Here is a 121896-nt window from a genome sequence, read left to right on the forward strand (position 1 = left end):
TCTTATTTCTAATAGTATTTTTATAGCTTTGAAAGAAAAAAGATGTTTCATCAGTAAAAATTACCTTTTCCCCAATCTTCAGTACTATAGTCTTTATATTAACTTTCCCATGAGAAGCATTTTTTTTTTCAAATAGATTGCTAGTATCATTTTTAGGCTGGTCTTCTCTCTACTCCTCCAACTTCAAGAAGTTTATTTCCCACTGTGGAGTTATCAATAATTATCCCTTCAACTACCACGTCCCTCTGAAGGCCACTGCTTATCTTCGGATGATTAATTGGGCTGCTTTGCAGTAATGCTTTGTCAGTTTTTGACACTTTGACACTGGTTTTTATTTTCAACCACATTTCTTTGAGTTTCAATGGGATTGATCTTGTTTTATTTTGGACTTTAGTGATCCTTTAAACACTTGACTTCCCCATGCCCACAACCACTAAAATGACTCCAGCAGTCATTGCAGTGTTATTTATGAGCTAATATTTTTCCACATTTCCTTCATGTAATAACCACCCTTGAAATCACAGATTTAAAACACAAAAAGGGAACAATGAAACATATGTACGGCATCAAATCCAACAAAAAACTGACAAAGGAACACCCTAATTATGGGGAAAGCAGCAAAATCTGATTTCATCAGGTAAAGGTAAGATGTTTGAGTCAAGCTAGTATCAGCAGATGCAGAAATAAATGACCATTGCTGTCACAAAATGAGAACATATCAAAACTACTGCTTTTCCCAAGTAATTCACACACTACTCCCCTGTAACCAATGGTCAGCCAGGAGGTACTAAAAATGTTTGAATTGTACATGGAAGAAGGAGTTGACATGGCAAGACATGCATTAGAAAGATTATTTTTGAAGCTCTCTGAAGGATAAATTAGTGAGGAGAACGAGTAGAGGTAGGTAAACTGGTTAGGTGGCTATGACAATATGACAGGTGATGAAGGCTTAAAAAAGTGAATTTAGAGAAAGAGATGAGTTCATGATAAAAATGGGCCTTGACATGTATAGAATTTGGAGGACAGATCTAGAGGAGGAAAGTTATTGGGATGGGTATATCCAAAAACCTACTGATATGAACCAGAAACCTTGGATTCTAATTTTTAAATCCTATCCAGATTATATAACATCTTTTAGTTTAATAATGAAGACTGAGCATATAAATCAATAGACTACTTTGAACTTCTTGGAAGCAGGCCACATCATAAATGTACAATACCATTATTACTAGATATAATTCCGTGGTGAACTGTATTGGATAAACTACTTATCTTGTTAAGGGAATTTCTTCACACAGTCCATCAGTGTACCATTTAGTAAATTACCTCTTCAAGTACCCTCACTTACTGATTCAATAGATGAGTTTATCCCCATCAGAGGAATAAGTTCCCCACACCAAAGCAAAACGTTTTTCCTCTCAGCTTATTCCAAGAATGACCAACAGAACAACATATCGAAAGAACTCCCTGCCTTCCCCTATGAATAAATTTATACAACTTTACAAATGTGTAATCGGGGGGGGATAGAAGAAAAATAATTTTAAATACAAAGTATATGTAATTTAGATATACTTTTAATTGGAGCAAGGGAAAAGAAGTGCTTCACAGGCAATATTGTGTGAAAAAAAAGTTCCTATTTAAATATCTGGCTTCTTGCTTTTCATAAATTTATTTTTAAATTTGATAAATATTTATAAAGTGCTATGTAGTTACTAGGAAGACAAAAACAACACCAAACCCTCTGTGCAGTCATAAGAAGTTGGGTATTTTATGTCAGTTATTTACTATGAAATTTCATTTGGGATATGCTTTACACTTTTTCCCCAAACACTTCAGTAAAATAATCCATGGTTAGTGATTTTCAAAGTTTGAGACTTTCTGAGGTAATTGCTCTCCTTTATATCTGTCTGAATCACAAAAGATTTTTAACTTCTCAAGATTTCTGTTAATAATACTATTAAGAAGCCTTTTGACCTAGAACTCACTTTTTTTTTACTTCCCATAAGTGGAGTTAAAAAGCCTCTAGGAGTCAATACTGATATGTAGTAATTTTTCATTTTATATGAATTTATAGCCCACTCCTCAACTTGGTAACAAAGACTTTTGCTTCTAAATTAAAGTAAATTTAAATTATTATTCAATTTGAGAACTTATTGTTCTCTCTTACCTTTCATCCCTCCCCCATCCAATTAAATATTTGGAGACAGTGTGGGATATATTATTAACACAAGGTTCAGAATTTCTGAGGTCTTAGTAGCTTCATTTAAAGTATTATAACACACACACACATAGTTATGTTAAAGAACAAAATGAAATTCCAACTAGTCATGTTAGAGTCATATAAGTTTAATATATCTCATGTTCACTAAACATTTATTGAAACAATACTATACATATATATGCACATATATATATATATGTGCATATATATAAGGTAAAATGCTAATTGTTAAGAAAGGAGTAAAATGGGGAGTAAAATCAGGGACTTGCTTGAGCTCTCCTCCAAACCCCTCCAAATACCTGTAAAAATTACTCTAAAAAATTCTAGAGCAACAGAATCCACAAAATGACAGAGTGAAACAAATTTCAAGTGCAAGACAAGCTGGAATGTTGACAGGAAAGTTCTGCTGCACCAGTATGAGAGAGGAAACCAGTCCAGCACAAAACATATCAGCACAGATTGTGCCCCAGCAAACCTGGAGCAGGACTCAAGGCACTGAATCACTGGCAGCTGTGGAGGTTTCCAGACTTCTTAACCCATAAACACCAAAGACAACTTAGAAGGTCAGTAGGAAAGGTCTATTGGACTTGGGTGAGAGAGGAGCATTGTCAGGCCCTAGGTCCAGGGCAGCAGTGGCTGCTTACAGATTTCTTAGCCCACAGAAAGTGGGGGGATCTAGTGGCTGACAAGAAGTAGATTACAGGAATCTCTTTGCTGGTGATGAAAGAGTATTCTCTTGCTTTGCCCATGCTTTGATCTGGGTCACAGTCCTGGGAGGTGGTCCTGGGGCAAGGAGGAGTGCTGATGTGGCAGAGCTTGTGGCAGTGGGGTACAGGGTATCCTCCTCACAGTTTCAAAGCAGAAAAGAGTGCTTATGGTCACTCACAGACCAGAGCACAGGCCAGAGGAGGAGTAAACACATCTCCTTTGATCATACCACCTTGAAAGAACTGAAAATTTACAGGTCCTTAGTAGTATCTCTGAAAACAGCTGCACAAAATCCCTAAAGCTCAGGACAATACAAACTCCACACTGGAAACAAGAATCCTACCTTAACAAAGAGTTAAAAAGTCAAGTAATTGGCTGGGAAAATGATCAAACAGTGGGGAAAACTCAGGCTATAGAATATTACTTTGGTGACAAAGAAAATCAAAACATACAACTGGAAGAAGACAACAAAGTCAAAGCTCCTACTTCCAAAGCCTACAAGAAAAAATATGAATTGATCTCAGGCCATGGAAGAGCTCAAAAAGGAATTCAAAAATCAAATAAGACAGGTATAGGAAAAATTGGAAAGAGAAATGAGTGATGCAAGAACATGGAAAATGAGTCAAGAGTTTGCTAAAGGAGAACCAAGAAATACTAAAGAAAATAACACCTTAAAATAGACTAACCCAAATGGCAAAATAGGTCCAAAAAGCCAATGAGGACAAGGATGCCTTAAAAAGCAGAATTAGCCAAATGGAAAAGGAGGTCCAAAAGACCACTGAAGAAAATAATTCCTTAAAAATTTGAATGGAGCAAATGGAAACTAATGACTCTATGAGAAATTAAGAAATTATAAAACAGAACCAAAAGAATGAAAGAATAGAAGACAATGTGAAATAACTCATTGGAAAAGCCATGATAAAAAAAAAGAACCTAGATATCATCTTTCAAGAAATTTTCAAGGACAACTGCCCTGATATTCTAGCACCAGAGGATAAAATAGAAATTGAAAGAATCCACTGATCATCTCCTCAAAGACATCCTAAAAGGATGTGTGTGTGTGTGTGTGTGTGTGTGTGTGTGTTTGTCCTTCATTCTGAAAGAGCACCATGTCATCAGGGAAATGAGGACACAACTTGCAGTTGAATTTGATTTGAGTGAGGGAGGGCTATGTAAGGTCATTAGCCTCATTTTCTCCTCCAGAGCCATCGGGGTGCAGTGGCCTGATATTTACCAGGATGACTGGAGATGGCCCATGATGTGTTAGGAGATCCTGGCCTTTTCAGGCTAAGGTCTTTTCAGGTTCTCACTTTGAGTGAGGTAATGGCCATTCAGGGAATAGGCCTCTTTAAGAAGTGAATTTTGGGGAGGCATTTGGGGTTAAGTGATTTGCCCAGCATCACACAGCTAGTAAGCATCAAGTATGAGGCTGAATTTGAACTCAGGTCCTCCTGACTCCAGGGCCAGTGCTCTATCCACAGCGCCACCTAGCTTCCTCAAATATACACACATAAGTATGTATATTTATATATATATATATATGTGTGTGTGTGTGTGTGTATATATGTGTATATGCATACACATATATACACACATACATGTAGACAGAGGGCACAGGGTGAGTTGAATATGAAGGGATGATATCTAACAAAATAAAATTAACAGGTGAGAGAGGAATGTACTGGGAGATGGGGAAAGGGAGAGGTAGAATGGGGTAAATTATCTCACAAAAGAGAGGCAAGAAAAAGCTTTTACAATGGAGGGGAAGAGGGAGGAGGTGAGACAGAATGAGTGAAACTTACTCTCTTCAGATTTGACTTAAGGAGGGAATAACATACATGCTCAATTGGGCATAGAAATCTATCTTACCCTACAGCAAAGGGGATAAGAGAAAAAGAGATGATAGAAAGGAGGGCAGATTGGAGATGGGGGTAATCATAAGCAAACCTTTTGAGGAGAGACAAGGTCAAAGGAAAAAATAGAATAAATGGAGGTGGAATAGGATGGAGCAAAATACAGTTGGCCTTTCACAACATGACTATTGTGGAAATATTTTTCATGACTACACATGTATAACCTATACTGAATTGCTTGCCTTCTCAATGGGGGTAGGTGGGGAGGGAGGAAGGGAGAGAATTTGGAACTCAAAGTTTTAAAAACAAATACTGAAATTTTTTTACATGCAACTGGGAAATAAGATATACCAGCAATGGGGTATAAAAATGTATCTTGCCCTAAAGAAGAATAGAAGGGAGGGGGATAAAAGAAATGAAGGGGGACAGATGGGAGGGCAGATTGAGGGAAGGGATAATCAGAATGCACACCATCTTGGGGTGGGGGGAGGGGAGAAATGGGGAGAAAATTTGTAACTCAAAATCTTGTGGAAATGAATATTGAAAAATTAAAAATAAATTAACTAATTTTAAAAACCTACCCTGCAATGTAAATATGAGATATTTTTCCCAATTTACAATTTAATAACATGAGGGTAAGAGATATCATTCTGATTATTAAGGTTGGGGTGTGGGTGAGGTTTTAATTAATTGTATACCAGCTATGAACCCACTATTTACATACTGCTTCTATAACAAAACATCAATAATACATTTAATCCATACAAAAGAATATGCTCAATTTTCCTATAATATTCCCACAGGGAAATATCTTTCCTGATTTGTCTCCCAATAGCTGTTTATTTAAAAGTAAATCAGCCCCTGCCTCTTTCTCTCTCCAATTTGGACAATTTCAAAATAGTTACACTGGGGAAGAAATATATGCAAGATTATATATCCAGTATATTCTTTCTCTCTCTCTCTCTCATTATTCTCATTCTCTATGAGTGGACTACTAAATCAGTTTCAGTGTGGGATTACATATTGTGACATTTCTGCTATTTCTACAACTGCCTTGTTAACAATTCTATTTCTTGAATTCTCTGACTTATTTCATCATCAAATTTTGGTGCTGAACAATCTAATTAGCTGTCAGGCTAGTCATTTTAAATATTAACATAGGCTTTTCCACTCGAGTACTTATATGAAATCATTTCTAAAGGGAAAATTAAAGATTTTTTCTTGTATGGAATTGTTCCCTAACATCATTTTTGGTTCTAAGATTTTATGTGTTTAATTCAGTAAGCTTGTGGTATAGTGCATAAGGCTGACATCGGGCTAACAAGTTTAAAAAAAAACATCATTTGTAAACTTACTTTGATAAAGAACTCTTGGTCCAAGATAATGGTAAAAATGGGATAACTGGGTATTCTTGTTAATGCAGAATTGGCATTATGTCATAGTGTATGGATTATCCATCTACAAAGAATTATAGCACAGCATGCATTTATGCTAAAACTAGACAGAGCAAGATGTACATGAATGAATGTAAAGGAAGGAAAACCAGGAACAAATTATACACAACAATGACAATACAAATGGAATGAACAGCTACAAAACAGTAAAAAATGAAGTGCAAAATTAAAAAATTAATCACATTGTGCCCTCCTCCCCAATAAAAGATTCATAAGGGACTTTGATATAGCAGTTTACTTCAGAATTTTCATTATGAACAATTTGTCATTGTACATACAGAAGGCATGAGAGAGTGGAATGAATTTAAAGTAATCTTACAACAACTTCCTGCATTTGACTTATATTTAATTGTTTTTTATAAACATGTAAACTCACAAAAGTATGGTAAAACATATGAAAAAAGGAATAGAAGAAATTAATCAGTTAGTTGGGCTCTATTTTTGTTTGAATCCAAGATAATTTTTTATACTTTTAAAATTTGCCCTCACCCCCCTTTGTTTTCCTACTTACAAGATAAATTTCCAAAATAGCTAGTTTCTTTATTTTTTGAGCTACTGAGACATTACTCATATCAAAGAAACCCTACCACATGGCCAACAATTCTTAATTTCCAATATTTCAATAATTAATGGAAGATTGGTAGGGAGGATTATGGATAGAATGTGCCACTAGCATATTTTATATGACTGCATATACATACACACACACACCCATACATACATATACACGTGTATATATATATATATATATATATATATATATGTATGTATGTATGTATATATGTGAGTATTTAGCAGAGGGAGATACAGTAACTGGTTGAGATATTTGAAAGTATGTCCTGTGGAAGAGAGATTAAACTGGCTCTGCTTGGCCTCAGGAGATAGAACTAGAGCAATGGGTAGAAGTCACAAAGAGGAAAATTTGTCTTGATTTCAAGAAAACCTACCTAACACTTTCCCACCTAGTTATGATTCTACCTAGTCATTCCCTGATTGGGACCATCATATATTGAGAAGCTCACAGCTTATCTCACTTCCTGCTTACCCCCTGGCCTGCTTTGTCTTCACCTAAGCTGCTTTGTTCCCAAGAGGTCTGAGCTGAAAGATCATTACTGACCAAGGGATTCAAGAAAGTCTTTCTGGAGAAGATAGCACATGGGATTGAAGGATAGGAATTCAACAATTAAAAGGGTGGGGTGGGGTTAGGAAATTCCAGGCATAGGATGTATTCTAAGCAAAGGCATGGATTGATAGTAAGTAAGCATTTCTGTACTAAGAAGAGACAAACAAAAAAGGTTCAGTTGACCTTAGGAGTGAGTTAAGCATTGTCAAATCAACTTTTACACAATTCCTCTGGTTTTCTTGTGGGGCAGAATAACTAAGAAGATTGGAGGACACAGGCTAACAAGCAGACACGTAATAGGAGTTACAAGATCTTAAATCTAATAATTAATAATACTAAATCAGTTAACTGTTTGGTTGCATGGACATCAAACCAGCACTGGACAAAAAGAGAATCAAAAAGAATAGGAAATATTTTCCTGGGGCAATCTTCTGGCTTCTTTTGGCTACCTGGCTAGGTGCTTTGGCTCACAGTCTCAGTGCCAGCCTGCACATAATAGAAAGAGGCTCATTAGGCACTAGAGTAGAGAATCACTAGGAGAATAGCTAATGACCATGCTGAGGTAAAGCCCAGCAGATGGTAGCAGAGAGCTACTTGGCAACTACAACACCAGCAAAGACCATGGCATGGACAGCAGAGATGCAAAGTCCAAAAGAAAGTAGCATGATGGTATCATCCAAGAACATTAGTAGCTCTTTAGCTTTGGCAGGGGATGGTGCAGTGGGATGAGTGCATAGATTGGTTCTGGGAACAAGATGTTCCAGTTCATCTGTCATATATTATAGGAAGAGAAGTATGATGAGGCAGAAAAGATAGGGTGGCATCAGGTTGTAGATGACCTCGAACACCTTGCAGAGCAGTGAGAAATTTTCTTGGCAGTAAATATAAATCATCTAGAAACTTCAAAGCTGTTTTTTTTAAATGGATGAATTGAAAAACTCAGTTGTCAGTAACCTAATGAATAGGCTTGTGAGCACACAAGTGAATGTGCCACAAAGGTGAAATTCTGTTGGAAAAAAAATGGACTTTGTAAAATGGTATGGCAGGCTTCCATAATTATGATCATTTTAAGTTCCATATGATCTACCAGTGAAAGATTATCTTGGTAATTAGAAATCTTACTGCAACTGCTTGAGATCTATAAAGCAAAACAAAATTAAAAGCAAAAAAACTGGAGATTGTTAGTGAACAGATATGTTCTGAATTTTAGTGTAGCACATAAACATATGTGCTAATGGGGAAATTCTAAATATGTACATTGTATGACACTGGCCATTTAGTAGTAGGTGAGATCAATACTTTTTAGTACTATTTTTGCTTAATGCTTTTTGGCCTCTCAACAAGCATATAAAGGAATTCCACAGGACAAGAGTAATCAGACATAGCAAATGAGCAAAATTTTGCAAAGTCTCAAACAATTTATTTTTTAAATCCCTTTCTCACTCATAGTCCAGAAAAACTTCTGTTTTGTCATAATCTATAGCACAGGGCAAGGCAGTAGTAATTGGCTAATAACTTTATGCCTCAATGAGATCATTTGAAGATAACATGTGATGGGTTGCAGTGAAGTCCTTAATAAATCAGTGTGGGTCCCATAGTCATTAAAGATGCCAAGTTGTCGATGAAATTAATTAAGATGCTGTTATCTGGCACTGAAAGATCAGATTTACAAGAAGCATTTGGAGATTAGGTTCAGATGCAAATTTTAATTGAGAAAAAATATTACCCACTGTCATAAATGGCATCAGAAAATAAATATAACTAACATAAAGAAAGCAAATAAGAAAAATATTTAAAGAAGGATTTTGCCAGTAAGATTCTTTTTGTTGTTGTTGTTGTTGCTGTTGCTGTTCCTTTTTGTTTGTTTTGCTTTGTATTTTGGCTGAAGCTGTGGATAGATCTATTTCAGATAAGAACTTTTGTAAGTTTTATCTGAATAATTGGGACTGTTACATTAATATTTTAAAAATAAATTTTTGTTAGTAAAAATAAAAATGCCACATTCCACATTACTCTTGCTTTATAAAATACAAGATAACTGACATACCTAGGAATGTTAAAGACTTACAATTATCATATGATTTAATCTGGTTTCTTCCCTTCTAAATCTTCAATTAATCTTACTTTCCAGTCTTTCTTGTAGGTCTTTATCATGAATATTATTGAACCTACATTGAGTTAACTATATCTTGAGAGGAGAAAAGATTTGACAATGGATTGAATATGTGGAGTGAGACTGAGAAATCATTGAAGACACCAAAAATTGTTGACTTAGATGATCCAAAGATGTTGGTGCCCTCATCAGTAATTGGCACCTTGAGAAGAAAAGGTTTAGGGGAAAAGATTAGTTTTGCTTTGGACATATTGAGTTTGTGAAGCTTATGAGACATCCAGTTCAAAATGTTCATAAGACAATTGCTGATGTGTGAATAGAGATATATAAAGATACATACATGTACATATGCATAGAATTATACATAGATTTAACCCACAGAGAAGATAATTTAACTTATGAGAGTAGATGAGATCACCAAATGAGATGAGTGATAAGACAGCATTGGACAGACATATGAGGAACATTCATGGTTAGGTGCATGACAGGGATGAAGAAACAGCAAAGGAAACCAAAGATAAGGCCTATATATAGAGCTTACTATTTCATATTGGGCCCAGTTATGCCTTATTTTAGTCATCTTCGATCATTTTTTCCCTAGCTGCCTTGCCTTCCAGGCCAGAAAAACCATGTCATGATGATTTGACCCTTTCAATTTCAGGACTCCCATCTTGGGGCCCTACTGGTATGATGAGTGTTTCCTGATTCCTACTATTTCAAACTGGTGCCTGCCATGACTCACTTTATTCCCTAATCTTCTCACCCAAAGCCTTGCTGCTCAGAATCCTACCACAATACTCACCACTCCCCCACCCCCACGCTTTCCAAGTCCTGAAGTGTTAGCCAGTTAATGATGTCATTGCTCCTGGAAAAGTTTTGTTCATTTATAACCCTAAGATTCATTCCTTATAACTTTCAAAACCAAAATACCTCCCTTTATCTACCACTTTCCTGTACATGTAGTCTACTGTTAATAAAATGTAAGTGTCTTGAAAGCAGAGACTCTTTCCTTTTGTATTTGGACCCCAGGGGGTAAAAATCCTGTCGAAGTATTGATAACTATGAGAAATTAACAATATGGATCTTTGAGTGGCTGTCATTAATTATTAGAAAAGTAGATGTCATATTTAATTTTAATTATACTTCACTGGTGCATATATTTGTAAAATATATCAAAAAAATTCACTGTACATATATTACAAATAAAGGCCAAATGCTAATTAATATCTAGGGGAAAAAAACAATTACTTAATTCATGAATATCATTCTTGTTTTTGCTTCTATTCCCAAAGGTGATATTTACATGCCTTAACAAGAGTTTTTCTTGATGCCTGACATTCATAAATAAAAGTGTATATGCATTTCCATAAATAGGTGTAAGATCACAAGTTTTCCATTTCACACAAAGGAGCAATCTCAGCAAAAATTCCCAGCTACCCACACCTCTGACCAAGACAAATGGCATATAAAAAACTACCGTAAAGAATATAAACAGATACTCATGTCCTAGAATTTGCTATGAACATCACTCAGTGTTGGTTCTTCAGTGTACAATAAAGACACTCTAGAAGTAGACTTTACTATATTATGATTATTAGGATTTTTTTATTTTGCAAAATATTTCACAATAATATTGTTACACAGAATAAAAGAAAATAATTTACACAGATTACTACAGATAAGAGGTACCATGGATTGAGAAAAAAAAAACCTGTCTTATAGTACATTTTCCATTTTAAGGCCGAATTTCTTACACTTGACATGATCAAAAACATTCAATATAAATGGAATTTAACAGCACTATGAATGCACAATTAAATTCTGAAAATATAAAATGATGTTAAAAGGAAAATAGAGACAATTTTGAACACAATCCATCAAATTGATGTAGTTGTATTCACTAGGGCTTTGTGATTACTGGAAATGTTGCCATTTTGTGTTTATTTCCTCTTTAACCAATTGTTTGTCTATTAACATATTGCTTTCATTTTCTTTTGCTATTTAAATGACCTGATTTTATCTAGTTCTTTGTTGACTTCGCCATTCACATATAGCCACAGCATAGTAAATTGTTCCAACATAGAAATATTTTTGCAGCTAAAGGGTGTTGATAAGCTTAGTGCTTAGTGTCTATATAGTTCAGAAAATTTTAATGACTTCTGAATTTTAATGCCTTTTTTAAAATTTAATGGAATTGATACCAATGAGAGAAATATAGCAATCAGAAGAAATACACAGTGACAGCATTCACTTAAACTGATACCTGCACAGGAACCACGTAAATTAATATAGAGTTTAGTTTAGTCTTTATGGGGATATTAGTTAACATTTATCCAATATGAATTACTGACATCTTTGACTTTCAACACTAGAAATCTAAGACAAAATATAAAAACCTTTGGAAGCAATACCAAATAAGAAGCAACACATTATCAAATTTGAAATCACTTTTTAGATTGGAAGGGTTAAAGTTGGTATGTGTTAACTGGAGAGCAGGGTAAGGAGAAAAAATAGAATTCCTTTAAAAAAGCACCAAAGTTCTAATATTCTTTTTAGCCTTTAGGTAAACTGATTAGGGAAATGCTAATGGTATCATAGTGATTAAATGTCTTAAAAATCACAAAGGACAAATGTGGAAGCAAAAAAAAATCATTCAAAGTTTATAAATGTGATTAAACAGATGCCTGCACAATTACATATAAGTCATGTGCATAACTGTTAAAAACTATTTTAAAAAACTAACAATCTAAGATCCTTTAGTAATTACAGACCTTTTTACGTACCAAAGTAGTTCTAGCTATGGGACATTTTTGCTTCTTTGAAGAATCACTCATACATTGCCTCTATAATCAAAAAAAGCATTACTATTTCTTCTTGAAGGCACTATGGTATTGTGCCCTCAGTATCACTTCAATTTCAATCCTGTTCAACAGCTATGTGCTATCCAATTTAAAAAATCACTTCAATGAGATTTTACTACCTTAAGGATTTTGTCATTTTCCCTTTCCTAATTTGCTCTTTCTCATTTCGCCAAAAAACAGGGCATGGTACATTTTTACACACTCCTACATTCTTCCAAGCTTCCCTTTATGTTATGGCACCTTTTAAATAAGATTTCTTACAAAATTAGCAATTCCCTGGCCTTTATTTTTTTTTTTAGAGAATGCAGATTGGAATAACTGATTTTTTTTTAACTTACGAAGTTAAATGAACTGAATTACAATTTATCTTGTTCTTCAATAGTACCACAGAAAATTATATAAGAACAAAATGGCTTTATCTGAAAGTTACAAGGAAGGAGCATTGAAATACTACATATACTAGAATACTGACATTAATCAGAGAGCGTGCACATCAGTTTCTCATTATTCAGGTCGCCTGAAATATTTGCATGTTTATAGAAACAATAAGAGAGTTATTTGAATTTGATCAATGATGTAGTATGAGTTATTTTTCATATATTCCTAGAGTAGGATGTATGCTGTACATATATACACATTAACTGGTCAGAGCACAGACATTACAGTGTCATGCTTTCATTCAAAATTAAGATGCCGTATTTTCATTACAATCGCACGGCATCAAAATGCAATATATTGCTTCAAAAATGCAAATGATTTCACAGACTGGCCTTTGTGATGGAGAAGAGGAATGATGAATGGTTTTATATTTTATGGACAAATGGACAAAAAATACATCATAAATATATCGACCAATATATAACATTGAAGAACAAGAAACAGAAAGGAAACAATGCCCTCGCATAAAGATCAATTCTCTTTGCTGCCGTTGGAATAACTGGTTTGGCAGGTGGAGGCTTCTTGTTATTCTTTGCCTGAGATTTCCCCAGCCCATTGTTGACTTCAATGGGTTTTCCATAACAGTCATAGTTGGACAACTCGAAATCTCTAGGTAAGCTACCAACAATGCTGAAGTCATTTGATCTCAGGTCAGATTTGGAAGTACAGACTTTTTTGCATCTGGTCTCACCAACCTGATAAATAAAAAATTGTAGATATAATATGATTAGAACTTTTTCCATTCACAAGTAAAATATCTTTGTAGATAACACATTTTGAGCGAACTTAAGCAAAAGATAGATATTATATTAAGAATTCATTAAATGCTTCTAGTTTTCTTTTCAGCAAAAATAATCAATAAATAAGCAAGTGATTGAAATGTTAAATTGGTTGAATACTTATCTCTCCATACCACTGCCTGTATAAAGTTATTTATTTTATAAAACAAACCATTACGCCCACACAAACCATCATCATTACTACATACTACCACCAAAATCCAGCAGCAGATGTAGAAAGAGAAATTCCAATTAAAATAATGACAGACAATATAAAATACTTGGGAATCTACCTGCCAAGGTAAATCCAGGGATTATGTAATTGTAGTTACAAAATACTTTCAAAAAGTTGGAGAAACACTAATTGCTCATGGGTAGGCCAATCCAATATAATAAAAATGACAATTCTACCTAAGTTAATTTACTTATTCAATGCAATACCAATAAAATGACAAAAAATTATATTATACAAGTAGAAAAATAATAACAAAATTCATCTGGAAGAACAAAAGGTCAATAATAAGAAGAGAAGTGATGGGAAAAAATGTAAAGGAAGGTGGTTTAGCAGTTTCAGGTTTCAAACTCTATTACAAAGCAGTAATCATCAAAAGCAATCTGGTACTTGATAAGAAATAGAGTGGTAGATCATTGGAATAGATTAGGAACACAATACAGAGCACTAAGTGACCACACAAATCTAGTGTTTGATAAACCCAAAGATCTAAGATTTTAAGGTAAAAACTCAACATTTGACCAAAACTGCTGGGAACATTGGAAAGCAGTTTTATAGAAACTAGGCATAGACCAACATCTCTCTCCATATACCAAGAAAAGGTCAAAATGGATAAATGATTAAACATAAAGGGTGATATAATTAAATTAGGGGAGCATGGAAAAATGTACCTTTCAGCTCTATGGATAGTGATAAAAGTTCATAACAAAACAAGGGACAGAGAACATCACCAAACATAAAATGGATAATTTTGATGACATGAAATTAAAAAAAAATTCACACAAATAAAATTAATGCAGCCAAAATTAAAGAGAAAACAGAAAACTGACTCTGATAAATGCCTCATTTCTCAAACACATGCATAGATATGTATATATCATACATGATATATACACATACATATATGTATGTACATACATGTACACATACACATATATACATACATATAACATACACATACTACATACGTTCATATATATATATATATGGAACTAAGTCAAATTCATAAAAATAAGAGCCATTCTCTAGTTGGTAAATGGTCAAAGGATATGAACAGGCAGCTTTCAAAAGAAGATATCAAAGTTGTCAATAATTACATGAAAAAATGCTCTAAATTACAACTTATTAGAGAAATGGAAATTAAAACAACTCTGAGATACCACCTCACTTTTATCAGATTAGGAAAATGACAAAAAGGAAAATGACCAATTCCATAAGAGATGTGGAAAAATTGACATGCTAATGCACCATTGGTGGAATTGTGAACTAGTTCAACCATTCTGAAGAGCAATTTAAAACTAAATGCAAAGGGCTATAAAAACTGTGTATATTCTTTGACAAAGTAACAACACTACTAAATCTGTATCCCAAAGAGATTAAAAAAACAGGGAAAATGACCTATTTGAACAAAAAAATTATGACAGCACTTTTTGTGGTAACAAAGAATTAGAAATCAAGAATCTGCCCATCAATTGGGGAATGGCAGAACAATTGGTGTATGATGTGTAGAATACTATTGTGCTATAAGAAATAATGAGCAAAATGGTTTCAGGAAAACCTGGGAAGACTTACATGAACTGATGCAAAGTGAAGGGAGGAGAACCCATTTTACACAGTAACAACAATTATTGTAAGGATGCTCAACTGTGAAAGACTTGGCTACTCTGATCAAGACAATGACCCAAGACAATTACTTCCAAAGGACTTATGATGTATAATGCCCTCCACTTCTGGAAAGAAAACTGATGAACTTGAGTGCAGAATAAATGTACTTTTTGTATTCTATTTTTTATCATTTTTATTTTGTTTGAGGATTTTTTTTCAATATGGCTTACATGGAAATATGGTTTACATGACTTCACATGTATAAAATATATCAAATTACTTGCCTTCCCAAGGATAGGGGAGAGGAAAGAGGAAGGGAAATAATTTGGAAGTCAGCATTTTAAAAAGTGATTGCTAAAATTTTATATTAATTGGGAAATATTTAACAAAATAAATTTAAAAATCATTTAAAAACCTTTATTAGATTAATCAATTTTATCATTACAGAGTGACAAAAAAACATTAATCTTCAACACATTGGTACTTGTAAGAATTCCAAGTTAGAATTCCTATAAGCTGGAATTGTGTATTCAGAAGAAGTATGGAAGGCATTTTTACCCTTTCATGCCACCATGACCCAGGGCTGTCTCCACTTAGGTTGATGGATTACAGACATCACACTATACTTTCAATCCTTTGCTTCTTTATTGAGACTTTCAAGAGATGTCAGCTTCTGGGATGAAGTCTTCTTTCTATTAGGTTACTTACATATATTATTCTTATCAAAAATATAAAGTAAACAGACTTTCACATCTTATTGTCAACTGAGTGAATCAGTTGCCCTAAGGGGGCGCAAGCAGTTAACTCTATCATCAATAGATAGTATGTTGTATAAAATATTCAACTTATATCACTAATTGAATTCAATTCAGTTCAACACAATTATCAGTCACCTACCACACATCAGAAATCATTGTAATTTATTAAAAATACAATGATGAAAAACAATGCAGTTCCACAATTTAATAGGAGTATATAACATATAGACTGATAAATATGATAAAAGGTAGTCGGTGAGAGGGGCAAAAGGCACAACCTGATGGAGTGTTCTGATCATATCACAATCATTAATTTATTGGAAATATAAATTTGAATAGTTGCCCTATAACCTAGATGTCAAGTGCTAAACATATCTAATATTTAGAGGAATATATTTGGAGAGTACAGTGATGCCTCTTTACTCTAGGTTTTTTCTTTTAATGATAGCACATGATTACACAATTAAGTCCCAATTATTGCAAATAATAAATCATAGTCACACACATTTGAATTTGAATTTGTCACTCTGTAACAATAAAATAGATTAATCTCAAAAGGGTTTTAAAACTATTTTTATTAATTTTTTAAAATATTTCCCAAGTATTTGAGGTTATGATTATATGAAATATTGTAACCAAAAAGACCACTTCAGGGATATTTATTATTTGCACTTATTATTTCTCTGAATCATAACACATTATAAAAATGCCAAATATTTCCCTCCCTTATGCTACTCTTGGGCCGTAAGTGAAAGACCTCAGAACACTGTATTAGCTCTTTAGCTGTTTTAATTTACAGATACTGAGAAATGAAACAATTCTGTATTTGAATGACACCCTATCTTTTTCATCATATGACCTTCAAAATTAGAATCCTTGATGCTTCAAAAGATCTGTCACCTCACTGATGTCGGCACGCTCTCCAGCAACACCGATTGTATCTCATCCATGCCTGCTTATCTCCCCCCTCCCTCCCTCCTTCTCTCTCTCCCCTGCCATCTCTCCCTTTTTCTCTCCCCCTCTTTCCCTCCTTCCCCCCCCACCCGACTTCCAAACTCTCCTTTCCCCATGGCCACAAAATCAATTCAGGCCCTCAACATCTCTTGCCTGAACTATTATTATGACTCCTTAATTGATCTTCCTGGTTCAAATCTCTCCCGTTTCCAATCCATCCTTCACAAAACTCCCATGATATCCCTAAAGCACAGTCCTAACCATGTTACACCCTGGTTAAAAATTCCAATGGCTCCCTATTGCCTTTAGGATAAAATACTAAGTCCTCTATTTGGTATTTCCCAGTCTGCACCCAGGCTATCTTTGCAGACCTATTATATGTCATTCACTTTATAACTCATCTAAACTAGTCTACTTCCTTTTCCTTCCATAAGGCATTTCATCTATCTCCATTATATAGAGGTGGGATATTCCAAGAATACCTGGAATATCCCCTTTTTGCTCCCTGGCATACCTAGTTACCCCAAAGCTCAGCTCAAACACCACCTCCTGCTCCCCACTACTGCTTCTTCTCTCAGCTCCCCAAAACAACTTGTATTTACTTTTTTACATGCTTTGTAAGTACCTAGCTATGCATTGCTTTCTGTCAGGAGAATGTAAATTCCTTAAGTACAAGGACTGTTTCATTTTTGTCTTTATGTTCCCAGAACTTGATACAGTGCCTGCGCATAGTAGGTTCTGATTAAATGTTTATTGATAGATTGTGGACTTTATTACCTTGGATTTTTTGAGAGGAGGGGAGGATGCAGGTGTGATATTATTGATACAGGGAACACCTGATAAGGAATCCCCTTTATCAATGCAGATGTACACCTGCTTTGCAAAATATAGTACTAGAGAATTATTTGGGTACACTGAGAGGTTAAGTGTTTTATCCAAAGTCACCTTGCCTGTATAGCTCAAAGACAGGACTTAAACCCAGTTCTTCTGAACTCTGAGGCCAACTATGACATGCTGCTTCTCCACTGAAGATCTTAAAGTTATGTAATTCCCAGTGCTAGAGTTTAGGGACCAAGATAATCATTGTACTTGCTGTAAAAGTCAAAATAGATCTGAAATTGACTGCATTCTCTAGATTTGAAGGTGAAATGATTCTCTACTCTATGTTGACATGTTCTCTGAATTCAGTGTGTGTGATCGTATTGGTATGATTTAGGTATTGAGTTAAATCCAACCACCTTCAACCATCTTGAATCCTCAATTTCCAGGGGGAAAAATTGCATAAGATTAAACACACAAATACATACACACATGCATATAAACATGCACACATGCTTTCTTTAACACAGTGATTGAGGGTGCCTAGATACTAACTCTAGCATATCAAGGCATTTAGTGCCCCAATTTGTCACCACTGTTACTATAATGACATGTGTTGCAATAAGCTTTCATATGCAGCAACAATTATTACTAAGTTTGGGATGAGATTGATAACTCAAGATATTGGGATATTTTGAAATATTAGAGCCCTCTTAGACTTTTTAGGATTCTTAGAACCTAGAACCTAGAACTTTAGAACCAGAAAACTGGGCTTCAAACTTACCCTGATCTCTTTGTCTCAGCTTTTAATCTTCCTGCTTCATATTGCAAGAATATAAGATTAAGTTATTAGGACCTTTTCAGTCAAAATAAGACTTAAGGATTACATTGCATTCTGCTAGTAGACATCTGACAAATATTATTTCAAAGCAGTAGTTGCCTCTTTTTTAATGTTCAAGGCCAAAACTAAGAAAACACTGCTATAAATTCTAGTGCTTGTGTGTGGGCATGACTTTGCTATCTGTATATAATTAGAGGATAAGGGTCAGTTTTGGATGTCATAATACACAAGGCCAGAGTAAGTTAGTTCAAAATTTAAACTACATTTCCCCTAAACAACTGTACCACTTAATATTCTGAGGAATTTTTAAGATATGATTCTATAGGCTCTCATCTTCTTTAGGATCTCTCTTAATTTTCCTTCCTCAAGTCTCCCTACTCCAACTCACCATCGACTCAGCTATCAAAGTGATTTTTCTATGATGTAGGTCTGCTCATATAACCCTTCCTACATTTCAAAAACTCCAGTAATAGGTAGCTATTACTTGCAGAATCAAATACATAAATCTTTGGCTTTTAAAGGCTCTCATAACCTGGTCCTTTCCTGACTTTCCAGTCTTCTTATACCTAACTCCCCTCCCCACCCCAGCTCTGTATTCTAAGATGCAATGAAACTGGGCATTTGCTGTTCATCGCATTCAACACTGCAGGATTTTTTACTGGCTATTCCTCATGCCTGGAATGTTCTCCCTCCTTATTTCTACCTCCTGACTTCTTTGTCTTCCTTTAAGTTTAAACTTAAGCCACATCTTCTGCAAGCAGCCTTTTCAGTCTTCCTTAATCTTAATACCTTCTCTCTGAAACTACCTCCAATTTATTCTCTACGTATCTCATTCATACACAGCTATTTATATATTGTCTCTCCTCCACTAGACTGAGTTCCTTGAGAACAGAGATTTTTGTTTTGTTTTTTAATATTTTGTATCCCTAATGATTTACACAGTACCTGGCAGATAGAAGAGACATAGTAAATGCTGTTTGACTGAATGATTATCTATATAATTTATTCAAAGTCTATTCCAAATAAAAATTTGTTATGCTATCATTCTGATCATCAAATGGGAAATTATTGAAATATAGTGAACTTAACATTAAGAAAACAAAGTGATAATGCCAATTGACCTAAAAAGTTAGTTATAATGAAGGCTGAGGTGCCTTGTAGTAAGAAAGGATCTTAACAATTCTGGAGAAGTTTGAGATTTTCACTTTCATATTTCATGTGGTTTTTGTGTGACTCAGAAACTTTAAAAGAAGATATGTTAGATGTTTTATTCAGGCTGAGATATGGTTTCCTTTGGCTGCAAGGAAGTAAAAAAAAAAGAATTCCAAAAGAAAAGTCATAATAATATCCAAAGAAAAACACATACACAGGAATCAATTATTAGTACCAAGTAAGAAAACTGCTTCTCAGTAACATGAAAGTGACAAAACATACTCAGAATTACACTTACAAGGTAATACCACAGACTTCTAATTCAAATTTTATGTTTTTCTATTGTGCCTCCTTCAGAAGAGTGGCACTTCCTTCTCTTTCTCTCATAAAATTCTGTCACTTCCCAAATTTGCTGGTAGCAGAAATGCAGCATGTGATAATGAGGTATTAAAGGATCGTGTGTGAATCAGAAATAAATGACCTAATGGGTCAAGTTATTTCCTTCACTCTTTCATACCTGGGCCCATTTGCTGTAAGCATACCAAAAAACTGAGAGGCTATTAGGCAAAAATAGAGTTCACAATAAACAGAAAATATTGCTGTGCTGGTACAGTACATAAAATCTTCTTTAGATCTTTTATTGAAGTAAAGAGTAGTATTCTGCAAAACATTTTATCAGCTTTAGTTGGCTTCTGATTTAAGAAACCAGAGCCAAGCAAATAAATAACTTATTGTATGCACATATAGGTAATAGACTGTGATTCTTATCTTACTCAGGTAGAATCTGTGATTTCATCAGCATGGGGAGTCCCCAATGTAGTTTCCCTCGATAATGCAAATCACCCACCTTAACCTCTCTATTACCTAGTGTATAAGTCCCAGGGAGTTACCTGAGATACACAGAGGCTAGATGATATATAGTCTATAAATGATCACAGCCAGTAAGTATCAAAGATGAGATTTGAATTCAAGTATTCCAAATTCAAATCCTGGCCCTCGGTCTACTATACAATGATGCCTAAAGATAGCTGAATTAAGGTGACCTGGCCAAAATACTGCCACAGTAAAGGCAGAAAGACAGTTTGATTATACGTTTATGTACACATGGCTGAGAAATCCTGAAGTACAGTGCAGAGTCCAAACTTTTAGAATTTATATTTGAAAATACCATCCTAGGAACTGAGGAGAGATATGAACCACTATGTGTGGTTTTTCTCTGTCATCTGTCCTTTTCTCAGTAAAAGGGGCATTTTTCTTAAATTGCCTTTAAATATAGTCAAGGTTCCAGTTGCTTATGCCTCAGTGTTATACTACTATTATTATTTTGACAGAGGTAATTATAATTAGATTATGTATTATTATCATTGAAATTATTTAGCAACACTTGTATTTCAAAAGACAACATATTTTCGAATCAAGAAATTCCTGAAAAGAAAAGCACAATTGAATTTTCATTTCAAAGCTGCTAAATCAAGATAAGTATTTTTGCAACCACACTGCATCTCTAGTTGCCTTGCTGTTGCTTCTTAATGTATCTCAAAATGATTTTCAAACACATGAATCTTTTAATTTTAAAATCAGCTTACACTGATAGGAGTCTAATGTCGATACTAAAGCTAAATTAACTTATCCTCACAAATTCTCATTAAAAATCCTGCATCAAAGTATAAAGGCCAAGATATGTATGTATGTATATATGTATGTGTATTTATGTATATCTATATATATACATATATATGTATGTATATTTATGTATATATATATATATATATACACATACATATATATGTGTGTGTATATATATATATATACTGCTTTCTGTCATTCAATAATAATAATGCTAAATTGCATTTCTCCCAAAGAACAAAATCTTCCATCAATCCCATCTAACATGAGTTTAGCCTTAAGAGTCACTGGCTTGATTCAGTAATAACATTTCACAGTGCTTTCAAAACCTGTAGGCCTGTTGTTCTGGTAGGCCAAAAGTAGCATGGCAAGTAGAGAATTAAAATGCTGAACCATTTAAATAAGTTATACTACTTAGTGGTGACCATTAGTTTGATTTGAAAAAAAACTTCTGTGAAAGGAAAAAGAAAAATAGCGTAACTGAGCCAATGAATCCAGTGATCCCATTTATTATTTTCCATGTACAGCTGTGGCAAACATACACATTTCATATACTCTGAAAAACTGGGAAGATTTTTGCCCACCAACTATGGTCCTTGTGGTTGCAAAATATCTATTGCTAAAAGTCATCAGACTTCTATTATGCAACATAACCAATTAAGGTTCTTCATTCTCTAGCTTTATTTTGGCAAAACAATAGACCTAAGGAAAAAGGAAAGTTTATTTTTTTTACTTTGCTTTTATTTTTAAAATAACTTTTGCTTTTGTGTGTAGTTTGCTTTTTCAACAAGTAGTGTTTTAGTTAGCAAGCATTATTTTTTGTATATATTTTTATTTTATTCTTAGTTTTGCATCATGGCAGCTAGGTGGTATATTGAAGAAAGAAGTTGACATGGACACAGAAAGAATTTAATTCAAATCCTACTTCACACATTTACTAGCTCTGTGTCACTGGATAGCCCCTCTATGCCTCATCTGTAAAATGGTGAAAATAACATGTATCTTATGATGCTGTGGTGAAGATGAAATCAGATAATGTATGTAAAGTGCTTTGCAAAGCTTAAAGCCCTATGATGCTAGTATTTTTTTTATTTTAATCTCCAAGGATAAACAACTGCACAAAATTCCACCAAGTACTTTCCATTAATAGAAATAATGTCTTTACCATGAGGTCAAAAGAGAATGTGGAGCATCTCTTACCTGGCTAAAAGCATCCTCACCTGTAAAGTGCTGATGTGAACAGGAGTCCCTGTACCATTGACTGTGTTCTTCTTAGCTGCATTTCCACCTTTCCCTTCTGCTTGCTCTGCCTTGGCAATCCTGGCTTTCTCTGCTTCAATTCGTTTGGGATTGTTTAACATCACCTGAACCACAGCATACTCTACCAGTGATGCAAACCCAAAGAGAAGGCAAGCAATTAGCCAGACATCAAGAGCCTTCACATAGGATACTTTGGGAAGTTCAGCAGCAAGTGTGGTACACTCAGATGCCAAGCTGAGGACTGAGAAGATACCTTTAAAAGGAGAAATTTGAGGTGCAAAAAATTAACAATACTTTCTTCATTTTTTTTGATTATTCTCAACATTGCACAACTCAAAGTCTAAAGTGACTCTTTCAATGGGTCATTTACATAAGAAGTACAAATTTGTAGCCAGAGATGATTGGATGTGCTTTGTATTTTAAGAAATAAAATAGAAAACGTGAATCAAATTATTTTAAAATATATACATCTGGCTTGTAATCTATTAAAATCTTATGTTATTTTATATGTCCTTCTTTTAGTGTATCTCTAATAAAGAGGTGTGTGTGTGTGTGTGTGTGTGTGTGTGTGTGTAGTATATAACTGAATATCCAGTTATATATATTATCTGAATTTTCAGCTCATTTTCAGACTAAATCAAGTAGTGCCATTTCATTCTACCCTGTGAATCACAAGAAAAAATATATAACTGATTCCTAGCAAAATTCCTAGTAAATAGACAAAATAGATGTAAATTAAGAAGGAAAAAATATTTTTAAAAAAGATTACAGAGAAAAATATCTAATTCAGGCTCTTGAGGCTATTTGACCCTACTTTACTCATTATTTGACAAAAACTTGGATAACAGAACAGCAGTCTGGCAGAAATTGGGGTTATACCAATAATACCTCACAGTGCACATGAACAAAATTTTCAAATGGATACAATACATGACCAAGATATAAAAGATAATATCATAAACAAGTTAAAGGAGCAAGGAAACAATTATCATTTGGATCTATGAAGAGCTTGAGCTTAAACCAGTGAGAGAATCACACATAATAAAGGGACAATTTTGATTATATAAAAAATAAATTGCACAAACAAATATTATGTAGTAAAAACTAGGAGAACAAGTAACTGGGAAAAATTTCATGACAATTTTCTCAAATAAACATCATATTTAAAAATATATAAAGCACTTAAATACATACATATGGAACTGATTCAAATTTCTCAAAACTAAGAGCCATTCCCCAATAAACAGTCAAATGATATTAACCTGAGTTTTTCAAAGAAAAAAAATTAAGTTATAAATAGTGATATAAAAATGCTATATATAAATAATAGAGAGATACAAATTGAACCAACTCTTCCACCTCTATCAGAGTAGCAAAAATAACAAAAGAAGAAATTGACAAATGTTGATAAGGCTGTGGGAAAACAGGCACATTCATGCACTGTTGGTGAAGCTATGAATTGGTTCAATAATTCTGGAAAGCAATTTAAAAATATGTTCTGACACTAAAAAAAAAGAAAAAGAAACTTTGCTATATGACTACTAGGCCCATACATCAAAGCGATCAAAGAATAAAGAAAAGGATCTATATGTACAGAAATATTTATAGCAGGTATTTTCATGGTAGCCAAAATTTGGAAACTATGGGGTTATCCTCCAATGTCCAAATAAGTTATTATAGATGAATTGCAGTAGAATATTATTGTGAAATTGGAAACTATGAAATTAACAATTTCAGAGGAAATTAAGGTGGCTTTTGCAAACTGATGAAAAGTGAGCAGAACCAAAAGAACAATTTATACATTCATAAGAACATTATGTGGAGAACATATTTGGAAAGACTTTAGAATGCAATGCAGTGATAAGCCATGAATCCAAAAGAGAAAATGAATCAGGCTATTCATCTCTTGGCTGAGGCATGAACTGAAAATTCAGGAAGAGACATAAATTTTTGGACATGGTTAACGTAGGCACTTGTTTTTTCCAGACTTTGTATGAATATGAGGGATTTTTATAACAAATTCCTCAGTTGATGTGTGGAGGAGAACAGGGGAAAAACATAATTTTTAATACTTGAAAAACAAAAATAACACATTCAACAAGTTCTGCTTTGCACATATTAGGAAAACAACAACAAAAAAGCGAATAAGTATTTAAGGGACTCTGAAAATGCAGCTGGAGTTGATGCTATTGGGATTGGGTAAAATTGGTAGTGGTGAGCAGCAGAGTGAGCAGCTCCTGGTATTCAGCACTGGAAAGTAACAGCCAAGTTTGAGCAGGTTTGCAGAGAGCCATTCAATGACATCCATAGAAGACATAGGGGAAATTTTTGTACTGGATCCATAAGTTGTCCCTCTGTGTATCTGATATGCTCACATGTTTTCTCTGAATTTGCGTCTCCTCATGTATCATACACATGTTGGTAATAATTCTTTAAAATGTCTACTTTTCCCACTGACTATGTATGTGCTTGTGATAATTCAAGGTTCATAAAGAAGAGAATGTTACATATTTCCTTTACTTATACTTCTATTTAATTAAAATTAATTATGAACCAACTATGTTATCAGGCTGACTTGTAAAGAATTAAAAAGCATGAAGATAGATAAGGCCCAGGAGTCATAGTTTAGAGACCATATGATTCTTTAAACCTGACCTGGGTCAGGGGGGAGAAGCTGTGGACTACAGTAGTAATAAATATTCATAGTCCTTAGTAATGGTAAGTATCAACCATGGGACATTTTAGATAAAGTTGAATATCTTAATATGTGGTAACCTGGTAAGAAAAATGACAGATGGAATCAAAACACAATAAGTAATTCAATAATTCAATATTGAAAATGTATCTCCTTCATTTTACCTCTCAAATAGGAAAATTACAAAATGAAACCTGTGAAATCATCGATAAGTCAGTGCAGAAGATTTTTTATCATAATTTTAAAAAAAAACATAATGGAGAAGAAAGATGAAGCCTGAACATACAACCAGCATTTCACAAAAATGAGATCTTTTTCAGAGATAAATTTCTTTGAAATGTCAAAACAACATTAAATGATTAATACTTTATGTAAAGGATATTTTTACTATCCATTTGGGGTGAAAGGGGTACAGGAAGAGGAAGGAAAATGGGAGGGGGAAGAAAAGAAAAGTCTTTGGAAATATGTGGTGAAAGACAACAATCCTCAAGAGAAATCTCTAAATTGTATATCCTGAAATAACAAATCTCAACAAATAATGAAAATTTATTAACAAATGCCAAGTTATATTATTATTATTCTGGGCCACCCAGAGCAATAATGTATGTTTCTAACAGGAACGATAAACATGAATCTTAAAAAGTGTAAAATTATCAAACATATTTTAACATGCCATTAATAATTGAAATTTGTCTTTATAGTCTATTATCTATTTTTAATTTCTCCAATGTTATGAAGAAAATCACCAATCTTATGTCCAATATCCCCTTTTCTCTTTAGTCTTCAAAATTGCATTCCCATGTCCTGCTGATATTTTAGAAAGGAAAAAAAAATAATTTCAACAATCCAATATTTGCAAAGAGCTAGGCAAATGTTTATTTTAGCAAAGTGCTTTCTAATTGCTAGTTATTATCATAATTATAATTATTTTTATTAATCATAGTATGCTAGAAAAAGCACTGACACTGACAACTTGAGATGACTTGAATTTAAGTCTGGCTCCTTCATTTTCTAGCTAGATAACTGGGAAAATCATATCTTTTCTCTGAGACTCAGTTTCCCCATCTATAAAGTGAGTGCTGTTGTTCACTTGTTTCAGTCATGTCTGAGTCTTTATAAACCCCATTGGGGGTTTTCTCAGCAAAAATACTGGAGTGGTTTGCCATTTCCTTCTCCAGCTCATTTTACAGATGAGGAAACTGAGGTAAACAGAATTAAGTTACTTGCTCAGAGTCACACAGCTAGTAAGTATCTGAGGTCAGATTTTAACTCAGGAAAAAGAAATGAGCCTTACTGATTCCAGACCTAGCATTCTGTCCACTGTACCATGTATTTGCCCTTAAAATGAGGAAAGGGACTATATTATCTCTAAATTATATTGTAACTCCAATATCCTCTAGCCCTTTATATAGCCTTGACCTTCTAACTTATCTTCACATAGATCATCAAACACAATTCCCACCCACTGTTCAGTAATTTTCTGAGCCCTCATTAATCATCATATAATGTCTAAAACATTTTAATTTGTCCTTTCAAATCTTTTCATGTCTTTTACCAACCCCTTATCCTATCACAAGGTGTCATTTATTTCTCCCCTTTTCAGAGTTGCTACTTGGGTTAAAGGGCTCGTTAAGAATTTCTCACATACAACTGACTTATTCTGAAATCCATGTTTTCACACGTATACTCCATTAATTGACTGTCCCTCTTCTCTCCATTAACTCGTCTCAATCAACACCTTTAAAAATATGACTTTTCAGGAGGCTATCTCCAGGGATTCTACCTGGATTACCACACTCATGTCCAGATTTTAACCAGCACTTTTGAATGTGTAATACAAGCAGCTTTGACATAGTCAAATATGTGAAACTTCCCTCCACTTATGTTTCAGAAAACACAAAGGAGGACACTGTATCTTTTATTTATTATTTTTGACCAGTCTGTTATGTTTAAGAAGAGCTCAGTAGATGTTTCTTGTCTGCTTTTCACTAAGGTTTTTATGAGAAAAAATGCTGTTGCTGTAGCTGTCGTTGTTGTTGTTTTAAGGGCATTAAATTGTGAAGAGTAAATAATACAACTGCTGGTCTATGGATTCATTCTAGATGTCAAATCAAATATTAATGACAACATTATATCTAGCCGAGAATGTTGGTGACCTGAGGTGAGTCTTACTTTATTCATCCTTTAACAAAGAATTTTCTTGAAAATAAGCAACAGTATGAAAACAGAACAACTATTTCATTTCCACACAGACCCAAATATATGTATATGTGTGGGTGTATTCATATATACAAGATTACTGTACATAATATGCACATATCTAATTTATAACTCATCATTAACTACAAATAGAATTTTGGCATTCTATTTAATGCATAGGGCAGCTCCACAAAGGGACAAAAGTATAGTTTAAATTGCAGGCTACATTGAAGCTGATTTGTAACTTTAACTATAAAATAATGGGGATCAGCCTAAGATGCTGTCTTGGAACAGATGATATGATTTTCACTTAAAAGACTTTGTAGTTCTTTGTTTTGTTTTGTTTTGGAGGAGGAGGGCAGGGCAATTGGGGTTAAATGACTTGCCCAAGGACACACACATTAGTAAATGTATCAAGTGTCTGAGGCTGGATTTGAACTCTGGTCCTCCTGACTCGAGTGCCGGTGCTCTACTCACTGCGCCACCTAGCTGCCCCAACTCTTTGTAGTACTATTGAAACAATGAATTGAAGAATTCATGTCACTGAGATTCTTAAAATATTCCAACTGAGACATAAGATCAAAATTTGTTTTTTTTCCCCAAATATATAGTTATTCATGTAAAAAGAATAATTTTGTTATCTTACCTGCTACATTTCTGAACCTCAGTTCATAATATACATCCTTTTAAAATAAGAATTTATAATTGTTTAAAAAAGCGGATTTTTCAACAGCAAAGTTTTGTTTTTATCACATATCAAACTAAACTTGAAGATGAAACTGACTTTCTAATAGCATAAGTTAAATGATAAAAATGTTTGTTAAAAGTCAAATATAAACATGAAAAGCTAGGATAAAAGATAGTAAATCACCCTAAATACATTCTATCTAAAGCCAATTATCTTTATCTTTATTAGGCTTTGGAAGACCAACATCCTTCTGAAACACTCCATAAAATAAAAAAAATAAAGTTTATGATAAAAGTCAGGCTTTTAAAACTGTGGAAAATGAGATTACAAAAAAAATTGAAATAGACTACAGAGTATGTAGTGAGTTTTTTGGATAAAATTATTAACAAGGGTTTTGCCAAAACAAAATAGATGTATAATAATCATTACCCAATATTTAGCCAGAATTGGATTTAAATAATATGCAGAAACAGTCAACATCCTTCTAGAAGAATTTTTTTCTAAACATACACACATACTGTAACAACAATGTTGCTTACAGCTGCTGTGGAGGTATAAGGCCAATAACACCAGCGCACAGGAGGGCTGCTAGCACAAGTTCTTTGATCTGCTTTTCTAAGGAAAGCAACTTTAAGGGGTTTGAAACCTCACTTTAATCAAACATACATATATATATATATATTTCACTTAGCTTCTGCTTCAAAGCAAATAAAAATAAAAATTACAAGCAGAAATTTTATAAACACAGCAAATAAACACAAATCAGCAGACAGGGCTTCTATCTATCTGACCAATACATTGCCTACATAGTTACCAGAGAGAGAAACATGAACATCTGGGTTTTCAAAGCCGATAATAATTTAGAGGAAATATATATGCACACTCCTCTGCTGAGCTTCTTAATAGACTGCTCTCATAGATCCATTATATGGAATACTATATATTTCAAAAGACACTGGATAATGCAATGACTCCAACATTTGTAGTCACTCACACAAAAATAGCATAATAAAATATCATGTCACATTATGCTTTAAGACAGAGACAGATGATTATGAACACAGTACACCTATTAAAGAACATAATGAAGGTTTTTGTGCTGATCGGAAAGAAGAAGCAGTAACTCATGTACCAGAGAAAGGTTTCCAAGGATATTGAAGTAGTGAAACAACATTGTAGTCTTATATTAGAAAACATCTCTCCTCCTGCTTTAAACAACAAACTGTCATCTTATCTTGACAGCTATCCTTTAGAACAAAATTGCTGTTAGGAATTCTATCTGTTTCTTCTTGTATTCTATATTAAAATTATTCAACCAGCTTCTAGCCAGAATTAATGATAATCTGGAAAACGTTGAAAAAGAGATCATTTCAGTCAAGATTTATAGATACTCTCAACCTTCATGAATAGAAGAACCAGTATATAACATCTGTTATTGTGCAAACAAACTGTGGCAAAATCATCTTCTAGCCTACTGGAAACTCATTCAGGCCAGACACCTTTTATTATGACTTAAAAGGTCATATGCTATAAACCTGAATTCATTTGGAGGCAACTTGAAAGACTTTCAATTAGGAATACTGTATTGCACAAAGTTTCTTTTCCCCATTTCCTTTCCCCTCTACCCCACATAACAACAGTATAATCTTGTCCTAGGAGATATGCTTCACCATGTTTTGACATAGTATCCCTATATTTTAAAAAGAACATACGAATCTTCTGGGTGAAATTATTTCCAGGTTTATTAAATGGAAGAAACAAGATTTAGAAACTATCATGGTTTAGTTATTTTTATGAACTATATAAAATATAATCTTTTAGATGACACAATGGATGAAGATTCTTAAAAGTACTAACTGGCAGATGGATGAAATAATGGCTAGAAAACTGGATCTGGAAACATGGAAGACTTGAAGTACGATCTAACCTTGTAGTGTTAATGTGATTAAAGATCTTCCCCATCCACTCAACAGGGCCTTACTTACACCCTTTACTTACTAGGTGGAGGCCCAGGACCACACTCTTTTGCTATTTAGGTCACTAGAGATGTTAAACCCTCAGGGCCCTAAGAAGTGGTGCTAAGACCAGAGCCAATTGCATATGCACTGAGTTCTAGCCAATCAAATGCCAGCTAGGACTGTATATAAAGAGAGCCCAGAACAGAAAGCAGCAGAATTGGGAGAGGTAGAATTGTGAAAAGGAGAACTGAGAAGCAGATATCAAGAAGACATTGAGGCAGCTCGTGTCGAGACAGACTGCAGAGCAGAGAGTGCAGATGAGAGTTGCAGAGATCAAAGAGCTGAGAATCCATAGCATCAACAGATTGGAGAAATGAGAATCCAGAGAATCCAGGAGACTGCAAGGACTCTGACAACTGGAAGGGCTTTCGGAACTGCAGGACAGGATGCAGGCAAGCAGAGAGTTAGGATTTGTGAGTGATTGTTTATTGGAAGGCCCTAGTGGGGGGAAGGTTACAGGATGACTTGGTTCCTTGCTATAATACTGTATTATAATTTCCTTGTTGCTAAATTGAGGTGAGCTTACTGGTTTGGGAATATAATTGCTGCTATATCTAATTGGAGTCATTGGTGTTGGGATTGAATCCTCTGGTGTCTAAATAAACATTATACTACCTCTGCCTTCTACTTAGCAGGTTTTTCATACTTTGCAATTCCAAACCATTCAGGCATGCTCATGGTCATCCTCAAGGTCATGAATCTTGCTCTACTGATACAACCCTCAGGCATTTACTAGCTGTGCAACCATGGGTAAATCACTTAACCTCTGTTTTTCTCAGCTTCCTTATCTGTAAAATGAGGATAGTATAGCACTACTCCCAGGGTTGTTGTAAGGATAAAATGAGAGAATATTTTAAAAGTGCTTTACAAATTTTAAGATGGCAAATAAATGCTAGCTGTTATTGTTATTATTGTTATCATTACTATAGTACTGCTACTACTACTACTACTGATACTCTTAAAGGAGAAATATATGAAGAGATAATCATTGAAAAGGTGAGGTGAATATCTTCTTCAAAATCTTGGCTAATTTGATCTCTGGATATTTTCGGTAATTGAACATCAAGCCCATTTTAAACAATCTTGGCAAGGATCAAAGCTTCCTTTTGAAATATAAAATCTATCATGTGTACATATTTTTCATGTGTTCCTATCAGACCATCTGTACCATGTTAAAATTATGGTCAACTCTCAACTCTGTTAATGAAGGAGAAAAATGTAGAAGACCAAAAACAAGTATTCTTTCAGTGAATGCTGAAAAGATTTAAAAAAACAAAACTTCTATAAACAATTATTACATAGTCTAATACTTGATTAGAAAAGGGTAAACAAGGGGAGGTTGTTTTCTACATGAGTCATTTGTAGGTCACTGATTCTCTATAGCACAGTAGATACTTTCTTGAAATTTTTTGTAAGTCAGATTTTTTTTAGGTCACATCCTACTTTTTTTTAAATTTGTTTCACCCTGTCAAGGGTCACTTTACAAAACTCCTTTTATAAATTATACTCTTGATGGTGTAGACTTTTTGCCTTTCCTGAGATCCTCAGCATTTATTGCAGTGCCTGAAACACAATGAGGGTTTAATAACTGTTTGGTGATGGTGATGGTGATGGTGTTGATGAGAAGGGGGAGAAGAAGGGAAAAAAGGAGAAAGAGGAAGAAGCAGATGTTTGGCTCACCTAAAATAAAACAGAATTTGAATTATTAATTCCTATTTTAAGTTAAAAAGGTAAGATTAAAATGTCAAATAATAAAGTGAATTATTTTACAAGATGAAGAATACTTAGGTAAAGGGATTTCCCACCTTTTAATAACCTAGTTTGTAATTCTTATTTTTCATATATTAAGTTTATAAAAAGTGAGATAAAAATAAAGTTTGAATGACACTTTTAGTCCAAATATACTTAAGGCTAATTAAAGATAACATTACAAATCATGAATGTAAATTTAATGTAACTATGTATGCCTATTTCATAAATATTTGTCAAATCTACATATGTATACATGCATGAATAGATGAATTAATTTATTGAAAATAACCTCCTTCATATGTGTGTGGTGTTACTTCTATTACAGAGTATGATGTAATTCATTGATCTAATTGTAATAAGCTTCATTATTGGGTAAAAAAATAACATACTTAGCACAAGTATATATTTCAGAATGAAAGGTAGGGTGAAGGGATGACTAACCATGTGAATATAGACATAGGTAAAATTCTTCTAAATCATTCTACTTTTCTCACTTTTTCTTTTTTCATCTCTTTCCTTTTTAGTTTTACACTTTTCTTCCTCTTCTTCCTTTCCCCTTCCTCTTTGTCCTTGATCCATTATGTCTAATCATCACCCCCAGCAATCATGCCCTCTTTCTCATGACTTTTTAATCTTTTTTTTCCACTGGCTGCCTCTTATGCCTTATTATGAAATATTCAGTTCTTTCAGCTGTTAAAAACTCTTCCTTTGACCCTACTATCCTATACAATAAATGTTTCATGTTTTTGTTCCTCTTCATTGCTTATCTTCTTGAAAAATGTGTCCATAGTGAATACTTTTTCATTATCCACTCTCAACTCATATAATAATATGATATAGTAATGTGGCCCTCATAATAAGGTCTCTATTTCCACCTGTTCCCTCAAAGTTACCAAGAACTTCCTAATTTCCAGATCCAATATGACCTTTTCTCAGTATTTATCCTTCTTGACCTTTTCAACTTCTGCCCCCTTTGTTCACCTGCTGTTATTGAATATCCCTCTCTTCCTTTGATTTCAAAGACCTTACATTCTCTTTATTCAACTACTACTAAACAATCTTGACTCCTCATTCTCCTTTTGACTACTTAATGTGGGTATTCCCAATGATCTGTCCTAGAATCTCTTCTCCTCCACAATAATTTTATTTAATCCTATAACTTCAAGTAATACCACTGTGCAACTACAAAAATTGTATTTCTAGCCCTGACTTTTCTTCTGGGTACAAGACATCAACTGGTACATTACCAACAACTCATAAGAACCTCCACGTGGATATTCCACTGCACTTCTTTTATTCCTCTCCAGGCTCCCTCCACTTCTGACTCTCCAGATTTTGTTTTTTACCTTGTCTCGGGAGTTTTTCACACTGAAAGATGTCTATATCCCTGTGGTTCCTTCCTTTTTATAGTAGGTACTGATGAGACAATAGACTTAGAGTCAAAAGACTTACATCCAAATCTTGACTGTTATACATACCTTCTATGGACCTTATTTTTTCTCATCTGAGAGAGTTGGACTAGATGAGCTCTGAGCTCCCTTAGAGCTCTAAAGATGTGAGTCTATCATCAAATAGGTAGTGTACAGAAAAGTTAATCTTCTATGTAACTGTTATTTATTATTATTGACTTTTCATACGGGATGATGATGATGATGATGGAGGAGGATAGGAAAAGATAGAGAGCTGTTCTCAGAGCCAGAAAGACCTGGTTTTAAGTCCTAAGTCAGGTACTGAATGTTTAATTTTTTTTAGAAAGCTCCACTCTAAAGTTCACTACAACAAAAGTTTAATTTTAACATATAGAAAGTCACAAACATATCCATTAGCCCTAAAGTGTTCAATTCTTATTCACATGAAAATCTCATTTATTGTTTCTTCTTTCCTAATTTACCACCCACAATCATTTATATTTAAGATGGTTTCCTGAAGGTTAACCAAATTTTTATTACAGTCAATTATTTTCTTTGGATAAATAAGCCAGAGAGAGATAAGAAAATGAACTTAACCTAGGAGAGGATACAATAGTACCTCCTCTTTTCAGAGCTGTCACTTGTGTCTCCTATACAATCTACAGCTAAAAATTAAGTAAACAAAGGTCTCTGAATATATTTATGTTGCTACAAAATCAACACACTACAACTTATTTATTTTACTTGGCCTAATTGACATTGAAAAAAATGGTACTCATCCTAGACAAGAAAATGCAGAGATTAGAATTGTGAAGAAAGGTAAAAGTTAATTATTTGTTGTTGAAATTTTTTTCATTCAAGACTAAGCCAAAACCATTGTAAGTAATGCACATGAGCATGCATCTCAAATTCTAAATTGGATTGTAAAAAAAATTACATACACTCAAATATTTGGGGGATATTTTACTTGCTGTGGGCCTAGAAATCTTGTATCATAAAAAATGATAAACTCTGTGATACGATGAAAAGAATTATTCTTGAAAAACAGAAATTACCAAATGGAGTAGGGATATTATTACACAATCTTGTATCCTCCTATCAAACATCATGAAAGGTTAAGAAATGATGGAAATAAACATGCTTAAAATGTCTGGGAATTCTTTTGACTTAAGCTCTATCTAAAACTTACAGGTTATATTTAAAAATGTTGATTGTCAAATTATGCTTAATATTCAATATGATGTGGTTTCATGATTAAATGTTAATGAATATATATTAAAATTTTAATTGAGTTCCAAATGAATAGAATAAGTAATTGCTACAAAAGACGAAACTTAATATTAAAAGTGTTTGATATAAAGTTTTCAGATTTTCTTGTCAATAAATTCAATTATTTTACTTATTCTATTTACTTTGCACATAGGTGTACATGGAAGTGTACTACATAATTGCATTGCAGTAGTAACATTCTCGAATTGTCACTATATAATGATAACTTATGTCTGAGGCTGAATAGATACCATGAAAATTACATGATTGGAGATTTGGTGCATAGTGGGAGGATTTGGCTGTCTTCCTGCTGTGGACATATTAGAAATGGTTGGATACTGGCTAAGGTATTAAGGAATGAAGATAAGGCTGCATTACTATTATGTGAAGTATCTTGAACTAAGGGTCAATGAAAGATCACCAAAGAAATAATGGTTAAGGGAGAGAGAATACTGGAAATCCACTGATACTAACTAGGACCTAGTGAGTGAGTAGGGGAGGGGGGCAGAGGAAATATGGCAGAGTAGAGAAAGGACTCAGCTAAGCTCTCACAATATTCTCCTCTAAACAACTTTAAAATAATGCTTCAAATTTAATTCTGGATTGGCAGAGCCAAAAAAAAATCAGGGTTAATTATTTTTTCCAATTCAAGATAACTTAGTAGGAAACAAGGAGAGATCTATGAAATGGTGGTGGAGCCTGACCCAGAAAGAACATGGATGAAACATTAATGGTGGAACTAAGCAGTGATGATATAAATAGTAGCAGTTTTGGGAACTCTTAAGCCACAGACAGTAAAGAGACCTATCTGCCTGCAGTGGATGCAAGATCAGAAACTATTTGACAATTCTATTGAATATACCCGCTGCCAGTCATGAGGGAACGGGAGCCTGCGGAACAATATTAACTTAAATCAGAAGGGATCAGGGGCCTATCTGGGTAAGGACCAGAGTGCAGAACAGGACAGTAGTGACCACACCTCTCCCCAGATCACACCACCTTGGAATCCTGGAAAACCTTCAGACCTCCAGAGCTAGCTATGAAAAAGCTAAGGAAAAAAAAACCTGAAGCTTTGGACAGTCCCCTCATCCCAAAGCTGGGAAGAGAGCCCAAATTTATCATTAATTCAAAGTCAAGGAAAAGGCTGGAAAAATAAGCAGACAACAACAACAAAAAAGAACTTGATTATAGAAAGTTATTACGGTGACAGAGAGGAACAAGACACAATCTTAGAACAAGACAATGAAGTCAAAATGGCTACAAGCAAAGCCTCAAAAGGGAGGGTGAGGAATGTGGGTTGGATACAATCCCAATAAGATTCCTGGAAGAGCTAGTTGTTTTTCAAGAGTGGTAGAGGGAAAATTAGGTAAAGACAAGACAGCAAAAGGAAGAAAATTATGAAAAGAATTAACTGCTTTGTAAAAATATGTACAAAAATACTAAAGAAAATTGTACCTTACAAAGCAGAACTGGCAAAACATAAAAGGAGTACAAAAATTCACTGATAAAAGTGACTACTTAATATGCAAAAATGGCCAAATAGAAAAAGAAGTAGGAAAGTTCACTGAAGAAAATCATTCCAAAAAATTAAAAGAGGGGGACAGAGCCAAGATGGCAGGTGAAAAGCAGGGACTTGCTTAAGCTCTCCCCCAGGACCCTCCAAACACCTGTAAAAAATGGCTCTGGACAAATTCTAGAGCTGTAGAACCCATGACATAGCAGAGGGAAGCAGGGCTCCAGCCCAGGAAAGCCTGGATGGTCACTGGGAGGGGTCTATTGCACGGAGCTGGGAGCAGCGTGGAACACAGCCCAGCATGGGCTGCACCAGGACCAACCAGACCAGGAGCCAGGCAAAACAGGGGGTAGGGCCCTGAATCATTGAGCTGTGGCAGTTAACAGACTTCTTAACCCACAAATGCCAAAGACAACAGAGAAGGTTAGTGGGGAAAACTGCTAGATCTGAATGAGATGAATGTGCAGTGAGCCCCAGCCCCAGGGGCATGGAAGTAGTGCAGCTTGAGCTGCTTCCAGAGCTCCAGGTTCAATGGCTTCTGTCCCCAGACCAACCCTGTGGGAGGACCTAAGTGGGGGATCAGAGCAGGAGTGCAGAGCCTGCTTGGATCTGGATCGCAGTCTGGGTTGGTGGTTCTTGGGGGAAGAAGAGCACTGGTGTGGCAGAGCTTGCTGTGTAGAAGTAGCTCTGAACACAGCAGTGCAGCCCCTAAAGCTTGGGACAAAGTACTCTATACTCTACAAGCAGTCACACACTGACAAAAACCTCAGTGGTCAAGTAGTTGGCTGGGAACAAGAACAGGCAGCAAAAACAGACTCAAATTCAGACTCAGAATTTGGAATTATTTTTTGGCGACAAAGAAAATCAAAATATACAGCCAGAAGAAGTCAACAAAGTCAAAGAGCCTACATCAAAAGCCTCCAAGAAAAATATGAATTGGTCTCAGGCCACGGAAGAGCTCAAAAAGGGTTTGGAAAAGCAAGTAAGAGAAGTAGAGGAAAAATTGGGAAAAGAAATGAGAGTGATGGAAGAAAGCCATGAAAAACAAGTCAACGACTTGCTAAAGGAGACCCAAAAAATACTGAAGAAAATAACACCTTAAAATAGACTGACTCAAATGGCAAATGAGCTCCAAAAAGCCAATGAGGAGAAGAGTGCCTTGAAAGGCAGAATTAGCCAAATAGAAAAGGAGATCCAAAAGACCACTGAAGAAAATACTGCCTTAAAAATTAGATTGGAGCAAGTGGAAGCTAGTGACTTGATGAGAAATCAAGATATTATAAAACAGAACCAAAGGAATGAAAAAAAATGGAAGACAATGTGAAATATCTCATTGGAAAAACCACTGACCTGGAAAATAGATCCAGGAGATATAATTTAAAAATTATTGGACAGCCTGAAAGCCATGATCAAAAAAAGAACCTAGATATCATCTTTCAAGAAATTATCAAGGCAAATTGCCCTTATATTCCAGAGCCAAAGGGTAAAATAGAAATTGAAAGAATCCACAGATTGCCTCCTGAAAAAAGATCAGAAAAAAGAAAACTCCTAGGAATATTGTTGCCAAATTCCAGAGCTCCCAGATCAAGGAGAAAATACTGCAAGCAGCCAGAAAGAAACAATTTGAGTATTGTGGAAACACAATCAGGATAACACAAGATCTGGCAGCTTCCACATTAGGGGATCAAAAGGCTTGGAATATGATATTCTGGAGGTCAATGGAGCTAGGATTAAAATCAAGAATCACCTACCCAGCAAAACTGAGCATAATGCTCCAAGGCAAAATATGGATCTTCAACAAAATAGAGCACTTTCAAGCTTTCTCAGTGAAAAGACCAGAGCTGAATAGAACATTTGACTTTCAAATACAAGAATCAAGAGAAGCATTAAAGGCAAACAAGAAAGAGAAACCATAAGGGACTTACTAAAATGGAACTGTTTTGCTTGCATTCCTACATGGAAAGATGATGTGTGTGTTTCATGAGACCTTTCTCAGTATTAGGGGTACGTGAAGGGAATATACATATATATAGACAGAGGGCACAGGGTGAGTTGCACATGGAGGGATGACATCTAAAAAAAATAAAATTAAGGGATGAGAGAGGAATAGATTGAGAGAGGGAGAAAAGGAGAGATAGAATGGGGCAAATTATCTCACAGAAAATTGGCAAGGAAAAACAGTTCATTGGAAGGGAAGAGGGGGCAGAATGAGTCAATCTTGCTTTCACTGGATTTGGCTTGAGGAGGGAATAACATAAACACTCAATTGGGTATCTTACCCCACAGGAACGAAGGAGGAAAGGGATAAAAAAGGGGGGATGAGAGAAGGGAGAGCAGATGGGGGAAGAAGTAATCAAAAGCAAACACTTTTGAAAAGGGACAGGGTCAAGGGAGAAAATTGAATAAAGGGGGACAGGATAGGAGGGAGGGAAATATAGTTAGTATTTCACAACATGACTATTTATGGGAGTGTTTTGCACAATGATACATGTGTGGCCTATGTTGAATTGCTTTCCTTCTTAGGGAGAGTGCATGGGGAGGGAAGAGGGGAGAGAATTTGGAACTCAATGTTTTAAAAACAGATGCTCAAAAAAAGTTGTTTTTGCATGTAACCGGGAAATAAGATATCCAGGCAATGGGGCATAGAAATCTATTTTGCCTTACAAGAAAGTAAAGGGAAAAGGGGTGAAGGGGAGGGGGAGTGGGGTGACAGAATGGAGTGCTGACTGGGGAATATATGCCATCTTGGAGTGGCAGGTGGAGTGTAGAAATGGGTAGAAAATGTGTAACTCAAAATCTTGTGGAAATCAATGCTGAAAACTAAAAAATATTAAATAATAAAATACAGAATTCAAAAAGAACAAAAACAATTAAAATTGAGCAAGTAGAAGATAATGACCTCATGTGTGACATCAAGAAACAATAAAACAAAGTCAAAAGAATGAGAAAATAAAGAAAATATGCAATATATCATCAGAAAAACAACTGACCTAGAAAATATTTTGATGAGAGATGATTTAAGAATAAATGGACTACCTGGCAGCCAGGATCCCAAAAAGGGCCTAGACCTCATATTTCAAGAAATTATGAACAAAAACAAAAACAAAAAAAAAGAAATTATGAAGAAAAGCCCCAATATCCTATGTGGAAAGAACCCACTTATCACCCACCTGAAAGAGGTCCCAAAGTGAAGACTCCCAGGAGTAGTAAAGCCAAATTCTTGAATTTTTATGCCAAACAAAAAATTCTTAAAGCAACTAGAAAGAAACCAATCAAATAGCACACATCCACATTCAAGATCACACAAAATTTAGCAACTACAAGTCATGCTAAAGGAGTAAAAGACATAGAATATGATATTCCAAAAGAAAAAATAGGTAGGATTACAATGAAGAGAAACATATTAAGCAACAGTGAATATAATCTTTCAAGGGAAAAAATGAATATTTAATGAAATTGAAAGTTTTAAAAATTCCTGATGAAAAGACCAGAGCTGAATAGAAATTTTGCCTTTCAAATGCAAGACTCAGGAGAAGCATAAAAAGTTAAAAATGAAAGATAAATCACAAAGGACTCAATAAGGTTAAACTCTACATTTCTACATAAGAAAGTGATACATGTAACTTCAAAAAAAAGTTTATAAATATTATGGAAGAAGAATTCTACATAGAGTTTTATGAATGAATAGATTATATTGGGATGGTGTAAAAAGAATAGATGGGAGAGAAAGAAGAATGCACTGGAAGAAGGGGAAAGGGAGAAGAAAAATGGAGGAAATTATCTCACCTAAAAAGAGTATAAGAAAGAGCTTTTACAATGGAGGGGAAATGGAGGGGGGCAATACTTGTACCTCATTCTCATCTAAATTGGTTCAAATGGAAAAAATAAACTCATGTGTATGTATGTGTGTGTGTGTGTGCATGTGTGTGTGTGTGTGTGTGTGTGTGTGTGTGTGTGTACCACACAGTTGGATACAAAAATCTACTGCATTCAATAGAGAAATTGGAGGAAAGGGGTATAAGAGAAGAGGAGATAAAAGGGACAGGCAATAAAGGAAGGCAGTGGTTAGAAGGAAAAAAGACTTTAGAGGAGACTCTAAAGAGATAAAAAGAGAGAGAAGGATAAACAGAAGACAACAGAATAGAGGTAAATGTACAGTTAGTAACCATAACTGTGAATGGGATGAACTTACCCATAAAATTGAAGCAAATAACAGAGTGGATTAGAAACCACAATCCACCAATATATCTTTTATAAGAAATACACTTGAAACAGAGAGAAACACATAGAGTAAGAATGGAGCAGGATCTATTATGCTTCAGCTGAAGTTAAAAAAGCAGGCATCGTGTCACCTCAGAAAAACACAAAGAAAAATTGACCTAAAAAGAGATAAGCAGGGATACTACATTTTGCTAAAAGGCACCATATACAATGAAGTTTTAGAAAGATAGATAGATAGATGATATTTAGATAAATGATATTTAGATAGATGATAGATAGAAAAATAGATAGATAGATAGATATAGATATAGATATGTAATATATTCACAAAATAGAATAGCATAAAATTCTTAAAGGAAAACTTAGGCTACAGGAAGAAATAAACAGTAAAACTATACTAGTTAGGGAAGTCAACTTTGTCTTTTCAGAGCAAGATAAATCTAATCATAAAATAAAAAGAAAGGAAATAAGTAGATGAATAAAATCTTAGAAAAATTAGATATGATAGACCTCTGCAGAAAACTCAATGGGAATAGATAGGGGTGTACTCTATTCTCAGCTGTATATTGCACCTTCACTAAAATTAATCATGTATTACAGCATAAAAACTCAAACCAAAAGCAGAAATACAGAAATACTAAATCCACTCTCTTCAGACAATGATGCAATAAAATTACATTAAATAACGGGCCATGGAAGCATAGATTAAAAGTTAATTGGAAGCCATATAATCTAATCCTAAACAGAGTGAGCAAAAAAGACCATAGAAATAATCAGTTTCATTAAAGAGGATTATAACCATGAAACAATATACTGAAATTTGTGGGATGCAGCCTAACTAGTACTCAGCAGAAAATTTATACAAGTATATTTCTTATACAGGCATATCACTTCACTTAATTGTGCTTTCCAGACATTGTTTTTTTTTAGCAAATTGAAAGTATGTGGCAATCCTGCATAAAACAAGTTTATTGGTGACATTTTTCCAACAGCATATTCTAACATAGTGCCTCCATGACACATTTTGGTAATTCTTGCAGTATTGCAAATTTTTTCATTATTATTATATCTATTATTGTGATCTGTGACCAGTGATCTTTGCTGTTACAAGTGTTATTTTGGGGGACCATGAACCATACATATATAAGATGGTGAAATAATCAATAAATATTGTGTGTGTCCTGACTGCTCCATCAACCCATCATCCCATCATTCCCCATCTCTCTCCCTCTTCTCAGGCCTCCCTATTCCCTGAGGCACAACAATGTTGAAATTAGGCCAATTAACAACCCTGCAATGACCTACAATGACCTCTCAGTGTTCGAGTGAAAGGAAGAGTCAATTGATAAGGCAAACTTCATTGTTTTATTTTTTTAAATTGTTAAAGACACCCCAATCTTCAGCAACCACTACCCTAATCCTACAGAAGTCATTAACATTGAGGCAAGACGCTGCACCAGCAAAAGGATTATGACTTGTTGAAGCCTTGGATGATGATTAGCAGGATTTATCAACAAAGTGTTTTTAATTAAGGTATGTGCATTATTTTAAACATAATCTTATTGCACAAATAATAGATTATACTGCAAACTCAACTATTTATATTGGGACAAAATTACGTGACTCACTTTATTGTGATATTTGTTTTATTTTGGTGGTTTGAAACTGAACCTGAATGTTTCTATAGCAGATCAATGAATTGGATATGCAATTAAAAAAAACAGAAAAATCCCCAATTAAACATGAAAAAGGAAATCCTGAAAATCAGTTGATTTTCAAAAAGAAAGAAACAAAACAAATTACCCATTTGAAAAATGAATCACAACAAAGGTGAAATTAAAGGAATTATTAGGAGTTGTTTTGCTGAACTATGTCCCAGTAAAATTGACAATAAGTGCAGTAAATACATATTTATAAAAATATAAACTGCCTGGATTGGTTGGTTGGTTGGTTGCTGTCCTTCATTCTCAAGGAGGACCAAAATGATATCACTATGCTAAAGTCAAGTTTCGGTGTGTCTGACTGCAGCTCATCAGACCAATACAAGCTTGGAATGCTCTACCACAGGTCGGATACAAATAGTCTGTATGACCTTTTGGGGTGAATTCTCTAAATTTGTGCATCCCATGTTTCCTTTGAGCTCTTTCAATTCTGCTTTCCTTATACAGCACAACACGTTCTCTGATGTGGATATGCATGCTGAGCAGTCCTGTGCCAGCATCTCCTATGTCACACTATCAATTCAAAAAGTTCTTAAGAGAGACATTGAGAATGTCTTTTTGTCGCTTCTGACCACAATGTGATTGCTTGCTCTGTGTGAGTTCTCCATAAAATAGTCTTTTTGGCAAGCATGCATTTTGCATTTGAACAATGTGGCCAGCCCATCAGAGTTACACTCTCTGAAGCAGAGTTTGAATGCTTGGCAGTTTAGTTCAAGAAAAGCCCTCAGTGTCTGGTATCCTATTCTGCCAGGTGATCTCCAGAATATTCCTAAGACAATTGAAATGGAAGGGATTCAGTTTCCTGCCATGGTGCTGGTACATTGTCCAGGTTTCACAGGCATACAGCAATGAGGTCAGCACAACAGCTCCATAGACCTTCAGTTTGGTAGTCAGTCTAATACCTCTTCTCTACCATATTTTCCTTTCAATCCTCCCAAACACTGAGCTAGCTCTGGTGATGTGTGCATCAACCTCATTTCCAATGTGTACATACCTGGAAAGTATACTACCAAGGTAAGTGAATTTATCCATAGCATTCACAACTGCTCCGTTAGCTGTAACCAATGGTTCCACATATAGATGATCTGGTGGTGGCTGATGGAGCACCTGTATTTTCTTGGTATTAATTCTTAGGCCAAAATTAGGATTAGAAGCAGAGAATTGACCTAAATATTTTTGCATCTCAACTTCAGAGGCTATATTGCCCAGATTAACAGAAGAAGAAATAGAATATTTAAATAACCCTTACACTTAGAAAAATGAATTGAACAAGCCATCAAAGAACTCCCTAAGGAAAATTACCCACAACATAATAGATTTAAAAATGAATTCTACCAAATATTTAAGGAACAATTGATCCCAACACTATATAAACTATTTTTTAAAAGGTGAAGGAGTTCTACCAAGTTCCTTTTATGATACAAATATGATTTTAATAACTAAACCAGGGAGAGTAAAAATAGGAAAAGAAAACTATAGACCAATTTCCTCAATGAATATAAAAGCAAAAAAGTAAACAAAATACTAGCAAGGAAATTATAATAGTATATCACAACAATCATACACTGTGACCACATAGGATTTATAGCAGGAATGCAGGGCTGGCTCAATAGTAGGAAAACTATAAGCATAATTGAGCATGTCAATATCAAAAAAAAAACAGTTTTAAAAATCATATGATTATATCAATAGATGCAAAAATAGCTTTTGACAAAATACAGCACCCATTGCTATTAAGAACACTAGAAAACATTGGAATGAATGGAGTCTTTCTTGAAATGATAAATTGTATTTATCTACAATCAAGAGCAAGTGTTATCTGTAATGGGGATAAACTTGAAGCCTTTGCAATAACCTCAGTGGTGAAGCAAGAGTGTCCATTATCACCACTATTATTTAACACTGTATTAGAAATATTAATTATAAAAATAAGACAAGAAAAAGATATTGTAGGAACAAAAATAGGAAATGAGGAACTAAACTATTACCCTTTGAAGATGATATGATGGTATACTTAAAGATATCTAGAGAATCAACTGAGAAAACTAAATGAAACAATGAACAACTTTAGCAAAGTTGGAGGATATAAAATAAACCCACAGAAATCATTGGCATTTTTATAGACTACCAACAAAATCCAGTAGCAAGAGATAGGAAGAGAAATTCCATATAAAATAAGGGTAGACAATATAAAATACTCAGGAGCCTACCTGCCTAGACAACCCCAGGAACTATATGAACACAATTACAGAACACCTTTCACCCAAATGAAGACAGATCTAAACAAGTGGAGATATATCATTTGTTCATTGATAGGCCAAGCCAATACAGTAAAAATTACAATTCTGAGTTAATTTACTCATTCAATGCCACACCAATCGAACTAAAAAAAAGAATTATTTATACAGCTAGAAAAAAATTCACGTAAAAAGATTAAGAATATCAAGAAAATTAGTGGTAAAAAATCTGAAGGACGATGGCCTAGCAGTATAAGATTTAAACTATATTGAAAAGTTATAATCATCAAAATAACCTGGTACTGGCTAAAAATAGTGGTGAAACAGTGGAACAGACTAGGTATACAACACATCATGATGATAAATGACCATAAACGACTGTAAATGACCAGAGTAAGCTATTGTTTGATAAGCCCAAAGATGCAAAATTTGAGGGTAAAAATTCACTATTTGACAAAAAATACTGTTGTAACTGGAATGACGTTTGGGCGAAAAAGTAGGCATAGACCAATATCTCACACTGTATAACAAGATAAAGTCAAAATGGATAAATGATTTAGATATTAAAGATGATATCATAAGTAAATTAGGGAATGCTATTGATTGAATACTACTGTACCATAAGAAATGATGAGCCCATTAAGAAAAACCATGGATAGACTTGCACAAAATAATGAAGAATGAAATGAGCAGAGCTAAGAGAACACTGCAAACAATAACAGCAATATTGTCTTAAGAACAACTTTGAGCACCTAAGTCATTCTGACTATTAAAGGACATATAAAGAAAAAAGCTATCTGCATCCAGAGAAAAAAACAAAGAAAGAGAAATGTATATAGAATAATTTTACATATATATGTATATGTATGTATATACACACAGATACACATATTTGTTTGTAATGGTAGCCACCTATAGGATGGGGGGGAGGAAAGAAAAAAGAGAAGAAAAGAAATTTACATGATAACTTCATTACATATTTAAAAGGAATAGTAAATGGCACATAATTTGTAGTTCATGTGCAATCACCTTTTTTAATCCTACTATGTTATGGAAATGCTTGTTTAATTTTAGAAATTAAAAAATAAAGTTAAAACAATTTAATTAGGGGAGCACCAAAAAATGCATCTTTTAAATCTTTGGATAAGTGAAGAATGTATGACTAAACAAGAGGTAGAGAAGATCATTGGAAATAAAATAGATTATTTTTATTTCATGGAATTTTAAAAAAATGAACAAAAAATCAATATAGCAAAAATTAGGTGGAAAATAGGAAGCTGGAGGGAAATTACAGCAAATTTCTAAAATAGACACCTTGTTTCTCAAATACATAAGGAACTGAGACAAATTTATAAAAAAGATTCATTTCCCAATTGATAAATTTTCCAGTTAAATTGAACAGTTTTCATAAGAAATCACAGCCATCAACAGTCACATGAAAAAATACTCTAAATCACTATTGATTGAGAGAAATCAAAATTAAAACAACTCTGACATACTAATCCACACCTATCAGATTGGATAACATGAAAAATTATAAAAATAACAAATGAAGGGGATGTAGAAAAAAAAATCAGGAGACTAATGCACTGTTGGTGGAGTTGTGAACCAGTCCAACTATTTTGGAGAACAATTTGGAACTACACCCAAAGGGCTTGTGATTTGTCCTTAGTTCTGGAAGAGGAGCATAACATCCGGAAGATGATGACATGACTTGCAATTGAATTGGATTTGAGTGAGGGAGGGCTGTGCAAAATCACCAGCCTCACTTTCTCCTCTAGAGCAATCTGGATCCAGTGGCCAGATATACATCAAGATGACTGGAGATGGCCCAGGACACAGTGGGAGACTGGCATTTTTAAGCTAAAGTCTTTCTGAATTCTCACATTGAGTGAGACAATACTCGCTCGGTGAATAGGCCCATTTAAGAAGTGAGACAAAAGAATGGCCCTATCAATAATAATAATAATAATAATAATATCAAACAGGGAGGGAAAGACCCTCATGTTTGATGGCCAAAGAGAAACATTTACTATTTATGTTCACTCTGAGCCAGGAGGTCCCAAAAACATCCATTAAGTGAACCTAACGGGCTACAAAACTGTGCATACCCATTAACCCAGCAAAACTACTACTAGTTCTATATCCCAAAAAGATCAAGGAAAAGGGAAAGGGACATATTTGTAAAAAAAAAATTATAGCAGCTTTTTTTGTGGGGACATAATTGGGAAAAGGATGTGCATCAATTGGGGGATGGATGAACAATCTGTTGTATATGATAGTGATGGAATACTATTGTGCTAAAAGAAATGACTAGAAGGATAGTTTCCTAAAAACCTGGAAGATTTATATGATCTGATGAAAAGTAAAGTATATAGAATCAGGACAGTGTTATACACAGTAATAGCAGTTTTGTAAGGAGGACCAACTGTGAAATATTTTTACTACTCTGATTATAACTACCCAAGACAACTACAAAGAACCATGATAAAAAGTGCTATCCATTTCTAGAGAGAGAAATAATGAAATCTAAGTACAGATCGAAGCATACTTTTTTTACTTCTTTTTTTTTCTTTTGCAACATAGCTGATATGAAAATATGTTTTTCATGACTTCACAAGATAGTTGTTATCTAGAAAAACCTTCATATATGGATGTTAAGGAAGTTAGAGACCTGGGTTGTACTCCTGGTTTACCACTCTGATCTTGGGAAGTCATTCCCTTTGCAAGGACTGTTTACTCATATATAAAAAGATGTGAGTACAAATTTCTTCTGATACTATTTTCTATTCTAAAATTCCACATCTCAAATAAATAATCTTTATTTATACTTCACTATTTGTTTGAAAGATCTCCAAAGTGCCTTAGTTCAAGAGAATAGGTTACACATTGTAAAAAGCTACCAGAATATTGGATCAGAAAGGAAAACTTGGACAGATATGGCATTTTATCCATTTCTAAACTTTTTGTTTCCAAATGCCTGAACACAAGAAAACAAAGGCCTCAAATCTAAATCTAAATACAAAACATAAATAAGGGCTGGAGGGGAAGACTACATTACCCAATGGCACTCTTGCAGCACTTGCATCAGGATTGATCCAAAATGATAGCCAGGACAGGACCACAATTAGCAGAGTTGGAGCATACACACCCATCATGTAAAATCCCACTTGTCTTCTCAGTGTAAAGATCACTTCTACACACGTGTAATAGCCTTTCAGAAACAAATACATGTATGTTATAAGTTAAGAAGCAATATTTTCAGACATCAGTAATGGTCAAATGAAGCCACTTACCTGTTGATTGCAAGTCATTTACTATTTGATTCAAATTGAAAAAGCAAATCCTTAAACACACCCACCATGCTCCCCACTAAAAGATTTCCTTCAAGTGAAAAAACGTTTCTTAAGAAGTAAAGACAATTCAATGAAAGCTAAATCAACACAATGTAGAACCTGTTTCCTCTGATCTTTCAGAACTTCATCATGACATTGAGAAACAGATCCCACATGCTGCTACAATATTTTCATGTCTAGAATTAGAGGTCTTTAGAAAATCAGAAATGGACTTTCAATCTTTCCATTACCCATGAATATTGCTCAAGGGAGATTACCTGAAGTAGCTACTATAAACAGTAGCAAATCAAAGGAATGCCACTCAATTAGCATCAGAGATAGATTATATATCTATAGTTACTCTGGTTGTGTGAGGGTGGGAAGGTATGGGGAGAAGCTACCTACAGTTACCAGAAGGGGCCAAAATTCAAAAATGACTGCATTTTCAAAATAGGAAAAAGTTAACTAGGGTACTTGAATACAAATGTTAGCAAAGGATGAGAAAAAATAAATAAATAGACACTATGAAGCTTCTTGTAATCCTATCCCTCATGTTGACTCCTGTGACATGCCAAAATTCAGGGTAAAATGTTTGATTTTCATTTGCCAAAATAAATGCAGGGAAAGTCTCAATAGTGAAGGCATTAGATTTTGACTCCTGGACAGTCAAATAATTCTGCCCCATTTAAGAGTAACCTTGGGAGTTAAATACAAATTTCTGGCCTTCTCATAATGAGCATGTGTTACCAAAGGTTGGGAAGGGAAGCAACATGAAAACTTTTACAACACTTGCTAAAGAGTAAGCATTTGTGAGTACTTGAGAATATCAAAAATTAATTATCTTTTCTGTATTGAAAATCAAATTTAAAAATGCAAGCCTATTTAAAAAACTCAACTAACAAATTAGTTCACTATTACACAAAGTAAGTTAATTTATGAATTGGTATAATTATTCAGCATTGATCAGTTTGTTTGTCAAATCCCATATTATAAACATTTAAAAATGGTGAGAACAAATTTTGAGTTAAGTTGCCCTCAAAAGGGAAATTTTCTTATATTGCATCTTTTTTCTCCATTTTTTTCCTGATAGTCCTGATATCTTTTCCCCCTGAAACTTCTAATTTTCAATTTTTTTCTATATTGGCATATTAGAGTCTAGAATTAAATAACTTGCTTTTACCATGCCTAAGAATTAATGTTGATAGGGTCTTATATTGAGAAATAAATTAAGTTGAAGATCCATCCTTTTTCTGTGACTCAGTATCCTCTTTTCCCTTAAGATCATAGTTGTTGTCATCAGTAAGTTTAAGAAGGTATTATGAATCTGGGACTTGGAGGAGGCATCATTAGTTGTTGAACTGCTTGTGTTCTAAATTTTTCTTTTGTATTTTGTGAGGAAGAAGGAAGGTTTTCTATATAGAGCTAGTTATATACAAAATGCCACACCCACATTTTCTTTTCTTTCAATAAACCCACAACATATGTTTGTAATTGTCAATCATGTGGAACATCTCCAAAATATATCATTGCTTCAGTTCACCCATTACTCAAACTTAGAGGGTATCCAGTATTTCCTATATGAGATTTTGAACTGCCTCTGTTTTATTGTGGAATTTTATGTTGCAGATAATTACCTATACACCTTTTTTATATGAAACATATGAAAGCCACAGTGCTGTGCTCCCTCAACAAATCTGACATTGTTTCAAGTGCCTTCAGATTTTCCAGATATTGTCTCAGTTCAGTATAATGTTGATTATTTGGAAATGACTTATTTTTCATTCCATTCAATGGAAGTTGAAGCACAATTTTGATAAAATCTGTGTTTTGAAGCAGATTGAGGCCAGATCTTTGCAACAGGACACACTACTCACTGAAGTCTTACAGGTGGATACCTGGATGACTTCAACAGAAAAGCACACAGAGGAACATTTTAGTGATTTAGTCAATAAATCTTTATGAAAAACATTTGTCAAATCCTGACATTGGATTTTTTTTCTGTTACTTATACCTTGTTTTGTTTTTGTTTTTGTCTTTCCTGGGGGGAGGAAGAAAGCCAAAGACAGAGAGAGAGAGAGGGAGAGAGGAGAGAGAGAGAGAGAGAGAAAGAGAGAGAGAGAGAGAGAGAGAGAGAGAGAGAGAGAGAGAGAGAGAGAGAGAGAGAGAGAAAGTGGGAGAGAAAGTGGGAGAGAGAGACTTAGAACATATATTCAGCTAATTATTGACATTGCAGATTAGGCAAGTTGAGCTTACTGACCGTTCTTGGTAGGGTTTTTTTAAATTTTTATTACAAATCTACAGCGAATTTCCAATTCAAGAATTTTAAACATAAATCTGATTTCAGAGATTTTAATAAATAATTAGTGGACAAAATTGGCATTACTTGGAGGGGAAATAAATCTGTCACTCTTGGGTATTCTTCCTCTAAAACTTGAGAAAACATGTCTACCATCTGAAAAGTTGTCCATCTTAATTGAGATGGCTTCCCCTGACGTCTAGCTTTTATATGCATTATTTATCCCAACTTTGATAAGTATCCCAGCTTTCTTTTTCCATATAGATCCAACCTAGTGTGATATCAGTGACAACTCATTTAAGAGTGAAGCAATACTTTCAGGAAAAATGGAATATTTTCCCATCTTAATTTTATGATTTTATGTTCAAATAGCTTAGAATAGAGTTTCTCAAATTTCATACTTATCAATTGCCTTTATTAAGACATCTCCAAAATTAAAAAAAATTCTCTGAAAGATATTTTAAATGGGAAGAGATTCTTCTTTCTTTCTAAATAAAATATAAAGTGGATAAAGTTTAATGCCATTAGGTTTGTTTCCATATAGAATTTTACATCAGTCAACTCACCACAGATTGTGTCTATACATTACAGATTTACTTAGTGAACTACAGGGGAAATGGTATATGACATAAAATGTCTTTTTTTAAATTTACTTCCAGGTACAGACTGAATCCTCATCAATGAAGTTCATTCAACATTTTGAAGAAACACCATCTGGGGGAAGTTCCAAATGTAAGTTCAACATCTGCATCTGCTTGCTTTCTTTTGCCCAACACCATGTGCCCATGTGGTCATTTGCTCATTGCTCTTTGCTGAAGATTATTTTGATGACAATGGTAACACATTATTTCTCATCTAAATATTAGCATTCACTTATGATATCCAAACAGTAACGTGAAGGAAAAATATGTAATAAAGGATTTTCAAATATTTGAAATCATTAGCTCATGATAACAAATGGTCATCTATAAAGAAATAACGTGAAATGAAAGACGATATTTATTTTTGATAGAAAAATGATGTTCTAAGAAATTTAAAAAGTAACCTTGCTGTGAAAATTTTTCTTTTATTAATTCTTAAGATTATTCTTTCTTTTCTTAGAAAACACATTAAAATATATGGAAACTATAAAGAATTTCCTTAATTTAAGGTCCACCATTCAATTTAAATTTAGGATAACTTCTTCAGTGAATGTTTTAATAATCAGATATGGAATTGTCCACAAGTTAACTTTACATTAGTTTCAAAGTTCCTTTACTTATCTAAATGCAATCTCAATTGCTATGGTGAAAGTTTTAGCAATCAGACTTGTGAAGACAAAACTATTTTGTCTATCTTGCAAGAGGTAAGCATACTGAGGGGAAGAAAGCCACAAAATATAAAAGTAAGAGAACATAAGGAGGCCCCATTTGTTTGTGAAGTGCTAGGCAGAGGATTCAGGACTTATAATCAAATAAAGTTCAAAGGAGAGTACAAAAGTTTAAAAAAAAAACCAATGATTTTTCACGATATAAATGTGACAGCTAGGTGGCATAGTGGATAAACAGTCCATGTCTGGAGTCAGGAAGACTTGAGTTCAAGTTGGTCTCAAACAATTACTAATTGTATGATCTTGGGCAAGTCACTTAACCTCTGTTTGTCTCAGTTTCCTCATCTGTAAAATGGGGATAAAAACAGATCCTGCCTCCCAGTGTTGTTTTGAGGATCGAATGAGATATGCCCAGCATATCGTAAGCTCTGTATAAATGTTATTTACTATTATTGTATTTTATTGAAAATGTAAAAATTTTGGGTAAACAAAATCAGTGTAACCAGAACAAGAATAGAAAATAAGTGGAGAAAATTATTGCATCAAATATCTGATAAAGGTCTGATGTCTAGTACTTATAGGGAATTTGTGATGAATATATTTAAAACCAAGAGTTTTTACCAAATATGTAAATAGTCAAAGGAAATAAATAAGTTTCAAAAAGAAGAAATACAAGCTTAACAATCATACAAACCAATGCCCCAAACCATAAATAAATAGAAATGCAAATTCAAAAAACTCTAAAGCTTCACTTCATACCTATCAAAGTGAAAAAGATGATAAAAATTTGAAACTAGTAAATACTATAAGGGCTTTAAAGGAAAAAGGCACACTAGTATAGTGTTGGTTAATATTTAGATTAATCTAACTTTTCTGGAAAACAATTTGGAATTATTTAAGAAAGTTTAATTAACAAATTAATATCTTTTAACACATTACAACTATCCATGCTCAAGGACATCAAAGACAGAAATGTTCCATAAATACTAAGACATCCATAGCATCACTCTTTGTTGCAACAAAAACAAAAAACTGTATGTAGTGGACCACTGATAGAACAAAGGGTCATTTATGAATGTGCAATATATCAACCTCTGTTCAATTTGATAATTTCCTCCAATTAATTTGAAAAGTTTACAGAGAATGACTTGTCCAGGGTCACATAGATAGTAAGTATCTGAGGCTAGATTTGAACTCAGGTCTTCCTGACTCCCAAGTCAAGAGAAAGACAGAAAGAGGCAGAGAGAAACAGAGTGAGAGAAAGAGAGAGAGAGAGAGAGAGAGAGAGAGAGAGAGAGAGAGACACAGAGACAGAGAAACGGAGACAGAGAGATACAGTCAGAGAGAGAGAGACAGAGAGAGACAGACAGACAGACAGACAGAGATAGAGACAGAGAAAGAGAGATATCGAGACCAAGAGAACATTTCATAAGGTTAGAGCTTTTAGGGGGTCCTGAGCCACATATAGTAAAAGTAATAAAATATTATTGCACCATAAGAAATAAAAAGCATTAGAAATTCAGGGAAAAAATGGGAAGATATGCAAAGTCGTACAGTAAAGCAGAAGCAGAAAAATATACACAATTGCTACATTAATATACACGAAAAAATACTAAAATGCAGTTGAATTAGGTTAAATGTAATGAAAAACTGAGATTCCTGAGCATAGACAAAAAAGCACACTTCCTTCCTGTCACTTGAGAGTGACAGGAGAAGTGGGAGGGTTAGGTGCTCAACACTGCATACACTGACAAATTTTCATTTGTTACTAGGAAGGATTTGTGGTATAACATTGGATAAAGTGGAAATGGTTGTAGTATAAAAATTAAGCACCTTTTAAATTAGTCTTTTTTAATTAATTAAATTATTAAACAGTCATTTGCACTTATTTAAATCAATATTTTAAAAATAGATTAAAAATCAACATTTAATTTGGAACATGATTCATATAAAGTATAGCATTACTATATTGTATTAAAAATTGCACTAAGATATAATTTTATAAAATATATTATTTTATGTAATATATATAATATATTATTTTAATTATAACATAATATGCTATTGGTTGGTTTTTAAAAATAGCAATAGATCATCCAAGTAACTACATACTGAATTCTTTATGTTTACTCTATATATTACAGGTAGAGTTAATCACTGCTTGCTACAAAAGGCAGTTTGGCATGCTGAGTTCATGCAGACATCCCAATATCCCTGAGTCAGTTCACTCTTTCGATCATCTACTAGTGGATCAACATTGCTGTCACATAGAATTTAGGTTTGTAATATTCTAATAAACTCATGAATATATTCACTATGGTTTCTAGATCATATATGGTGCTGATTATTTTTAAAATTGAAAAGAGAATCAATAATTAAGATTAATGAAATAATTAAAATGCTTTGCATCCAGTTTACCGTTTGATGGCTCATTTAGATATCTCTCAATTACTTGTAATAATAGTTAACATTAACATAATTTCTACCATGTGCCACACACTAAGTATTTTAAAATCATTCAAATAGATCTCATTTGACTCTCTCAAAAACCTAAAAGGTAGGTATTATTATTATAATCCCCATTTTACAAATGAGGAAATTGAAGTTAACAGACTTTAAGTGAATTGCCCAGGGCCATACAGTCAGTAAGTGTCTGAGGCCTGATTTGAACTCCGGTTTTCCTGAATATAACAATGTGCATTTCAATTCCCGAAAAACAGCAGTCTTGTTAAGAGAACATAGACAAATGAGTAATATGCTTTCATTTTTACAAATGTTAGATATAATTTAATGAATGAGGTCAACTTGTTCTTATCAGATCAGCTTCTCTCTGAAAGAGGTCCAGCTCTATTAAAAATGTGTACTGCCTTTACTGATTTTCAATTCTTTTGCTAAAATTCTTCCCATATGATTAAAGGTATCACAGACAATGAAGCAATATAAACAAAACATTGCAATAAAGTTCTCTGATAAAGGCCTTTTTGTCGACTGTATAGGGAACTGAGTCGAATACATAAAATTTATCACTTTTTAAGTTAGAAATTTAGAAAAATTTAGAAAATTTTGAAATTTAGAAAAATAAGGGCCATTATACAATTGACTAATTGTCAAGAGGCAGCATGAAGAAGAAATCAAAGCTATTTATAGTTATGTGAAAAACTATTCCAAATCACTATTGATTATAGAATGACAAATTAAAATAACTCTGAAGTACCACCTTACATTTATCAGGATTAAGAAATGCTGGAAGGGATAAGGGAAAATAGGTATACTAATGAACTGCTTGTGGAGTTGTGAACTGGTCGAATCATTCTGGAGAACAATTTGGAACTATGTCTAAAGGGCTGTAAAACTTGCATACTCTTGGACCCACCAAATTCCTTGGAAAAGGAGCTATATATACAAAATTCTTTATCATAACTCTTTTTGTGGTGGCAAAGAATTGGAAACTAAAAGAATGATCATCATTCTGGGAGTGGCTGAACAAATTATGGCACATGCCTATGATTGGGTACTATTGTGATATAAGAAATTATGAGGGGCTCTGGGTAGAGGCAAGATGGTGGTTGGAAAGCAGGGACTTGTGTGAGCTCCCCCCACCACGTCCCTCCAAAAACCTATAAAAATGGCTCTGAACAAATTCTAGAACTTCAGAACCCACAAAATACCAGAGGGAACCAGGGCTCCAGCCCAGGACAGCCTGGATGGTCACTGGGTAAGGTCTATCACCCAGTGCTGGGAGCAGGGGAGCAGAGCCTAGTGTAGGCTGTGCCCTGAATCATTGAGTTGTGGCAGTTACCAGGCTTCTCAACCCACAAATACCAAAGACAACAGAGAAGGTTAGTGGGAAAAGCTTCTGGGACAGAATGAAGGAATTGGTGGTTCAGCCATCTCCTTGGGGGCAGCAAGGGACGTGCAGGTACAGAAGTACAGCTGCAGTTGCTTCCAGCCCCAGGGACACCTGGTGGGAGGAATTAAGGGGCAGATCAGAGCAGGAGTGCAGAGCCTGCTTAAGATCTGAGTCTAGTCTGGGTTGGCAGTTCTTGGGGGAGGAGGAGCGCTGGTATGGCAGAGCTGGCTGTACTGTACAGAAATAGCTCTGAAAAAAACAGTGCATCCGCTCAAGCTTGGAACAAAGTACTCTCTACTCTACAAGCAGTTACCCCTATGAAAAACTCAAGCGTCAAGTAGTTGGCTGGGAACATGGCCAGGCAGCAAAAATGGACTCAGATTCAGACTCAGACTTTGGAATCTTTCTTTGGTGACAAAGAAGACCAAAACATACAGCCAGAAGAAGTCAAAAAAGTCAAAGAGCCTACATCAAAAGCTTCCAAGAAAAACATGAACTGGTCTCAGGCCATGGAAGAGCTCAAAGAGGATTTGGAAAAGCAAGTTAGAGAAGTAGAGGAAAAATTGGGAAAAGAAATGAGAGTGATACAAGAAAACCATGAAAAACAAGTCAACGACTTGCTAAAGGAGACCCAAAAAATACTGAAGAAAATAACACCTCAAAAAATAGACTAACTCAAATGGCAAAAGAGATCCAAAAAGCCAACGAGGAGAAGAATGCCTTGAAAGGCAGAATTAGCCAAATGGTAAAGGAGGTCCAAAAGAATACTGAAAAAAAAATACTACCTTAAAAATTAGATTGGAGCAAGTGGAAGCTAGTGACTTTAAGAGAAATCAGGATATTATAAAACAGAACCTAAGGAATGAAAAAATGGAAGACAATGTGAAATATCTCATTGGAAAAACCACTGACGTGGAAAATAGAGCCAGGAGAGATCATTTAAAAATTATTGCACTACGTGAAAACCATGATCAAAAAAAGAGCCTAGATAATTTCAAGAAATTATCAAAGAGAACTGCCCTGATATTCTAGAGCCACAGGGCAAAATAGAAATTGAAAGAATGCACTGATTATCTCCTGAAAAAGATCCCAAAAAGACAATTCCTAGGAATACTATTGCCAAATTCCAGAGCTCCCAGATCAAGGAGAAAATACTGCAAGCAGCCAGAAGGAAACAATTTGAGTATTGTGGAAACACAATCAGAATAATACAAGATTTAGCAGCTTCTACTTAAGGGATCAAAGGGCTTGGAAAATGATATTTCAGAGGTCAATGGAGCTAGAATTAAAACCAAGAATCACCTACCCAGCAAAACTGAGTATCATGCTGCAAAGCAAAATATGGATTTTCAACAAAACAGAGCACTTTCAAGCTTTCTCAGTGAAAAGACCAGAGCTGAACAGAAAATTTGACTTTCAAGCACAAGAATCAAGAGAAGTATGAGAAGCTAAACAAGAAAGAGAAATCACAAGTGACTTACTAAAGTTGAACTGTTTTGTTTACATTCCTACATGGAAAGATGATGTGTATGATTCATGAGACCTCAGTATTAGGGTAGCTGAAGGGAATATACATATATGTATGTATGTATATGTGTATATATATAGAGAGAGATATATATACAGACAGAGGGCACAGGGTGAGTTGGATATGAATGGATGATATCTAAAAATATCAAATTAAGGGACAAGAGAGGAATATATTGTGGAGGGAGAAATGGAGAGATAGAGTGGGGTAAACTATCTCACACAAAGGTGGCAAGAAAAAGTAGTTCTGTAGGAAGGGAAGCGAGGCCAGGTGAGGGGGAATGAGTGAATCTTGCTCTCATCAGATTTGACCTGAGGAGGGAACAACATACACACTCAATTGGGTATCTTACCCCATAGGAAAGAAGGAGGAAGAAGATAACAAAGGAGGGATGATAGAAGGGAGGGCGTATAGGGGGAGGAGGTAATCAAAAACAAACGCTTTCATAAAGGGTGAAGGGAGAAAATTGAATAAAGCAGGATAGGTTAGGAAGGAGCAAAATGTAGTTAGTCTTTCAGAACATGAGTATTATGGAAGGGTTTTAAATAATGATATGCATGTGGCCTGTGTCGAATTGCTTGTCTTCTTAGGGAGGCTGGGTAGGGAGAGAAGAGGGGAGAGAATTTGGAACTCAAAGTTTTAAAAACAGATGTTCAAAAAAAAAAGGTTTTTGCATGCAACTAGGAAATAAGATGTACAGGCAATAGGGCATAGAAATTTATCTTACCCTATAAGAAAGTAAGGGAAAAGGGGATGGGAGGGGAGCGGGGTGACAGAAGGGAGGGCTGACTGGGGAATGGGGGAACCAGAATATATGCCATCTTGGAGTGGCCGGGAGGGTAGAAATGGAGAGAAAATTTGTAATTCAAACTCTTGTGAAAATCTACGCTGAAAACTTAATATATTAAATTAAAGAAAAAGAAATTATGAGGGGTATGGTTTCAGAAAATTATGGGAAGACCTATATGAATTGATGCAGAGTGAAATGAGCAGAACCAGAAGATCATTGTGTACACTAACAGTAGTATTGTAATAATGATCGACTGGGAGACACTTAGATACTCGAATCAAAATAATGATCCAAAATAATTCCAAAGGACTAATGATGAAAAATGCTAACCACCTGTAGAGAGAGAACTGATGAACTCTAAGTACAAATTGAAGTAATAGTTTTCTCACCTAATTTTTCTTGCTTTTCTTTTCAGTGATATGGCTAATATGGAGATATTTTGCATGATTTTACATGTATAACTGATATATTACTTGCCTTTTCAATATCTGGAGAAGGAGTGGGAGGGATGGAGAGAATTTGGAACTCAATTTTTTAAAAAAATGTTTAAAATAAATAAACAATAAGTATTTGTATAAGAAAAATATAATAAAATGCCTTGTGATCTTTACGGGCAGAAACTTGTCTTTTCCCTCTTTTTAAATTCCCAGCACTTTGTACAGTGCCTGGCACTATTTTAAGAAATGTTTATTGATTGATTAATTCTCTGATAAGGATAAAGTTTCAAGAACCATTTTTTTTTCAAAATGAAGCATACATCATCCATCACCCTGAAAGTGGCAAAATAAGTAATTGCTTTAGTTTTTATGGGTTAAAACAATCTCAATAACATTCTCATTTCCAATAACATTTTGGTACCCACTGAGATCTTGCCAGAAATGGTATTTCTTAGTTTCAATAGAGAAAGTGATTTACTCAGGGTAGGGTAGTCTACATTTTCATCACATAAAATTTAAAGAGTTCTACCAAAGCTTTCGGATCCAGAAAATGTTTAGAAGAAAGGTCAAAATCAATAGTGCCAACTGTCATGTCCTTAAAAGTATAAAGATACCTTAGTAAATATGGAGGGTTTTTTTCAAAATCAGAATAATACCAGCTTATAGCTTTTTCAAATATATTTTTGCGTAGTTCTCTTTTATTCTACATTTAGTCATTTATTGATATTACAACTAAATTGAAGCATTATCTGATACAGATTCTCTTTTTATTCCAACGATTACTTACCAGTGCCTTTATAGTATTTGGTACAGTTACCATACTCAATATCTTCCTTTTTAATATCAAACTGTGGCAAAGCTATTTTCTCTAACTGGACAGGATCCCCTGACTGCCAGATAAATCGCAAATCATCCGTTGTATAACCAACTTTATATAAAACAGAAACAAACAAACAAAAAAACCAGTTAGTTTGAATTACATACATTAGACAAAAATGTATTTATGAATATCACACACATAATAACCTTAATTTTATTGTTTTTCCTCCGGGTGATCTGAAATTTTAACATAGCAAAGGTTATAAAATAACATCATTATACGTTTTTGTAGAATTGGCTCTTAAATGAATATGTAGATATATGCCACGGCTAACTGATGATATACTGAAAAGAGTCTGTTACTCAAAATGATAAGATCTGTTTTCAGGGTCCCGTTCTGTCACTAGCTATGAGACCCTGATCAAGTCACATATAAACACTCTAGGCCTGATTTTGCTCTCCTTTAAAGGGGAAAGTATGCAGAGGATATACTAACTGATTTCTAGAGTTTTGCTAGATCTAACTTCTCTGATACCATTAAATAACTCTAGGCCCATAACTGTGTCATAAGGTCTGCAAAAGTAATCATAAAATCTGCTCTTCTTAAAACCCTGCATAATTATTGTAATGCAGTATTTTTATTGTTCCCATAACACCATTAGTGCTGCATGGAACTTAGGCAAGACTCATACTAGCTAATGTCAATATTAGATAAAACAGAGGTCATAAAATGTCATTGTATATAAACCATGTACAAAGGAAGAATACCCAGCTAATTTAAACTACTATATTTCTAGATGTTATTATATCTGCTGCAATCATCTTTCCTACCGATGTGTTGTGGTTCAAGATTTTGAGACAGGCAAATTCAAAAGCTGACTACTACTGACTGTGATCACTAATGGCATCAATACCACTCTAAAGGTGGGATGCCCTGAGTAATATTTACTTGAAGTTTCAAAGACATTAGAAAGAAAACTTTTCAATTTTTATAAAGTTTTATTACTTAAGTGAAAGATGAAAACCTCACTTTAGAAAAATGAATGAAAATGTAAGTATTTTTCAAAAGGTATGATTCCAATTTTATAAATATTTCAATGTCATCTAGAGTGCCCATAATAGAATTCTAAAAAGAAAAGAAAAGAAAAGAAAGAAATGGACATACTAAGTGACCCGTGGCTCTAGAAAACATCAAAATTTTCACCAAATTTCAAAGTTTCCAGCCCTGAGTTTCAAAGAATTGTTATAGGATATAAATAGGGGTTCTCTCACACCTAAGATTTAGAACTGTCTTAGAAAATGTAAAAGTGTGCATAGATAGAATGACAGACCAGAGTTTGCAAAGTCCTGCTGCACCAGAAAGCTAGACCTGTGCTAATTAGAGATTAAAAAGGGTATGGATACACAATAATTTATCAAAATGGTATGTGAGCTCCTTGGGGCAAATAATATTTTTGATATGGTTTCAATTCATGACAGCAATGGTTATGCATTTACTTCTGACACTAAACTGACTCAAAATATCTAACCTTGACCAGATGAAACTAGATATGACATAGATTTGCTATATTTAGATATATCTCCATCAGTTGAGAACTGGATTTCATGCCATATACATATGTTGCACTACCCCCTTATATTGTGTTTTTAATTCTGTATTTTAAAGAAATATTACTCTAAAGAATCTCATGAAAGTTGTCATTCTTAACAGGCTCTTAAACGTTGTCACTCTTAACGAGCATATATCAACAACCGCTAGGGATATGGCTGTTGATGTGAGGAAGTCAAATATTCTAAGGATCATTTAAGCCCATAATGAAATAAAATCAATTGTACCAAACAACAAAGAAAAGTATGATCAAAAATAAAAACATCACCAAGCACTGACAAATAATCGCCACAAAAGAGCAAAATTAATCTTCAAAAAACAATCAAAGAGCTTCAGAGGGGTTTAGCAATGAGATAGGTTGTTATCAATTCCTCTGAAGTGCAGCAAATTGAAGGAGAAACTCCAAGGGGTCTTCTTTCCAGCCCAAGATAATGAAGGAGACAGTCAAATAAGATCTTGAGGCAGGGAAAAAATCTCTATTATGCTATAAAAGAAGCAACAAAAAAGAAGAGGGAAAAGGATACACAGGGAGAGAGCCTAGACGCTCACTAAATGAATAAATAATTTACAGCGAGGAAAAAAGCCTTGGTAAGTCACCTTATTTAAAACTCATTAAAATTTGAATACTATCATCAAGGCTATATTTGGGAAAATTAACTGTCAAAGATATACTTTATATGTAAGGTGATAAAATGTGATTTTTAAAATTATAATTAAAGAATATTTGTAAAAATTTTGTCAATTCAATGCCAAATCACAGAAAACAAGTGACTGCTGTAATGTAAAGACTGATTTCATATTAAAATTTTGTCAGGGGTGTATAAAGTTTATTATACATTAACATTTTACTTTGTCCCAGTTAATTTGCACACTGCTGTAATATTAGTCATGCATGGGGCTCGGGGCTCTGAACTGGTGATTTATTTTGGGTAAGAAATTTTCGTTGTGGAAATCCCCTATAACAACAAAATCTGCAACTCATATGTACCTTATAGTCTTAGATAGTAATATTTTAGCGGAAAATAGATGAGTTACATTTGATTTTTAATATTTCAATACTCATTGATACTTAGTAAGTTCAACTTCTGTAGTCCCCAAAATAGCATGTAAAGAACTCCTCTTTCCATTTGACAGAAGCCTGAGTGAAAATGCCCCAGCCTCCTAGACAACATGTGTTCAAGAAAAGCAGAAAGACAAGACAACCAGCATCCTATTCAGTTATCACTCTCCTTAGGGCTCCAGAAGTCCCTGCTTAATTGGCCAGAACTAGATCTGTCTTCATTTCTCTTCTATCCCTATGTTAGCACAGGAGTTAATGAATGACTATAGGAATTCTTTCCTCATGTCAAGTGTCATAGCTCAAGTGGAGAATAATCAAGGTAAAAAAAAGAGGTATGCTTCATTATGGCACATAATTAGTGTCTTCTCCTCATGTATGCAGCAAACAAATGTCCTTATATCACTGAAATTACATGCCTGAGTTAAAATATTATCTGAAAGGTCACTGTCACCAATGAAATTATAAAATACAGATCTGGGGGGGGGAGCGGTGAAGATTCAAATGGAACTGCTTAGAGGACATGAATGGAACAAATGCTTGTTACACAGTTTGCTTCCTGAAAACTCAAGGTAGCTGCTGTCAACTGATGATCTGGTTCAAGTACTGAAATACTCACTAATTGAGAAACCCAAAGCTAAACCCAACTCTATGAGGAGAGCTATCACAATGCAACAAAAACAACCCAGTAAATGGGTATATTCCAAATATTTTGTTTAATGGAAGCATGATTTCAGAATTTTAAAGAACACATGGTGAAGATATGCGACACTGACATAACGCAAGCATCCTGTATAATCTTAGAGCATACAATACAAAGACTCTATTGTTCATCTCTCAAACATACAGATTATTCAAGTCTACCCTTGGGTATATCTGGAAATAGGATCAAATACTGAATGCATAGTCTTGGAAACATATGCAGATATTTTCCTTTAATAGCTGGGGGAACTTGTCTAAAGTAAGAAAAAAAATCTCTGCTCAATTTTAAGTTCCATTTCAGCACACTACAAAGAAAAATTTAATAATCACTGAACCACAGTCTGTAAAGTATGTAGTCTACCCAGGAAATGTATGATATTGAACAGAATGCTTTAGATACTGCAGAAAAAAAATCATTAACCATTCGTGTATTCCTGGAAGTGACGTAGTGACTTGGTAGCACTTTCTGTTTGATTAAAATTTTTAGTGATTTCAAAGACATAATCATTGGTAAATACACTTGGACTAATGGATGGGACTAATTCTGTTTTGTTGGTGTTGTTTTCACATTAAAACTTCCCACATCAAATACACTTTCCTAGTTGTATCCAATAACATGGCTATTCCAATTTCACATCATTTTCATCTTGTGTTTGGTAGTTAAAGAATGGGGAAAGAGACAGACCTGTAATTTAATTTGGTATAGGGAATGCCCAGGTGAGGAAATTCCTTTAAACATCACAGATTAGCAGTTTCTCTGCACTTACAGGTTTAGAGAGTTGCTAGGACAGTATTTTGAGGTTAAAAGACTTGTCTAGGGTAATGTAGCCAGCATATGTCAGGGATGGTAATTGAACCCTGACTTTCCTGGCTTCAAGGCCATTTCTCAATACAGTATGCCGGGATACCTATTCAGTTAAAGAATAAAAATATTAATTAAAAAACCTTCTGAGATTACATAAGTTGTTTTTCTTCTCCTCTGCAATGGTAATTCCATACTCAGAAATTAGCTAAAAATCTGTTTCAATATCAGTAGCATAAAAGTGTACAACAGGATAATAAAGCTATCTGTGTATTAATAAATGACTATATGCTGATGATTGCAATAGAATGAATGTGACCTAAACAAAAGAAAATAAAGGGTTTACAATTAATATTCATTTTATAATTATTTTCTACAGTGTTGAGGATATATGCAACTATTTGTTTTAGACATATTTAAATGAACAGAAATCATGCATAATATTATGTACATACAGCTTTCCAATTGCATCTTGCAACGTTGTGTATCCATAGGAAATAAAGTCAAGTCCAAAGGGCAGGAGAGAGTAATAGATAATCTGAAAACATAAATACAGTGCTTAGGTGCCATTGACAATATCTCTTAAGCAAATCACTGACTTTCAAAGAAAATGCTAATATGAAACTGTACCTCATGCTAACTAAGACATCTCCATCTCGAAAAATAAAGAGGAGGATATTTTCCTGTGTAACATCATGAAAATTAGCACTCTTTTCATTGGCAAAAAATAGGTCAGGTTTCCACAGACACTTGAACATGGTGGGATCCACTGTCAGTGCATCTGAGCCCCTAAAATCATTAGGAAGCTTCAGCCGAGGATCATTCCATTTCTGCCTCAGAAAGATGTTAACCCTATAGTCCTAACCATGAGAAAAAGAAAAGAAATATTATATCTTGCCAATAAAAGAAAAGGTGAAATATTTGAAAGGAAGTTCAGTAGTTTCCAAGAAATATCTTCAGCTTATTGAACTCAAATGTCCCTAAATTTTATTTTCTAAACAATATGTAAACAAATTACCAATAACCCAGGTAAATGTCAAAGATTTAATGTTCTTTTATGCTACTGGTATTAATATGAATTACCTAGATTCGATGGGGGAGGAAGGGAAATTCTAAGAGGTAGATGTAAAGAAACTTTTTTATAGATCTAATTGGAGTGATGTAATATTTCAGTTGCATATACCTTCCAGTTTTCCAAATGAAATGCTTAGAAAGGCTTACATCATCAATTGCCAACCAAGCCATGAAATATGTGCAGGTGGTGGTAAGATATCTGGGCCAGATAAATTAAGATTCATGTACTCTAAGAAATCCTCCTTGTCATTAAAGTACACCAAAGAGAAGGGGGAATGAAGCAGCTGTGCTCAAAACACAGGCAGAAAGGGAATTTCTAAGACTGTAAGAACATTTATGTCATCTCTTTGTCTTTACTAATAATGCACTGTAAGAGAACCAAAAAATTTAAGATATGAGAGGCCATCTAATTCTATCCATATAAAAAAAATTCCTCCTCCAACAAATGGCCATCTAGCCTTTGCTTAGAGACTTCCCAGAAATGAGCATGCACTACCTCCTGAGGCTGTAAGTTCCACTATGGAAATGCAATCATTAAAAAGTTATCATGTGTTTCCTTATACAAAGCTTAATTTTTTCACTAAGCAACTTCTACTTATATGCCTAGTTTTGTCTCCTGGAATAAAGGTGTCAGGCATCTATGAACTTTTTAATAAAATATTCTAATAACTGTTGTTCTGTCATTTTAGTTGTATCTGATTCTCCATGAAACTATTTTGAGTTTTCTTGGCAAAGATATTGGAGTGCTTTACCATTCCCTTCTCCAGTTCATTTTGCAAATGAGGAAAGCGGAGCAAAAAGGGTTAAGTGATCTCCCAGAGTTGTACAGCTATGCTGTGTCTTAGGTGGATTTGAACTTGGGAAGATGAGTCTTCCTGATGCCCAGACCTTGCTCTATCCACTGTACCATCTAGCCACCCATTTTGGGAACAATTTTTAATATAATTTATTTCCTTTGTATTTTATTCTGAGAAGGGGTTCATAGGCTTTAGCTGATTGCCGAAAGAGTCTATGACGCGCATACACAAAATGGTCAAGATCCTTTGCCTGGGACCATAAACAACAATTCTTATCCTTCCTTGATAAGACAGATTTTCAAATAATTAAAGACAGCTATCTTGTCCTGTCTCCCATAATCTTCTCTTTTCCACCCCAAACATTCCCAGTTACTTCAACTAACTCTCACATGGAGGGACCTAAGACTCTTCATCATCCTGTTTACCCTCCTCTAGAAGCAAATCTTCTCAAATGACACATTATCATGTAAATTTTTAAGTAACCACCTCCAACTTCCAGCCAAACACTCTGCTAACTATTCAGAAGAATGAGAAAAGTTTCCAGATTTGAGAGTACATTTTTTGAAGCTATTGGGAATAGAAGAGGTATGTTTGAATTTTTAAGTTTAAATTGATATTAATTTAAATGTTTTTCTCAATATATATAAACCTTTGAAAATTAAAGGACTTCATTACTATATCCAAGAGAAAAACTGAGAAAACATATCCCAATGACCACTGAGACATGACCCCCTTATTGGTGGTCACAGGTGTGCACAAGGCATTATACAAGGATGAGTATGCACGCTATGCTAGTAACAATACCTAATATTATTTGGGACCAGTTAGTGTAAAGGTATACTTCAGAAATAACACTATTTTATAATTTTTTTAAAAGCATTTGATACTTTTATATTATATTAACAATAACTTTTTAGAATGCTGTCCTATGTTGTTCCTACTGATACATTAACTACCAAATACCAACACACACACACACACACACACACACACACACACACACACACAATGTCATGGAAGAAAAAAAAGCCCTCCAATGTCATTCTAAATAATTCTCTAAGATGAGATCCAAGATGGATCTTCTATAAACTGAGCTCCCGCAATACAAATGAGACTATAGCATGATTCTAGTACTGTCTATAGGCAAGTCAGTGGATAGATCTCTGCACCTGGGGTCAGGAAGACGTGAGTTTAAATCTGTGCTCAGGCACTAGATATAAAGGCAAGTGACTGGACCTCCATCTCAGTTTCCTCATCTGTAAAAGGGGGATACATTCAAAAGTTGTCATGAAGATAAAATGAAATAATATTTGTGAAGTGCTTTGCTATGTAAATGCTAGCTATTTTCATCAAAGTAAAACATTCACTAATGTTGATAGCATGAGCACATCTATAAAATGGGGTTCAGACTTGGGTGCCACAATTTAGGAAGAATATTCATAACCTAGATAGCACTGTGAAGCAACAGATGGGCTTGAAGTAGTGCTGGGCTTGGAGTCAAGGAGAGCTAGATGCAAATTCTGACTGACACTATCTATAAAACCCTGTGCAGATTGCTTAACTTCTATATTCTGGGGACAACTCCATAGTTATTAGTTATTAAGTGCTAGACTTGTAAAGGGAGTTCCCAAGCCAAAAATATAGATCTTGTACATTTTTATATATTGATAAACAAGACAGTTTCCAAAGGAGGGCAATTAGGGCAGGGAAAGACAAGATAAGTCTAAGATAAAGGATATTTAATATGGAAAAGAGAAGACTTAGGTGAAATATGATTGTTGTTGTTCATTCATTCAGTCATGCCTGACTCTGAGTGACCCCATGACCATAACATGCCAGGCTAATCTACCCTCCACTACCTCCCAAGGTCTGTCTAAGCTAATCTTCATTGCATCCATGAAACAATCTATCCATCTCATCCTCTGCCATTCACTTCTCCTTTTGCCTTAATTTTTTCAAAACATCAGGGTCTTTTCCAATGAGTGCCCTCTTTTCATTATGTGATCAAAGTATTTAAGCTTCAGCTTCAATATTTGTCCTGCCAAAGAGTAGTATGAATTAATTTCTTTAAATATTGGTTAATTTGATCTTTTTTATTATTATTTATTTATTTAATATTTTTAGTTTTCAGCATTGATTTTCACAAGAGTTTGAATTAGAAATTTTCTCCCCATTTCTACCCTCCTACCCACTCCAAGATGGCATATATTCTGATTGCCCCATTCCCCAGTCAGCCCTCCCTTCTGGTACCCCACTGCCCCCAATTCCCTTTTCCCTTACTTTCTTGTAGGGCAAGATAGATTTCTATGCCCCATTGCCTGAATATCTTATTTCCCAGTTGCACGCAAAAATTTTTTTTGATCATCTGCTTTTAAAACTTTGATTTCCAAATTCTCTCCCCTCTTCCCTCCCCACCCACCCTCCCTAAAAAGGGAAGCAATTCAACATATGTTACATATGTATCATTATGCAAAACCCTTCAACAATACTCATGTTGTGAAAGACTAACTATATTTTGCTCCTTCCTATCCTAATCCTCTTTATTGAATTTTTTCCCTTGACCCTGTCCCTTTTAGAAAGTGTTCACTTTTGATTACCTCCTACCCCATCTACTCTCTCTCTTCTATCATCCCCCCTTTTTTATCTCCTCCCTCCTTTCCTGTGGGGTAAGATACCCAATTCAGTGTGTATGTTATTCCCTCCTTGGGTCAAATCCGATGAGAGCAAGATTCACTCATTCCCCCTCACCTCCCCCCTCTGTCCTTCCTACAGAACTGCTTTTTCTTGCCACTTTTATGTAAGATAATTTACCCCATTCTATCTCTCCCTTTCTCCCTCTCTCGATATATTCCTCTCTCATCCCTTAATTTGATTTTACTTTTTTAGATATCATCCCTTCATATTCAACTCACCCTGTGCCCCCTCTGTCTCTCTATACATGTATATTCCTTTCAGCTACCCTAATACTGAGGTCTCATGAATCATACATATCATCTTTCCATGTACAAATGTAAACAAAACAGTTCAACTTTAGTTAAGTCCCTTGTGATTTCTCTTTCTTGTTTACCTTCTCATGCTTGTCTTGATTCTCATGTTTTGAAAGTCAAATTTTCTATTCAGCCTCTGGTCTTTTCACTGACAAAGCTTGAAAGTCCTCTATTTTGTTGCAAATCCATATTTTGCTTTGCAGCATGATACTCAGTTTTGCTGGGTAGGTGATTCTTGGTTTTAATCCTAGCTCCATTGACCTCTGGAATATCATATTCCAAGCCCTTTGATCACTTAAGTAGAAGCTGCTAGATCTTGTATTATTCTGATTGTGTTTCCACAATACTCAAATTGATTCTTTCTGGCTGCTTGCAGTATTTTCTCCTTGATCTGGGAGCTCTGGAATTTGGCAACAATATTCCTAGGAGTTTTCTTTTGGGATCTTTTTCAGGAGGTGATCTGTGAATTTTTTCAATTTCTATTTTGCCCTGTGGCTCTAGAATATCAGGGCAGCTCTCTTTGATAATTTCTTGAAAGATGGTATCTAGGCTCTTTTTTGATCGTGGCTTTTAGGTAGTCTAATAATTTTTAAACTATCTGTCCTGGATCTATTTTCCAGGTCAATGTTTTTTCCAAAGAGATAGTTCACATTGTCTTCCATTTTTTCATTCCTTAGGTTCTGTTTTATAATATCTTGATTTCTCATAAAGTCACTATCTTCCACTTGCTCCAATCTAATTTTTAAGATAGTATTATCTTCAATGGTCTTTTGGACCTCCTTTTCCATTTGGCTAATTCTGCCTTTCAAGGCATTCTTCTCCTCATTGGCTTTTTGGATCTCTTTTGCCATTTGAGTTAGTCTATTTTTTAAGGTGTTATTTTCTTCAGTATTTTTGGGTCTCCTTTAGCAAATCATTGACTTGTTTTTCATGGTTTTCTCACATCACTCTCATGTCTCTTTCCAATTTTTCCTCTACTTCTCTAACTTGCTTTTCCAAACCCTTTTTGAGCTCTTCCATGGCCTGAGACCAGTTCATGTTATCCTTGGAGGCTTTTGATGTAGGCTCTTTGACTTTGTTGACTTCTTCTGGCTCTGTGTTTTGGTTCTTTGTCACCAAAGAAAGATTCCAAAGTCTGAGTCTGAATCTGAGTCTGTTTTTGCTGCCTGGCTATGTTCCCAGCCAACTACTTGACCCTTGAGTTTTTCATAAGGGTATGACTGCTTGTAGAGTAGAAATTACTTTGTTCTAAGCTTGAGGGGCTGTGCTGTTGTTTTCAGAGGTATTTCTACACAGCAAGCTCTTCCACACCAGTGTTCCTCCTCCCCCAAGAACCACCAACCCTAACAGCAAGTCAGATCTGAGCAGGCTGTGCATGTCCACTTTCATCTGCCCCTTGATTCCTCCCACCAGGTGGGCCTGGGGCCGTAAGTGACTGCAGCTTAAGTTCTGTAGCTGCACCACCCCTGCTGCCTCCGTGGCAGTGGCCAAACCATGGACTCCCTTCACTCTGTCCCCGTAGTTTTTCCCACTAACCTTCTCTGTTGTCTTTGGTGTTTGTGAGTTGAGAAGTCTGGTAATTAACACAGATCACTGATTCAGGGTGCTAGGGCCTGTTTTGCCTGGCTCCCAGTCTGGTTGGTCTGAGCACAGCCCACACTGGGCTCTGCTCCATTCCACTCCCAGTTCCATGTGATAGACCCTACCCAGCAACCATCCAGGCTGTCCTGGGCAGGAGCTCTGCTTCCCTCCACTATTCCATAGGTTCTGCAGTTCTACAATTTGTTCTGAGCCATTTTTTGTTGGTGTTTGGAGAGTCCTGGGGGTGAGCCCTAGGCAAGTCCCTGCTTTTCAGCTGCCTTCTTGGCTCCACCCCTAATTTGATCTTCTTGCTGTCCAAGAGACTCTCAAAAGTCTTCTCTAGTGCCACAATTCAGCAGTTCAGCTTTCTTTAGAGTCCAACTTTCACAGGCATATATTGCTACTGGAAAAACCACAGCTTTGACTATACAGGCTTTTTGGCAAGGTGATGTCTCTGCTTTTCAGTATGTTGTCCAGATTTGCCATAAATTTCCTTCTAAGGAGCAAGCTTTTTAAAAATTTCATGGCTGTAGTCACCATCTGTAACAATCTTTGAGTCCAAGAATATCAAATAAGTCACTGCTTCCATTTCTTCTTCCTCTACTTGCCAGGAAATGATGGGACCAGTTGCCATATCTTAGTGTTTTTGTTAATGTTAAGCCATTTTAATGCTAAGTTTTAATTTAAGTTTAATTTTAATTCTGCTTAATTTATTATTAAATTTATGTTTAATTATTTACTTTATGTTTAATTAGTTTAAATTAATTAATTGTTTGGTTAATGAGTTTAATTATGTAGTTTATGTTAAGTTTAATATTAAATTTAATGTTAAATTTTAAGCCAGCTTTTACACTTTCCTCTTTCACCCTCAACAAGAGGTTTCTTAATTATTTTTCACTTTCTGACATTACAGTGATATAGGCTACATATCTGAGATTGTTGATATTTCTTCCAGCAACCTTAATTCCAGCTTTTGGTTAGCCCAGCCTGGCATTTCTCATGATGTCCTCTGTTTGTAATTTAAATAAATAGGGTGACAATATACAGCTCTGTCCTACTTGTTTCCCAATCTTAAACCAGTTGTTTGTTCCATGTAAAATTCTAATCCTTACTTCTTGACCCACAAACAGGTTCCTCAGAAGACAAGCAAGATGATATGGTACCCCCATCTCTTTGAAGATTTGTCACATTTTGTTGTCATCTACACAGTCAAAGGCTTTAGTGTAGTCAATGAAACAGAAGTATATATTTTTTTCCTGAAAGTCCCTTGTGTTCTCCATAATCCAGCACTGCTAGCAATTTGGTCTTTAGTTCCTTTGCTTCTTTGAAAACCAGCCTGCCCTTCTGGTAATTCTTGGTCTACATATTGCTGAAGCCTAGCTTGCAGAATTTTAAGCATAACCTTGCTGGAGTGTGAAATGAGCACAATTATTCAGTAATTTAAACATTCTTTGGAATTGCCCAATCTTTTCCAATCCAGTGGCCACTGTTTATAAAGTTTTCCAAATTTGTTGGCATATTAAGTGTAGCACTGTAACAGCATCGTCTTTTAGGCCTTCAAATAGCTCAGCTAGAATTCCATTCACTTCCACTAGCCTTATTGTTAGCCAGATGTCTGGCTCTAGATCAGTAACCACCCTTTGTGGTTATCACCACAGTGATATTAAGATACCCCCTATATAGTTCTTCTTTGTGTTCTTGCCACCTCTTTTTAATATTTGCTACTCCTATTAAGTATGCACTATGACAGCTATCTTCATATATGTGAAGAACTCTTGTGTGGAATGAATGAATATATGCAAGCATGCATGCTTAAATTAATTAATTAAAAATTTTGGTAAGTACTTTTTAATACAGGAGACAATACATAAGTGGGAGTAGTGGCCAGGGAGGGATGTTTTGCTAAGGAAAGTCACTAGGATGGTGAGTGGAGCATAGAGAAATAGAGTAACATGACATTTCCTGTAGTAATGGTAGTATTGATTTAATTTCAGTTCCAGAGTTAATGGTATATATAAGGTAGAAGATGGAGAGAAGATGCTCTAAGTATAAAGTAAAGCATGAGGGAGGCCAGCTAGGTATAGTGAGATGCTCACCAATGAGATCAACAAGACCCCAGGATGAGTTTCAAAGCAAAAGGAGCTGTCCCTCAGGGAGAAGCCTCTGATCCATTCTAGATGAAGCTCACAGTATTATATATACAAGAAAGTACCCTACCCATACATACGGTTTAATAGATTTTCCTCCATATGAAATTAATTTTTCTAAGTCTTAGCTAAAGTGTCATAAAGTTCTCTTACTCCATTAACATTTCTCTAGAATGCCTTTATATAATTTGTTAACTAATCAAGGACAGAACATTTTAATGAGGGAGAATCTGACAAATGTAGAGAAAATGGCATTATGGGCCTTTGGCCAGAACAATTCAATTCAAATCAAAGAACATTTATTAAGAACATGCAAGCTTGTGGAACATGTAAATTCAAATACAATTAAATATATATTGAATCAGGAATGATATACATATGTTTCAACATACAGTTTTCCTAAATATTAAAGTAAACAGTTAAAGAAACAGTTTAGATTCATTAATAAATAGTTGTTTATACTAGAAAAATTATTTTTCAAGAGGCCTACAATCTTTAGTTTCTGTCTATACACTACATTTACTCTGACACAGCCTGTCACTAACACTATCTTGAATGCAATCTGAATTTGACCCCAGTCCTTAATTTATATCCTTAAAGAACAAATCTGGAACAGGCTTTCCTCTCCCAACTTTCATTCAAAGGGCACCATGAGGGCACTGCTGCACAAACTTTCACTTCTCCATTTAATGATTCCTGAAAGCCCTTCTTTCTTTAACTTATAGATGAATTCATGTAAAATATGGAAAATGCCCATGGGGGGGGGCTACCATTTTATGTTATCAGTCATTTATCTTTTTTTGATAAGTTACAGCACATTTCCTAGGAACAGGTTTTGATAAAAGAAGAAAAAATAAAGTAAGGATATTGAGAGCCTCAGGATAGATGGAAAACAGGTGACTGAGAAGCCAGTAAAGTGGAAGGTAACAACTTCATCTATTTCACAGTTTTCCCTGTTTCTCTCCAGTGCTGTTTTTGTTGTCCAGTCATTCAGTCATGCCTGACTCTTAGTGACCCTCTAGACCATAGCACACCAGGCTCTGCTATACTCCACTATCTTCTGAAGTCTGTCCAAGCCTACATTCATTGTTTCCATGGCATTATATATCCACCTTATCCTCTGCTTCCCCCTTCTTTTGCCTTCAATCTTTCTCACCATCAGGGTCTTTTATAGTGAATCCTGTCTTCTCAGGATTCATTGCCAGTACATGAAAAAGCATTTCAGCTTCAGTTTTAGTATTTGACCTTCTAGTGAATAGCCCTGAATTAATTTCTTTAAGTATGGATTGATTTGGCTTTCTTACTATCAGAGGACTCTCAAAAGTCTTCCCCCATACCACAACTTGAAAGCATTGATTCTGCGGTGCTCAGCTTTATGCATAAATCCAGACATAAAGAAACTATTCAGTGATTTCTGATGATACCATGTGGCTCTGAATCATGGAACAAATTCTCTTTACCATTTCTTTTTGTTTCACTATCTCTCTTGTGCGCTCTCTCTCCCACTCTTGCATGCTTGCTATCACAGTGTGCATCTATATAATAGGGAATAGGGGGCTAGCTTTGGAATCAGAAGTACCTGGGCTGACACATTCCAACTGTTTGACGCTGGGCAAGTCACTCAACATTTTCATGGATGCAAACAACTGTAAGTTGTAGAGCAGGTAACAATCTGCCCTGAAAAAGGGGTTTGTTTCCTGGGAATTCCCTTTACTGATGAAATCATAGACCCAGACTCAATAATGTATATGGTTGTACCCATACACACTGAATGTGAGTGTGTGTGAAAGAGAGAGACAAAGGCAGACAAAGAGAGACAGAAAAACAGAGAGCTAGAGGGAGATGAAGAGAGACAGAGACAGAAACAAACAGAGAGACAGAAACGCAGGCAGAAACTGAAAGGGGCAAAGACAGAGACAGAGAACCAGAGGGACAGAAACACAGGAAGACAGCAAGATAGAAAGACAGAGATATACAGAGAGAGATGGAGTTAAGGAGAGACAGACACACAGAGAGAGAGAGAGAGAGAGAGAGAGAGAGAGAGAGACAGAGAGAGACAGAGAGAGACAGAGAGAGAGAGAGAGAGAGAAATTATCAAATGTGGTTCTGTTATAATTTTATATTATTATCATCTTCAGAGGGAAAAAAACCTACAGAAGTTTCTATATCTGGCATGATTATGATAATATTTCCTATTGGCTTTGAAAGAAACATCAAATTGTGCATACTTGATATTTATAATGTAACCAGACCACAGCATAATATGATGGGTACTGCCCTGATTCATCAGAGACATACTAGTTACGACAGTGCAGACTGCAGCCCATCTAATCCATGGGCCATCCTCATCCATACCTTCTTATAACTACTCCTTAGAGGATCTACCCAATACACCAAATTTCTAGGTCTTTTAATATTTCATTAGTGCTAGTGCAACATAAAGCTAGTCAGGTCGTATCCCTCACAGTAGATACATTAACCCACTTAACTTATCTATTTTTATTTTTACATTTTCTTAGTGATATCTTCAATGCCAATTCTTGTTGTATTGCTGGTTTCATATTTTGGTGTTATCGGCATGTATTTTTGGTATTTTATCTACTTATCCTTGTTCTTCTTCTTATTATTATTATTATTATTATTATGTGATAATATACCTGCTTATACCAATTACATATCTCTACATTATCCTTGGTTAACTTGAAATTTTGTTTCTTTGATTATTCTGAAACATACAGCATTACCAGAAAAATGATGTTAAAAAGATTTGGGGTGTTTTGTTTGTTTCACAGAAGCAAATTGGGGTCTATTTTGGGTCCATACAACTTTCCAACAGCCCTTTCTATTTGTCCTACTCAATTTTGGGCTCAGATAACTTCTCACTGGTACTACCTGTCTCACAAATGATGCAATGAATTGTTTTTTACTAAAAGACTAACTCAAAGGATTTCCCATTCAAATGCATGTCACTATGTCAACAAATGGGCATTCTTCATCCGTTTGGTTCTTCTTGAAAAGATTGTTAATTCCATCTATTTTGAGTGACCATGGATCTCAACTGGGACTTTCTGAAATGTTCAGGGGCTTGATGCAATCAGTACAATGCTGAACCCTAACTGAGGCATTTGGAAGAATTCACCATCTCAAGCAAAGTCGTCATTCACTAAGACTGCATGAAGGCACCTTGTATTACAGTGGTAAATCATTTTTATTAGCATAGCTCTTTTCCACCTCACTTGATTCTGCTAATCAAATTATCACTGAAGAAAATTGTCTCTGTTATTGTACTTATCAAGGAATTCTATTTATATGTGTATGTGTGTATACACATATGTACATATGCATGTGGAAATATTTTGGAGAAATAATTTTAAGGCCAGAGTTTATTCTGAGACAAATGTCTTTTCAAAGTAATCAACCAAAAGTAAACACATCAGGATCTTATATTCTCCATACTTTTGAATGAATTAATTTTGGGACAGTGAAAATATGGTCCACTGCATAAAAATAATTTGAGAAATCCTTGTGATATTTCAAAATGTATAGATAATTCTCAAAAGAATTTCATAGTTATGATGTAGATACTTATAGGTAAGTGACTATTGATGTCTTCCCTATACTTTTGAGAAGATAGGAACCTCAATCATTTTTTTACAATGGTTTGATATCTTTCCCCATCACAAAAAGACTGAAAACTGATTCTTTAAAACAAATGAATTTTTCAAAATTTTGTCACTTCTATCATGGAAGTCTTTTGTCCATACTTAGTCTGATGGAATCTTTTTCTTTCTTCTTTAGTGCTGCTTCTATTTGCTCATATAGCACTTCAAGACCTAAGTTACTAGAATCCACGTATAATGATTTTACTATCATCAATAAAAAGTACTTTGTTATTATAACCTTCAGAGATCTACTTGAATATTTATGTTTATCATTATGCTTACAATTCTATCTATAAATGCTCTTGGGAGGATCTGCTTTGGTTGAATCTCAAGCTAATTTTTTGAAGACTTTTTTGCCCATCCCTCCATTATTGTTTTGTGAGAAGATTCTGCTCATAATTTTCTGTCACACTTCTCTTTAACATTCTGCAAATAATATTATATCAGCAATGATATTATGCTTGGCTTTTATTGTACCCCTGTGTATCAAAGAACTAAACTGTTGTCAGAGATCTTTTTGGCCTCTTTACTGAACTAACTGCTTCACGACAGCAGTTAAGTTTCTAAAATGTTAAAAATATATTTTTTTCTTTATATAATTCTCATTTTTAAATATCAATAGTAAGTTGTACTAGATCAGATTAGAGCTACTGTAATTGCATTTAGTGTCTTCTTCCCTTTTCATATATTCTTTAGCTTCAATTTATAATGACAGATTCTAGTTTCATTCATAGTAAGAATGTGAATATTAAAATTAATCTGTCCCTTCACAAATAGATCAAGGGGTAATTAGTCACAGGATAAAGATCTCACATTGAGAAGATTATTGTTAAATTAATGTTTATAGATGGCCCACAAACTGTGTGATTTTAAGATCCTTAATCTCCCCCCCCACATACACTTTTTTGCCACCCTTCCATGATCACTGCATGAAAGGAAAGTATGCTGACATTTTAACAATTAATAGAAGAGGAAATAAAATACTTAAATATGACATTTTAGAAAAAGAAATTGAACAAGTTATCAATGAACTTCCTACAAAAATAATTCAAAAGACCACTTGGGTTTGCAAGAGAATTCTACCAAACATTTAAAAACCATTTATCCCAATATTATAGAAACTATTTGAAAAATAGTTAAACAATGAGTCCTACCAAAATTTTTATGACACAAATATAATTTAGATACCTATGCCAGGGAGGATAGAAACAGAGGAAAACACTATAGACAAATTTTCTTAATGAATATCAATGTAAAATTTTTAATTAAATACTAGCAAGGAGGATACCAAGGGTGGAGCTAAGATGGCTGGGTGAAAGCAGGATGCTCCTGAGCTCTCTCACAAAATCTTTCAGATACCTCTAAAAAAGTGAATCTGAACAAACTTGAGAGTGGCAGAATCCACTAGCAGACAGAATGTGGCAGATTTATAGCCCAGCAGAGTCTGGAAAGTAGACAGAAAGGATCTGTTGCACGGCTGAGAGAGCACAAAGTATGTGGGTCTATACCTGACTATAGCTGGAGCAGGCCCTGGTGGACTGAATCATCAGCAGCAGTGATAATTCCCAAACCTCTCAGTGCAGAACAAGAGTCTGTCATACCTGGGTGAAAGAGAAACACAGGGCCTACAGCAGCAGCAGCAACTATTCCTGGTTCTATCAGCCCACAGAATAAATGTTTGAAAGTCACCTACTTGAACTTTGAGGAGCCAAGATGGTGGAGTAAACTATAAGTGCTCTCATGCGCTGCTCCTTTGTTGACCTTGAAAAACCCAGAGAATATTACCCCAGGAAAAATCCTGGAATAGGGGAGCTAGCAGTGGGGCTTCAGCAGTCTTTTAGTTTGGGAACACAGGGAGATTGCTAGGAAGGGTCCCTCTTGCTGTGACTGAAGGGAACCAGGACAAGATGGGATGTGTCCCAGCAAGCCCCACCTCAGCAGATCAGCAGGAGATCCTGAGCATCAGGGGGGTGGAGCCAGCAAGCACCAACACCAGGACCCAAGGCTGGACTTCACACAGCCAGGGGAATTAGCAGACACCAGAGCAGATGCCAGCTGAGGTTACCCATGCTCTAGCACATACCTAGTGGAAGAAGAGATTTCCAGTGGCCAATCTGCCCTTCCCCCACACCTTCATTGTAACAGGGGGGAAACTCAGAAAGACATAACCTGGCCTTGGCACACACTAGCCAGCTACATCTCAAAACCAGGTGAGCTGTAGCATTGTATAGCTTCTAGCTGACATAACCAGAAGCCAGAGAACACAAAGCCTATAACCAGGCCCCTAGCTTCCAGCACAAGAAAATTGGAGGAGAGCCCCCTGGGCCCCAGAAGCAGAGATCCACTTTAAAAGCTAGAAAAAAGGCAATCCCAATGAAGAAACAAACTAGAAAAGCAAAGACCACAGAATCTTATTATGGGGACAGGGAAGATCAAAATATGAATTCAGAAAAGGACAGCAATGACACTATACCCACATCTTAAACCTCAAAGGGGAATATGAACTGGTCTCAAGCCCCAAAAGCATTCTTGGAAGAGCTCAAGGAGGATTTTAAAAGCCAAATTAGAGAGGTAAAAGAAAAATTGACCAATTATTTTGAAAATACCATGGACAAAATAAAAAAAATCCCTGGTGAGTACAAATCTTTAAAAAGTAAAATTGGCAAAATGAATAAGTAGGTATAGAATCAAACTGGAGAAAATAATTCCTTGAAAAGTAAAATTGGCCAAATGGAAAAGGAGGTACAGAAGATAACTGAAGAAAACAATCTGTTAAAAATTAGAATTGGGCAATTAGAAGCTAATGACTCCATGAGGCATCAAGAATCAGTCAAACAAAATCTAAAGTATGAAAAAGTAAAAGAAAACATAAAATATCTCATTGGAAAACAGCTAACCTGGAAAAGAGATCCAGGAAAGACAATATAAGAATTATTGGTTTACCAGAAAGTCATGATGAAAAAAGATCCTAGACAGTATCTTCCAAGAAATCATCAAAGAAAATTTCCCTGAGGTCCTAGAACCAGAGGGTAAAATAATCATTGAAATAATGAACCCATCACCCTCTGAAAGAGATCTCAAATTGAAAACATCAAGAAATATTGTAGGCAAATTCCAGAACTACCAAGACAAGGAGAAAATACTGCAAGCAGTTAGAAACAATTCAAATATCATGGAACTACAGTCAGGGTCAAACAGGATCTTTCAGCTTCTACATTAAAAGAAAGGAGGAACTGGAGTATAATATTCTGAAAGGCAAAGGAGCTTGGACTACAACCAAGGAACTACTACCCAGCAAAACTGAGCATAATTTTCCAGGCAAGGAGATGGACATTCAATGAAAAATAAGGATCTTCCTGATGAAAAGGCCAGAGCTCAATGGAAAATCTGATCTCCAAATACAAAACTCAAGGCAGACATAAAAAAGGTAAATCGCAGAAAAAAAAACCCTAGTTAATCAATAAGGCTAATTAGTTACATCCTTATATAGGATTACTTTGTTTCACATATGTTATATATATATATATATATATATATATATATATATATATATATGCCAATCTTGAGAATAATATAGTTATTATGACAATTGAAAGGGATATTCATAGACTGTGGGAATCAGTATGAAATAACTGATATAATGACAAAATATAATTAAGAGATATAAAGGGATGGTTCTGGGAGAGGAGGTAAGGAGGTAGTAGAAAAGGGTAAATTACATCACATGAAGAGGCATAAAACCATATTATAGTAGAGGGAAAGAAGGGAGGGAGAAGAGCAGTATTTGAGCTTTATTCTCATCAGATTTGGTTCAAGAAGGGAATTACATAGCCTGATAAGTATAGAAATCAAACTTGTCCTACAGGCAGGAGGTGGAGAAATGGGAAAAAAGGGAGGGGGTGGTCAGAAGGGAGAGAAGAAGTAGCAAGTGCAAAAAGGTAAGATAAGGGAGGAGAATTGAGAGGGAGTGTAAACTGAAGAAGGCGGTAGTCAAAAGCAAAACTTCGTTGAGAAGTGGAAGGGAAAAGGGAAAAATAAAAGTATAAACAGGGGGGAAATAGGATGGAGAAAAAGACACAGAGAGTAATCATAATGGTGAATGTGAATGGAATGAACTCTCCCACAAAACAGAAGTGGATATCAGAATGGATTAAAAACCACAATCCTACAATATGCTGGTTATAAGAAACACATTTGAAACAGCGATACACATGGTAAAGGTAAAAGGATAGAGCAGAATATATTGTGCTTCAGCTAAAGTAAAAAAAAAAAAAGCAGGGGTAGCCATCCTAATCTCAGACAAAGCAAAAGCAAAGGTAGATCTAATTAAAAGAGATAAAGAAGGACATTATATTCTGCTAAAAGGCACTGTAAACAATGAAGCAATATCATTATTTAATATATATGCCCCAAGTGGTATGGCATGCAAATTCTTAGAGGAGAGGTTAAGGGAGTTACAGGAAGAAATAGACAGCAAAACCATAATAATGGGGGACCTCAATCTCCCCCTCTCTGAACCAGATACTCAAAATAAACAAGAAATAAGTTAAGGAGATAAACAGAATTTTAGAAAAGGCAGATATGATAGACCTCTGGAGAAAACATAATGAGGATAAAAAGGAATGTACTTTTTTCTCAACAATACATGGAACATACTCAAAAACTGACCATGTACTAGGGCATAAAAACCTCACAATCCAGTGCAGAAAGGCAGAAGTAGTCAAAGGATCCTTTTCAGATCATGATGCAATAAAAATTATTTGTAATAAAGAAACATGGAAAAATTAAAAATTAATTGGAAACTAAATAATCTAATTCTAAAGAATGAGTGAGTCAAAGGACAAATCATAGAAACAATTAATAGTTTCATTCAGGAGAATGACAACAATGAGACAACATACTAAAACTTATGGGATGCAGCAAAAGCAGTTCTTAAGGGAAGTTTTATATCTCTAAATGCTTACATGAATAAAATAGAGAAAAAGGACATCAATGAATTGGGCATGCAACTGAAAAAAGCCAGAAAAAGAAAAGATTGAAAATCCCCAATTAAATACCAAATTAGAAATACTGAAAATCAAAGGAGAGATTAATAAAATTGAAATCAAGAAAACTTTTAAATTAATAAATAAAACCAAGAGCTGGTTTTATGAAAAAACCAATAAAATCAATAAACCTTTTGTCAATTTGATTTAAAAAAAGAAAGAAGAAAATCAAATTACCAGTATCAAAAATGAAAAGGGTGAATTCACCTCCAATGAAGAGGAAATTAAAACAAAAATTAGGAGTTACTTTGCACAATTGTATGACCATAAATTTGACAACCTTAGGGATATGAATGAATATTTACAAAAATATAAATTGCCCAGGTTAACAGAAGAGGAAGTAAAATACCTAAAGAGCCCCATCTCAGCAAAAGAAATTGAGCAAGCCATCAATGAACTCCCTAGAAAAAAATCTGCAGATGGTTTTACATGTGAATTCTATCAAACATTTAAAGAACAATTAATTCCTATATTTTATTGACTATTTGGGAAAATAGGTGAAGAAAGAGTCCTACCAAATTCTTTCTATCACGCAAATATGGTACTAATACCTAAACCAGGAAGTGTCAAAAGAGAGAAAGAAAATTTTAGACCGATTTCCCTAATGAATATTGATGCAAAAATTTTAAATAAAATATTAGCAAAAACATTGCAACAACTTATCAGGAGAAAAATACACTACCACCAGGTAGGATTTATTCCAGGAATGCAAGACTGGTTCAATATTAGGAAAACTATCAGCATAATTGATCATATCAACAACAAAAGTAGCTGAAACCATATGATCATCTCAATAGATGCAGAAAAAGCCTTTGACAAAATACAACACCCATTTCTATTACAAACACTAGAAAGCAGGGAAGCTAGGTGGTGCAGTGAGTAGACCACCGGCCCTGCAGTCAGGAGGACCTGAGTTCAAATCTGGCCCCAGACACTTGACACATGTACTAGCTGTGTGACCTTGGGCAAGTCACTTAACCCCAAACAAAAAATAAAAATTAAAAAAAAAACACTAGAACGCATAGGAATAAATGGAGCCTTCATTAAACTCATAAATACCATCTACCTAAAACCATCAACAAGCATTATTTGTAATGGGGATAAGCTAGGTGCATGCCCAATAAGATCAAGGATGAAACAAGGATGTCCATTATCACCCCTATTATTCAGTTTGGTACTAGAAATGTTAGCTGTAGTAGAAAGAAAAGAAAATGAAATTTAAGGAATCAGAATAGTAAAAAAAGAAACGAAATTACCACTTTTTGCAGATGATATGATGATTTGCTTAGAGAATCCTAGAGAATCAAGTAAAAAACTACTTGAAATAATAAGTAACTTTAGCAAATTTGCAGGATATATAAAATAAACCCACACAAATTCTTGGCATGCCTATATATTGCTAACAAAGCCTAACAGCAAGAGATAGAAAGAGAAATTCCTTTTAAAGTTACTGTAGACACTATAAAATATTTGGGAGTCTATTTGCCAAGACAAACCCAGGGTCTATATGAACATAATCATGAAACACTTTTCACTCCAATAAAATCAGATCTAAAAAAATGGAAAAATATCAGTTGCTCATGGTTAGGCCAAGCTAATACAATAAAAATGACAATTTTACCTAAATTAATTTATTTATTCAGTGCCACACCAATCAAACTACTAAAAATTATTTTACAGAGTTGAATAAAATAATAACAAAATTCATCAGGAAGAAGAAGAGGTCTAGAATATCTATGGAATTAATGAAAAGAAATGCTAGGGAAGGTGGCCTAACCATACCACATATTAAATTGTACTATAAAGCAGCAGTCATCAAACCTACTTGGTACTGGTTAAGAAACAGAGTTGAGGATCAGTGGAATAGGTTAGGTACATAAGACGCTGTAGTCAATGACTACAGCAATCTAATCTGTGATAAACTCAAAGAATCTAGCTTCTAGGCTAAGAATTCACTATTTTGCAAAAACTCCTGGGAAAATTGGAAAATGATATGGCAGAAACTGGACATAGACTAATATCTTACACTGTATAACAAAATGAAGCCAAAATGTGTTCATGATTTAGGAATAAAGGTTGACACTAAGCATTTTGGGAGAGCAAAGAGTAGTTTACTGATCAGATTTATGGGAAAGAAAAGAATTCATGACCCAACAAGAGATAGAGAGCATTGCAAAATGCAAAATGGATAATTTTGATTATGTTAAATTGGAAAGTTTTTGTATAAAAAAGCCCAATGGAGCAAAGATTAGGAGGGAAGCAGAAAATTGGGAGAAAATCTTTATAACCAGTGTCTCTGATAAAGGCCTCAACTCTAAAATATACAGGGAACTGAGCAAAACTTATAGAAATACAAGTCATTCCCCAATTGAGAAATGGTCAAATTATACGAACAGGTAGTTTTCAGAGGAAGCAATTAGAGATATCTATAGGCATATGAAAAAATGCTCAAAATCACTATTGATTAGAGAAATACAAATCAAAACAACTTTTAGGTACCACATCTCTCCTGTCAGATTGGCTAAATGACAAAACAGGAAAATGATAAATGCTGGAGAGGATATTGGAAAATTGGAACACTGTTACATTGCTGGTGGAGTTGTGAACTGATCCAGCCATTCTGGAAAGCAATTTGGAACTATGCCCAAAGGGCTATAAAAATGTTCATACCCATTGACCCAGCAATACCGCTTCTAGGACTGTATCCCAAAGAGATCACACAAGTGGGAAAAGGACCCGTATGTACAAAAATATTTATAGCAGCTCTTTTTGTAGTGGCAAAGATTTGGAAATCAAGGGGATGCCCATCAATTGGGAAATGGCTGAACAAGTTGTGGTATATGAATGTAATGGTATACTATTGTGCTATAAGAAATAGGGAAGACACAGACTTCATAATAACCTGGAAAAGCCTACATGATATAATGCTGAGTGAGTAGAGCAGAAATAGGAGACCATTATACACAACTGCAGATATATGGATTCTGTGATGACTAACCTTGATAAACTTTGCTTTTCTCAAGAATGCAAGGTTCAAAGGCAACACCAAAGGATGCATGATGGAGAGAGCTATCTACACACAGAGAAGGAACCATGGAGTCTGAATGCAGATTGAGGCAAACTATTTGCTTTCCTCTTTTTGTTATTTTTTCTTTCATTTTTTTGTTTGTTTTGTTTTTGTTTCTTCTTTCTCATGATTCATTCCATTGGTCATAATTCTTCTTTACACTTGTGTAAATAATTTTAATGCAAAGTGATATGTAGAAGATATATCAGATTCCATGCTGTCTTGGGGAGGGAGAAGGGAGGGGAGAAGAAAATCTGGAACTCCAAATCATGTGGAACTTAATGTTGTAAACTAAAAAAATAAAAAATCTTAATAAAAGAAGAAATTTAACTTGCCCTACAAGCAATAGGAAAGGGAGGAGTGGCTTGAAGGGAGGGAAAAAGTAGTAAGGGCAAAGGATAAGATCAGGGAGGGGGGCTGATAGGGAGGGAAAGTTGAAGGAGGCGGTGGTCAAAAGCAAAACTCTTTTGAGGAATGGAAGGGAGAAGGGAAAAATAAAAGGATAAACAGGGAGGAAAATAGGATGGAGAAGAAGACACATAATAATCATAACTGTGAATGTGAATGGGTTGAACTGTCCCATAAACGAAGGTGGATAACAGAATGGATTAAAAACCATAATCCTACTATATGTTGTTTATAAGAAACACATTTGAAACAGGGAGATACACACAGGGTAAAGGTAAAAGGATGGAGTAGAATATATTGTGCTTCACCTGAAATTTAAAAAAGCAGGGGTAGCAATCCTAATCTCAGACAAAGCAAAAGTAAAGATAGATCTAATTTAAAAAGCCCAGGAAGGAAACTATATCTTGCTAAAAGGCACCACAGACAATAAAGTAATATCATTGCTAAACATATGCACCAAATAGCATCCAAATACTTAGAAAGTTAAGGGAGTCTCAGGAAGAAATAAATAACAAAACTGTACTAGTGGGGGACCTCAACCTCCCCCTCTCTGAACTTGATAAATCTAACCTCAAAATAAACAATAAAGAAGATAAGGGGGAGAATAGAACTTTTGGGAAGGATAAAGCTCTGGAGAAAATTGAATGGAGATAGAAAAGGATATACCTTTTTTCTCAGTGATACATAGCACGTACACAAAAATTGACCATGTATTAGGGCACAAAAACCTCACAATCCAGTGCAGAAAGGCAGAAATATTAAATGTATCCTTTTCAGATCATGATGAAATAAAAAAAATTATATGTAATAAAGGGCCGTGGAAAGACAGACTAAAAATCAATTGGAGCCTAAATAGTTTGATCCTAAAGAATGAGTGGGTCAAACAACAAATCATATAAACAATCAGTAACTTCATTCAAGAGAAAGACAATAATGAGACAATGTACAAAAACTTATAGGATGCAGTGAAAGTGGTTCTTAGGGTTAATTTGATATCTCTGAATGCATACCTGAATAAAATAGAGGAAGAGGAGATCAATGAATTAGACAAGCCACTGAAAAAACTATAAAAAGAATAAATTGAAAACCCTCAATTGAATACCAAATTAGAAATACCGAAAACCAAAGGAGAGATTAATAAAACTGAAATCGAAAAACTATTGAACTAAGAAACAAAACTAAGAGATGGTTTTATGGGGAAAAAACAACAAAATGAATAAAACTTTGGTTAATTTGATTTAAAAAAAGAAAGAAGAAAACCAAATTACCCGTATCAAAAATGAAAATGGTAAATTTACCTACAATGAAGAGGAAATTAAAACAATAATTAGGAATTATTTTGCCTGATTGTATACCCATAAATTTGACAACCTTAGGAAAATGGATGAATATTTACAAAAATATAAATTGCCCAGGTTAATAGGAGAAGTAAAATTCCTAAAAAACCTCATATCAGAAAAAAAAAAATTGAACAGGCCATCGATGAACTCCCTAGGAAAAAAATCCCGAGGACCAGACGGGTTTACAAGCAATTCGATCAAACATTTAAAGACCAATTAATTCCAATACTATTTAGACTATTTGGGAAAATTGGTGAAGAATGAGGCCTACCAAATTCTTCTTATGATACAATTATGGGATTGATACCTATACCTGGAAAACCCAAAACAGAGAAAGAAAATTATAGACCAATTTCCCAATGAATATAGATGCAAAAATTTTAAATAAAATATTAGCAAAAAGACTACAGCAATTTATCCTGAGAATAATATCATTTTATCAGGTAGGAGTTGTATGAGCAATTCAAGGCTGGATTACTATTAGGGAAACTCAGGATAATTGATCATATCAACAACAAAATTAACAGAAATCATATGTTTATCTGAATAGATGCAGAAAAAGCTTTTGACAAAAGACAACACGCATTCCTATTGACAACACTGGAGAGTATAGGAATAAATGGAGCCTTCCTCAAAATGATAAGTAGCATCTACCTAAAACCATCAGCAAACATTATATGTAATGGGGATAAGCTAGATGCATTTCCAGTAAGATCAGGGGTGAGACAAGGATGTCCTTTGTCACCACTGTTATTCAGAATGGTACTAGAAGTGTTAGCTTTATCAATAAGATAAGAAAAAAAGAAATTGAAGGAATCAGAACGGGCAAAGAAGAAACTAAGTTGTCATTCTTGGCAGACAATATGATGATATACCTAGAGAATCCTAGAGAATCAAGTAAAAAACTACTTGAAATAATAAACAACTTTAGCAAAGTTGCAGGATATAAAATAAACCCACACAAATCATCGTCCTTTCTATATATTACTAACAAATGCCAACAGCAAGAGATAGAAAGAAAAATTCCATTTAAAGTTATTGTAGATGTTATAAAATATTTGGGATTTTACCTGCCAAAACAAACCCAGGGACTATATGAACACAATTACAAAATACTTTTCACAAAAATAAAGTCAGATCTAAATAATTGGAAAAAAATCAGTTGCTTGTGGTTAGGCTGAGCTAATATAATAAAAATGACAATCTTACCTAAATTAACTTATTCATGGTCATATTAATCAAACTACAAAAAAATATTTTATAGAACTGGAAAAATAATATCAAAATTCATCTGGAAGAACAAAAGATCCAAAATATCAAGGGGATTAATGAAAAGTAATGCCATAGCCATTGTGGTATAGCCATGCCAGATCTTAAATTGTATTATAAAGCAGCTATCATCAAAACCATTTGGTACTGGCTAAGAAATGGAGGAGTAGATCAATAGAATTGGTAGGGTACACAGTGCTTATAGCAAAGTACTGTTTGATAAACCCAAAGATCCCAGCTTCTGGGAAAAGAATTCACTGTTTGACAAAAACTGCTGGGAAAACTGGAAAACAGTATGGCAGAAACTGGGCATAGACCAATATCTGACCCTGTATACCAGAATAAAGTCCAAATGGGTAGATGACTTGGGTATAAAGGCTGATACTATAAACAAATTAGGGGAGCAAGGAATAGTTTATCTGTCAGATTTATGGGGAATGGAGGAATTTATGGCCAAACCAGGAATATAAAACATTATAATATGCAAGATGGATAATTCTGATTACATTAAATTGAAAAGTTTTTGCACAAAGGCAATGCAATCAAGATTAGGAGGGAAGCAGAAAACTGAGAAAGAATTTTTATAACTAGTGTCTCTGATAAAGGCCTCATTTCCAAAATTTATAGAGAACTGAGTCAAATTTACAAGAATACAAGTCATTCCCCAATTGATAAATGGCCAAAGAATATGAACAGGCAGTTTTCAGAGGAATAAATTAGAAATATCTATAGTCATATGAAAAAATGCTCTAAATCACTATGGATTAGAGAGATGAAAATCAAATCAGCTCTGAGGTACCACATCACACCTACCAGATAGGCTAACACAACAAAACAGGAAAGTTATAAATGCTGTAGAAGATGTGGGAAAGTTGGAACATGAATTCATTTCTGGTGGAGCTGTGAGCTGATCCAACCATTCTGGAGAGTAATTTGGAACTATGCCCAAAGGGCTATAAAAATGTGCATACCCTTTCACCCAGCAATACTGCTTCTAAGGGTGTATCCCAAAGAGATCACAAACATGGGGAAAGGTTCCACATGTACAAAAATGTCTATAGCAGCTCCTTTTATGCTGGCAAAGAACTGGAAATTGAGGTGATGCCCATCAATTCAGGAATGGGTGAACAAGTTGTGGTATATGAATGTAATGGAATACTCTTGTGCTATAAGAAATGATGAGCAGGTGGACTTCGGTAAAACCTGGAAAGACTTATATGAACTGATGCTGAGTGAAGTGAGCAGAACCAGGAGAAAATTGGTCACAGTAACAGCCACACTATGTGAGGACTAATTTTGATAGACTTAGCCCTTCTCAGCAATTCAAGGACCTAAACTTTTCCAAAGCACCCATGATGGAAAATGCCATCTACATCCAAAGAAAGAACTGTGTAGTCAGAATGCAAAGTAAAGCAGAATCTTTTCTTTTTTGTTTTGTTTTGTTTTCTTTCTCATGATTTCTCACATTCATTATAATTCTTCTATGCAGCGTGACTGATGTGAAAATGTGTTTAATAGGAATGTATGTGTAGAGCACATATCAGACTGCATGGCATCTTGGGGAGGAAGGGTCAGGGAGGGAGGAAATTTAAAACTTATCAAAATGAATGTTCAAAACTAAAAACAAATAAATTAAATATAAATACATAAAATAAAAAGAAATACTAGCAAGGAAATTACAACAGTATATCACAAGAATCATACACTATGACCAGGTAGTTATATCCCAGGTATGATATACCAGGGATACAAGGCTGCTTCAACATTGGGAAAGTTATCAGCATAACTGACCATGTCAATAACAAACCCAACAAAATCAAATTATTATCTCAAAAGATACAGAAAAAGTTTCAAACAAAATACCATATGCATTCCTTTTAAAAAAATACTAGAAAGGAAAGGAATAAATGGAACCTTTCCTAAATTGATATGTAATGTCTATCTAACACTAAGATCAAGCATTATCTTTAATAGAGATAAAATTGAAGCCTTCCCAATAAGATCATGAGTAAAGCAAGGATGTTTATTATCATCATTATTATTCAGTATTGTATTAAAAATGCTAGCTATAGCAATAAGAGAAGAAGAAACTGAAGGAATAAAATTTCACCATGAGGAAATAGAGAGAGAGAGAGAGAGAGAGAGGGGGGGGAGAGATTGAGATTGAGAGTCTTGCAAAGTGAAGTGAGCAGAATCAGGAGAACATCGTACAAAGTAACAGCAATATTTTAAGAATGATCAACTGAGAAAGACTTAGCTTCTCTGACGAATACAATGATACAAGACAATTTCAAAGGATCCATGATGGAAAACACTATCCACCAACAGAAAGTGAACTGATGAATTCTGAATATAGATCAAAGAATACTTTTATTTTAACTTTATTTTTCTTATTTTTGCCTACGTTTTCTTTTACATCACTAAAATGGAAATATGTTTTGCATTATTTCACATGTATAATCAATATCACATTCTTTGCCTTCTCAAGGAGAAGGGAAAGGTAGGCAAGAGGGGAAGAATTTGGAACTGAAAATTTTTAAAAACTAATGTCAAAAATATTTACATATAATTTGGAAAAATATAATGAACTAACTATGAATATATTGAAATAAAAAGGTTCATATTTGAGTTGCAAGCAAACTTTTGTGGGAAGCATTCATTTAATCAAGGAACAAATATTAATGGAGCTCCAATACATAATATTCTTTCCTACATATCATAATGCACACAAAATGAATAGAGCATTGTTATGGTCTCAAGAAACTTAAAATACAATAGCAGAGATGAGAGATACAAATAATTATAGTAAAAAAGTACTTAAGTGTGTATGTGTTTGTGCACTCAGCCCAACTCAAGATCATTACTACTAGGGGGCACAATTCATGGACAAGCTGATATATATACTTGATTCCAAAGGACATGTAGAATTTTTAAAGGGGCAGCGGATACTAAATGGCAGGAGAGGATAGAAATGAGGATGGTATTCCACATGGAGAGAACATTGTGAGCAAAGTTGCAGAGTTGGTAAAGATCAGCTTGAACACAGTGTCCTATGTGTCAAAGAAGGCCTAGAGGAAGGAAAAGGTCACAAATACACACAACCAGGATTATAATCAGTTTACTAACAATGAAGTTGTATAGTTGAATACCTTTAGGCTCTGTATAAAAGGGAAAGGGCAAGAAAATACTAAATATATTATTTTATAAAAAGCTGAAGTACTATAATAATAATGACAAAAACAATTCATATTTTATTATTTTTAAAATTTAGTGTTTCATTTTTCCTCAGTTACATGTAAAAAACACAATATTTAACATTCATTTTTAAAACTTTGAGTTCCATCTTCTCTCTCTTCTTCCCTCCCCATCCTATTCCCTTCATTGAGAAGGCAAGCAATTTGATATAGTTTATACATGTGTAGCTATCAAAAGCACTTCCAGAATAGTCACGTTATGAAAGAAAATGTAGATTAAAAAAAACATAAACCTCAAGGAAAATAAAGTTTAAAAAAAAGTATGCTTCAGTCTGCATTCAGACAACATCAGTTTTTTGTCTGGGGATGGATAGCATTTTTCATCATAAGTCCTTTAGAGCTGTCTTGGATCCATGCATTTCTGAGAATTGCTAGAATAGCTCAGTCATTCACAGCCAATCATCCTACAATATGGCTGTTACTTGGGAGGCAGAGCCAAGATGGAGGCTTAAAAACAGGGACTTACTTAAGCTCTCCCCTAAATTCCTCCAAACACCTGTAAAAATGACTCTAAACAAATTCTAGAGCTACAGAACCCATGAAATAACAGAGGGAAACAAGTCTCCAGCCCAAGACGGCCTGGATGATCACTGGGAAAGGCTTATCGCACTGTGCTGGGAGCAGAGCACAGCCCAAAGTAGGGTACCAGGACAGACCAGGCCAAAGTAGATTGGGTGGAATAGTCCTCAGGGCCCAGAATTACTGAGCTGTGGCAGTTACCAGACTTCTCAACTCACAAACACCAAAGACAAGGGAGCTGGATCTGGGTGGGGGAACTGCACCATTAGGCTGCAGCCCTAGGGTGGGGGAGGTGGCTGCAGCTGCAGAGGCGGTGGCAGCAGCAGCAGCAGCAACAACAGCAGCAGCAGTGGCAGTGGCTGCTTCCAGAGCCCTTGGCCCACATGTGGGAGAAATCAAGTGCCTTATCAGAGCAGGAATGCAGAGATCACTTTGCTGGTGCTGAGGCAAGGTTCTCTTGCTTTGCCCTGCTTGGATCTGGGTTGTGGTCCTGGTTGGTCATTCTTGTAGTGGGGGAGGAGTGCTTGTGTGGGAGAGCTTTGTGGTGCCTGTCGAGAAGGAGTCCTCCTGGTGTTTACAGGGTAGATATGAATGCCTGTACTCACAGACCAGAGCACAGGCCAGGAGAAAAGCATCGTACCACCTCAGAACAGAAGTAGCTCTGAAAACAGCAATGCAAAACCTCTGAAGCTTGGGACAAAGCATTGCACTCTGAGAAAAAGCTCAAAAGTCAAGTAATCAGCTGAGGAAATGAGCAAGCAGTGAAAAATGACTCAGACTATAGAATCTTTCTTTGGTGACAAAGAAGATCTAAGTATACAACCAGAAGAAGTCAACAACGTCAAAATGCCTAAATCAAAAGCTTCCAAGAAAAATATGAATTGGTCTCAGGCCATGGAAGAGCTCAAAAAGGATTTGGAAAGGCAAGTAAGAGAAGTAGAGGAAAAATTGGGAAAAGAAATGAAAGTGATGCAAGAAAATCATGGAAAAAACAAGTCAAGAACTTACCAAAGGACACCAGAAAATACTGAAGAAAATAACATCTTAAAAATAAGTTAATCCAAATGGCCAAAGAGCTCCAAAAAGCCAATGAGGAGAAGAATGCCCTAAAAGGCAGAATTAGCCAAATGGAAAAGGAGGTCCAAAAGATCACTGAAGAAAATACTGCCTTAAAAATTAGAATGGAGCAAGTGGAAGCCAGTGACTTTATGAGAAATCAAGAAATTATAAAAGAATGAAAATTGGAAGACAATGTGAAATATCTCATTGGAAAAACCAGGTCAGTACCTGGAGAGTAGATGCAGGAGAGAGAATTTAAAAATTACTGGACTACCTGAAAGCCATGATCAAAAAAAGAGCCCAGACATCATCTTTCAAGAAATTATCATGGAAAATTGCTCTCATATTCTAAAACCAGAGGGTAAAATAGAAATTGAAAGAATCTACCCATCACCTCTTGAAAAAGATCTCAAAAATAAAAGTCCTAGGAATATTGTAGCCAAATTTCAGAGTTCCCAGGTCGAGAAATTATTGCAAGCACCCAGAAAGAAACAATTCAACTATTGTGGAAACACAATCAGGATAACATAAGATCTAGTGGCTTCTACATTAAGGGATAAAAGGGCTTGGAACTAGAACTAAAACCAAGAACCACCTACCCAGAAAAACTGAGTATAATACTCCAGGGAAAAATGTGGATTTTCAATAAAATAGAGGACTTTCAAGAATTCTCAATGAAAATACCAGAGCTGAATAGAAATTTTGACTTTCTAGTGCAAGAATCAAGAGAGGCATGAAAAGGTAAACAAGAAAGAGAAATCATAAGGGACTTACTAAAGTTGGACTGTTTTATTTAGATTCCTACATGGAAAGATGACATTTGTAACTCATGAGCCCTTTCTCAGCATTAGGGTAGTTGAAGGGAATATACATATACATATACATATACATATACATATACATATACATATACTTATATATGTAGACAGAGAGCACAGGGTGAGTTGAATATGAAAGGATGCTATCTAAAAAAATAAAATTAAGGGATGAGAGAGGAATATATTGGGAGGAGAAATGGAGAGATAGAATGGGATAAATTATCTCACATAAAGGTGGCAAGAAAAAGCTGTTGTAATGGAAGGGAAAAGGGGGTAGGTGAAAGGGAATGAGAGAATCTTGCTCTCATCAGATTTGGCTTAAGGAAGGAATAACATACACACTCAAGTGGGTATCTTACCCCACAGGAAAGTAAGAGGAAGGGGATAAGAGTGGGGGAATGGTAGAAGCAATGGAAGATTTGGGGAGGAGGTAGTCAAAAGCAAACACTTTTGAAAAGGGACAGGGTCAAGGTAGAAAAGTGAATAAAGGGGGACACGATAGGATGAAGGGAAGTAGTTAGTCTTTCATAACATGACTATTATTGAAGTGTTTTGCATAACCATACATGTGTGTTCTTTTTTGAATTTATTGCCTTCCTAAGGAGAGTGAGTGGGAAGGGAAGCAGGGAGAGAATTTGGAACTCAAAGTTCTAAAATCATTTTTTTAAAAGTTGTTTTTACATGCAACTGTGAAATAAGATATGCAGGCAATGGGGTATAGAAATCTATTTTGCCCTACAAGAAACTAAGAGGAAAGGGGACGGGGGTGGGGGTGATGCAAGGGAAGGGAGACTGGGGAAAGGGGCAATCAGAATTTGTGCCATCTTAGGGTGGGGGAGGGTAGAAATGGGGAGAAAATTTGTAATTCAAAGTATTGCTGTTACTTTGTACACAGCACATTTCACTTTGCATCAGCTCATATAACTCTTTCCAGGTTTCTCTGAGAGCATTCTGTTCATCATACCCTATAGTACAATAGTATTCTATTATAATCATATACCACAATTTGTTCAGCCCTTTCTCAATTGATGGGCATCCCCTCAGTTTCTAATTCTTAGCCCCCAGAAAAGAGCTGCTATCAATATTTGTATACATATAGATCCTTTCCCTTTTTAAAAAATATCTCTTTTGGGATACAGACCTAGTATGTCATTGCTTGGTATTGCTAGGTCAAAGAGTATGCATGGTTTTATAGCCCTTTGGGTGTTCCAAATTGCTCTACAGAATGGTTGAATCAGTTCATACTTCCACCGACAATGTATTGATGTCTCATTTTTCCCTCATGCCCTCCAACATTTGTCATTTACCTTTGCTGTCCTATTAGCCAATCTAATAGGTATGAGGTAGTACCTCAGAATTATTTTAATTTGCATTTTTCTAATCAATTATGAATTAGAGTATTTTTATATCTATATCATACCTTCTTTTATATCTATAGATACCTTCAATTATTTCATTTGAAAAATGAACATATTTTTGATCATTTGTCAATTTGAGAATAGCTCTCATTTTTTATAAATTTGGCTCACTTCTTTATATGTTTGAAAAGTGAAGCTTTTATCAAAGAAACTTGCTTGATTTTTTTCACAGTTACTATTGTTAACTGTATTTCTCTCCACCCTATTCACTCCTCTGTCCAGTTTACTCTGTTCTCTTTCTCCTTTCATCCTGTCTCTCCTCAAAAGATTTTGCTTCTGACTATTCTCTCTCCCAATCTGCCCTCCCTTCTATCATCCCACCTTCTATTTTCCCCTTCTCCTGTAGGGTAAGATAGATTTCTATACCCAATTGAGTGTGTATGTTATTCCCTCTTTGAGCCAATTCTGATGAGAATGACGATCACTCACTCCCCTTCCCTTATCCCCCCTTCCCCTCCATTGTAAAAGCTTTTTTTTGTCTTCTTTTTTAAATGTAAGATAATTTACCCCATTCTAACTCTCCTTTTTTTCTTTCTTCCAGTACATTTCTCTCTCTTACTCCTTAATTTTATTCTTTAGATATCATCCCTTCATATTCAAATCACACCTGTGCCCTCTGGCACACACCTTCTAACTACCCTAAAAATACGAAAGGACTTGTGATCTAGCAATCACCTTCTCATGTGGGAATATAAACAGTGTAAGTTTGATAAGTCCCATGTGATTTTCTCTCCTGTTTATCTTTTTATGCATCTCTTGAGTCTTCTATGTGAAAGTCAAATTTTCTATTCAGCTGTGGTCTTTTCTCAATAATGCTTGAAATTGCTCTATCTTGTGGAATATCTATCTTTCCCCTCCTGGATTATACTGAGTTTTTCTGGGTAGGTGATTCTTAGTTGTAATCCTAGCTCTTTTGCCCTCCAGAATATCATATACCAAGCCCTCATATCCTTTAATATAGAAGTATTCTTTTATTTTTTTTCATTCTTTTGGTTTTATTTTTATGGTTTCCTGATTTCTTATAAAGTCATTAGCTTCCATTCAGTACACTCTAATTTTTAAGGAATTATTTTCTTCAGTGAGCTTTTGGACCTCCTTATCCATTTGGCCAATTCTGCTTTTTGAGGCATTCCTCTCCTCATTGGCTTTTTGGTCTTCTTTTACCATTTGGCCTAGTCTGTTTGTTAAGGTGTTATTTTCTTCAGCATTTTTGTGTATCCTTTACCAAGCTGTTGAATTGTTTTTCACTATTTTCTTGCATCACTCTCATTCCTCTTCTCAATTTTTCTTCTACTTCACTTACTTGATTTTAAAAATCCTTTTTTGAGCTCTTCCATGACTGAGACCAATTCCTATTTTTCTTGGATTTTTTGGATATAAGAGCTTTGACTTTGTTGTCTTCTTCTAAGGGTGTGTTTTGATCTTCTTTGTCACCATAGTAACATTCTATAGTCAGAGTATTTTTCCCCCATTATTTGCTCATTTTCACAGCCTATTACTTGACTTTTTAACTCTTTGTTAAGGTAAAGCTTTGCTTCCAGAGTGGAAGGTAAAATTGTCCCAAGCTTCAGAGGTTTTGTGCAGCTATTTTCAGTGATAGTTCTAGGGACGTGCAAGTTTTCAGTTCTTTCTAAGGTGGTGTGATTTAAAGCAGACCTGCACAGCATACAGCCCATGGACTGCTTGCTGCCCACCAAAGGATTTCAGGTGGCCCACAAAAAATGTAGAGGATGTCAAAGAAAGTAAAGTTGTAACAAGTGTTTTGTCCATACCCCACTAAACTCACCTTTCACTAGTCACTTTTATATCTGCCAGGTAACTTGGTGGGTGAGTTTACACTGAGCTCTCTCTCCTATTTGTCACATGACCTAAAAAAACAAACATCATCAGTCTATCTCTAATCTGAGAGGAGCGATTTCATGATAAATTAAAATCTTAAGTAATAAGTGCAATTAATTGATATGAAATGCAATTTCCCCTTTTTCAGTATGGTCTATTTGCAAAATACTCTAATGATTAATATACCTTTACTTGGAAATCGAGCCACTAAAAACCTATCTGTAGCCTGAAGAAGTTTAGCCTATTTTAATTTTGGTCTCTATCAACTGCCAAGTTGTGCTGGTCTGATCTAAAGAGAGGTGTTTACTCCTCTCCTGGCCTCTGGTCTGGTCTGTGAGTGACCACAAGCACTCTTTGCTACCTTGGAACTGTGAGGGGTGTTCCCACTTCAACGCGGACACAAGCTCTGCTGTGCTAGTGTTCCTCCTCTCCCTGGGACTGCCACCAAAGATTGTTACCAAGATCCAGGTAACAGAGTCCTGCTCCATGGGAGCAAAAAGGCTTCCATAATTTTCTTCTGACTAATTATTTAACCCCCTTACTGTCTGAGGGCTAAGAGCTCCAGAAACAGCCACTGCTGCTGCCATTGCTGATTCAGTCATTCCTTAGGCCTGCCCCTGGTTTGCTGGGGCCAGGCCTGTGTTGGCACAGCCTGAGACAGACTGTGCTACACTCTCCCCCAGGTACAACAGCCTTCTCCTGCTGACTTTCTAAGTTATCTTTGGTGTCTGTGGGCTGAGAACTGTGGAAACTGCCACTGCTGCCAGTGACTCAGTCACCTGGCAATCTGATCCAGGTTTGCTGGGGCCTGATCTGCACTTATGCAGTCTGGATTGGACTGCACTCCTCTCTCAACCTGGTGCAACAGACCTTTCCTGCCAACCTTCCAAGTTGTCTTGGACTGGACATTTATTTCACTCCATCTTTTTGTTCTTTCTATGTGCTGCTCTAGAATTTGTTTAGATTCATTTTTAAAGGTATTTGGAAGGGTATGGGGAGAGCTCAGGTAAGTCCTTACTCCACCATCTTGGCTCTGTGCTGAACAAATTACATTTTATAACTCTTTAAGATTTACAAAGAGTTTTTTTTCACAAAAAAGTACCTTATGAGGTAAACAGTGTAAGTATTATTATCTCTATTCTGTTTAAGAGGAAACTAAAGCTATATACTATACTAAGTATTGGGAAGCATTCAAAGATGAATAGGAAATGATACCTGACCCTAAGAAGGTTACACTAATAATTTCAGATATGATACAAACACAAATAACCACAATAAGGCAGTATTTTATAAATGCCATAATTAAATAATGAATATGTGAGTTCAGCGCTGATAGAAGTGGGGATTATTGATGGAAGAGACAACATTTGAACTGGGTTAAAAAGGATGAGTAAGATATAAAGAAGAGAAAATGGAGGAGAGGAGAAAGAGACAGGAGGACATTCCAAGTGGTTAAGGAATTTGCTCAGGATCATTGTAGTAAGTATTCATTAAAATAAGGATAAGGCAGGGGGCAGGGAGAAGATCCTATGGCAATTTTTCCACAAATATCCTAAATCCTTGAAAGATGAGACAACAGTGACAAATTTGTCCAATTATACTACGGTTATTAATATCAAGTGAGGCATAAAATGAGATGACCTATTTCAACCATGGCATTTGCACCTGTCATGGCAGATGCCTAATATAGAATCCAAATGGAAAATGCATTTCCTATAAATGATGAGGTCACCTGGAATTTCCTGTTTTCAGATGAAATTGATTTGATTTCATCAAGTCTCAGTAAACTGTAGAATCTCAAATAAGATCAATATTTATTCAAAGTTGTCCAACCTAACTATCCATACAGGAAAAAAATAGCGAATTTAGAGTGCCTGTTCAGATCATGCTATGTGTTTGGATGGGCACCTCATAAAGCTGATCTTAGATAAATAGCTTCTATAGACACTATGTATGAACAATTAACTGGACTCAGATGTGAATAGAAGAGGGGATGAGGACCGACTACATTTAGTAAAATCTACTATGTTTTTAATGATCCACAGCTTCTCTCTTAAAACAAGACCTGACTTACACATAAAGTTTCTTCTAGTGATACTGAATACCACAGTCTCCAAAGAATTAAAGTTGCCAGCTACCCAAAAGGCAATGGAGAAATATGTGATAAATATGACTAGATGCAGTACATCTCCACTGAAGAATTTCTAGTAAAAGTGGTAGAAAGAATATTAGAAAGATGCATTACCAGAAAAGGAGATGCGTTAGTCATATAGTAAGAGCAAGGGACAGTCAGTGGAGAGTCAAGCACTGAAATGATATCCAAGCAATGTCACAAAATTTAGGAGGACTGTCATATGTTGGCTGGATAAACTCTGGAATGCATATGTATGAAAGGACATGAACCAGAGTATAATCAAGTATACTAAAGCAGGTACCTGATCCCTCACCTAGCATAGATGGGGATGGATGCAAGCATTCAATAATTGCTTACTGATTAATGATTTATTGATCACCCTGGTAATGACTGTTATGGAAATGCACACATTATATGGGTCTGTATAGTAATGAGATGTATTTTCTAATGACTCAGTCTCTAATGACAATTCCAAAAATGTTTTGAGCAATAAGAAAATTGTTGTAGTAAGTATATAACCTCAACAAGTGACTCCTTTAAAGAATAACACCCTTTTGAAAGTGCTAGAATATATTGTTACAAAACCATAACTTCCTTGGGGAAATCACTTTAGCTTTCTGATAGTCTCATCTGTAAAATGAAGAATGTTTTATGAATATGTCATTTACATTCATTCTGCACGCACATTTTATTGCAACACATCAACAGGTACTTTATTATATATTTCTCTGAATTAAACTGAGACTCTGCATGCTGCTTAGAGACCCTTAACTAAGGAAATAGATTATGCTGATCCAGTTAGATACTGAGATTGATGCAAGGACTTTTCTCACAATTATATATCTCAAGTAACCCATGTATCTTATCTCAAAACTTTCCTATGGATCAATCAGTTATTGTTTGTATATTTCTTTGATTATTCATAGATTCTTGGGAATAGTGAGACACCTCTTCTGATTTGAGGGAATTGCACCTGTTCACACCCAACTTGGAAAGTCCCTAATCTTTCTGTCAATTAGAAACCAGATTACCTAATGCTGAACCTTGATTAATTGTTTTCTTTTAATTAGTTGATCTTATTTGATGAAATATTTTTAAAATTTATTCATTTATTTTTAGTTTTAAACCTTCACTTTTATAAGATTTTGAATTCTAAAATTTCCTGCTTTCTCCTCTCCCCACTCCCCAAGATGGCATGCAATCTAATATAGACTATACATGTACAATCATATTAAACATATTTCCACATTAGTCATGTTGTGAAAGACAGAACAAAGGGGAAAACCATGAGAAAGAAAAGAGAAAATAGTATGCTTCAATCTGCATTCAGACTTCATAGTTCTTTTTCTGGATGTGTATGGCATTTTCCATCATAAGTCTTTTGAAATTGTATGAGATCACTGCCTTGCTGAGAAGAGCTGAGTCTATCAAAGTTGGCCATTGCACAATGATGCTGTTACTGTGTACAATGTTCTCCTGGTTTTGCTCATTTCACTCAGTATCAGTTCATTGAAGTCTTTGTAGATTTTTCTGAAATCTGCCTGCCCTTGATTTCTTATGGAACAATAGCATTCCATTCCATTCCTATACCACAATTTGTTCAGCCATTCCCCAATTGATGGGCATCCCCTCAATTTCTAATTCTTGGCCACCACAAAAAGAGGTGCTATAAATAGTCTTGTACATATGAGTCCTTTTTTCTTGATTAATTATTTTGAATGCATAGGTCTGTCACCCCCTATATTCAGGGTCCAGTGCCAAAGCTGGGGAAGGTATCTACTCCTGATTTGTTATGCACTTGGCAAGCATTGCTACCTAAATCAATATGCTCAGAAGCTCAAACCTTTCTTTCCTCAGTTATTTCATCTTTCACCCAACACATAATTGGCCACATGATTGACATTCGAAAAGAGAATGTATGAGTCTATGATCATAGGGTTATAAATTCAGAGATGAAAGGGCCTTTAGAGAATATTCAATCCAACCTTCTCATCTTAAAGATGAGATGCTGGGAAATTGTGGTGCATACATAGAATTCTGGACATGGAGTGAGGTAGACTTGAGTTTAAATATCTCCTCAGACATGTGAATCAGTAAGCATTTTTCAATCACCTGCTATGTGCCAGGCCTCATGCTAAGCACTGGGGAAACAAAGGGGAAAGACAGTTCCTACTCTCAATGAGTTCACAGTCTAACAGCAAAGAAATTAAGCACAGAACTATGCACAATTAAGACATATATATATATATATGTTATATATATAATATATATGTTATATATATTATATATATGTTATATATATTATATATAATATATATGTTATATATATTATATATATAATACATATATAGCACAAATTGGAGATAATTAATAGAGGGAAGGCATTAAGATTAAGGGGAAATCAAGAAAGGCTTCTTAGAGAAAATGGAAAGCTGGGACTTGAAGAGAGCCAGGAGGCATAAATGAGGAGTGAGATTATTCCAGTCAATGAAAATGTATGGAGATGGAATATCTTATGTAAAGAAGAGGGAAGAGTCCCGTGTCACAATATCTCTAAGTATGATTGAGGGGGGAGGGAGAGGAAATGTAAAGTGTAAGAAATACTGAAAAGGTAAAAGGGTACCAGGTTGTAACATAAGCCTAGAGAAGTTACTTAATATCTTTCATTCTCATTATTTTCCTCTGTAAAAGTGGTAATAATAATAGCAGGGACCTCACAGATTTGCTGTGAGGAAGGGGGAGGTGGAGAGACAAGCATCTATTAAGCACTAATTATGCACCAGGTACTGTGCGAAGTACTTTACAAACATTGTCTCATTTCATCCTGCCAACAACTCTGGAAGCTAGTTGCTATTATGATTCCAATTTTACAGTTGAGGAAACTGAGGCAAACAGAGGTTAAGTGACTCACTCGAAGTATATGAAACTAGATTTTACCTCAGAACTTCCTGACTCTAAGCCCAGTGCTCCACCAACTATGCCACTTAGCTGCCTAGGAGCAAATGAGATAACATGTAAAGTACTTTCAAAATTAAATCACTATGTAAATGCTAACCAACATGAAAGGCTTTGACCAATGTCACAGAGAACCAGAAGTTGAACAAGAATCTCTGGTTCTAAATCCAGTACTCTCTTCACTACATCAAGCCCTCTGACTATATTTCATAGGATCACGAGATCATAGATTTGGGGCTGAAAGACAGTTTAGGGGCCATCTAGTTCATCCTCCTCCTTCATTTGATAGAGAAGGAGCAGAAGCCCAGAGATGATAAATAACTTGTTCGGGGTCATACTGGAAATAAGCATTTATGTGTATGTGTTTTATTTCAAAGCTGTTATGTAGAGTGGCTATGATTTACCCCAGCATTTTCTCTGGCTGTCCTCCATGTCTGGGATGTTTTTTCTCCTCATCTCTGCTTACAGGCTTCCTTTAAGTCCCAAATAAAATCTCATCTCCCTACCTCTCGTAATTCTAATGCCTTCCCTCTTTTAATTGTTCCATAGCTATCCTGTATATATCTTATTTGTGTGTATTTGTTTGCATGTTCGTCCACCCCCATCCCATCCGATTGTAAGCTCCTTGAAAGCAGGGACTATCTTTTACCTATTTTTGTATCCCCAGTACTTAGCACAGTTCCTGGCACATAACAGGCACTTTAAAATGTTTATTGACTGACTGACCTATTGGTTGTAGCTGAAAAATCTGGCATGTTTATTCCATACCTCATTACTGTTTTGTTACACACCAAACCAGTTTGTCTGCCTTCCTCTTTCACACGATTAGGTCACCTTGTGGGAAGCTGTGCTGTATCGCAGCCTTAGAATGTTTCCCAAACTGTGATCTCTGCTTTCAGCTGTCCCATTCTGCAACAGCTGTTTAAGCCTTTCCCTTAATTAATATCATTCTCCATGTGTTTAGGCCAGAGTACTGTTCCAGTGACCACCACTTCAATCTGAGTGGGTTGGCTGCTTCCCAAGGCCTCCTTGTTAGTGCCCATGTCCTGCTATTTAATGATGCTAGGAATAAAGAAAGGCATGTGTATGTGTGATTGTGTTTTAAGCCAATTTCTGCTGATATATCATCGTTATTTATTCCTAACAGGCTGTGTTTTGGAGCAGAAAAGTATTTCTTATAAGACAAATCTCACATGAAATGATATAATTTAAATACATATTTATGATTAAATATTTAGACAAAGATAAAATATATTTATATGTTTGGCTCATGTTTTTATGAGTACCTTGGAAGGACTAAAAACTTTGAAATTTTATGTTATCCATTAAGAGAGCTCTTTGAACCTGGTCCCTGAATTTTCTGAGCATCTATATTTTTCTTATTGAGGAGTGTAGAAATACCCATCCAGTAGTGACTTCTTTTCTCAGTGGAAACTATTTAATTGTGTTTTAATTAGTTGGTGACAAATAGGGCTCATTACTCATTCCTAATAACATGGTATTATCTGGATAATGAATGTTTTCCAAAATACTACAACCCAATATCCAAATCACACACTTTCTTTAGGCCAACAAAACAAACATTATACAACTAGAAATAACCAAAGGTTAATTTTCATAGGGACTTTTTGAAGGTGGACAGCTGTTATACCAAACATAGGCAATATTATCAGGATAACAATTAGGGTTGTCACTTTGCCTGAAATGTACATATGCCATCTTAATTAATGATTTGCTTGCCTTAAGTTATGAACACCCATAACAACAAACCCCAACCTGTCCACATCTGAGAAGGAAAGACATCAGTTCTCATAGCAGCTGGCTGCATCACCATTAAAGGTCTGTCAGCAGCATTGTTATATACATTATTATCAATCTAGTTTCAGGAGGATTTAAAATTTAGCCTTTGGCTAAGCTTAGTAGTTTAATGGAAGGATTGGAATATATAACAAAATGTCAGTACTAAGCTCTTAGGTCATGCTTTAATTGTGTCTTGCAATAGTAAATTAGAAAAAAATTTATTTGGAAAATATTTCTTACGGCACCATATCTAGTTTCAAAGATTTGTATTCACTTCTCCAAATAGTTGGTTTTTATAAGTTCAGAAGGATGGAGAAGGGAGGCACAGGTTAGGGTGTTTGCCCTCAGCTATCTTTACCTGCCAGTATTGTTTTTAATTTCTATTTTTTATATGCAGTGGTTAAGCAGGACCCAAATTATTTTAGGAAAATAAACCCTGCAAACTGAAGGTAGTTCTACAAATGCTAGCACCTAGACAGTTACCCCCTTTTAATTCATACTCCTGAAGTTAAATTCTCAGCCCTGCTGGCTGGTATCCTTGAAATAGCAAGTGAAAAGGTAAACTAGTAGTGAGATCATATAGCAAGGGTAGATAAAAGTAAGAAGAAGAAAAAAACCAATGCTTCATAGCAGTTTTAAAAATTGTTTCAAAGAAAAACCCTGAAGACTTAGTAGGGGCTTAAAAATATCCATTCAATTGAATGGAATTGGGTGTTCTTATTTAATAAAAACATACATCACTCCTTTAAGTTTCACCTTAATAAAAATAATGATTAGCTCTAGTGAGACCCATTTAACAGGAATCTCTAAATCAAAAACAGATTGGCTAGGGAAGCTGAAAAAAATGCTATAGGAAATTATATTGTGATCGGTAACCTTATTGAAGGTTTTTAGAAACTTCTAGAGAGAGAAAAAAGTTAAGGCATAAGCAATAATGCTTATTTCAGATAATGCATATTTCAGAAAAGAGGAAAATTAAATCTGCCTCGTGTTTTATTTTCTTCTACAGTAGATCAAATGATAGAAAAAAGGAAAATGTAGTAATAAAAAATGAAGGAAAAGGAACCAGAGGTTAAAAAAAAAACAAAAGGCAACTGAAGAGAGGCAGCTTTAAGAAGAGTTTTGCTACACATAAAAATGAGGTAAATCCAGCTAATTTCAGAACATCAGAGGGTAGTGACTCAAAGGAGAAGCATTAGCTAGTTCATAACTGCAGACCTGTGGCACAGATCACTTTGATGCCTAAGTAAATATGAATTCAATTCCAAAATCAAATGAAAAATTGCAAAATAAAGGCACAGATGTGCTGAATTATTTTTGTAGAGGTTATGAAGAATTGGAAAAAAATGGAAAAAAAGCACCTAAACCTAAAAACAAACTAAATTATTCAAACATGGTTTCCTCTGAACAGGTTTATCTATAATTCTAAAGAGAGAAAACTATATGAATTAGGCTAAGAAATGGTGATTCCCATTGTGTTCCTACCTTCAGAAAACTGTAGAAATTTTCGTTTAAGAAGTTTGCCCTGGCTTAAGGAAAAGTTGGGAATGAAAAAGAAATGTGTGTATGTGTGTATGTCGGGGGGGGGGGTGGCACATGAAGCCAAATTTATTAGCATAACTAGAGTCTTCCTGACCTCTATAGACTTATGAAATCTAACTTTCACTATTATAAACAAAGGAAACAAATCTGACAAAAAACAGAATGACTCTAATGACTTTCAATTGAGATGATAAAAAAATTTGACAATGTTATTAGATACCAATATTAGTTAATTTTTTCAAATTTCTAGAGAAAATTAATCATATACAAATTGATGCAATAGGTACAATAGGGCAGGGACTAAGCTAATTAAATAAAACTCTTATATGAGTCAATAGACAAAAATCAAGGAGGTAAACTGATACTTGGGAAAAGTAGCAACATGTGAAATAGAGGTTTTGTTTTTTTTCTTCTCCTGTATCATTCTAATTCATTTATTGTAGAGGGGGGAAATTGTTATTGAAATTTACTAATTGGCTATATTACTCTCCCTATTCTTCTGTTTGCTAAATGCACAAAACCTGACTGAATTTCCCACCCCCTCTACTGTAGTCACAACAAACACAATTCAACACCTACTATGCACCAGGCATAGGCACTGGTGCATAGGCACTATTCTATATGGAACATACAAATTTAACTTTTTCATCTAACTTAGGCTGAATACACAAAGCCCTGATGCACAAGGCCTTCTTTAACCACACAAATATTGTGCCCAACATCTTTTAGATTATGCCCATTCATTTACACACTTTCTGTTCCAACTACATTGCAGTGTTAACCTTTCCATACATACAACATCCCATTCCCCATCTCTCAGCTCTATGCATTTTCCCAGGTCAACTTCCTTATAGGTTCCTTATAGGTTCATTCAAATGCTACAGAATAAGTGGATTCACTTAGGCAAACCTCAAAAGGTTAAATATGCTAAAATATGTACCCTAGGAAATCGAACCTGCTATTAGAGAACAAGCTTCCTTAATGTACTAATAAACTTCTTTTGCTTTCAGTTTGGCTATTCACTCCATTCATATAGACCTACTAGTGGGCAAGATTTTCCTCAAGTTCTCTAAGAACTCAGAATGAGAAAGTCTCAATAGAAACAATATTTTCTATCTAGAATAATAAACATATTTTAAAATCTTCATAGTTAAATTTTTTCCAGATACAACTTATTAAACATTCTGTTTATCTGAGCTATTGAATAACCATGATGCTGGAGTATGAGTACAGACAGAACTTTAAGCATAGGTGGTATAAACAGCAATCCTACTCTTTCATAGGTCCTCCAGCTTATGTCTATGCCTGCCAGTCCTGTTTGAGTTTTTTAATGGCAGCTGGCTTCCAGATGTCAGCCATTAGCTCACCCTTAAATCTTCAATGTGTGCACTTCATCTCTTAGAATCAGTAACCACTTGTAGGAATGAGAAGAGTACTTCACCTGAAGGCAGAAGATCTGGGCTAACATCACAGCTGTTTATGCGTGTATGACCCTAGGCCAATCACTTCACTCTTCTAAATTCGAGTGCCCTCATTTGGAAAATGAAGAAATTAGATTAGATGTCTTCTGAGGTCACTTTTAGCTCTAAAATTGTGTCCTTGTGATTAGTTAATGTAGTTATGAGTAGAATAATTGGGTATTGGAAAACAAACACCAATGAGAAATCACCTGTAGCTCTTTTTGTCTAACAAGATGATACGGTTCAAGAAATTAATTTACTCTACACAAAATCATATGTAAAGTCACTAGAGGCAGCTAGGTGTCAGATTTGATGGAGTACAGAGCTTGGAGTCAGAAAAACTTGAGTTCAAATCTGGCCTCAGACACATATTAGATGTGCGACCCTAGGCAAGTCATTTAATCTCTGCCTACTTTAGTTTCTTCAGCTGTAAATTGGGAATCATAATAGCACCTACCTCTCAGGGATGTTGTGAGGATCAAATGAGATAATATTTGTAAAGCACTTAGCATAGTGCCTGGAGCACAGTAGGTGATTAATAAATGCTTATCTCTTTCCTTCCACTATATGACTAATGGAGTCATACATTAGTATATATGATTAGTCATTAATGCCATACATTAGTATGTAGTATCATTAAACATTTATTAAGTGTCTATTGTGTATAAAGCACTATGCTAGGCTTGGATACACAAACATATAAGGAACAGTCCCTGCAGCCAAGAAGCTCTTATTCTATTTGGGCAATAAAATAAGAGTGAATAGTTAAATAAAAGCACAATATATATGAAATTATTTCAAGAAGAAGAAGAGGGAAAGGGTGTAACAGGAAAGACTTATGCAGGAGGTTGACCTGCTTTAAAGGAAGCTATCAATTTTGCAAGGCAGAGATGAGGAGAGATTGCATTGCAGACATGGAGATACCTTGGAGCAGGGAGACAGGAAATGGTACGTTAAGTATAGAGAAAGATTAAAATCCAGTGTAGCTGGAACGAAGTATGTGAATAGGAGTAATCTAAAAGAAGACCACAAATATATATATATATATATATATATATATATATATATATATATATATATACACATATATATGTATATATATATATATACATACACACACACACATATATATACACACATATATACACATATATGTATATGTATATTCATGTTTGACTCTTCCAGACCCCATTGGCAGTTTTCTTGGCAAAGATGCTAGAGTGGTTTGCCATTTCCTTCTCCAACTCATTTTGCAGACGAGGAACTTGCCCAGGGTCACATAGCTAGTAAGTGTCTCAGGGCACATTTGAACTCATGAAGAGGAGTCTTCCTCCTTCCAAGGCCAGTGCTCGCTCCACTGTGCCAACTAGCTGCCTAGTTTATGGATGATCTTTAGAGCCAACTGATGATTTGGTACATTTTCCTAAAGGCAATAAGGAGTCACTGAATATATCTGGAGGGTTAAGGATGGGAGAAGGAGGGAGAAGAAGTGGGTTAATAGAGTGAAATCTATTTATCAATACAATAAAGGACATTTCATTTCATGTGGCAAGAGTGTAGAGTCAGTCATTATATGAAGATGGTATGATATGCCATATTTCTAAAGGAATAATGAAACTATTCTACCTAAAAAATCACAAGTAATCAATTTAAACACAAGACATTGTTGTCAATATAACTAACTGGAGTTCTTTCCTAACATGTATCTCTTCTCCCTTTTGAATATAGTTTCCAAAGAGACATTTATCTAAGTTAGAGTTCATAGAAACTAAGACATTTCATAAAATATCTGGGTAATCATTAGATGTCTTTTTCTTTTGTTTGTTAATATTATTACCACTTGCTGCCCATGATGAATTTTACAATTTCTACAACGACAATTCTCTTTACTTAGGAAGTATTTATTTTTATGATAACTATATATCTATAATGGCTTCTGACTTTCCTAGCTAATATGCAACAATGTCTTAGGGCATTTGCTTTTGAGGAAACTGAGTAAGTCCATAAAACATTATGGGAAAGGAAATATCTGGGGAATCTTGTTCATCTTCCCCAAATCTAATTCTGATAGGTTCATTAGTGTTGAACCAATGCTTTCCTCCTCATGTCTCAATTCTTTGCATTTGCACTCTGTTCAAACGTATTAAACAAAGAAAAAAACACCTTCGCAAAAAATGGTTGCATATACTCAGAAGAGTATATAAAATTCTGTCTTATGTATAAGCTGTATTAAAAATATTTTTCAGAAGGTACAAAACAGTTAAATTTCAAAAATACCTTAGGAGTCAGTCAGTCAACAATCATTTAAGAGCTTACTATGTGCCTGGTATAGTGCTAAATGTGGGTTTACAACAACAGGCCAAAATTAGCTGCTACCCTTGAGGATCTTACCTTCTAATGCAGAAGATAATTTAAAAAGCAGAAAAAATAAACTTGATATATACACCAATAGTGTTGGGACTGGGGTGGGGGGTGGGGGAGGAAGCTGGGGAGAGAACTGGGAAAGGTGTCTTGTAGAAAGCAGGATATGAAGTGAAGTGGGACAGGAAGAGTTAGATTCTGATTCTCAACATTTATATCCATACAAAGCGAAAAAGAGATGCAAAACTTACCTAGTTAATTTGGTCATTTCAGACAGCCAATCTAAACAATCCAATTTTTGTAACATTAGCAAAATTAAATGGCACATAAAAATTCATTTTTCTTTGTTTAAGCACATACTCTTAAAATCCATACAACATTGTAGTTTACACACATTTAACACTAAGTACCCAGCACTGATTTCCCGCCCCCAGTTGGTTGTAAACTGTCCCTTCTTTGACATTGCACTTGGCAACTTGTCTTGCTTATGCAGAAATACATCACTATAGTTGTTTGTGCACATATTTTATTCAGCCAATCCTTGATGAACATATGCGAAGGGAAAAGACAGGCTTTCACAAATGGGATTGTATATCTGACCACATCTTCACAGAAACACGGATGACTAAAAGATAATAGAGAACTCGAGAGACCACCCTTACTATTGTTCGTTGCTTTTAACTATTCATTTGATTCAATAAAGCATAGCACCACTTAAAGTGTTTCTTCCATCTATGTTATGTTTATAAGAGATTCTTTGGTAAAGGAAATAATAAAATTGCTTGACAATGCTCTGCTTATTAATATTAAGCTAGGCATAAAAGAGAGAAATATCTGTCAGAGATATCTGATACTACCATATAGAATGTCCAATTTTTCTTTAGTCATTTTTCAATCATTTCTGACTCTTTGTGACTACATTTGGGGTTTTCTACACAGAGATCCTGGAGTGGTTTGCCATTTCCTTCTCCAGCTCATTTTACAGATGAGGAACTGAGGCAAACAGGATTAAGTGACTTGGCCAGGATCATACAACAAGTAAGTATATGAGGCTATATTTGAACTCAGGAAGATAAGTCTTCCTGACTCCAGGCCTGGAGCTCTATCTTCTATGCTACCTAGCTGCCCCCAGAATGTCCAATATATAGTTCAAATGGAACAGATATTCACTATTCATGATGAAGTCCTGGAGCTGCTGTTTATGGATGGCATAGGGCTTCTTCAATGGGATCCATAATCATGAAAAAGAATTAAACTTAAATATCCATATAAGAAAAGCCAAGTAGATAAAGAATGTCTGATTATGATATATAGCCAATCCATCATTAACTATATCTTATATACTGCTAATGGATAATGATCTGAATAGAAAAACAGAGGAGGGCTAAATTGGATTTTGGGAAATTGATGCTATCAATTAACTATTGCTGTTGATAAAGGAGGTAGGGGAAATGAATTCTCATTAATTGAAAATAAAACGAATTCAATTAAAATGAACTATCTGGGGAAACAAGATATATCAAACATGAAATGTTAAGTAACACTGTAAGAGTTATACGAATTAATACTAGATATGGCTCAAATCAGTACAAATTCCAAGTGCCAAATGAATGTCAAAAAATAATAACTGTGAATTTAGATTAGAGTTCAGGATGAAAAGGCTTTATGGAGGAGGTGGAATTCCAAATAGATTGTGAAGAATGGTAGAATCTTAATATGGAAAAATGTGGGGAAAGAATTTCAGGAGGGTGGAGCAATATTTGCAAAAGCACACAGTGGGAAGATAAATAGTATAACTTAGGGGTTAATGAACAAATTGTTTTTGTTTCAGAATAGAGAATTTGTAGGAGATAAGTTTGAAATATTAAAAAAAATTGAATTAAACAATTGTCAGGAAGTCACTTTATGTTCTTCTATTCTAAACACATTTTTTCTCCAGGTAATGTGATAAAACTTTACCTGAGTGACAACTGAGATACTGACATATCCACCAGATTATGATGAGGTATTACCAACCATGAGATCTGAAGATTCAAAAGAATCTATGTGCAAGAAATACCAACATAAGTAGAAATACTGTGCCCAGACTGTAGAAGACAATGAAAATTAGATTAAGGAGTTTGGCCTTTTACCATGCTGGCAATTGAAAGCCATAGAAGACTTCTGAGTAAAACAACAAAGCACTGATTTTTGATGAGTAATCTATTAGTGATCAATAATCATAATCATAGACATCATGGATATAAGGTCTCTCTTAGTGTTAGGAAGTCCTAGGTTTAAGTTTCACCCTAACATGTTAACTGTTTAACTGAGGACAAACCACTTAATATCTTGGTGCCCCAGGCATCTTGTTAAGACTATGTTACTAAATCTTGCTGACCTATATGAGTGGGTGGAGTTTACATACCAGGAATTTTCCACACAAATAAAATCAAAGGTTTACCCCTACTCAACACTATCCCCTCCCCCCTAAAAAAAAGAAAATATGCAATGGTTATACAAGATAAACTCAAGTGGAGACATTAGAGATCAGAAGACCAACTAAAATACTTCAGCCAGGGTCACTGGCCCACCAAATATTCCCTAGTTATACATTGGGTTTGACCAAACAAGTTTTACAATTAAGAAAGCATCACTTACCACCTTCACTGGTCTGCTAGGTGTTGCAGGCAGGTAGACTTCATCTGATTTCTGACCAAAAAGTGTACCCCAAAACTAAACAGCAGTGTCTATCCTATTTATGAACCTTTTAAAAGAGAATATACACTGGTGTTTCATTTGGGAGTACCTTTGTCTTTAGTCAGCCTTGTGGTATGAATTTTGGACTTGCTTCCAAAGTCTCCTTTGAAATCAATCACTAGAAATGTTCACATACAGACCATGAAAATAATGCCTGTCCTTACTTGACTTACTTTGGGTTTTTTTTGTTTGTTTGTTTTTGTTTTTCCCCTAGGTAAAGCAATGATATCATCAGGTTAGCAATATAATCAAGATCCTCCTACTGGGTGTATTATATACACTACACCTGCTAAACATTTCATTACAATTATTAGCAAGAATAATAATGATTCCAATCACATCATTATCCTGTCGGTAGTCTGCAGATGACTTATACTATCATATCCTTGTTTAAAAATGCATTACTAGGCCTCTAAAGCCTATCTTTCTGAACTATGATTTATGGCAAATATATATAACCACATCATGACAATTGTAGCTTCAGTGTTCCCAGGGCATAAATTTTTCACTGATCATAATCAGTTAGCTATTCAGAGATGTTAACTCTTTCAAACTATTAGAGGACCATGTAGCATTACTGTTTCATTTCAGCCTGGAATTAAATTAGACTCTGGGGAAAATGGAGTTCTCTATTCCATACATGTTTCATAAGGCCCTGAAAGCCCTTGAATATTTTACTCTAGCAATAGATAACTAACCCATAAATACTCAAAAGAAGAATTTAACCTTCATTTTAATTAAAACCTCGCATTATTCTTTCCTTCAAAAAAAGCTTAGCTTTACAAAATAACCACAAATGAAAATAGTTAGACTCATCTGGATATGAATATTCAAATAGTATCCTCACCATTGTTGTCTCTTGTATGGAGCCAAAGCTGTTAATAAAAATATTGACCACCACATCAACTGGAATACCTATAAATACAAAAGGAAAAAGAGGAGCTTGTGTAAATAACATGGTCCAAAAGATCTTTTCTTCTAAGTGAAATGCATTTAATTTTCATTATGGTTTTACAGAATCACTATAGTGTGGTCTCAAAATATTTTCTTCATTATCAGCAAATACTACTGACAGTATTGAGAATCTGCCTAATGTAAAGCAACAAGTAATGCACTCAGTCAGAGGAGAATTAGATTTGAATCCTTCCTATGACCCATGTTAAATAAATGACTATGGGGATGTCATCCACATCTCTTTGCCTCAGTTTCCTCATTTGAAAATGGTGGTAATAATCCCTGCAGGATCTGCATCAAAGTGCTATTGTGAGGATCAAATGAAACAATATGTATTAATTTCTTTGCAAAGATTAAAAAATGTAAAAAGGTTGATTACCCCATTGCCAGCCCACACCACCCGAAAACCTTTAGATAATAAAATAGGCTGGGTTTGTCACTAGGCAGCAATATTAATTACTGATGTTACTATTTACTACAAACAGATACATAAAGATATAGATATATATAGATACAGACACATATAGGTATGTATGTATGTGTATATGTATACACAGAGAAAGACATTTAGAAATTGCTTATTTTTAAAATGTGCTTTTTTAAAAAAGTTTCCTCCAATAAAGGTATTCATGTTCATTAAAAAGATTAACAAAATGGAGCTTGATGATTTGCAAATTTCTACCAACATTTTCGATACAGGTATTTTAACCATATAAGAAAACTTGCTTTAATGGGGAAAGAAGCAATGTCATTGTATTTGATGCTGATCATAAACCATTTTTTTTTAAAAACTTTGACTTTTTGAGGAAGTCAGGCTTACATGAAACTCATACTGAAACAGCTCACCTCACTTTCAAGAAAGAAAAAAAAAAGAATGTTTACAGAAGGAGGACTTTTGAAATAATACTATAGCCCCCTTTCTCTTTTTTTGTGGGCTTCTGGTAGATTGGGGAGGGGGTAATGCTAGAGGGGGGAAGCAGAGCAAAGGGAAAATGTGCAGTTGGCCTTTTACCCACATAACCACCTACTGATGAAAAACAGGTGGTGAATGGGTTTATGGTGGACATGTGACAACCCAGGCCATGGCTGATATTGAAAGTAACTGAATAGGCCCTGGTAATGAACAAAACCCCTTATTTTTACAACAGAGTTGTGTAACTTTAGTTGACTCGAAGCAGCTGCAGACTGTTTTTCCTCTGTAAAGGATGAAAAAAACCTTATGATGTTAATCTGATATATGTTCATACCTGTCCTTAACTGCACAACTGGGATTAGTGTTTTCCAGGGGAGCCTTTTCATATATTTCATTTCTAAATCATCAGGAATAAGGTCTGCACAATCTGCTCATGACTTTAATTTTATTTTATGACAAGTATGGTTTTCGTTCTCATAAGGTGTGGGATACGATTTTCTTAGAAGACAATCAAGTCTTGATTGTAGGAAATTCATTTCATTTTAGCCACAAAGGTAGCACTTTTTTGACCAACCAGCTAAAAAGGAGAAATGGGCTTTTGTTTTCCCTGTGATTTATTTACTAACATGCAATTTCTATACAAACTTAAAAAAAGGTTCATTTCTTTTTTTAATTCATACCTAGGTGTAGGCATCATGGCAGATAACCATACCAGACGTGCTGTCATGAAGACCTTGTTTCAAACACTAACTATGATATTTACTAGGTTTGTGACCATGAGCAAGTATTTTAATTTTTTATCTATCAGGTAACTTTTGATCATCTATAAATTCAGTTCTAGCTCTAAATTTATCATCTAAAATCTAAGTCTCATCTGTGTTGATAGAGGGAGTTCTTCACTAAGAGTTCCTCTGTATGTGTAAAAAGGAGTTCGCACATCAGATTCTTATTTGAACAGTCATGATCTAGGGCAAATATTGACCTGCTATATTAACTATGGTAACAGTTTTATTCTCAGTTAATTTTTGCATAAGTTGTAAAAGGGCCTAGTAGAATAATTATAATAATAGCTACTGTGTATGTGTGTGTGTATGTATGTCTATAGTCTTTTAACATTACAAATCATTTTTACAAATACTACAACAGCTGCTAGAATGATTGGGGGAATCAATGAAGAAATATATTTTCAAAGTAAAAGCTAAGAGATGTTTTTTAATAGTACATAATAAACCCATTTACTACCATCCATTAACAGAGACATTTGTCATCTTAGAGCAGATAGACAATATTAGTTATAGTCAAACTAGCATGCATTTAGTAAGAATGTGAGATCTTAATTATACTAGTATATTTCATTCAAGGAATTAGGTAAATATAAATTTAATAGAGGCTGCTTAGCTTTTCTGTTTAAAACATTTTGGTGTTTTTCTCCCCCCTCCTCCCCATAAAAGGTTAAAGGCATTTAAAAATTATCTCACATCTTAGCATGATTTATTTTCATGCGGACTGCTTGCCACAGGACAAATCATATTCTTTGAACTATAACCATGAATTCAAAAAGTCTAATTTAAAATGGGTAGCCTATAAGTTACGTCTATTCCTCCAGTGCTAGGATTTAATTAAACTTTATTCCTAAATCTTAGAAGTATGCACTTACTGTAGGGGGGAAACACACACACACACACACACACACACACACACACACACACACACACTGGAGGGGATGATATGAGAACATGACTTTCCATTTCCAAATCATTCTGAAATTCTTTTTTTTTTCCCTCCTTCCAATTGAGAAATCTTTTTTACAGATTCTTATATTACACTTATAAGTGGATTTAACTCTTAAGGTTCAAAAGATGAAGATACCTTCATAAAGACAAACCTTTGAAATTTGGTCTGATCCTGGGATCATAACTGACTAATAGTCTATTCAAGATATTGCTTGTGGAATTAGCTGGTACTCTAGCAAGGTCTTCAGCAGACTGCTGCCTATTAAAGAAAAGAAAGGGAAGAATTTAGTGATTACTATTGAAATAGCAAGCAATAGTAAGTATTAAGATAAAGGAATAGTTTTTTACCCATGCCAAAATGCTGATCCCAAGCTTTCTGACCATAATCTGCAACCAATGTAATATTCCATTGTGTACTTAAATAAAGTTAGATCTTGCCAAGAGGATTTGGGAGTTGATAATAAACACATCATCCAAGCAAAGACTCTAACACTTTTTAATTCTGGGGCCACCATCAATAAATCATCCAAAAGATATTTACAAACTACCTATTATACCACCTGGTATGCACTATTATTCTAAATCCCTATAGATCAAATTAAACCAAAACATTCCTTATCCTTAAGGGGTTTGTAATCTGTAATCTGGAAAGGCCTAAAAGGCAAGACAAACTCTGAGAAAGTACATGAATTAAAGAGGTGATTTGAAAAATGTTTAGTATTACCACAATGCAAAGTAAACATAAAAGTCATCAAAGGATAAAGATAAGGGGACAGGAGAAGCTATCAAAGATGGAGACAGAGTGTAAAGAAGCAATAGCTTAATAGTACTGTCTATAAATGCTTTTATTCCAAGGAACACCAAGTTCATTTCACTGTAACCATTATTAAATGGTTGTGTTTGGGGGGTGAGGGATATGCTGGTGAGAAAACATTTAGCAAAACAACTTCCTCTACAAACCATAGTATCAATAAGCTAAAATTATTATTTTCTTCATGGTACATGTAAGAATTCCTGTCATGTCTTCAATAGCAGAGAAAGGCTGTTCTATTTAGATATGGCCTTAGATACTTACTAGATATATGACCCTGGGCAAGGCACTTAGCCTCTGTCTGCCTCCATTTCTTCATCCCCAAAATTGGCATAATAGCACCTTACTCCCAGAGTTATGAGGACAAAATGAGATACTATTTGTAAAGCACTTTGCAAACCTTACATTGTGATGTAGATGCTAGCTATTATCACTGTTATTTTCAAACTATTGACCTCTGATCTGACAACTTTAACTGAATAAATTACTTAAAAGCATTAAAGATCCAAGAGACTAGACGAGTCTATAGAAGATTCTTCCATAACTTAAAAACACATTACCCATAAAAGGTATCATCATAAACAAATTGGATGAGCAAATAAGGAGATTCCTTTCACAATTACGAATAGGGGAAAGGTTCATCACCAAATGAGGGATAGAGAGGAGTAAAGAAGATGAAATGAGCAATTTTGATAACATAAAACTAAAAAGCTTCCATACAAATAAATTAAATTAAATGGAAATATTTAACTGGGAAAAATATTTGTAGCAACTTTCTCTGATAAATATTTAAATATGTAAATTGAATTATATATTTAAATATATAAAAGCAAAAGCTATTCCCCTATAAATAAACAGGCAAAAGAAATGAACAAGAAGTTCTCAAAGAAAAAAGTACAAGTTATCAATAGCCATATTAAAAAAATGTTCCAAATCACTCATAATAAGATAAATCTGAATTAACCCAACCTTGGATTTCCACCTCAGACCTACAAAATTGGGAAAGACAACAAACAAGCAAAACTGACGTTTTTATTGTGGGGCAGGGATAGGAAAACAAATATTGTTGACAAAACTGTGAATTAGTTATCCTTCTGGAAAGTAGCTGTTCAAAAAGTTATAAATTATGCATGTCTTTAGACCCAGGAATGTCATTCCTGGGTCTATATTACAAAGAGATCAAAAAGCAGAAAAGGATCCACATGAACAAAAATATTTATAGCAGCTTTTAATTGTGGTTGCAAAAAACCCTTGAAATTAAGAAAGTATCTATTAATTAGATAATATCTGAACAAATATTGGTATATGAATATTAAGTAATATTTTATACAATAAGAAATTACAAAATGGATGGTTTTAGAGAAATCTGGGAAAACTGTGTGAAGCGAATCAGAGAGAAGTGAGCAGAATTTGGGTAACAATAAACAAAAAAAATCTTTGAAAGATTTAAGAACTCTGATAAATGCCCAGAGGACTGATGATGAAAGATGCTACCCAACTCTTGACAGAGAAGTACTGGAATAAGGGTTCAAAAGGTAATGTATATTTTTGGCCATAGCCAATGTGGAAATATGTTTTGATTAATTATACATAATTATTGGGTTCTGTTTGTTTAACGAGTTGGAGGAATGTTGTTGGGAGACAGAGTTAGCAATATAGTTGTCAATAAATAAGAAAAAGAAAAAAGGATCATTGAAGCATGTTTATATGCAGAAGAAATTTTTTAAAAGTCCAGAAGGAACCAAAGTCAAGAAAAAGAGCTTTAAAAATTACAAGTTGAATTTATTACATACTTATAAACAAACTGCACATAATAGTCATAGTTTCATATTCTACAACACTTTCCCCCCATTGTACATTTTATGTGTGAATGTTCAATTCCTACCTGCTATTTGGTAAGTTCAGGACCTATTCACACATACATATATACATACATACATACATACACATATATACATACATACACACAAGTTCAGGGCATTTATAAGAACCAAAGATCTAACACATCATGTAAGTGTCACAGAACAATATTAAACTGCTTTTCTAGATAAAAATGTTATCTTTATCACATACCATTCCTTTTTTTACGTTTAGATAATGCTCTAAAAATGCCTAAATACTCCAGGAAAATATCTTAACTGGACATACAACTCCTGGAAGTGGCCACTTCAGTTCCATCTAGTGAAGCATTTCAAAACAGGTTTTATGTTGTGTATAATATATAACAAATAAAATACAGATAAATAAAGACAATATTGGTCCAATCCCACCCAATAAGCATTTGTTAAATGCATAATATGCACAAAGCACTTGGGACACAAAGACATAAATGGAACCATTTCTGCCCCCAAGGAGCTTACATTCTATACCTTGGAATATCTTGACCAATGCCTGAGTTGGATCTAAGTCTCTCAATAAGTGTCTTATACAATAAGGGTAAGGGGAGGGAGAGGAAGGAGTGGGAGTGGATTTGAATATTCAGGGTGGTATTCAAACTATTTTAAAATTCCTTAGTAACAAAAGAAAGAGAATCTCCTTGGTTGGTAAATAAACTTTCACTGGATCAAATTATAATCTGATTCAAATTAATAGGACCCTACTAAGTGCAAGAAATTACTGTATTTCCCCATGTAAAAGAAGCACCCTTTATCAAAAAATTTGGGGTCCAGAAACTGGGTGCATCTTATATAGTGGTTGGGGGTTTTTTACTTGCACTTCCTGCTTTATCGCACTTGTTTTTCCACTCATTGTTGCAGATTTTTTTACTTGCATTTCACACTTTTTCATGCTTGTTGTCTTTGTGCTTATTGTTTCGTATTTGTTACTGGTATATTAGGCTTTGTTTTGCCATGTTGTGCCCAGAAATGGCTCAGAAAAGATTTTCTTACAGTGCTGAATTCAAGTTAAAAGTGAGCCAGTTTGCAAAAGTGAATGGAAATCGTGCTGCTGAATGTAAGTTTGGTCCTCCTTCAACTGAGAAAACAATCCGAGACTGGCTACAGGAAGAAGAAACCCTACTGAAAACACAGAAGAAGGCCATGAGAGGCAAGTCAGCAAAACGGCCTGATTTAGAGAGGGATTTGAAGATATGAATTGAAGAGCAAAGGGCAATTGGAATTCCTGTGTCCACAAAGATGGTTCAGCATGAGGCAAGAATTGATGATGAAAAAGAAGTTACTGATTTCAGAGGAGAACACAATTGGTGCTTCAGGTTCATGAAATGGAATGGACTAAGCATGTGTACATGCACCAGACTTGCCCAAAAGATGCCTGAAAGCTATGAACAGATGAATAAAACTTGAGTTCAAAAACATTATGTAATACTTTTTTTTTCAAATTTTGGGCCCCAAAATTAAGGTATGTCTTATGCATAGGGAAATACGGTATGCTAGGTGGATGAGATATAATCACTGCCCTAGGTAGCTCATATTCTACTAAGGAGATAAGGTGGATGCAAGTAAGTAGAATAAAAATTAAAATAGTATAAGTGTGTGGGGGGGGGGGTAGCAGAGCCCCACTAAACCTCTCCAAATACCTGTAAAAATGACTCTAAACAAATTCTAGAGCTATGGAACCCACAAGATGATAGAATAAGGGAGATCTCTAGCCCAATACAGCCTGGAAATACAATGGGAAGGGTCTATAGAACTAGGCTGGGAGCAGAAAGCAGCACAGCATTGCCTGCACCAGCACAGACGAGGCTGGAGCAGGCCTCAGCGGACTGAATCACTGGCAGTTGTGGCAGTCTCCAAACTTCTCAACCCACAAATGCCAAAGACAATTTAGCAGGTCAGTGGGAAAATTCTGTCAGACCTGAGTGAAAGAAGAGTGTGGGTCTACCCCAGCCCCAGGGCAATGGAGGTGGCAGTAGTAATGGTGGCAGCAGTGGCAGTGGCTGCTTCTGGAGCTCCAAGCCCACAGACAGTGGGGGGACCAAGTGGCTGATCAGAGGGGGATTGTAGGGATGTCTTTGCTGCTGCTGAGGCAGGATTCTCTTGCATTGCCCTGCTGGGATCTGGGTCTCAATCCTGGCTGGTGGTCCTGGGGTGAGGAGGAGCATGGATGTGTCAGAGCTTCTGGCTGCCTGTGGAGAGGGAATCCTCCTCACAGTTCCAGGGCAGAGAAGAGTGTTCAAGGTCACTCACAGATGAAAGCACAAGCCAGGAGAGGAACAAACATCTCTCCTTGTGTCATACCACCTCAGAAGAACTGAAAATTTAAAGGTGCCTAGAAGCAGCTCTGAAAATAGCTGCACAAAACCCTTGAAGCTTGAGACAGAGCACTCTCCACTCTTTAAGTAGAGTCATACCCTGACAAAGAGCTCAAAAGTCAAGTAATTGGCTGGGAAAATGAGCAGGCAATATAAAAAAACAGACTATAGAATCTTACTTTGGTGATGAAGAAAATCAAAACATACAAGAAGAAGACAACAAAGTCAAAGATCCTACATGCCACAATCCCTTCCCTCATCTCCCCCAGAAAAATGTAAATAGCTTAAAAAATTGAAATGATGAATTTTTCTACTTGAATTATCTGGAAAAGTTCCATGGAAGAAGTGGTATCTGTGTTTTGTTTTTGTTTTAAAGGGTAGGTAAAGATATCTGCTTAGGGGAATTAACTTTGGGCAAAGGATCCAATGTGGGCAAAAACACAGAAACTGCACTTTTATGTTATTATGTTTTTAAGATGATGTTTTATTGATTTTTGCTTTTTTAAAGCCTGTTTCCTACTACTATGTCCCTCCTATAGAGTTGTCTCTTATAATGAAGACTTGTTAAGAGAGAGAAAGGGAGGGAGGGAGGCAGGGAGAGAGAGAGAAAGAGACAGAGAGAGAGAGAGGAGAGAGAGAGAGAGAGAGACAGAGAGACAGAGAGACAGAGACAAAGACAGAGGGACAGAGACAGAGAGAAGGAACTCAATCAATATACTAAAAATAGTCTTTCAGTGTATTTTGATCCCAGTGAATTTTGGAGCCACATGAAATAAGGAAATGCAGCCGTGCAGTTTTGGATAAATACTACGGTGTGAGTTGTGGCAGCCTTGCAAGCGGTTTTCAAAAATCATTAGTTTGACAAAATTTCAATTTGATTTTCCTACATTTGTCATTGTTGCCTTTTAGCTATTCCCACTTCCTTTTGCTTCTCTCCAGAGCAAAAATCTACACACAAGGAAATGAACATCTGCTACTAGCAAATAAATTCAGAGTTCATCTGTATACACCTGACTCTATCAAAACCAAACCAAACAGAAAATTCTTTTTGATTCTCATTTGGTTGTAAACATTATGTTCTAGTGTTCATTTGGGATACTTGATGACAGTATCACTGTTTGGGGCGTAGCTTCCCTGTGCCTTATAAAAGTCAACATTGATATAATATTTAAATGTGTGATCCACAATAACATTTCACACACATATTGCATGAAATCCAGAATTTTTCTAATGAAACATATCCAAATGCAGTGTCTACCATATTCAGTATTGTAAAACATCTAACTGTCCACATAGCTAAACACTGAAAACTTGAGAAGTCTACATTTGCATAGACATTTTCTTCTGAATAGTTTTAAAACATTTGCATACAAGATATTCTCCATATTCCTAAGATATCCTTACAAAGTAGGAAAATTACAAATATACTAATGGAAGCAAGGTTTATTGAGGGTATGTGACTGTCACTAATTGGTCAAGCCCAAGCTAAAGTCAAATCTATAACCCTCAGTTATATGACTTACATTGGAAACATAACTTCACTTATCAGGGTTTTAGTTTTCCTGAAAATAAAGAGGCTGAACTAGATTATTTTATGTTATGTCAGATTTCATATTATGCTATATTACATATTATATTATAGGAGGTCTTTCCAAGCCCTTACATTTGGGGATTCTTGGATCTTCTGGATTTCATACCATTTTTCTACCCATTTAACTATGCTATTTAAGCTATTTCAGGAAACCTATCAACAACATGTAATATCAGGCATTGTTATATATAATTCATTTACAAAAAGGGTATGAAACCCAGAGAAAAAATTCCTCTACGTACAAAAATAATAAACTAAGTAGAAAAATATTTTTCAATTAAGAAAAAAAAAGCAGTGCTTACTTGTTCACTTGTCTGAACCAGAGCTGGTGTCATTACTAATATGTAAAGTTATGTGTGGAATGCATATGGTTTTATAGCTGTATGACATAACACATTCCACTACTAAAGGAAAAATTCATACTCAGAGAGGTGGATTTAAATCCTCACTTGACCGTTAACTTGCATAATTTATTTTTTTCACTACCTCTTCTGTGGCTATGCTGTCAACAAAAAGGTAGTTAGTTCCATTTTAAAATGGACATAGGAAAGCACACATTCAATATCTAACTAAATAAAATTATAGTCCTCTATATGAATGATTTTATCCCCCCCCCCCAAAAGGTATTTTTAAATTAAGGATGTCCTTTGCAATCTTATCCTGGAAATGAGAACAAGCAGCCATCCTTCCTTCCAAAATGTAGGTAAAGTTCCACTCTGTGGCAGCATCCATGGTCTTCATATGGAGAACAGATATGGTCAGCCTGGGAAGGAAGGTATGTCAATGTAAGAGCAAGAGGTTTATATATCATCAATAGTTTCTCTACAAAGGTAGGGGGGAGGCAATGTTCTCATATTTAGTCACTACAGGAATTATGGGCTCTGAAGGAGAGAGAAGAACAGAGGGAGGAAAATATGTTCTAACATCTCCATACTCACCATCACATGCAACTATATGATTTAGCTATAATTGACCAGAGTCCAACCCTATTATCTACCAAAGTACACCAACAAGGAAGGAAGGCTAGTAGTGGTAAATGGGGGAGCGGGGTGTTGGCCCAAGAAATAACAACATGTTCTAGCCCATAATGGGTGAAGTCCTGGAATTTTTAAGTTCCTTTCCTTACATAACATTTCTTTATTTTAACATTTATGTTGCTAAATTTCTCACCACTTAAGGCTTTTATATGAGAACAATCAATATGCAATTTGCTGGAATTCCTGATGGGTATTTGAGAAGAGAACATTCAGGCTTTCACAAAGGATACTGTAAAGGAGATCACACGTTTACAATCACACAATTAACTTAAAGGTAGAGGTATCATATGAGATCTCACCATGCTTACTGTTTATTGAC

General features: G+C 35.0%; 1 protein-coding gene across 1 annotated transcript; it reads right to left on the reverse strand.

Annotated features, from left to right (window-relative positions):
* Positions 1-11044: 11044 nt before the first annotated feature.
* GLRB (glycine receptor beta) lies at positions 11045-114181 on the reverse strand. Its single transcript, XM_036765595.1, has 8 exons — positions 114081-114181; positions 111176-111243; positions 63684-63913; positions 63509-63591; positions 58852-58992; positions 47581-47733; positions 22758-23050; positions 11045-13466 (listed from the first exon to the last, which is right to left on the reverse strand). Exons 2-8 carry the CDS (start codon positions 111176-111178, stop codon positions 13170-13172), a joined length of 1200 nt encoding a protein of 399 aa, XP_036621490.1. The 5' UTR covers positions 111179-111243; positions 114081-114181; the 3' UTR covers positions 11045-13169.
* Between the last annotated feature and the right edge of the window lie 7715 nt (positions 114182-121896).

This window comes from Trichosurus vulpecula, chromosome 6 (assembly GCF_011100635.1).
Source record: "Trichosurus vulpecula isolate mTriVul1 chromosome 6, mTriVul1.pri, whole genome shotgun sequence".
NCBI lineage: Eukaryota > Metazoa > Chordata > Mammalia > Diprotodontia > Phalangeridae > Trichosurus > Trichosurus vulpecula.

Bases quoted from the DNA above. Each gene is read 5' to 3' on its own strand.
- GLRB (XM_036765595.1), bottom strand. The intron at 63,592-63,683 runs GTACAGTTTCAT...TTATGTTTTCAG, and splicing joins GATGTCTTAGTTAGCATGAG to ATTATCTATTACTCTCTCCT. The intron at 58,993-63,508 runs GTATGTACATAA...TTTTATATAAAG, and splicing joins CAAGATGCAATTGGAAAGCT to TTGGTTATACAACGGATGAT.